General features: G+C 39.6%; 6 protein-coding genes and 1 pseudogene across 7 annotated transcripts; 4 read left to right on the top strand and 3 right to left on the bottom strand.

Moving 5' to 3' along the window:
* Nucleotides 1–45,580: 45,580 nt before the first annotated feature.
* Nucleotides 45,581–67,395, bottom strand: LOC103700041 (annotated as a pseudogene).
* LOC120103904 lies at nucleotides 61,818–65,392 on the top strand. The gene is made up of 2 exons (XM_039131817.1): nucleotides 61,818–63,153; nucleotides 63,244–65,392. Exons 1-2 carry the CDS (start codon nucleotides 62,284–62,286, stop codon nucleotides 64,312–64,314), a joined length of 1,941 nt encoding a protein of 646 aa, XP_038987745.1. The 5' UTR covers nucleotides 61,818–62,283; the 3' UTR covers nucleotides 64,315–65,392.
* Nucleotides 67,396–75,623: 8,228 nt separating the features above from the next.
* On the top strand, nucleotides 75,624–80,737 carry LOC103696962 (50S ribosomal protein L17-like). Its single transcript, XM_039131816.1, has 6 exons — nucleotides 75,624–75,767; nucleotides 75,840–75,894; nucleotides 76,036–76,086; nucleotides 78,700–78,791; nucleotides 78,881–78,958; nucleotides 80,339–80,737. The coding sequence occupies exons 1-6, from the start codon at nucleotides 75,712–75,714 to the stop codon at nucleotides 80,487–80,489; spliced, it is 483 nt and encodes a 160-aa protein (XP_038987744.1). The 5' UTR covers nucleotides 75,624–75,711; the 3' UTR covers nucleotides 80,490–80,737.
* Nucleotides 80,738–82,342: 1,605 nt separating this feature from the next.
* On the bottom strand, nucleotides 82,343–94,285 carry LOC103696963 (pentatricopeptide repeat-containing protein At2g30780-like). Its single transcript, XM_008778701.4, has 2 exons — nucleotides 94,001–94,285; nucleotides 82,343–84,250 (listed from the first exon to the last, which is right to left on the bottom strand). The coding sequence occupies exons 1-2, from the start codon at nucleotides 94,238–94,240 to the stop codon at nucleotides 83,255–83,257; spliced, it is 1,236 nt and encodes a 411-aa protein (XP_008776923.1). The 5' UTR covers nucleotides 94,241–94,285; the 3' UTR covers nucleotides 82,343–83,254.
* An 11,197-nt stretch (nucleotides 94,286–105,482) lies between these two features.
* LOC103698876 (E3 ubiquitin ligase PQT3-like) lies at nucleotides 105,483–115,904 on the top strand. Its single transcript, XM_039131814.1, has 17 exons — nucleotides 105,483–105,696; nucleotides 106,009–106,108; nucleotides 106,334–106,415; nucleotides 106,600–106,766; nucleotides 106,944–107,023; nucleotides 107,428–107,493; nucleotides 107,599–107,714; nucleotides 110,008–110,048; nucleotides 110,134–110,282; nucleotides 110,407–110,571; nucleotides 110,654–110,950; nucleotides 111,218–111,220; nucleotides 111,349–111,390; nucleotides 111,546–111,804; nucleotides 111,994–112,116; nucleotides 113,924–114,005; nucleotides 115,325–115,904. Exons 1-17 carry the CDS (start codon nucleotides 105,531–105,533, stop codon nucleotides 115,892–115,894), a joined length of 2,508 nt encoding a protein of 835 aa, XP_038987742.1. The 5' UTR covers nucleotides 105,483–105,530; the 3' UTR covers nucleotides 115,895–115,904.
* An 8,539-nt stretch (nucleotides 115,905–124,443) lies between these two features.
* LOC120112597 (nucleobase-ascorbate transporter 6-like) lies at nucleotides 124,444–125,056 on the bottom strand. Of its 2 annotated transcripts, none has more exons than XM_039132179.1 (4): nucleotides 124,961–125,056; nucleotides 124,771–124,858; nucleotides 124,624–124,693; nucleotides 124,444–124,468 (listed from the first exon to the last, which is right to left on the bottom strand). In XM_039132179.1, the coding sequence occupies exons 1-4, from the start codon at nucleotides 125,018–125,020 to the stop codon at nucleotides 124,459–124,461; spliced, it is 228 nt and encodes a 75-aa protein (XP_038988107.1). In that variant the 5' UTR covers nucleotides 125,021–125,056; the 3' UTR covers nucleotides 124,444–124,458. The 2 variants fall into 2 exon arrangements, 1 of the variants encoding a protein (XP_038988107.1); XR_005514175.1 differs by having other exon boundaries at nucleotides 124,454–124,468; nucleotides 124,624–124,684.
* Nucleotides 125,057–126,866: 1,810 nt separating this feature from the next.
* Nucleotides 126,867–128,037, top strand: LOC103722460 (late embryogenesis abundant protein D-34-like). The gene is made up of 3 exons (XM_008813027.2): nucleotides 126,867–127,245; nucleotides 127,339–127,629; nucleotides 127,724–128,037. Exons 1-3 carry the CDS (start codon nucleotides 126,895–126,897, stop codon nucleotides 127,886–127,888), a joined length of 807 nt encoding a protein of 268 aa, XP_008811249.2. The 5' UTR covers nucleotides 126,867–126,894; the 3' UTR covers nucleotides 127,889–128,037.
* The last annotated feature ends 16,142 nt before the right edge of the window (nucleotides 128,038–144,179 follow it).

Raw genomic sequence — 144,179 nt, 5'->3', positions numbered from 1 at the left:
CTTTCATACCATGCCCTAGGGGCTTGCTTAAGTCCATACAATGCTTTATGCAATTTATAAACATAATCTGGATGTAAGTGGTTTTCAAAACCTGGAGGTTGTCCTACATAAACTTCCTCCATTATATAACCATTTAAAAAGGCACTTTTTACATCCATTTGATAGAGTTTAAAATTCATGAAGCATGCGTATGCCAAAAGTAGTCTAATAGCCTCTAACCTAGCAATAGGAGCAAAAGTTTCATCAAAATCTATTCCTTCCTCCTGATTATAGCCTTTGGCAACTAGTCTAGCTTTGTTTCTTATAACTATTCCATCTTCATCTAGTTTATTTTTATATACCCACTTGGTGCCTATAATTGAAACATTAGGAGGTCTTTTCATTAGAGTCCAAACTTGATTTCTTTCAAATTGATTTAATTCCTCTTGCATAGCATTTATCCAATTTTCATCCTTTTCGGCTTCCTCTAGTGATTTAGGCTCTATTTGTGAGACGAAAGCAAGATAATTACTAGTATTTCTTAGAGACGATCTTGTCCTTACCCCTTGTGAAGGATCACCAAGGATTAGATCTCTTGGATGACCATATGCATACCTCCATTCCCTCGGAAGATCTTGATTTCTTGCTTGGGGCTGATCTTCTTCATCTTGCTGAATTATATCTTCCTTGACTTCATCCTCAAGTTGTTTGTCTTGTATGGAGAACTCCTTCATTCTGTCTTCAAGTATACCTGCATCACTATCTTCTTCTTTTCTAGAAGAATCTCCATTAGCTTCATCAAAAACAACATGAATGGATTCTTCAACAACGAGAGTTCTCTTGTTGAAGACCCTGTATGCTCTACTAGATGAGTAATAACCTAAGAAGATCCCCTCATCTGATTTAGCACTAAATTTACTTAGATTGTCCTTTCCATTATTTAAAATAAAGCAGCGACAACCGAAAACATGAAAATAGCTTATATTGGGCTTCTTATTTTTCATTAACTCATAAGGTGTTTTCTTTAAGATAGATCTTACTAAAGCACGGTTTAAAATATGACATGCAGTATTTATTGCTTCAGCCCAAAAATATTTTGGTAGATCCGATTCGCACAACATGGTACGAGCCATATCTGCTAGTGTGCGATTCTTCCTTTCTACCACCCCATTTTGTTGGGGTGTCCTAGGGGCCGAGAAATTGTGATTTATACCGTTTTCTTCACAAAATTTTTCAAAGTGCTGATTTTCAAACTCGGTACCATGATCACTCCTAATTGCTTTTAGTTTAAGATTAAGTTCATTCGAAATCCTATTATGAAACTTGATAAAAGCGGGAAAGGACTCATCTTTATGTGCAAGAAATGAAACCCATGTAAAACGTGAAAAATCATCAACAATCACAAGACCAAATTTCTTACCCCCTAGACTAGCAGTTCTAGTAGGTCCAAATAAATCCATGTGAATTAGTTCTAAGGGTTTTGATGTCGAGACTATGTTCTTAGACTTAAAGGAACTTCTTGTTTGTTTCCCTAGTTGACATGCAGTACAGATTTTGTTCTTTTCAAAGTCTATTTTTGGTAATCCTTTGACTAGATCTTTTGTAATCAATTTAGAAATTAAATCCATGCTAGTATGCCCTAACCTACGATGCCATAACCAGTTAGTCTCATTGACTTTGGCATCCATGGCTACAAGACATTGGCCATCCTTCATGGTGAGATCATCAAGATCTACCATGTAAACATTTCCACGCCTATGTCCCGTAAGTATGATTTCATTGTCAATTGGACTACTAATTATGCATAGTGAAGATTCAAAAGACACTTTAAAGCCTTTGTCACAAAATTGACTTATACTTAATAAATTATGTTTTAATCCATTAACTAACAATACATTGTCAATAAATGAGGAGGGTGATATGGAGATTTTACCAACGCCAATGATTTGACCTTTAGCATTGTCTCCAAATGTGACTACTCCTCCTTCTTTCGATTTCAAGGTGACGAAAAGGCTCTTGTCACCGGTCATATGCCTTGAGCAACCACTATCAAGATACCACATTCTCTTTTTGCTCCCGGCTGCAAGGCATACCTGCAAAACAATCATGTGAAGCTCTTAGGTACCCAAGTTTTCTTGGGTCCTTCTTGGTTAGTGTAGTTGGTCCCCTTAGGCACCCACACTTTAGTTGTGTTTTTACCTTTTACAAATGTATTCTTGTTAGATTGAATCTTTCTTTGAATGCAAGAATAGGCTTTATGTCCACTTTTCCCACAATGAAAGCATGTAGGTTTTTCAGTTTTGGTATCTTTTGCTTTCACAAAAAAGTTCTTTAGATATTTTTGTTGTTTGCTAGTTTTGTATCCTAATCCGGCTTTATTAAAAACAGCTCATATGTAGTGAGAAGCCGGTTTACCAAAAAAAAAAAACAAAAAAAAAACAGCTCTTTGATTGGATAGAATAAGATTTAATTTTTCAGAACTAAGTGTAAATTTCTCCCCAATTGGTTTGTACTTATGTACCTCATTTTTAAGAACCAAATTTTCTTTAACCAATTCTTCCTTATCATTTTTAAGGGATTCGACATTTTGCGTAAGTGAGGTATTACTATTGAGTAGGGATTTAACTTTTAGATTTAATTTCTTACTTAGTGTTTTTGCCGTTTCGTTTTCAATGCTAAGCTTTGAATTTTTATTTTCTAGGTCAATGGTGTTAACATTTTCAACGCTCTCCTTCTCAATCAATAGATTTTTAATGTCATCCTTTAGTTTTTGATTGGAGGCCTTTAATTCTTTATTCTTTGCTCCTAACATACTACAATCACTCATGAGCTCTTGGAAAGCTTCATATAATTCTTCTAAAGTAAAATTTGTGGTTGAGCTTTGACATACCTCATCGTCTTCGAATGCCATGAAGCACAAGTTGGCGGTCTCTTCCTTCTCTTCCTCGGAGGATGATGTGTCACTATCATCCCAAGTTGCTTTCAACGCCTTCTTCTTCTTCTTTCCAAAGTGCTTCTTCTGTTGAGGGCATTCGGAACGGATGTGTCCCGGTCTCTTGCAATCATAACATATGATTGGATCTCTTTCTTTTTCTTTTTCCTTTTCCCAATCATTTCTCCCTCCAAACTTCTTTCTTGCGAAGGGTTTCTTTCTTCTCATGAATTTCTTGAACTTCCTTACTATTAAGCCCAAGTCCTCTCTTCACTTTCTTCTTCACTCTCACTACTTTCTTCTTCACAAACACTCGAAGTAGCCTTGAGTGCGATTGTCTTCTTCTTTGGCAAATCTTCTTCATGTTGCTTCATTGTGAGCTCATGCGTCATCAATGAGCCCAATAGTTGTTCAAGTCCCAATGTGTTGAGGTCTTTAGCTTCTACGATCGCCGTGACCTTCGCTTTCCATGCTTTTGGCAAGGACCTGAGAATTTTACTCACAAGTTCTGGGTTAGTGTAAGATTTACCCAAATTCTTTAGACCATTTATTATATCAGTGAAACGTGTGAACATGCATGAAATGGTTTCATTGGGTTCCATCTTAAATAACTCATATTTGTGAACCAGAATGTTCACTTTAGATTCTTTGACTTGATTGGTACCCTCATGGGTAACTTTAAGCCTATCCCATATTTTCTTGGCGGAACTACATGTGGAGACTCTATTAAACTCATTCACATCTAGAGCACAAAATAATGAGTTCATGGCTCTAGCGTTGAGTTGAACCATCCTATTATCATTCTCATCCCAATCCTCCTCAGGTTTGGGAACTTGAATGCCATTAACCATGTGAGATGGTTCGTGTGGTCCCTTGATTATAACCCTCCACAAGGCATAATCTTGTGCTTGAATAAAAATCCTCATTCTAGCCTTCTAATAGGAATAATTTGTCCCGTTGAAGAGTGGAGGTCTATTGGTTGCCTGCCCCTCAGCAGGAACATTGTTGAAGGGTGTTGCCATCTAGATCTTTGGCTAAGATGGTTAGGTCTTCAAGAAATACACAGAGCACCAGCTCTGATACCACTTGTTGCCCAGAGATGGTCACCCAAGAGGGGGGTGAATTGGGTGTTTTAAAACTTTTTGACTAATTAAAACAAAACACACAAGTGTATGTGCAAAGGTAAAACTAAAGTAGCAATCACAGTCAAACGCAAACACACAAAGATTTATAGTGGTTCGGAGCTTCCACTGCTCCTACATCCACTCCCCAAACACCTTTGGAAATTTTCACTATAATCAGCGATTACAGTACGGTAGTTTTGCGAGTTCACTACCCAACTCGTTGTTTTACCCCGGGCTAACAACGAACCCTACAATCCCCCAATTTAACCTAGGCTTGGGACGCCTATCCCTTGTTCCAAGTCCCTTGACTGGAACAAGCACAATAAACAAAGGTTTTACAAAGATTTAAAAGCTCTTAATGAAGCGAATATAACAATGAGAAATAATAAAACCCGGAAGAACCCTTTTAGCCGTTGGAAGCGTGGATAATGGTGGTTCTTCCGATGTGGATCGCGTTGGCTTGAATGTGAGCTTTGAATGCCGAGTGAGAGTAAGTAGTTGAGCACGAAATCAGATGGGAAAGCTTGAATGCACTTGATTTCTCCTCTTGAAAGCTCTAACTCCCTTGAACCTCTTTTTCTTTCTTCTCTCTTGAATGATCTTGTGTTGGGTTGGTGAGAAGTTGTTGGAAGGCACTTAAAAGCTTCCTTTTATAGCCCAAAAAGCAATAGATCCGTTAGACACAAAAATATGACCGTTTGAAATTCAAATTTACCTGAAAAAGTGTGTCAGTCGCGTTCCAGGCGCTCCGGAGACGTCTCCGCTTCGACACGAGACGTCTCGGCTGTATAAAATTTCTCTTGACGGTGTTTGGAGTCGACTCGGCATTTTACGGGGACGACTCTGAAGAAGAATGACTTGAATGCTTGTTCTTCTGTTTTTCTGAGAGAGTCGGCTCGGTACTTTACGGGGACGTCTCGGGATTTTTGCGCTTTTTGCATGGGGACGACTCCGCGACGTCGGGGACGACTCCGTAGTTGTATCACCAAAAAACATGTCCTCTGGAATCCCCTGAGAGAGTCGACTCCGCACTCTCTGGGGACGTCTCGGGAAGTCCGCTTTTTACTCGTGGGGACGACTCCGCATCCTTCGGAGACGACTCGCGCGCATCCCTTGAGATCGGCCTTTCTGCCGCCTCTGAGAGAGTCGACTCCGACCCTGCGAGACGCCTCGCCAGGTGCCGGGGACGTCTCCAGGCGTGCCAATTCTTCCTGTTCGTGCCAGAGACGTCTCTGAGATAAACCGGAGACGTCTCGACTGTCCCTGATCTGTTTTCTTCATCTCAAAAATTCTTCAATAAATCCTTAAAAAATATGGGAACATGCCTAGACATTTCTTAACAATATTCTTAATTAAACACCTGAATTCCTCAAATAAATTGTTAAGATTAGTGGAATTATACTCTAGTGTTTTGTATTCATCAAAATCCATTAGGGGGTCAACACCTTTTGTAGGACAAAACCGTGGGGGACGCCCAAGCCCCCTGTACGAGCTCCGCGCCTGCAGGTGGGTGCGCACCCCGTGCGAGCTCCGCGTCCGCGGGGCCCAGAGCGGACAATACCTCGGGAGAGACGCAGCCGCTTTCCCTGCTCGGCCGGTGTGCGGGCTGTTGCCGGGGTGAAAATCCCGCAACAGATGGCGCTAGAAGGAGGGCCCCGACTGTATTGTGGGATGGGGTTCCGAACTTTAGTCCCACATCGGCTAACCAGCGGAAAGGTCTGTGCCTTATAATGAGGAGGCCTAAAATCTTTCCTCACGAGGGCCCTTTTGTGGGACAAAACCGTGAGGAACGCCCAAGCCCCCTGTACGAGCTCCGCGCCTGCAGGTGGGTGCGCACCCCATGCGAGCTCCGCGCCTGCGGGGCCCAGAGCGGACAATACCTCGGGAGGGACGCAACCGCTTTCCCTGCTCGGCCGGTGTGCGGGCTGTTGCCGGGGTGAAAATCCCGCAACAGATGGCGCTAGAAGGAGGTCCCCGACTGTGTTGTGGGATAGGGTTCCGAACTTTAGTCCCACATCGGCTAACCAGCGGAAAGGTCTGTGCCTTATAATGAGGAGGCCTAAAACCTTTCCTCACGAGGGCCCTTTTGTGGGACAAAACTGTGAGGGACGCCCAAGCCCTCTGTACGAGCTCCGCGCCTTCCGGTGGGTGCGCACCCCGTGCGAGCTCCGCGCCCGCGGGGCCCAGAGCGGACAATACCTCGGGAGGGACGCAGCCGCTTTCCCTGCTCGGCCGGTGTGCGGGCTGTTGCCGGGGTGAAAATCCCGCAACAGTCACCAAGATCCCTCATGGCAAACTCAGTGGCAAGCTGGGCAATGAAGGAGCGGAGCAGTTGCGGATTATTGCCAGTAAGCACAATATCGTCTATATATAAGAGAAGATAAATGATGTGACCTTGGAATGAGTAGACAGAAAGTGAGGAATCAGCTTGACTACTGCAAAAACCAAGTTGAAGTAGGAAGGAACTGAAGTGCTGAAACTAAGCTTGAGGAGCCTGCTTGAGGCCGTAAAGAGCACTAGTCAGTTTGCAGACATGAGTCAGAAACTTGGGGCCAGTGTAGCCAGGGGGTTGCTTCATATAGACCTCCCCTTTTAAGTAGGCCATACAAGAAGGCATTCTTCACATCTAATTGGCCAAATGGCCAGCTGGCTGTAACAGCCAAAGATAGAATGAGACGGATGGTGGAGTGGTTAACAACGGGACTAAAGGTCTCTTCAAAGTCAAGACCATGCTACTGCATATAGCCTTTGGCAACTAGTCGTGCCTTATAGCAGGCAACACCACCATCAGGTCAAAGCTTGGAGCCATTGACCCATTGGCTACCAACAATGTTCTTTCCGTGAGGGCGAGGAACCAATGTCCAAGTATGGTTGCGACGCAAGGCAAAGAGTGCTTCCTCCATCGCATCGCAAGGCAGACGCGATCCCCTCCGGCTTCTTCGGGCGCAGCGAGGGCGGGGCACCACGGGCGTTACGCGGCAGCCCCGCGGTCATTCCACGGCCACCCCACGGCCGCACGAGCGGCCGTTGATTACGCCCCACCGCTGCGATTTTCACAGCGGAGAGCCATTGAAATGGGGTTATAAAACCCCCCTTTCCTCCTCCCTTGGATCCTTCACCGAGCACCTTCTCTCCTCCCCCTCCCTTCCCTACTTCTTCTTCTTCTCCGGTGACCGCGTGCGCCACTTCAATCGAGTTCAGCCACCCCGGGAGCCAAGCTCCTTTGATTTTCTTATTCTCCTGTTTTTCAATCTAGTTTGGCCGTTGGAAACCCCACCGTCGTCGCCGCTGGATCAAGCCACCTGCAGCCGGGATCTGCCGCCTCCATCGACTGCCAGTAAGCCCCTTCTTTTTCTCTTTATTCCGTTGCCAATAGCCATATTTTCTTTGTTTTGGCCCCCAAACTGAGATCATTCTTGGTTGTTCTTTTGACGCCAGGCACCGCAGCGGCCGCCGGCCGCCACCACGGTCGGCCGGCCGTCGACCGAGCGATGGCCTCCAACCACCCAGGCTGGCCCATCTTGGGCCCGGTTAAAAAAGAAAAGAAAAAAAAAAAAACTCCGAAACCCGAAACCCGAAATCCGAAAATCCGAAACCCGACCCGAAACTCGGAAACTGGAACCCGACACCTGAAACCCGAACCCGTTTGGCCAATAAATAGAATTTTACAGTTAAGCCCTTGGCAGTATGTTATTTCACAAAAGAATCTTTTGTAATTTGTATTTGATCCCTATAAGAAAGATTTATTACATAAAGGTCCCCAACTATATTTATTTCGTCCTTTTTCTCGATTTTTATTACGGAATGGTGCTGTGTAATTAGATATTGATCCCTGAAATGAATTTTTATTTAATAAATAAATCAATTAGAGGCCAACCTTGGGGGCCCCTATTGGGCCGTGTTCGATGTGGGCCCTATCGGGCCATGTTCATTATGGACTAACTCTGGGCCCGGTTGGACCGTACCCAGTAGTATTATTTCTGAATTTTGCTTAGCTCTGAAATTAACAAGAAATTAATTAAATTTAAACAGGTGAACCTGATCCGCCTATCTGAAGTAGGGGTTAAGCGAGAAGAGGTAAGTAACTTAATGCTTCAAAGTGCATTTTTCTAATTTATTTGGTAAAATAATTATTAGTGGATTAAATTTCGAAATATGTTTTGTATTTGGTAAAATGGGTCTGGCATGTTAAATTTTATTTGAAAATTATGCTCTGAAATCTATAAATTATGATTGGGCAATTTATGAAATCTGTTTATATATATATATGCATTCTCAGCATGGCTATGATCTGTTCTGTTCTGTTCTGTTCTGGCTCCGTCAATGGGGATTATACGTTGGACCTGTCGACTTGTAATCTGTGAGGAACCGGATTCGACACCGCGCCACCGGTGATTAGAATAGTGGTTTCTGGACACCGACTGCCATCGGTGGGTAAATATAGTGGATTTGGCACTTTTGTGCAACACCGGCTGCCATCGGTGGATAAAGAAAGTGGATTTGGCACTTTATGCAACCCATGCCATTGGGGTACGTGGTCGTAGCCTATTATGTTGAGATTATGATATCAGAGTTTTGTAAAAATGGTAATAAGTTTTGAAAAGAGAAAAATGATATTATTTGTGATTTATTCGCAGTCATTATTTTGTATTTTGATCTGATATGCTTTGACCCCACTATGGGGTATTTTGTTGCTTACTGGGCTAGTGTAGCTCATTATTCTATTTTCTCCATTTTTCAGATCAAGAGGCTTGATCTCACGGGATTGAGGAGTGCGTTAGATTTTCCGACGATTCCTTCAGTTATTGGTCCTTTAGTTAGATTGATTAGAGTATTTGACTTACGTCAGCATATGTTATTTGAAATTTTGTAAGACTACTTTTGAATGAACTTAAATATTTATGTCAGTTTTAAATATCTGTGATTGCTTTGATATGATCTACTGCCTTGCACGCCTGTGCGGCCCGCCGTGCGGGCGTGCGGCGTCTGCCGCGCCTCGGGCTCGAGGCGTGACAGATTTGGTGGTATCAGAGCTGAGGACGGCTCTTGTCTGATGGTGGGAAGGGTGTGAGACCCAAAGTCCCACATCGGAAAGACTCATTCTAGAGCTTGGACTTATGAGGCGGGTGTCTCCTAATCATGCAGTCGCGTTTTGGGAGGAAAACAAAACCGGAAAGGGGTGAATGACGCTTGCGTGAAGCCCCGGAACCGGACAATATCTGGCAGAGGAGCTCCGCGGTCCCTTCTCATGTGGCCCCACGTGGGCACTGGATGCCTCACGTGCTCCGCGCAGGCGGGGGCGTGACAAAGGTAGAGGAGCCCGAAGAAGAGGCAGCAACATTAGGAGAAGACTCAGTCGGTGGCAAAGAAGAGGGAGCAACCGTAGCAGGAGTAGGATCAGAACGTGCCCGTGGAATGGGGACCTTCGGATTGCATGTGGTGCGTGGGTATGGAGTGGCACGACAACCGGCATGGTTAGGGGAAGACAAGTCTCGAGACGAAGGGGAATCAATAGGATCATGATAGGTAATTTTGTCCATGGAAGAGGAGACGGTTTGAGTAGTGTGGTTGAAAGGAAAAACAGTTTCATCAAAACTAACATGGCGAGAAATGTAAATGCCTTGGGTAGACTTGCCTAGGCAACGAAACCCTTTATGCACAGAGATATAACCAATGAAAACACAAGGAAGAGACCTTGGAGATAATTTATAAGGTGCATAATCATGCAAACAGGGAAAGCATAAACTACCAAAAGTGCAAAAATTTTTATAGGAAGCGGGCTTACCGTGGAGACTCTCGAATGGAGAGAGACCTTACAGGTTCGGTGTGGGAAGATGGTTGATGACATAGGTAGCGGTGGAGAAGGCTTCAACCAGAGATGCATAGGAGTGTGAGAGTGAAAAAGCATGGCAAGACCAGTCTCAATGATATGACGATGCTTGCATTCTGCTACTCCATTTTGAGCGGGTGTATGGGGACAAGACAAACGTTGTTGAATGCCATGAGAGTCAAGGTGATGTTTGAATCGGGAACTAAAAAAATCTTCTCTATTGTCGCTTTGCAGAAATTTAATCTTGCAGGAAAACTGGTTTTCAACCATAGTTTGGAATTGTACAAAAATACTAAAAAAAATCAAATTTTAAGCGCAAGGGATAGAACCACGTATATCGAGTATGGTCATCAATAAAAAGCACATAATAGCGAAAACCAGAAACACAAGTAACTGGGGAGGGACCCCAAATATCACAATGAATTAAATCCAAAGAAAAATCACAACGCTGAGCAATGTCTGAATAAGGTAACTTATAACTTTTAGAAAGTTGACAACTAGAACAAATGAGAGAATCAGAAGTGGACTTCTGATTAGCAAGAATAGAACCGGACTTAACTAAGTGGTCAATGACATGACTGGAGGAGTGACCGAGCCGAGCATGCCATGTACAGTGAGACACACGACCAGTGAGATGAAGTGAAGCAGACAAAAAGCCATCTTTACATCGCCCGCTTTCCAGCACCATCCCTGTCTGAAGGTCCTGGACAACAAAGCCATAAGAAATAAAGATAACAGCACAATGAAGATCTTTAGCGAGTTTACTAATGGAGATGAGGTTCTTGGTGAGTCCAGGAACAACAACAACGTCAGACAGCGGTAGAGAACGAGAGGAAGTAAGAGCATAAATAGAACCAGTATGGGAGATGGAGAGGGATGCCCCATTACCAACAAAGACACGATTCGGACCTGTGTAGGCGTGGCGATTAGGCTTCAGAGGTCATATGAGAGGAAGCGCCACTGTCTGGATACCATTCAGAATCATGAAGGGAGGTTGCAGCAAGCAATTCAGTAAGGTGGACAACTGGGAATTCTTGATCATAACGCCGGCGACAGACACGAGCTGAATGCTCACCTCCACAGATCTGATAGGAAATCTGAGAAGCCGGCTTGGAGTTCCGGTGGGTATTGGTGTTGAACGGAGGACTGGAGGATCAATTTCCACGACCAGGACGTCCGGACAGGCCACCACGAAAGTATTTTCCACCACGATTGTTGGAAGAACGAGCGTTGTGATGCTGGGCAGTGAAAGCAGCAGCCGAAGATGGATCCGAATCAAGAGATTTGATGAAGAGCGCATGACTGATGGCACGAGGAACTAGCTCATGATATCTCGGCAGCGGAGATTGAGGCATGGTGGTGACGGAAAAAGTAGAAAACTCAGAACCAAGTCCACGGAGGAACTAGTGGACCTTGTCGACATCGACGACAGATTTCCCAACACCTCGCTTCATGAGTTGGAGCTCATCCTTAAGTTGAATCTCACGGGTTTTGGACCTATGAGCAAAGGAAGTTTTCAAGGCAGTCCATACCTCTCGAGACGTTGTGAGACCCAAGACTTCTCCCATGGCCTCTTCGATGCGAGAAGAATACAGCAGGCTGAGGATGAGTTGATCGGTTTGATGCCAACTCGCATGCTTCGGATTAGGGACTTCAGTGTTGGTGGTGTCCCAAATGGTGGAGGGCGGCTGAGGACAGGATCCATCAATGTAACCGAGCAGTGCTTGGCTAGTAAGGAGAGGGATAAACTGATTTCGCCATAGAAGATAGTTGGTGGAGGATAGTTAGATGGGAAGCATATGAACAAGAGTGTCGAAAGACAGGCTGTTGGTGGTGGGAGAGGATTCGGATGTGCTGTTGGTGGTGGGAGAAGTGTGAGGACCCGTGCGGACGTGTGTTTAGTTCCACATCGGTTATTCGCTGGATAGATCTTGGGTACTTATACAGGATCAAGGAACCCAAATAATACCTTCCGGCTAGCCATTTTGGGTGAGATCCTGAGTTGTTACTTAAATGGTATCAGAGCCAGGTTGGATAAATTATAAGATAAGAAAATCTGACATGACATGAGTGTAAGTGGATAGACACTAGGGACATTGGGACGTTAGTTTATGATGATTGTAACAACCATCATATATACTTGTAATTAACTGGTAAGCTTATTATTGGCATGCTGCTATCTGATAGATATAGGTCAGGATGCCTCCACGTCGGATGAGAAAGACTACTCGCGGAGCTACTGATAAGGCAACAAACCTGCAAAGTGGCAGCACACCCCAACAAGTTAGTAATATCCCTTAGCAGGAGAGGGTTGTGAGCCCTCAAACGGGATAGGAACTGGGCCTAAGCCAGGTTATGCAGACCATAGTGGGCCTTATGCAGATGCAACAACAGGTGCAACAACAGTTGCTCCAACAACAAGCGCAGTTGCCCCAGACACAGCCACAGCAAGGACGAGGGGAACAGTGTGAACAGCGTAACAGTATAGCTGAATTTAAGAGGCTGGCTTCTCCAGCTTTCAAGGGGACTACAGAACCGTTGGAAGCAGACAATTGGCTTTAGAGATGGAGAAAGCATTTGCTGTCTTGAGATGCCAGGATGATGAAAAAATTTTATTTGCATCAAACATGATGCAAGGTGAGGCATTCAACTGGTGGCGGATGTTGGAACATAAATATGAGCAGGATAGGGAGCCACTCATTTGGAAAAGATTTTGAAGAGCATTTTATGATAAGTATTTTCCTCGGAGTGTAAGGACGCAGAAAGAGCAGGAGTTTATTCACCTAAAGCAAAGAAATATGGCTGTTGCAGAATATGAAGCTAAATTTACCGAGCTAGCCAAATTTGTTCCAAAGTTAGTCGCAGATGAGCTAGATCGAACGCATAAATTTGAGATGGGACTAAAGACTGAAATTAGAAAACAAGTGGTACCTTATGAATTGACTACCTATGCAGCTGTGCTAAATAAGGCTTTAATAATTAAAAGGAAAGTTAATGATGAACGGTTGGAAAGAGAAAGAAATCAAAAGAAGAGGAACATTTCTAATAAATTTCAGGGGCAGAGCAATGAAAACGCCGAAGGTTCAAACAAGAAATCCACGAGTGACAACCCTAAGCAGATGAATAGCAATAAATGTTTCAGATGTGGTAAGGCTCATGCTGACAAGGATTGCCATTGGAACACCGGTGCCTGTTTTAGATGCGGTAAGATAGATCATAAAATTGCAGACTGCCAACAAAGAAAAACGAGAATAGATCTACTCAGGCAATGGAAGGAAGCCAGGGGCCAAAGACTCAAGGAAGAGTATTTGCACTTATACAGCAAGATGCACAGGCTTCTGATGGATTGACGACAGGTATTAATCTAGTCCCAATATTTATTTCTATTTATTGTCTAGCCATGCCCACTGCTCTTGTTAGACAACTCATTATGCTGCTAGAAAAGATTAAATAGTTAATTATCAAAAAAAAATATCTAGACTTGACATGGGTATGTTGATATTTAAATCAGAATGTGCAGAGGAAGTATGGTGAATAGAATTATTTGACATCGGTCAGACAAAACGACTTTGATTTAAAGAGTGTTAAGACTTGATTTGAAAGAAGTATTCTCTACTCTTGAACTGCATGTACGAAAATTTCGTGGACGAAATTTCTTTTAAGGGTGGAAAGATGTGTTACTTTTGGCCTCACGTGCGTCGCACGTGAGGGGGCATGAAGAAGGGGAGATCCGAAGAAGCCGGCATCTGGTTTTTTTTTTTAGGGCTTCTCATCCTCTCGTTGAAGCCATTGGAAGAGGAGCCGCAAACCCAAGTCCCCTCCTGGTTAGGGGTTCTTCTTCCTTGGGCTGCCGGCCGAGAGAGAGAGAGAGAGAGACGAGAAGCCACAGCACGGACGACCATTTTCCTCCTCCATTTGCCGCCGGAAAGAAGCCGTCGGATCTTCGCTGGGGCTGAGGTAAGGTTCCTAGCTTTACCTCTTTATTATACCAATTGAAAAAAAAGATAGAAAGAAAGAAAGAAAGAAAGAAGAAGAGAGGGAAGAAGGAGAAGGTCGACCGTCGCGGGCTCTTTTTCTTCTCCCATCCGCATGCCTCCTCTGCGGGAAGAAGGAGAGGGCTGGCCGGCGCAGGCGCCGCCGGCCTCGACTTGGCCTCTCCTCGCGGGAGAAGAAAGAAAAAAGAAAGAAAGGGAGGGAAGGAGAAGAAGTCGGGAGAAGAGGAGGAGAAAGAAAAAGAAAGAAGAAAGAAGAAAGAAAGGGGGGATGGAAGAAAAGAAGTCGGGAGAAGATTCTGGAGAAGAAGAGAAGAAAAGAAAAGAAAAAGAAAAGGGAAGGAAAGGAAAGAAAAGAAAAGAAAAGAAAAAAGAAAAAAAAAGAAAAGAAAAGAAAGAAAAAGAAAAGAAATAAAGAAAGAAGGAAAAAAATAAATAAATAAATAAAGAGAGAGGGTGGTTTATGGGTATGAACCCGAATCCGAATCCGAATCCGAACCCGAACCTGGGGTGCTGACACTTCTGCAGGGTCGGCCCTGGAAGAATATTAAAATTTAAGTTTTATATATATTGTGATGAATTTTAAAAGAAGAATATGATTTTTGGATATTAGGTTCTGCGAGGAATTCGTAAAATTAATTGGATTTGTTGTGGATCGCATTCAATGTAAATAATGAACTGCCTTTCCAGACTCTTCATTATATAATATTATTTTTGCATCGAATAAATTATTAATGAATTTATATGTGATTTATGAATTTTACGAGATGATGATTTGAATGGAAAATAGATATGTGAATTGAAATAATATTTTTTGGATATATTTACTGTTCTTGCATCATATATGCATATTTAGATCGGATTATGATTTATCTATTATGTTACAAAAGAATTTTGATGTGCATCAGATTTGGAACTCTCAGCGTGACTATGTTCTGGACCCTGCCAATTGGAGGTTATGCATTGGCAATTCTGGCCCCACCACAGGATATAAGTATGGTATTCTGGCCCACTCCATAGGGTATAAGTGCGGTATTCTGGCCCACTCCGCAGGGTATAAGTGTGGTTCTGTTTCTAGCCTAGCCACAGGGTATAAGTGTGGTCGTAGTTAAAGGCTGTTGAGATGAATGTGATTTGTTGCGAATCAGATTTATGATTATGTATATTGATATTTGAAAGATACGAATTTCAATGAATTTGTGTTTGAAAAGAATTTGACTATGTTATTATGTTGATTCATCGTAATTTGTATTTATATTTTATGTTATTATATGAATTGACTAGTTAAGGTGTTTATTACTTATTGGGCTGTCTAGCTCATTATACAATTTCTTGTTGTTTTACGGTTTCCGAGAACTAACCTATCGGGGTTTCAAAATGGGAGAGAGACTAGAAGATCTGAAGCACAAATTATCTTAGACTAGGATTTACTTAAATTGATGTTTATCTTAAGACTATTGTTAGAAGTGTGATGCAAGTTTTGTTAGTTAAGAAAATAAGTTTATGCATGTTAGTAGTTTCTTGTTCCGCTGCATATTTAAAAACTGTGAGACTTTATGACTTGAGTAAGTCATTGAAATAAAATTGCATTTTTATTTAGTTGAATTATTTTGGATTTATATAGTTGAGATGTTTGGTTAAGATGCCTTGCATGCTCATAGGAAGAGTTCCCTACGCATGTGCAGCGGTTGGCGCGGACCCCCGGCTCGCGATCTGAGGCCAGGGTATCAGAGCGGACTCGGCCCATAACCTATGTGGACTAGGGGACACTGCAGCATTGATTTATTGGGGCTGACCACGGGCCGATCGTGGTATTTGTGATTAGATTTGAACCCTTAGCCTGACGAGGACGTCAGGACTTAAAACAGAAAGAGTATGTAAGGACCCGTGCGAGCGTATGTTTAGTCCCACATCGGTTATTCGCTGGGTAGATCTTGAGTACTTATATAGGATCAAGGAACCCAAAAAATATCTTCCGGCTAGCCATTTTAGGTGAGGCCCTGGGTTGTTACAAAAAGAGGCGGAGATGCTGTCCATGGCTGGGAGATCAGAAGCGGAGGTTAATCCTATGACCTTCTGATACCATGTTGAGGTTTTGAAACCTCAGGGAGAAGAAGAAATATTACACCAGGATGTTAATCTCCTCAACCTTGCCATTCGTGGTGAGGTTTTTCATTATTTATGGAATGTGTACAACAGCTATAGCTATAAGGTAGGGAATTCAAAAAACTGTTTAGATAAGGATGGAATGGGTTTTCTGTTTTCAGAAGAAACAATACGTGGAGAGTTTGCTTGGGTTAGTTCCGCTGTTATCTTCGTGTGGTGATAAGGGAGTCTTTACTAACACTCATTTCATCCTGTGGACTTGGTCCACCTAATAATCTATCGTTTTCTAGTGTTCCTGCAAGAGATGTCTTGTGTGTGATGGATTTCCAAGAGACATATCTATTAGGATTGTGGTTACACTTTAATAGATATATACATCCGTAATTCACCTTGAAAACACACTCTTTGATGCATGATTAGACGCTACTCCAAAAAAAAATGTTTTCAGAATAGAAGTTGTCGTCAAAAGCCACAGTACACTTATCACTAAAAGTTTTGGTGACAAGATGTTAGTTGTCACAAGGTTGTCACGTATAATTGTATCACTAAAACTTTCATGATGTCAAAAGGATGTCTTTACTAAAGCTTAAAGGTTCCATGATGGCTTTGATCATCGCAAAACAAGCTTGCTTTTATGATGAGAAATCTAGTCACCAAATGGTACAAATTTTGCCATGCATACATGGCTAGATATCGTGAATAGTGACAAGGTTTTATTATTTGTTGACAACATAAGGTAATCACAGAAGTCCTTGTTTGGTGAAATATAAATTTTGGTCGCTAAAACTTTCTTGACGCCAGAATGGATATTACCACTAAAGCTCGAAAGTTCCCATGATGGTTTTTTCTGTCATAAAACATGGTTGTTTTAGTGACAAGAAATCTATCTATTTATAGTTATTACCAATCTAAAGTTCTCATCTACGTCACATAGTATTATGAACAATGATGTGATTTTGTTATTTGGTGACAACATATATAAAATCATCATAAAAGCCCTATTTTGGTGACAACATATCTCCATTGCTAAAACTTTCGTAACAACATAATGGATGTTCACTCTAAATCTTAACGGCAATGTAATAACTTTTTGTCATCGCATAACATGCTTATTTTGTGATGAGAAATCTTGTCACTAAAAGGTATGTGTTGTGCTAAGTAAAATATGCATCTACACAACATTTGGTGACAATATAACATCATCATAAAAGTCCTTATAGGGTGACAACATTGTGGTCAAAATAGTATTTTTATAATTAATAAACCCAGACCAAAAACCTGCCAAACCAAGACTATGCCAGATTCAGTCAAGTTTCACACAGCATATCTAGCATAGTTGGTTCCTAGTGACCCAGGCCAGTTCTTTTCCTAAAAGATATTTTATAATAAATTAGCTCAAATCTAGACTTGAACCCCCATCCAATTAAACATAGGTTTTGGCTTCTCAACCACAAATCATTAACTTATAATATTTATGTAATAAAATATATTTATTCTAAAACTTTTTGTAACAAATCTATTGAGATTTCCTTTAGTAGAGCTAAAGTCAAGGCTCCAGAGCAAACGGATCTATTCTTATCATCCTAAAACCCTCTACTCTTATACCACAAAAATACTTGTCAAAATGAATATATAAGAATCATATAAAAAATATTATCATTGGATTAGTATAGCAATAGTTAATGTAGTAATGGTATCATTGTAGAATTGATACTTTAATAATGAAACATATTATATCAATAATAAATTATATTATAGTATACTATTATAATAATTAATCATTATTATGCAATGGTTATCACAATATAGTTATCACAATATGGTTATGATCACTATTATAATATTATATCACTACAGTAAAATTAGAAAAAGCCGACCCTTTTTTGCCGACGCTAGGGAAAAGCGTCGGCAAAATACTCTGCCGTGCCAAATTTTGTGACGCTTTTGAAGAGCGTGGACCTTTTGAAGAATAAACGACGCTTAACAGCGTCGTCATTGTCGGGATCAAGGACGACGCTTATAAGCGTCGTCTAAGGCTCAAAACCCAGCGCTCGACCCCGATCGATCCCTCAAACTGCCCCATCGATCCCCCTATTTCTCCTCTCCGGCTTCCGTCTTCCTTCTCTCCGGCAGTGCCCTAGCTTCCGTCTTCCTCCTCTTTGGCGCTGCCCTTGCCACCCGTCTTCCTCCTCTCCGGTGCCGACCGTCCGACTCCAACCTCCTCTCCTCCTCCCTCCTCTCCGGCGCCGACCGACCAACCCCGACCTCCACCTGAGGTATTTTTCTCCTCCTCCCTCCTCTCCCTCCTTCTCGTCTCGCTTGTTCTCCTCCTTCTCCGCTTCTTCTTGTTCGTGTGTTCGTGGGTGTTTTTTTCCTTTTTTACTGATTCTCTAGCTTTGCCTCCGCCCGAGGATCTCCTCCAACTCCCTCCTCTCCGGCGCCGTCCGAGCAGACCTCAAACCTCGATCGAGCGGCAACCCTGATAAGTATGATCGTTGATGCACATTGAACAATTATTATTTTTTATTATTTTGTTGCTATTTGGCTAAGTTAAAAAATTGAGTATCAAATCAGTTCTCCTAAGAGCCTATTTAGATAATCTATCAAGATTTGGACTGAATTTTCTACTAATTTGAGGGGGGATTCTTTTAGGTATATGCATTTTCTTACTGCATAAAGCTGATCGGCACAACACTACTGATTTCTACATGAGCCTTTTAAGGTGCTTCTTTTTAGAGTATCACATCTGAATCCCTTTATGCAGGGGGGTCACCCTAGCACCTGTTCCAGTTTGATTCTAGATTTTCTTTCCCTGTTTATCAACGGGAAGAAAAACAGGACCTCAGTTTCCCAAGTAACAGTGCAAGGGAGGGATTAAATTGTTCGACTGTTTCCAAAGCAATGCTGCATATTTTTATGAGTAGTCATGAAAAACTAAACATCCATTTAAAGCATGAAAATTCCAATGAGTATTCCACAGACACAAGAAATTTTGAGATCTAATTATGGTGGAGGTACCATATCGTAGATTTCTACTAATTTAACTGAATGGTGTTCATAGAGATATGGCTTCTATTTTTCATAAAGTTAATCGAATATCTCATGGACAACCTATTTAGAGATGTTTTTTTTTTGTGTTGCTTGTATAGCATGTTCCACTTCCACCAGCACAGTCAGATACTCAAGTAGCTTAAATATTTTTCAATGATCGTATGTCAAATAGAAAAGAAAGTCCAGTAAATCGGACCACAAAAATTCCTCAACGCTTGTTAGGGAATACAAAGTAATGAGATTATTCATTCCTATCATTTTAAAAGCAGCCTGAGATAATATTTTAAGATATTAATGTACATCAATATCAATGCTATGAGCAAATAGAACCTGCAGATGGAACAATGATTGACCTCACATTCTGCAAGCTTTAATACAAAACACTGAACATTACTGCTAGGCTCTATCTTAATATTTTATAGAGAATCAATGACATTAAGCTACTTGACCATGAATTGTAGGGGATTTAAGAACCCAGAATACAGAAAACTCTATTCTACATAGCATAGAAGCTAGTTCTAGCTAATATTAAGTAGTTCAAAACATTAACTAATGTGAATCATTCATCTTTTAAAATTTTTCAGTTCTTCAGGCTATGCCAATTCCGATTATCCCAAGACTTTATTTGTCACACAAAAATACCCTTGAGAATGTCCAGCAGAAACCAATTTCACTAAAGAAAAAGCTTTTACTGCAGTTAATATCCTTTTCTCTTCCAAATATTCTGTTCTTAGATGAAAGTTGGATGGTATTATATCTTACCAAATAATTGATGCAATTTATGGCATGATTGTGATTTAAACTAGTCTATTTACAAAAATAGCTTCATTCAGTAGGCTGCTATAAGGGACCATAACTAGTTACGTAAGTGGTGGACCATATAGTTTCAGTGGGTTCCCAGCTAGTCATTTGAGAACCTCTTGAGTGTATTTCTTTATTCTGATATTGTTAACTGAGACAATTTCTTGACCTTGTCCCCATGAATGCATTACTTGACAGTTTAGAAGCAAGAATGGGAAAACACCATGCTTCCTCCAACTTCCTCCAAACCCATCATCTAGACCCTAGATTTTGTCCATTGTTAACAAAGGCCCAATGTTCCAAAGTATGCCAAGGTTTCTGAGTACCGCTAAACAAAGCCTGTGCTGTTTTTCAGTGGAATGATACCCATACAGTTAAGTGTTCGAAGTTTCTGCATAAAACATGTGAATTCAAAGTTGAGTTTTATTTGTAATGTTATAAATTGCTGGAATCTTGGTCTTGCATTGGTAATTGTTTTGCATCAAATGTTGGATGGCTTTTACATTCTGCTTTTAAATGCAATTTGCTGTCTGGATGATAGAGCATAAATAACAGCAGCTAAACATGTTTCCTTGTAACATGTTTATGTCAAGGACGAGCAGTAACATGCATTAGTAGAGGTAATTTTTTTTCAGATTACCATATGACATGGCAGAGAATGACCAGTCGAGTTCCAAGTATCTTTGTTGAAGTTTAGATTCATGTTGACATCATTCTATCATATGTCTAAAATGTTTTTTGAATCAGAAGATGGTGGGGAACTCACTAAACTAAAATAAGAGCAAAAGATGGTGGGGAACTCACTAAACTAAAATAAGAGCAAAAGATGGTGGGGAACTTTATTTAGTATAAATTTATTATTTAACCAAATATCTTTTTTGTGTATACCAGGTAACAATATGCCCCAAGGGAGACGATTTAGAGATGTAGAGTTCCAGCATTCTCAGGTGGGATCTACTTCTGATCAGTCCCAGCAGTCATGTGAGCACCAGCAGCACGAGTCAGAATCTCAGCGCGAGCCTCCTGCTGATTGTCCGGAGGATGAGCTCCGGATCCAGGGTAATTCGATTTAAAGTTATGTTCATATTTGTCTTCAACTTTTTAAGACATTTTATTTAATTTGAATAGATGGACAAGGGATAGTGAGGACGAGACGGGGACCCACTCAAGCAAAGGATGTGTGGAAGCTTCCTCCGGGTGAGAAGATCATCATTCGATGCAACGAATTGGGGCAGCCCATCAATAGAGCTGGAAGTCTACTATCAAGCTTTTTAGGATCGGTTGCACGCAAGGGTCAGCTGTGTCCACTCAACTATACGAAGTGGAATGACATGCTTCCTTCGTATAAGGTTGAGCTTCTTAGACTTATACAGGTAATGAATTGAATTTATTCTTTTTAATTCGACACCTCCTGTATATTAATTTGCTTAGTATCATAATTTTATTTTAGATGTTTAATATTATTATAACATTCTGAATCTTGTTGTAGGGTAAGTTTGTACTCCCTCCAGAGAGCCATGATTAGGTGCTAAAGTCCCTCAATCGCAAATGGAAAGAATATAAAGCAAAATTGAAGATGGACTTCAAGCGCGAGGGTATGACAGAGGAGGAGGTTGCTCGTGTGACTCCTCCTGATGTATACCCTCAGCAGTGGAGGGAGCTTGTTCATTACTGGTTTTCTGAAAGAGGACAGGTCACGTATATTGTTTCAATATCTTCTATTATCTTTATTATTAATATAGATTGCAAATATATACATTGAATCATATTATACTGTGTGCTTTTATTTTGGCAGACATATTCTAATATTGGTAGAGCTGCACGAGCATCTCAAGCAGTTCCTCATACTTCAGGCTCGAAGAGTTATGCGAGACGTAGAAATGAATTCGTAAGTTCTTTTGAAACTATTTGAAACTCTACTAACATATAGCACGTATCATGATATATAGTTTGCCCATATACTTTCTGTATGTGTAGATAGTAGAGCATGGAAGGGAGCCTGGTGAGGTAGAGTTTTATAAGATGACCCACACTCACCGAGATGGCAGCTTTGTCCGGGACGAGTCGAGAGATATAGTTGTATGTATTCATTTTTTATTTTATCATAATTTTTTAATTAATTTTACTTCTTTTAAATTATTAATGTGACTGTTTGTTTTTTTGAGAGAGATATAGGAAAGAGCTACAAATCTTATTTCAGAGCGCGTCGGGGAGTCATCATCATCCGACGCGGCCAGTCGCGTCGAGGCTCAGGTCTATGCCGAATTGATGGGCCCAGAACGTTATGGTCGCGTGAGGGGTTACGGTATTGGAGTTACCCCCACTCAGCTGTCTGCAGTGAGCCGATATACCCAAGATGCCAGACAAGGTACTAGCACTGCAGAGGTTTGTAGTTTGAAAACAGAGATGGCACAGATAAAGCAGTCATATGAGACAAGGATAGAGGAGATGAGGCAGAGTCATATGACTGATATGGCGGAGTTGAAGCAGAGCCAAGAGTTGAAGATACAATCTTTGCAGAATCAGCTTGACCATATTTCATCTTTTTTGCAGAGATTTGCTCCTCCGGTACATAACTAAATATATTTGAATATTTTATATAATTATAATGTATTCTTGTATTAGCGTGATGACTTTCGTATTTTTAGTTTCTAAAGTATTTTTTTTCTTGTAGGTTGCTGATACTTCATCTACTCGTAGAGATGATGCCGTCGACTCTTGATACATCGTAGATTGTGTACTTAGGAATTTGAGATGGATGTTTTTAAAATGTTTTTGAAGTACAATGTAATCAAATATGATAATATTGAGATTTTGAATGAAAAGTTCTTGTCTGTGTTGTGTATTTTGTTATCTATGTGATTTAGTGTATGTGTTTTGTTAGAAATTAATGTATACAGAGAATTAAAAATTGCATTTACAAAAAAAAAATTTTATAAAAAATGCCATTGCCGACGCTATTTAGCATCGGAAATACGAACTAGCACGGAATGTGAAACGCCATTAACGACGCTTTATTGCGTCGGTAAAGCAGATTAGGCCGACGCTTTTAACCGTCGGCATAGCCCAACGGAAACTACGGTATGAAGTGTCGGTTGAGGTACGCCGACGCTTTTAAGCGTCGGAGTCTTATAAAGGAACGACGCTTAAAAGCGTCGGCATAGACCGACGACGCTTTTTTGATGCGTCGGGTTAAACCCGACCCACGCCCACCTGCCCGACGTCTGATCCACGCTTTGTGAAGCGTGGGCTGGGAATTCGCCGACGCTTATAAGCATCGGTAGAGACAAAAAAAAACCGCCGGGAGTTATTCCTTCTTTTGTAGTGTATAGACTATATTAAGAATTACTACAGTGAATATTCTTGATAATTAAATTGTATATTATAGTCATAATAATAGTTCTACTAACAAATTGTAATCATGATATTGTACTAAGTTTATAGTAATACACTTTGATTATGATAGCACTTTTCTAATTATAATAGAAATAAAATTATTTTCTAAGTATTATTTTTGAGAAAAGGATTGGGTAGAGTGCAATCAAAAATTTTCTTAATAGCTTACCTCTTAATGGGTCTCACACCCGTGATGAAGTGGAAGATTGAGTAGTGTTGCTTTTCTCTAATAGGAATTTTTAATTTAATAGCCATCAATTCCTTTGTTGAGAGACCTTGATTTGGCTCATGGGATTATCCGCTGAGGCCTTACTCTCTTCCTTTTTAACGGACTTAGCAGGAGGTAATCTGGCTCTCTTCGAACTTGATAACCCATATTTTTAGAATTCCAGCAAACAGCTTCTAGCTAGGCCTCAACCATAGGATGATTATTGGACAGAGAAATTAGGATCCGGCATACTACTACTACTTCCATCATCTTGTCTTTTGATAGCAAAGAACCATACCTCAATCCTGAGGATAATTTTGCTCCTGGCCAACACTCAACACGTGTCCTCTATTGTCCCTCGCTTGTTAGGTGAATGCTTTCATGCGACCTTAGTAGGCATCTCTCAATCTTTCTGGGTTAGATATGTGATCGATCGACTTAGATTAAATCATCTCAATGGTAGATGGACTTACAAGGGTGCCTTGACATAACGATAAGTTTGTTTCATTATGATCTGAGTATCACATGTTTGAAATATGTAAACAATATCTCAACACACTAAAGTAAGGCTACTGTTGCAACTAAAACTGGGCTGAGGTCGAGCGGAGCTTGGGCGACCTTAGGGTCGGTTGGTGTAGAGCTGAGTAGGCTAGCCAAGGTGCAGGGGGTGGATTTCCTCTGTATGCAGCCTGCAAGAACTCGACTTGCCGGAGAGTTTTCAGCGAGGGATCTCCGATGCCTAAGTCAGAACCTAAAGACAACAGTGTGGAAGGGAGAAGATTTCAGCAGAGTGTGGCTCTATAAGTAGTATATTGTGCATACCTGAGGTCCTCTAGGCCGCCCCTTGATATAGGGGAGCCCATTTTGTCCTTACCTAGCCCAACGTGGCGTGCAATGCTGGTCAAATAACGAAAAGTGGTACGGCCATGGCATGGGCGTCAGTCCGCGTGAGCAGTAGGCAACGCCAATGGAGAGCAAGCCATGGTGTTGCCGCAACTATGGGTCGCCAAAGCTGTCAGTTGTTGGAACTGTCAATCTTTATTGATATGAGTCGATAGTTCTCCTTAACTGGTCATCTTCTCGGTCGGGGTGAAAGTCGCTCACCTCGATGGGGCACCAGCTCAGCTGGGGCCTTCACCATCCTCCTCGGCCGACGTTAGCGATCAAAGAGAGAGGTTTGGCCCGAGGTCGAGGAGTCTAATATTTCTCCCAACACTTGCCCCCCACTTTCGAGGCCAAACTGCCTTCCAGTTCGGGTGATGGAAGTTAAGCTACCACTTCGATTGAGGGTAGGACTTTCATCATGGGCAATAAATGCATCGATCTGTTTCCTTAAAGCGTCGCCGTATCTAGGTTGTCCCAAGACGTCATCACTGCAATGTTTTCCTCGAGGCATCATCAAAGTGGCAATCCGGCGGATCACCCGTGCCATCCCCTGAGCCGTCACGTTGCACAATCTATTGTGGTAGCGAATTGGTGCTTTGAATAGGGCCGTCTGCACCTCCATATAAGGGCGTCCCCAGCCCTCAGCCTCCTCCCCTCGGTGCACTTGCTTCTTTACCTGAGTGCCCGAGTGTCCAAGCTTCTAGGTGGTGCTCCAATAAAGTCTTTCGTCTCTGGCTCTGGTGTCCCCTGTGCTTTCCCATTTTCGATGCGTATTCACCTGTTGGCCGCTCAACCCTTCTCCTATGTCTTGTCCTTAGCGTTGCAGTCCCCATTGTCATGAAGATTAATCTTACGCTAATTCTTGAGAGGAGAAAGAAGAAGAAGAGGTTGGTTGCGGCCGCCGATGGTGAGGCCTCCCAGAGTAAAAGGTCGAGGGGGGAATCCTCCTTGGCCCACGCTTCCGAGACCATCATTGAGGTTGATGCCAAGACCTTGATTGCTAGAGCTTCCCATGAGGCGCCCGCACCTTGGGGCAGACTGTAGAACCCGACCGCAATGCAAAGGTCGCTCAACCATCTAGATTACCCCTTTGAGAGGGGGCCGTCATGCCTCCACATCATCCATCTCCCGATGTTTGCACCTTAGCTCGATCGGATTCGGGCCTGTCTGCTCTAGGCTAGGAGGTCCCTCAGCCTCGACCCATGCCCGTGGGATCTATTTTTCATAGTGGACAGTAGAGGAGTCCGACTCAGTACTGGGGTCTTCTGGAGTGGCAAGGGAGCTGGTCTAAGCTATACAGCTCTAAACCGACAGGGAGATCATCGCTCCCTCAACCCTACCAAATTCTTTGGCGCAACCTTTGCTTCAGTCGTTCAGGTAGGTTTCATAAATCTTCATTAAGTCATTTCCCTTGGTAGCTAACTCCACCTCTTTGTTCTTCTCTTTTCCTTTTTTTTTTCAACACGCTCTCGAGATCGGCTGCTAGCATGATAGGTTTAGGATACTCTCGAGGAGTATCATAGAATACAAGGAGAGAGCGGAGGCTGCCGAGGAGCACACTTGTCTGGCCAAGGCGGGGGAGGAGGCCACCGAGGAATGGGCTCAGAAGGCCGAGGAGAGGGTGAAAACAGGCAAAGACCGAGTCAAGCCAGAAGAAGCCCATGTCTCGCCTTTGCAGACTCAGGCTGTGGTTAGAGAGAGGCGGCTATCCTCAATCGAGGGGGCTTATAAGGTTGCTAAGCAAAAGATCATGGAGCTTTCTGCAAAGCTGGCCAAAGCCAAGCAAAGAACTACCGAGGATAAGGAGCGAGCCGCCGAGGCTAAAAGGCGGGCCATTCGGGCTGACGCGAGGATCGCAGAGGCGGTGAAGGAATACCACACCTTGAAGGAGTTTCAAGAAGATGCCCTAGAAAACACGTCCGACACCTTTGGGAAGGGCTTTGAGGCATGCCGAGCTCAGGCCTAGTAGCTGTTCTCCAGGATGGACTTCTTTAGCCTTGATGAAGAAGATGGAGATGACGACGATGTCGGAGAAGGTAAAGAAATGGTAAAGAAATACATCTCAGATGAATTTTATTTTTCTACTTACTTAAAAAAATGTTTTTCTACTTTCTATTATGTAAAGCAAAAAAGGAAGCAACCGGCAAACATGTTTCTGTTGTCAGAAATTTATAAGGAAAAAACAAAAACAGTGTTTATGGTTTTAGGATTTACAAGGATGAAAGTTGATACGATATCAAGTGCAACCTAAGATACACTAGTATTTTATCTTCAAGTTTTTCTCTATTTGCTTGATCTAAGCCCTCCAATAGGTGCGGAGTGCTCTCACCCGATTCCCAATAGGCACAGATAGGTTACTTTTCTTCTCTGATCCATGGCCTTCTGCTCAAGTATCTCTTTTGGCTGAATTCCTGGCACGTTTTCGTATGTCATCCTTCTATGAATCAAAGCCCTCTTGCTCTTTTGCTCGTCTAAAGTGTTAGATGTATGCCCTAGAAGCCAATCTGGCTGACACATTATTAATTCTAGGGACATAATTTTGTACTTGACTATTTATTATTGAATAAATAAAAGGCATCTTTTCATTCATATTGTTTATGTGTCTATGAATCGTCCAAGAAATTAATAAGATGATGATACATATTCTCAAGAGTTGAGAATTTGAGCCATGTATCATTGGTGATTAATTTCTAAATGCTCCTGATCAATGGATCATCACGAGGACGGTGATCGATCCGATCAGTGCACAGATCACTTTCCCTCTGGATGGACGAGACTTGAGTCCACAGTATAGTGACACTGAAGTGATAGTGCAGGTGCTTGTTAGAGAACAAGGGTACTGAGCGTGACCAAGACAAGAAGTTACTTGGATGTCTATCCACTCGTCAGTGACTTGCTTGATGTTGCAGTAGTGTGACTGGTCCTTTGACCTGCGGTGCTTCGGCTACTCACAGTGAGGTTATTGTAGTTTGACTGCACACATACATGGTCTCTAGCCATATGGGTCCATGCAGTGTAGATTGGCTGCAGTAGGTTCACTGTAGGAGTAGGGTATGCACCTACAAGGAATCTATCGACCTTGATAGAAGAGGAGAGATCCTATGTGATTTGTTAGACTGAGTTCTAAGACCTTGGCCAGGGCAGTAATATAAAGTGGAGAAAGAGTTTTCCACTATCGAACTCGAGTCGAATAAATCTTGACATATGACAGACGATGGGGTTTGACGAGTTGTCCATGACCTCCGTCCTGTAGGGATCCACGATAGTAGGACTGTATCACATGTTAACTGCACCTAGAGGTTCATCATTCCATTCTGCTGGGTAGCCACTACATGCTGCTAGGTGTCACTGGTGGATGGTGGGACTCACAGGGATTATCTCGATGATCGATAAATCCTAATGAGTTGAGTTGGAATCGTTCCAACCCATTGAAAGGAGTTTTCAATGATATTGTGATAGAGATCACAATATATCCCACTACCAGTCAGAATAGAACCTATGGGGTCACACACACTAGAAGTATTGACCGATCCGATGGTTGAAATCGTGATTAGGAATCACAAAAAATCAATTTGATTGATAAGAAGTTGAAGAAGGAACAAAGGGAATTAATTAATTGGACTTAAAACAAGAGTCCTACTTCGGATAGGATTCCTAGAGTCCCAATTGGATTAGGACTGGGAATCTTAGTTGGAGTAGGACTGGGATTCCTATTTGGAATAGGATTCCTCAATCCTAATGAGATTAGGAGATTTGAATCAAAATTGGATTCCTACTTGGAGTAGGATTCCTAGAAATCCTAATTGGATTAGGACTTTGGATTCAAATAGAGTCCTAATTGGATTAGGACTGAAATTAAATACATCCTAATTAGATTAGGATTCCTTAAGTCTAAATTAATTAATAATCTAATGAATCAACATGACTCCTAATTGGATTAGGATTGAAGAGTTCAATTGAGTCATGGTTCATTCAAGTCCTAATTGGATTAGGACTAGCATAGATTGAACCCAATTGGCTAATCCTAATTGGATTGGGATTAAACCATGAGAGAGGCACCTAATCCTCTTTGGAAGAGGATTAGGTTAACCAAGTAAGAGGGACATCAGCCCCTCTCACTTGGCTAGGGCGACATGAAGAGCTAGGGCCGGCGCCCTCTTCTTTGGTAAGTTGTCATGGAGCTCCTAATTGTTAGGAGCTCCACTCCCTTTAAAAGGAGGACTAGGGCCGGCCCCCCTTATGCATTGAAACCTCTCTTCCTCCAAGCCGTGGCCCTCTCTTTTCCTTGGTGTTTTCAGCCGCAAGCAAGGGAAAAGATCTCCAAGTGTTGGCGGCCTCCTTCCCTTCCCTTCCTTCATCCAACGCAAGGAACAAAAGAAGGCTGCGTAGGGGATCATCTTCTTCCTCTTCTTCATCCTTCTTCTTCCTCCTTCTAAGCACAATCAAGAGTTGATTGAGAAGGAGGACATCAGCCATCAAAGCTATCTCTGCAAGGGAGCTAGCACCCCGGTGAGATAGAGAGCTTGGATCGGATCCTGCTTCGTGTGGATACCCGTAGAGGCCGGACGTTTGAACGGCTTCAAGCGAACCCTCTTCCAAAACCACGAATTCAGATTTGCGGTGATCATCTACCCGCGCAAGGTGAAGATTTGATCTTCCTAATAGTTTTAAAAGTTTTAATTCTTACCTAATTACGAAAGGTCTCAAAACAACGTTCATGCGATGAACGTCGATCCCGCACATGCCCCCTTTCCGCTGCCATCTGATTTATTTTTGAAATATCAGCGGCATGGGCGGGTTCCCAACAGTGGTATCAGAGCTTAGGCTTCGTAGATTAAGGTAAGAATTAAATATCTAAAGGCTTATTAGATCTGAAAATTGATTGATCATGCATGCTGAAAAATTCTGCATGCAGATTTTTCAGGGGTGCTGATTTTTTACATGCTGATTTTTATGTGATAAAAAGATGATTCTAATTGCATTGTTAATGGGATTACAAAGTTTAGAATCATGATTAGCATGATCAGCGACCTATGTCATGATATAATCAGTTAGTTTTCAGATCTGAAAATTATAATTGTTGCATACGGTGATGATCATAGGATTCAACCCCTTTTGGTATCAAATGTAATGACCTGCGATGTGATCTGCGATGTCATGTAATTTTTCAGATGCTTGCATGCATCTTATTTGATGTTTTGAGAGGCCTGCGTGCCTCCTAAAAGGAGATGTAATTTATTTTTATTTTTATTTTACATCTGGTTGTATTTCTGTGATGTGATGTACATCAACGATCAAGCTGAAGCAAAAGCATGAGATGAAAGGTGATCCAAGCGGTTGATGGCGATGGGATCAAGGGTTGATCAAGGAGGCTTGGAACCAATTCAAGAGTTGAAGACCACTTGATCGATTGATGTGCATGTGCTTGTAATACGACCTAATTAGAATCCATGATCATCACCTAGTTAAAGTTTAGCTTTAATTTGATGTTGCGATTATAACTGCCTGTGATGTACCGTTTGCATGTGATGTGAATGCGAGTCGGGTAGATAGGTTTACATGTGATGTAGCAAACCCAATTGAGACCTAAATCAAAACCTCCTCAATCAAGTCGAGAGTGAACCGACATGAGCAAGTCATATTAGATTAATTGATCTAATTGGTGTCTAGGAAAGCATGAAAGGTGGTTACTTAATTAGGACCTTACTCTCTGAGTAAGGAGAGCCTCCCACCTGCTTACCTGGCCAATTGTTCGATTACCTCTTATGAAGGGCTCAAGTTGCAAACACTAAGACCTGATTAACCAATATTAAGTCAATAGGTCTTCCACTGTAGTAGAGCTGCTAAGGCCTTTCTGATGTTGATTTGTCTCGGCTGGACACAGTGGTCAAGTTGCATCGGGGGGCTGGACCTCTCTATAGACATGAGATGTTGTAGGGTAAAGGTGGGGTTGGGCACCAATAACTGTTAGGTGAGGACCCAATGACGACTTTATTCCTACGGTTATACGGTGGGTCTGACTTAACTAAGAAATGGGACCAATAACTGTTAGGTGAGGTCTTCATGGCTTAGAGACCAAGTTGCACTGCAACATGCTTGAGAAGCATTGTATAAGAGTTGTACACTCATCCATCTATGTGTCACCAATAACTGTTAGGTGAGGTGGCATGTAAATCGGTGGGACCGCAGTACCCACTAGAAACCCTAGTCGTGTGGGATTTCCGTCTTCCTACCAGGGGAGTGTGAGGAATTCGAGAAAATAGTGGGAGTCACATTTGTTCTAAAAGACCTTAGAACAGATTAGGATCAAGTACAAAAGTCTAACTAGAATCTTTACTCTCTGCAGATACAATGTCAGCTTCAAACCCTTTGACCCGTATTCTTGAGACCAACCGACTGACCGGAACCAATTACAAAGACTGGCTTAGAAATCTCAAAATTGTTTTGGACTGTGAGAAAATAGGCTACATACTCGATTCAGATATCCCTACACTACCAACACGTCCTACTGATGTTCAGCGTGAAATGCATAAAAAGTGGTTGGATGATGACATTAGAATAAAATGCTATATGATGGCATCCATGTCTAATGAACTCCAATGCCAGCATGAAAATATGAAGACTGCTAGGGAAATACTGGCACACCTGCAAGAGTTGTATGGTGAGCAGAGTCGCACAGCTCGTTTTGAAGTGTCCAAGAGGCTTTTCAAAACGAAGATGCGCGAGGGGCAGTCTGTCCATGATCACGGTCTAACCATGATCAAGGACCTAGAGGAGCTTGAGAAGCTCGGTATGGACATGCACAAGGAATTACAAGTGGATTTGATCCTACAGTCACTTCCTGATTCATTTGGTCAGTTTATAGTAAACTACCACATGAATAAGATTGAATGCACTAAGACTGAACTCATAAACATGTTGGTAACTGCTGAGGGAGCCTTTAAAGGTTCAAGGGGCAATGTCCTTGCTGCTGAGTTGACTTCTGGTTCCAAGAGAAAGTCTACTTGGAAGAAAAAGAAGCCTGCTAAGAAGCAGAAGAAAGACAAGAAGCCAAAGAAGGAAGTTCAAAAGAAAAAGGCTAACGACAAAGGAAAATGTTTCCACTGCAATGTCGAAGGCCACTGGAAGAGAAACTGTCCTTCATACCTCGAGAGCCTAAAGAACAAGAAAGGTGACACACCTTCGGAAGGTATAGACTTGCTCATAATTGAAACTAATCTAACGGTTTCTTCTACTTCTAGTTGGGTTATAGATTCTGGTTCTAGTGCTCATTTGTGCACTACCATGCAGGGTCTAAAGGAAAGTAAAAGGCTGGCGGAAGGTGCGGTAACCCTTCGGGTTGGCAACGGGGCAAAAGTTGCTGCTGTGGCTGTAGGCACCTACCATCTGCGACTACCGTCTGGATTTAGTTTATTACTTAGAGACTGCTATTATGTACCTGCTGCTAGCAAAAATTTGATTTCTGTCTCTTGTCTAGCACAGGAAGGTCATGTTTTTACATTTGACAAAGACTGCTGTTCTATTTATTTGAGAAATAAAATAGTCGCACGTGGTTTTATGATTGACAGTCTCTATCATTTACATATGGATGTATCTGTGAATGTTACCGAGCAAGAAGTGAGTGCCAAAGGATCCAAAAGATCCAGAGATGAGATAAACCAAAGATATTTGTGGCACCTCAGGCTTGGCCATATTGGAGAGGACAGAATGAACAAAATGGATAAAGATGGGCTTTTAGGCTCATTGACTTCCGAGTCATATCCAGTTTGCGAGTCCTGCCTTCAAGAAAAAATGGCTAGACTGCCCTTTGTAGGACATGGGGAGAGGACCACTGAAATACTTACCCTAGTACATACAGATGTATGTGGCCCATTCGATGTGCTAGCCAGGGGACGTTATTCTTACTTCATTACCTTTACCGATGATTATTCACGGTATGGGTATGTGTATCTTATGAGACACAAGTCTGAGTCTTTTGAAAAGTTCAAAGAGTTCAAGAATGAAGTAGAAAAACAAACTGGAAAACCTCTTAAGGCTCTTCGATCAGATCGAGGAGGAGAATACCTTAGTGGAGAATTCCGGGACTATCTCAAGGAAAACGGCATAGTCTCACAATGGACACCTCCGGGTACACCTCAGCTCAACGGGGTGTCAGAGAGGAGGAATCGGACCCTATTAGATATGGTCAGGTCCATGATGAGCTTCACTGATTTACCTATGTTCCTTTGGGGAGATGCCTTACTCACAGCGATTTATTTATTGAATAGAGTTCCCTCTAAATCCGTTCCTACCACACCGTATGAGATATGGCATGGTAAGAAACCAAGTCTGGGTCATCTCAAGATTTGGGGATGTCCGGCCCATGTCAAGAGACTACAGGCGGACAAGTTAGAGGCTAGGACCATAAGTGCTCGTTTTATAGGATATCCTAAAGAGTCATTAGGATACAATTTTACGTCTCAGAGGATCACAATGTGTTTGTGAGCCGTCATGCCATCTTCTTGAAAATCAGTTTATCCTTGATAGAGGCAGTGGGAGGAAAATTGAGCTTGAAGAGAAAGTCTCTGAAAAGCAACGAGTCATGGATCCTATTGAACCCATTCATATAGAGCCAGTACACGATGTCCCTCGACCACCTCGTAGATCTAGTAGGGTCTCCCATCCTCCCGATAGATACTTAGGTATACTAGAAGAGGATACCGAGGAAATGTTCCTAGTGGGAGATAGGGATCACATACAGGATCCCAAAACCTACAACGAGGCGATATCTGATATCGATTCCGAGAAATGGCTGGAAGCTATGAAGTCAGAGTTAGACTCCATGCATTCCAACCAAGTCTGGACCTTAGTAGACCCACCAGAAGGTATTGTACCTATTGGATGCAAATGGATCTATAAAAGGAAGATAGGTTCGGATGGAGAGGTAGATACCTATAAGGCAAGGCTTGTGGCGAAAGGGTATAGTCAGCGCGAAGGCATTGACTATCAGGAGACCTTTTCACCTGTAGCCATGCTAAAATCCATCCGAACATTGCTTGCCATTGCAGCATTTCATGATTATGAAATCTGGCAGATGGATGTGAAAACTGCTTTCCTGAATGGATATTTTGATGAAGATATCTATATGGAACAGCCTTTGGGTTTCACTTCCAGTGATGGAGATCACAAGGTCTGCAAGCTGCAAAGGTCCATCTATGGACTAAAGCAAGCATCTCGGAGTTGGAACACTCGTTTCGATGACGCAATCAAAACGTTTGATTTCATCAAAAACGAAGAGGAACCGTGTGTTTACAAAAAGGTTAGTGGGAGTGCTGTCGTTTTTCTCGTACTGTACGTAGATGACATTCTCCTGATTGGGAATGATATTCCCATGCTAACCTCGGTCAAGGTCTGGTTGTCAAAAGAATTCTCCATGAAAGACCTTGGGGAAGCATCCTATATTTTGGGAATAAAGGTCTATAGAGATAGATCTAAAAGAATGCTTGGCCTTTCACAGAAGATGTACATAGAGGAGGTGCTGAAGAGATTCAACACATGAGCAAGATTCCCTATGCATCGGCAATGGGAAGCCTCATGTATGCCATGCTGTGTACATAACCTGATATAGCTCTTGCTGTGAGTGTCACAAGCAGATATCAGTCGGATCCAGGCAAGAAGCACTGGATAGCTGTGAAAGAACAGTCTTAAGTACTTGAGAAGAACTAAGGACATGTTCTTGGTCTTTGGGAGAAGATCAGAGTTGAAGGTAGAAGGATGTACACATATTGATGATAGAAAGTCTACATCAGAATATGTGCAATTGTGGTTCAGTAAATTGGAAGAGTTCCAAACAACCGATCATTATAGATTCTACCTTAGAAGCTGAATGTTAAGCCGTATCTCAGGGTGCAGTGGAAACCTTCTGATTAAAAGTTAATTGCAGAGTTAGGTGTAATGTCATTAGATGCCATAACACTTTACTGCGATAACATTGGCACCATAGCACTAGCTATGGAGCCATGGTCTCATCAGAAGTCTAAGCATATAGAGCGGCGCTTTCACCTCATACGCGACTATGTGGAGAAGAAATATGTAGAGGTGCAGAGAGTAGACTCCGCGGATAACGTAGCAGACCCGTTCACTAAGCAGCTAAGTCAGCAAAAGACTGAAGCCCACCTTGAGAAGATGGGGCTTAGATATATGACTGATTGGCTTTAGTGCAAGTGGAAGATTGTTAGATGTATGCCCTAGAAGCCAATCTGGCTGACACATTATTAATTCTAGGGACATAATTTTGTACTTGACTATTTATTATTGAATAAATAAAAGGCATCTTTTCATTCATATTGTTTATGTGTCTATGAATCGTCCAAGAAATTAATAAGATGATGATACATATTCTCAAGAGTTGAGAATTTGAGCCATGTATCATTGGTGATTAATTTCTAAATGCTCCTGATCAATGGATCATCACGAGGACGGTGATCGATCCGATCAGTGCACAGATCACTTTCCCTCTGGATGGACGAGACTTGAGTCCACAGTATAGTGACACTGAAGTGATAGTGCAGGTGCTTGTTAGAGAACAAGGGTACTGAGCGTGACCAAGACAAGAAGTCACTTGGATGTCTATCCACTCGTCAGTGACTTGCTTGATGTTGCAGTAGTGTGACTGGTCCTTTGACCTGCGGTGCTTCGGCTACTCACAGTGAGGTTATTGTAGTTTGACTGCACACATACATGGTCTCTAGCCATATGGGTCCATGCAGTGTAGATTGGCTGCAGTAGGTTCACTGTAGGAGTAGGGTATGCACCTACAAGGAATCTATCGACCTTGATAGAAGAGGAGAGATCCTATGTGATTTGTTAGACTGAGTTCTAAGACCTTGGCCAGGGCAGTAATATAAAGTGGAGAAAGAGTTTTCCACTATCGAACTCGAGTCGAATAAATCTTGACATATGACAGACGATGGGGTTTGACGAGTTGTCCATGACCTCCGTCCTGTAGGGATCCACGATAGTAGGACTGTATCACATGTTAACTGCACCTAGAGGTTCATCATTCCATTCTGCTGGGTAGCCACTACATGCTGCTAGGTGTCACTGGTGGATGGTGGGACTCACAGGGATTATCTCGATGATCGATAAACCCTAATGAGTTGAGTTGGAATCGTTCCAACCCATTGAAAGGAGTTTTCAATGATATTGTGATAGAGATCACAATATATCCCACTACCAGTCAGAATAGAACCTATGGGGTCACACACACTAGAAGTATTGACCGATCCGATGGTTGAAATCGTGATTAGGAATCACAAGAAATCAATTTGATTGATAAGAAGTTGAAGAAGGAACAAAGGGAATTAATTAATTGGACTTAAAACAAGAGTCCTACTTCGGATAGGATTCCTAGAGTCCCAATTGGATTAGGACTGGGAATCTTAGTTGGAGTAGGACTGGGATTCCTATTTGGAATAGGATTCCTCAATCCTAATGAGATTAGGAGATTTGAATCAAAATTGGATTCCTACTTGGAGTAGGATTCCTAGAAATCCTAATTGGATTAGGACTTTGGATTCAAATAGAGTCCTAATTGGATTAGGACTGAAATTAAATACATCCTAATTAGATTAGGATTCCTTAAGTCTAAATTAATTAATAATCTAATGAATCAACATGACTCCTAATTGGATTAGGATTGAAGAGTTCAATTGAGTCATGGTTCATTCAAGTCCTAATTGGATTAGGACTAGCATAGATTGAACCCAATTGGCTAATCCTAATTGGATTGGGATTAAACCATGAGAGAGGCACCTAATCCTCTTTGGAAGAGGATTAGGTTAACCAAGTAAGAGGGACATCAGCCCCTCTCACTTGGCTAGGGCGACATGAAGAGCTAGGGCCGGCGCCCTCTTCTTTGGTAAGTTGTCATGGAGCTCCTAATTGTTAGGAGCTCCACTCCCTTTAAAAGGAGGACTAGGGCCGGCCCCCCTTATGCATTGAAACCTCTCTTCCTCCAAGCCGTGGCCCTCTCTTTTCCTTGGTGTTTTCAACCGCAAGCAAGGGAAAAGATCTCCAAGTGTTGGCGGCCTCCTTCCCTTCCCTTCCTTCATCCAACGCAAGGAACAAAAGAAGGCTGCGTAGGGGATCATCTTCTTCCTCTTCTTCATCCTTCTTCTTCCTCCTTCTAAGCACAATCAAGAGTTGATTGAGAAGGAGGACATCAGCCATCAAAGCTATCTCTGCAAGGGAGCTAGCACCCCGGTGAGATAGAGAGCTTGGATCGGATCCTGCTTCGTGTGGATACCCGTAGAGGCCGGACGTTTGAACGGCTTCAAGCGAACCCTCTTCCAAAACCACGAATTCAGATTTGCGGTGATCATCTACCCGCGCAAGGTGAAGATTTGATCTTCCTAATAGTTTTAAAAGTTTTAATTCTTACCTAATTACGAAAGGTCTCAAAACAACGTTCATGCGATGAACGTCGATCCCGCACATGCCCCCTTTCCGCTGCCATCTGATTTATTTTTGAAATATCAGCGGCATGGGCGGGTTCCCAACAGTGGTATCAGAGCCTAGGCTTCGTAGATTAAGGTAAGAATTAAATATCTAAAGGCTTATTAGATCTGAAAATTGATTGATCATGCATGCTGAAAAATTCTGCATGCAGATTTTTCAGGGGTGCTGATTTTTTACATGCTGATTTTTATGTGATAAAAAGATGATTCTAATTGCATTGTTAATGGGATTACAAAGTTTAGAATCATGATTAGCATGATCAGCGACCTATGTCATGATATAATCAGTTAGTTTTCAGATCTGAAAATTATAATTGTTGCATACGGTGATGATCATAGGATTCAACCCCTTTTGGTATCAAATGTAATGACCTGCGATGTGATCTGCGATGTCATGTAATTTTTCAGATGCTTGCATGCATCTTATTTGATGTTTTGAGAGGCCTGCGTGCCTCCTAAAAGGAGATGTAATTTATTTTTATTTTTATTTTACATCTGGTTGTATTTCTGTGATGTGATGTACATCAACGATCAAGCTGAAGCAAAAGCATGAGATGAAAGGTGATCCAAGCGGTTGATGGCGATGGGATCAAGGGTTGATCAAGGAGGCTTGGAACCAATTCAAGAGTTGAAGACCACTTGATCGATTGATGTGCATGTGCTTGTAATACGACCTAATTAGAATCCATGATCATCACCTAGTTAAAGTTTAGCTTTAATTTGATGCTGCGATTATAACTGCCTGTGATGTACCGTTTGCATGTGATGTGAATGCGAGTCGGGTAGATAGGTTTACATGTGATGTAGCAAACCCAATTGAGACCTAAATCAAAACCTCCTCAATCAAGTCGAGAGTGAACCGACATGAGCAAGTCATATTAGATTAATTGATCTAATTGGTGTCTAGGAAAGCATGAAAGGTGGTTACTTAATTAGGACCTTACTCTCTGAGTAAGGGGAGCCTCCCACCTGCTTACCTGGCCAATTGTTCGATTACCTCTTATGAAGGGCTCAAGTTGCAAACACTAAGACCTGATTAACCAATATTAAGTCAATAGGTCTTCCACTGTAGTAGAGCTGCTAAGGCCTTTCTGATGTTGATTTGTCTCGGCTGGACACAGTGGTCAAGTTGCATCGGGGGGCTGGACCTCTCTATAGACATGAGATGTTGTAGGGTAAAGGTGGGGTTGGGCACCAATAACTGTTAGGTGAGGACCCAATGACGACTTTATTCCTACGGTTATACGGTGGGTCTGACTTAACTAAGAAATGGGACCAATAACTGTTAGGTGAGGTCTTCATGGCTTAGAGACCAAGTTGCACTGCAACATGCTTGAGAAGCATTGTATAAGAGTTGTACACTCATCCATCTATGTGTCACCAATAACTGTTAGGTGAGGTGGCATGTAAATCGGTGGGACCGCAGTACCCACTAGAAACCCTAGTCGTGTGGGATTTCCGTCTTCCTACCAGGGGAGTGTGAGGAATTCGAGAAAATAGTGGGAGTCACATTTGTTCTAAAAGACCTTAGAACAGATTAGGATCAAGTACAAAAGTCTAACTAGAATCTTTACTCTCTGCAGATACAATGTCAGCTTCAAACCCTTTGACCCGTATTCTTGAGACCAACCGACTGACCGGAACCAATTACAAAGACTGGCTTAGAAATCTCAAAATTGTTTTGGACTGTGAGAAAATAGGCTACATACTCGATTCAGATATCCCTACACTACCAACACGTCCTACTGATGTTCAGCGTGAAATGCATAAAAAGTGGTTGGATGATGACATTAGAATAAAATGCTATATGATGGCATCCATGTCTAATGAACTCCAATGCCAGCATGAAAATATGAAGACTGCTAGGGAAATACTGGCACACCTGCAAGAGTTGTATGGTGAGCAGAGTCGCACAGCTCGTTTTGAAGTGTCCAAGAGGCTTTTCAAAACGAAGATGCGCGAGGGGCAGTCTGTCCATGATCACAGTCTAACCATGATCAAGGACCTAGAGGAGCTTGAGAAGCTCGGTATGGACATGCACAAGGAATTACAAGTGGATTTGATCCTACAGTCACTTTCTGATTCATTTGGTCAGTTTATAGTAAACTACCACATGAATAAGATTAAATGCACTAAGACTGAACTCATAAACATGTTGGTAACTGCTGAGGGAGCCTTTAAAGGTTCAAGGGGCAATGTCCTTGCTGCTGAGTTGACTTCTGGTTCCAAGAGAAAGTCTACTTGGAAGAAAAAGAAGCCTGCTAAGAAGCAGAAGAAAGACAAGAAGCCAAAGAAGGAAGTTCAAAAGAAAAAGGCTAACGACAAAGGAAAATGTTTCCATTGCAATGTCGAAGGCCACTGGAAGAGAAACTGTCCTTCATACCTCGAGAGCCTAAAGAACAAGAAAGGTGACACACCTTCGGAAGGTATAGACTTGCTCATAATTGAAACTAATCTAACGGTTTCTTCTATTTCTAGTTGGGTTATAGATTCTGGTTCTAGTGCTCATTTGTGCACTACCATGCAGGGTCTAAAGGAAAGTAGAAGGCTGGCGGAAGGTGCGGTAACCCTTCGGGTTGGCAACGGGGCAAAAGTTGCTGCTGTGGCTGTAGGCACCTACCATCTGCGACTACCGTCTGGATTTAGTTTATTACTTAGAGACTGCTATTATGTACCTGCTGCTAGCAAAAATTTGATTTCTGTCTCTTGTCTAGCACAGGAAGGTCATGTTTTTACATTTGACAAAGACTACTGTTCTATTTATTTGAGAAATAAAATAGTCGCACGTGGTTTTATGATTGACAGTCTCTATCATTTACATATGGATGTATCTGTGAATGTTACCGAGCAAGAAGTGAGTGCCAAAGGATCCAAAAGATCCAGAGATGAGATAAACCAAAGATATTTGTGGCACCTCAGGCTTGGCCATATTGGAGAGGACAGAATGAACAAAATGGATAAAGATGGGCTTTTAGGCTCATTGACTTCCGAGTCATATCCAGTTTGCGAGTCCTGCCTTCAAGGAAAAATGGCTAGACTGCCCTTTGTAGGACATGGGGAGAGGACCACTGAAATACTTACCCTAGTACATACAGATGTATGTGGCCCATTCGATGTGCTAGCCAGGGGACGTTATTCTTACTTCATTACCTTTACCGATGATTATTCACGGTATGGGTATGTGTATCTTATGAGACACAAGTCTGAGTCTTTTGAAAAGTTCAAAGAGTTCAAGAATGAAGTAGAAAAACAAACTGGAAAACCTCTTAAGGCTCTTCGATCAGATCGAGGAGGAGAATACCTTAGTGGAGAATTCCGGGACTATCTCAAGGAAAACGGCATAGTCTCACAATGGACACCTCCGGGTACACCTCAGCTCAACGGGGTGTCAGAGAGGAGGAATCGGACCCTATTAGATATGGTCAGGTCCATGATGAGCTTCACTGATTTACCTATGTTCCTTTGGGGAGATGCCTTACTCACAGCGATTTATTTATTGAATAGAGTTCCCTCTAAATCCGTTCCTACCACACCGTATGAGATATGGCATGGTAAGAAACCAAGTCTGGGTCATCTCAAGATTTGGGGATGTCCGGCCCATGTCAAGAGACTACAGGCGGACAAGTTAGAGGCTAGGACCATAAGTGCTCGTTTTATAGGATATCCTAAAGAGTCATTAGGATACAATTTTTACGTCTCAGAGGATCACAATGTGTTTGTGAGCCGTCATGCCATCTTCTTGAAAAATCAGTTTATCCTTGATAGAGGCAGTGGGAGGAAAATTGAGCTTGAAGAGAAAGTCTCTGAAAAGCAACGAGTCATGGATCCTATTGAACCCATTCATATAGAGCCAGTACACGATGTCCCTCGACCACCTCGTAGATCTAGTAGGGTCTCCCATCCTCCCGATAGATACTTAGGTATACTAGAAGAGGATACCGAGGAAATGTTCCTAGTGGGAGATAGGGATCACATACAGGATCCCAAAACCTACAACGAGGCGATATCTGATATCGATTCCGAGAAATGGCTGGAAGCTATGAAGTCAGAGTTAGACTCCATGCATTCCAACCAAGTCTGGACCTTAGTAGACCCACCAGAAGGTATTGTACCTATTGGATGCAAATGGATCTACAAAAGGAAGATAGGTTCGGATGGAGAGGTAGATACCTATAAGGCAAGGCTTGTGGCGAAAGGGTATAGTCAGCGCGAAGGCATTGACTATCAGGAGACCTTTTCACCTGTAGCCATGCTAAAATCCATCCGAACATTGCTTGCCATTGCAGCATTTCATGATTATGAAATCTGGCAGATGGATGTGAAAACTGCTTTCCTGAATGGATATTTTGATGAAGATATCTATATGGAACAGCCTTTGGGTTTCACTTCCAGTGATGGAGATCACAAGGTCTGCAAGCTGCAAAGGTCCATCTATGGACTAAAGCAAGCATCTCGGAGTTGGAACACTCGTTTCGATGACGCAATCAAAACGTTTGATTTCATCAAAAACGAAGAGGAACCGTGTGTTTACAAAAAGGTTAGTGGGAGTGCTGTCGTTTTTCTCGTACTGTACGTAGATGACATTCTCCTGATTGGGAATGATATTCCTATGCTAACCTCGGTCAAGGTCTGGTTGTCAAAAGAATTCTCCATGAAAGACCTTGGGGAAGCATCCTATATTTTGGGAATAAAGGTCTATAGAGATAGATCTAAAAGAATGCTTGGCCTTTCACAGAAGATGTACATAGAGGAGGTGCTGAAGAGATTCAACACATGAGCAAGATTCCCTATGCATCGGCAATGGGAAGCCTCATGTATGCCATGCTGTGTACATAACCTGATATAGCTCTTGCTGTGAGTGTCACAAGCAGATATCAGTCGGATCCAGGCAAGAAGCACTGGATAGCTGTGAAAGAACAGTCTTAAGTACTTGAGAAGAACTAAGGACATGTTCTTGGTCTTTGTGAGAAGATCAGAGTTGAAGGTAGAAGGATGTACACATATTGATGATAGAAAGTCTACATCAGAATATGTGCAATTGTGGTTCAGTAAATTGGAAGAGTTCCAAACAACCGATCATTATAGATTCTACCTTAGAAGCTGAATGTTAAGCCGTATCTCAGGGTGCAGTGGAAACCTTCTGATTAAAAGTTAATTGCAGAGTTAGGTGTAATGTCATTAGATGCCATAACACTTTACTGCGATAACATTGGCACCATAGCACTAGCTATGGAGCCATGGTCTCATCAGAAGTCTAAGCATATAGAGCGGCGCTTTCACCTCATACGCGACTATGTGGAGAAGAAATATGTAGAGGTGCAGAGAGTAGACTCCGCGGATAACGTAGCAGACCCGTTCACTAAGCAGCTAAGTCAGCAAAAGACTGAAGCCCACCTTGAGAAGATGGGGCTTAGATATATGACTGATTGGCTTTAGTGCAAGTGGAAGATTGTTAGATGTATGCCCTAGAAGCCAATCTGGCTGACACATTATTAATTCTAGGGACATAATTTTGTACTTGACTATTTATTATTGAATAAATAAAAGGCATCTTTTCATTCATATTGTTTATGTGTCTATGAATCGTCCAAGAAATTAATAAGATGATACATATTCTCAAGAGTTGAGAATTTGAGCCATGTATCATTGGTGATTAATTTCTAAATGCTCCTGATCAATGGATCATCACGAGAACGGTGATCGATCCGATCAGTGCACAGATCACTTTTCCTCTGGATGGACGAGACTTGAGTCCACAGTATAGTGACACTGAAGTGATAGTGCAGGTGCTTGTTAGAGAACAAGGGTACTGAGCGTGACCAAGACAAGAAGTCACTTGGATGTCTATCCACTCGTCAGTGACTTGCTTGATGTTGCAGTAGTGTGACTGGTCCTTTGACCTGCGGTGCTTCGGCTACTCACAGTGAGGTTATTGTAGTTTGACTGCACACATACATGGTCTCTAGCCATATGGGTCCATGCAGTGTAGATTGGCTGCAGTAGGTTCACTGTAGGAGTAGGGTATGCACCTACAAGGAATCTATCGACCTTGATAGAAGAGGAGAGATCCTATGTGATTTGTTAGACTGAGTTCTAAGACCTTGGCCAGGGCAATAATATAAAGTGGAGAAAGAGTTTTCCACTATCGAACTCGAGTCGAATAAATCTTGACATATGACAGACGATGGGGTTTGACGAGTTGTCCATGACCTCCGTCCTGTAGGGATCCACGATAGTAGGACTGTATCACATGTTAACTGCACCTAGAGGTTCATCATTCCATTCTGCTGGGTAGCCACTACATGCTGCTAGGTGTCACTGGTGGATGGTGGGACTCACAGGGATTATCTCGATGATCGATAAACCCTAATGAGTTGAGTTGGAATCGTTCCAACCCATTGAAAGGAGTTTTCAATGATATTGTGATAGAGATCACAATATATCCCACTACCAGTCAGAATAGAACCTATGGGGTCACACACACTAGAAGTATTGACCGATCCGATGGTTGAAATCGTGATTAGGAATCACAAGAAATCAATTTGATTGATAAGAAGTTGAAGAAGGAACAAAGGGAATTAATTAATTGGACTTAAAACAAGAGTCCTACTTCGGATAGGATTCCTAGAGTCCCAATTGGATTAGGACTGGGAATCTTAGTTGGAGTAGGACTGGGATTCCTATTTGGAATAGGATTCCTCAATCCTAATGAGATTAAGAGATTTGAATCAAAATTGGATTCCTACTTGGAGTAGGATTCCTAGAAATCCTAATTGGATTAGGACTTTGGATTCAAATAGAGTCCTAATTGGATTAGGACTGAAATTAAATACATCCTAATTAGATTAGGATTCCTTAAGTCTAAATTAATTAATAATCTAATGAATCAACATGACTCCTAATTGGATTAGGATTGAAGAGTTCAATTGAGTCATGGTTCATTCAAGTCCTAATTGGATTAGGACTAGCATAGATTGAACCCAATTGGCTAATCCTAATTGGATTGGGATTAAACCATGAGAGAGGCACCTAATCCTCTTTGGAAGAGGATTAGGTTAACCAAGTAAGAGGGACATCAGCCCCTCTCACTTGGCTAGGGCGACATGAAGAGCTAGGGCCGGCGCCCTCTTCTTTGGTAAGTTGTCATGGAGCTCCTAATTGTTAGGAGCTCCACTCCCTTTAAAAGGAGGACTAGGGCCGGCCCCCCTTATGCATTGAAACCTCTCTTCCTCCAAGCCGTGGCCCTCTCTTTTCCTTGGTGTTTTCAGCCGCAAGCAAGGGAAAAGATCTCCAAGTGTTGGCGGCCTCCTTCCCTTCCCTTCCTTCATCCAACGCAAGGAACAAAAGAAGGCTGCGTAGGGGATCATCTTCTTCCTCTTCTTCATCCTTCTTCTTCCTCCTTCTAAGCACAATCAAGAGTTGATTGAGAAGGAGGACATCAGCCATCAAAGCTATCTCTGCAAGGGAGCTAGCACCCCGGTGAGATAGAGAGCTTGGATCGGATCCTGCTTCGTGTGGATACCCGTAGAGGCCGGACGTTTGAACGGCTTCAAGCGAACCCTCTTCCAAAACCACGAATTCAGATTTGCGGTGATCATCTACCCGCGCAAGGTGAAGATTTGATCTTCCTAATAGTTTTAAAAGTTTTAATTCTTACCTAATTACGAAAGGTCTCGAAACAACATTCATGCGATGAACGTCGATCCCGCACATGCCCCCTTTCCGCTGCCATCTGATTTATTTTTGAAATATCAGCGGCATGGGCGGGTTCCCAACATAAAGTTGACTTCATAGGAGACTTAAAAGCTAGAAACAGCGTCCTTAGCAAGTGGCCCATATGGTTCAGTTCAAAGTCTAACTCACAAAGCCAATGTTCGTACGCTTTCACTGAAAGCCGACCGGAGTGAAATGGCAAACTCTCCGCATTTCCCATTCTCCTGTGAGAGTAGTATAGTATAGACCCATTTCTTGACTGCTAGAAATGGATTCAAAATCATGAGGATATGAATTGTACAGTAAGAACGCCATCCTAGACGTATCGCACAATGACATCAAATAAGTGGCTCATTATCTAGAAGATCCAAAATGACAACCAGCCAAGGTAGGAGAGCATGGGTGGAAATGAGAGACATGAGTAATTTTGCATAGTAATTTTAAGAGATTAGTCCTATTATACTTGGTGAATGTTCCAAAAACTGTTAATTGCAAATTAACTTGGTGCATTGTTGGTGAATTTCTGGGATAAGTAGGTTTTTCTTTGCAAATACATAAGATCAAGATCGTTGTATGAAAATTATCTACAACGGGAGGAGCTTTATGCTAAAAGACTATTTACATTTACCTAACAAAAAGTTAAGGAACATTGCTTGGTGCAATGGTAAAAGGCTTGGGTTAACAAGCGCGGTAGCACAAGTTCGAGTATAGGCTAGCCACTTTGTGCGAAAAGATGCCAAAAGGTTAGGTTTGTCCCTTGTTTGCTCCTCTCAGGACCCTAGATTGTTGACTTCTATTTACCTCACAAAAATTAATGGTTCTTTGGTAATAAATATGATAAAAAAACAATCTTCTAGAATTCATGAACCATCATATTAACATACAATAAGTAAATTATATTCTTCTGCTAGGATAATGAGTGACGCCTCTTTAATGCATGGCTTGTTATTAAAATTTCTATAGCAATATAGAAGTTGAATAAACAACATCAATACAAGGATGATTATGAATGGGTGATATGGTAGTTTGATAAAAGGAGAAAAACAATCAGCTTAGAAGTTTCATAGACAAAGGAAGATTCAATATCTTTTGTTTCATGGAAGAAAACCAATTTTTAAAACATCCATATCTAAAAGGCTCAAAGCCTTTCACCGATAATGCATCTTTGTTTCAGACTTCCGATGCTACAGTATGTTAAAGAAACATCAAATAAGAATTTAAATATAAAAATGCTGAATAAACTAGAAAATATCATTTGGTGACAATGAATCCACTGCAGAACCTACAAAAGATGGAAAGTTCGGTAACTAGAATGCATGCAAAACCTGCATGGTATAACAAGAACATATTGACAAAAAAATGCTTTGAAAGAAAAAGGGCTTATATTAGACCAAGGTTTTAAAAAACAGCTGCAATGTGCACGTGGTCAAAATAATGCATGGTGCATATGCAGTATGTTGGTGCATTTGCACTTTGTATTTAGAACCAGATAAAGTTCATATATAAGACAAAAATAAGTAAACAAGAAAGAAATACAAGAAATCAGGAAGCAAAAGAAAATCCATTTTAGTATAATCTTAAATATTAACATAAAAAGTAACAATATATCCTATGAATTATGCTCAACTTCAGGTTCACTAATGCAGCAAAAGAAAAAAAATATAATTATCAAATGATGAACAATCAAAAATCAAGCAAAAAGAATGCATGATTTAAATGATAAGGAAGCCAGGTTTTCTTGATCTTCTTTTTTTTTTGGATGTGACCTATCAAACAAGAAGCAATTGTCATTACAATTCAAACGAATTTGAGCTTCATATGCAAGTTATTCTGGTCTACATAGGCTCCTAATGGCTCAATATGCGGCCAAATGCCACTGTAGTCTAGTCATCAGGCCTTATCTGCATATGCAAATGCATATGTACCTGCACTGGACTGCATTTTAAACAATAATTAGAGCATGAAGTGATCAGTGGGCATGATGAGTGTTTACTTACAGGTGCACATTGTTAGCTTGAGGTAGCCCATAGTAATATGTCTATAATCTTCAGTTGAGAGAGAATTTGCACAAAAGAGTGTCAATATCTCAATCTTCTCTCTTCCCTTCAAAATGCCTATCCTTGATGATGCATGCATTTGAGCTAGAAAAATGTTTCTTCACAACCTTTTTCCATATTGTTTTCCTTTACATTACTTTTATGGACATGGATCCAAAAACCCTGTGCCTAGTTTTGGAGTCATCTAAAATAATTTTGTTTGCTCAGGAGTGGCTGTTAATGAGTTCTCTACAATAAGTGCAGTCTAAACAAGAACCCTCAAACAACTATTTGTTGGTTTTTCAATATTTTGAGGACATAATAACCACAAATCTCCTCATCCACCAACATATTTTGAATGTTGTTCAATGTTAATCAAATGCTGATAGACTATCAAGCGTGCAAGGTGCTACCTTAACAATTTGGTGGATGTTTAAGAAGGTGGCATGGCACTAATTTTTCGGAAATACAGGATAGATTTTAAAAAAGTCATCCCATGAACTTTTACTAGTGTTGTGTGGAAGGCTTATCAAGCACAAGACCCAGCCGACTGCAAATACTTCGAAGAAGATAAAAACATGATTCATTGTTACCTTGCTCTCATAAGAAAAGATGTCCATTAGATAACAATGTAACAATACTAGCATCCCATCCTAGCATTGATGTTAAAGAAAATGGCTTCATGAAAATGATACAGACGTGAGGAATGACAAAGGCACATTTGTTATGCCGGCTTAGAAAATTAAAGACTATGAGCAAAGCAGACGATAAAGCACTCAAGAAACACTTAACCAAGCATCCAAGCTTTCCTAAAATGAGATTAAAATAGATGACAGGTGAAGCACCAAAATATTTGGGCAACTGAGACTGAAGTACCTGTGAAAACATTTATTAGTCAGAATAAGGTTTTACGGTACTAGGGATCAACATCCAAACATAAGCTCAATTCACACCTCTATGGCATTTTTTTATAATACCATATTATCTATATCCAACTGCTACTAACTGTAATAAATGTGATGAGTGCCACAATAATAATCTCCTAAGAAAGAGATGTAGGAAAAACTGACCTGTAGCAGACAATGAGATGCCATCCTCCATCTTCCAGATTTCACCAAGAGGGACATCTTGTTTAAGCTGGATCAAATATCACACATAATGATGTTGTTGAGAAATCATAAAATGAGACGAGGGAAGAAATTCCCATGCATTACAGATGCAGCACCTTGCAGTGAAACTAAATCATAAAAAATTAAAAATAGTACCTTATCCAAGATAAATCCAATCTGGTTTCGAAAGCTCTTTGCTCTCATTTGATCAGAGCCCCGCAAGATGCAGAAGCCCAAATTTAGAATTTTTTCAATATCACCCCTGGAGTCAAGAGATTCACATGTTCTTATAAGCTTGGCCACATGTGATATAAGGTTGGTTTTATTGTCACAATGCCTGCAATAATATTCGACATCCAAACCAATAGCTCCTCCAACAGTCCCGCCCATGTAAGAACGAAGGGCACATTCAATATGTGCAACATGCCCACAGATAAGATTTTCATCCACAGTTGCCTCACATCTAATAAAGTTATAACCTCCAAATGCCCAATCAAAAGTTTTGCGGCACAGAATACAACAGCAGTCATGACAGAAACCATCTTCACTACAGCAGATATCACAATCCTTGGCCGGCAATCTGCAGCTTCCTACTTTCTCTTGGAGGCTTTACAACCCCCCATCCCTAGTGCTGATTCAGATCCAGAAAATTCATTAACATCTAAACTATTGGGAGATGCATACATATATACGTTTTTCTCAATACCTGCAAAATGTGAACAAATAAATGCAAGTATCACAATAAGTGGATGAATATAATTATCTAGAACTGTAATTTTTGAAAAAATATAAATAATAATTTAAATTTGAATCTATTACATCTAAAATGAAGTGAATTAACATAGAAGAACGGAATACAGAATGGGGTTATGAACCCAGAAAGGCAGAAGCAGTCAACTTGGAATCTACAATAGAGTTTGCAATTCTTGCTTCCATTTGTCCAGGGTGGCAATATAATAATTTAAAGTATTCTTTTTCTGAGGAAAAAGAATAACAATTAAAGTAGTTGGTGCACAGACGTGTGCCTGGGAATCTAGTGATAACAAGCATTAGCTTGCCCAAAATGAAAGGCAAGAAAGAAAAAATGAAAAAAAAAAAATTTGACCAAAACAACATATTAAACTTGACCAAGATACTCTTCTTTTCCTGTAGATCTGCTGAATTTTGAATGCTTCAACAGTTGTACTTGTACAATCAATTAATGAACAATTAATCAACTTGTGGTCGAGAGTTCTCCCAGACTGATGATCAATGGTTAAAAAAAGATCCAACTGCAATACGAAGATTGATTTTTAATGCTAAATCAAGACAATAATGAGACAAGGTTTTTATGGTTGTCAAAACTTACTATAGAGGATGATATTATGGTATCTGAACAGAGAACTGTTAAGGAAACTAGTTAATAGCATGCAAATAGGTAATGGCTGATGTTGCACCATCTTCTACATCATTGTGACACCATCACAGCCCCCAGAAAATAATAGTTTAAAAGGTTTGCCAAACCCGGCTGAACCGGACGGTTCGGCCCGTACCGAGCCGACCCGGTGGGAGACCGGGTTGGTTCACCTCTTTTTTTTGGAGCTGGCTCTGAACTTGCCGAAACCAATTCCAAAATTGCCGAAACTGGTTCTGAACCGATAGGAACCGGCCGGAACAGGCCGGAACCAGTCGCAAACTACCCGGACTCGGTCCGAACCGGCCAGTTCCATGCGGAACTAGTGAGGAACAGTTTGCACCGAGTCGAACCGGTTTCGAACCAGGCTCCCTCCTCTTTCTTTTGTTTTAAAGACTGATTAAGAAGGCCCGAGAAGTTTCTCAAGCCTTCTCAACCTATCCGAATACTCCCCCTTTTCCCATAGCGAAATAAATGCTGACTCAGCATGATCGAAGGAGGATCCAATCTAAAATAAGATACTCTTCCTCTCTCCTATCTCATTTTCTCTCTTTTTTTCTGGATGCCAAAAAATACCTTAAATTTGCAACATAAGAGAAGATCATACCAAAATTTTTGATTTTGGCTTGATTTTATGATATGTTGTAGATCTATGAATAATCTATACGATGACATAAAAATTTTTAATTTTCAGATTATATAAAATTTTAAAAAATTAAAACTATATTATAAAATTAAAAAAAAAATCAAAAAAAATTGTAAAATCAGAAGTGTATTTAGGGGCATGCAAACTACTCTCCAGCTAAATTTGACGTCCATTTATTCAAATTTTGATATGATTATACGTATAGTGGCCTAGGCCTAACTTTGGTAAAAATTGGAAAATAAATAGCCTTTGATGCATGGGCCTAAAAAAATATATGTAGCATCCATTGTAGGGTTCTACATGGATCTGAGCTCAAATTATTTTTTTTAATATTTATATTTAAATATTATTTTTAAATTTAAAAATAATTAAAAATATATAATTAATACCAAAAATTATGAAAAATTAGCAGTACGTAATACATATTTTAGAAGTATTTTTCGAAGTAGAAAACATATTTTCTGAATTTATTGTATTTAAACATATTTTTAATTTAAAATTTATTAAAAATATATAAATAAATAAATAATAGAAAATTAATATTATGTATTAGATAAATCAGATGTATTTTCCAAAGTAAAAAATATTATCTTAATCGTCACAAAATTTTGTTATTTTTAAATAATTGATAAACTGATGTATTTGATAAATCTGCAAGAATGAAACCATCAAGAAAAAAGAAGTTACAGCGTGATATTGATTGGGATCATTGGCAAATGCTCTCGGGTTGGCACCATTGAAAGTGCAACTGGTGCAACATAGAGTTCAAGAAAGGAGGGGTAATCAGGTTGAAGCAGCACTTAGCTGGCGGTTACCTCGACGTATTTATGTACCAGAAATGCCCACAGGAGGTTCGACAACTAATGAAGAAACACTTCGCTGATTTCAAAGTAGCGAAGAAAAAAATTTTCAAGAAGAAGACGGAGGTGGCTGCCGAGCGGCAGAGCCACCTACCTATCACTCTAGCAAGTCGGAGGAGGCGTCCGCTCCAGACGACGAAGAGGCATAGATTTAGACGGTCATTCAGGCAAGCCTGGATGATCAGTGGCTGCAGGATGAGGTGGCCAAGCATAGGGCTCCATTTGGGCACTCATACTACAAGTCGAGCTCCAATTCTATGAGCAACAGGGCAGATCCAGAGTTCAAAAGAATCTTCTTAGTTAGGGAGGCCGTCAGCAGAGGCGGTAGCCGTATTGCATCTATGCTGAAAACTTTTGATAGCAGAAAAAAAGTCCTCCAGGGAGATTCCACCAAAAGTCATCATCCATGATTTAAATCTATATGCCTTCCCCAGCAAGGATTCGAAGCAACAAAAGATTGATACAATGCTAAAGAAGGATAAGAAGAAGGATATGTAGCGAGCTATTGGATCTTGGTTCTACTTCAGTCACATCCCAGCAAATGTGGCAAACAATATGTAGGTCTGTCATTTTCTCCATACAGGTAGCCAATCCCGGTGTAGATCCTCTAAAATCGAAAAACATCTACAGTGAGTTTTTTGGACAATAAGAAACTAGAGAAGTGGCATGCCTCATACAAGAGCAAATGGTCCACATATGGACTGATGATGATGTGTGATGGTGGGACTGTCCAACCAGGCAGAGCATTATCAAATTTTTGACATAGTGTAATACGAAGACTTTCTTCCATAAGTTGGTTGATGCTTTCGATCAAGTGCACGACGCCACGAACATCCTCAGATTAATGGAGGAAGTGATTGATTAGGTAGGAGAGGAGAATATCGTGCAAGTCAATACTGATAATAGGCCACAATATAGGCCATCGAGGAGAACTTGATGGAGCGGTGACCGCATGTTTTCTGGACTCCATGTGCTGCACATTATAACGACCTCATGTTAATGGATATTGCGGAAATTCATAGGGTGCAGCAGATAATGGAGACATCCTAAATCATCACCAGATATTTTTATAACCATACATGGGTCCTTTCACTGATAAGAAAGTATGCAAGGGGAGAGATATTGAGACCAAAAGTCATGCGGTTTGCTACCAACTACGTTGCACTTTATAGCATTCTTGAGAAAAAGCAGCTCTATGTTAGATGTTTGTCAGTCTCGAATGACAAAAAAGTAGATATGCGAGGATCGACACTAAAGAGAGCATTGTCGAGGACTTGGTAACGAGGCAGATATTCTAGCAGCAGGCCACTACGATAGTGAAGGCTATCAGACCATTATATGAAGTGCTTCGAGCCATGGACAGCGAGAGATACCCCTAAATGGGCTTCTTGTATCATATGATAGAGAGGGCAAAGATTCAGATCAAGAAGGCAAATCCGACATATGCCGAGGAGCATGGTCGGCGGAACTGTTCCGAACCGTCCAATTAGGGGCATTTCGAGCCGTACTTGTGGCGGAACGAGATAGTTCTGGTAACGAAACCGAGACCGACGATGGAGGGGGAGAAGAGAAAAGAGGAAAAGAGAGAGCGCGAGAGAGAGGAAAAGGGAGAGAAAGGAAGAGAAGCCGACCGAGGCTGGCCAACCGAAGCCGAGGAGCCGCCGCACGGAGGAGGGGCTCCGCCTCCAATCCCCTTTTATTAAAAAAATTAAGTAAAGTCGGCAATGTATTTATCGACTTTTATTTAAAATTCGCAAAAATAAAAGGAGCCCCCTCCGAGTCTCTATTTCGAACGAAACAAAGGACCAGAGGTGGAGCCCCTCCTCCGCGACTTTCCAACCTCCGCCTCCTCCGCGCGGCGGCTCTCCGACCTCCGTCTTCTCCACACGGCGGCTCTCTGGCCCTCTATTGGCTCTCTGTCGGCCTCCCCCTTCTTTCTCTCTTTTCCTCTCTCCCATTCTTTCTCTCCCCCGCCTCTTCAACTATGTCGATACAAGGGCGGCATAGCATGACATGGGACCATACTGATCCGTACCGCCGGACAATCAGTCCGGAGCCCGGTACCAACATAGCAGACGTTGCCCAGGAGTGCATCGACATCATTGAGCGGCGATGGGACTACCAGATAGGTAGGAACTTGCATTTAACAGATAAGCAAGAACATTGAAAATAAGACTACTTCTGTACTTATACAATTTTACTACGACAATTACGAACTCTATTTGCAACATACTACCTGAACTCGAGATTTCAAAACACCGTACCTAAAATCAATATTAATGACAAACTTCTGGCCGCTCTGTATAATGTGATTTACAAGATGGAGCCTGATCTAGAAGTCATAGCCCCATATCTAGAAAAGATAAGTTAACTTAAGTGATATGTGTGAGTAACTGGTATCTTCAATTATTAACATATTGCAACACGGTTCTTTTTTCACAGACCAAAGTATTTAAAGAGGGCACTGAGAGCTTTGGAGTCTCATCAATTGTCATAAATAAGAAAAGTATGAATCCATGTATATTACACATCAACGATAATTATTACCTATCGTTAGATGGTTACTAATATGATACTATATTATATATAATTTTTTTAATATTTTTGCAGCTAAATGGTGAATTTATTTGATTTGTCCATGAGAAATCTTAAGCGGCTAGCTATCCAAATCTTCTTCTAGAGGGTCTTCTTGAGTGGCTGTGAGCACAGCTAGTCCACCTTTGCCCTCATCCACAGCAAGTAAAGAAATCATCTAACACAAAAGCGTCTCAAATCTCAATGACCTTGTATATGTTCGCTAAAATCTGAAGCTGAGGTTGAAGTGCATTTAGGAGGAACTGGAGCTAAAGTACATAGATCTGATCCATAATATTTTGGTTGATGATAAGGCACCTACATCCCCATGAAGAGTGTGGAGAAAGAACCAGTTCACTCATATTCAGAGATCAGGAGCCGCAGTGATGGTAGTTCTGGTGGTCATGGATCTATCGGCCAAGGAGGAAGTGGACATGAGACTGCCATTTATGAGACACAGTCGTAGGATGTTCTTCGATTCACCGATGAGTCCCAGTTTATACATGCTACACAAGATAGGGACCAAGGTGCACGATCTGGTAGAGCCTGTGAGGATACGATTGCATATAGGAGACAAACTTCTCAAGGTCAATCAGAAGAATATGATACAGTTGCAGATAACCTCGCACGTGGAGTAGGATTCATAGACGTATCAGATTTTGAGTCGTATACTAGATCCTATTACCTGCAGCCATGGTCTGCCGTACCGGTCCGGCCTGGGCCGGTATGTACCGGTCCGGCCTGAAATCCGGTACCGGTAGCTTATCGTTGGAGAACTGGTACGGACCAGTACAGACCGATACGTGGGTCATGACGGTTTTGGCAAGGTCTTGAATGGATGGTACCTATAACCAGACCCAACTGTTGCAGTACTTTAGAGGAAAGAGAAAATTCTTCTCTTTTGAAAGGCTGCTACTTCAGCTAGAGATCGGTATGGGACCGGTACGTACCGGTCCAGGCCGCCACCGGTACGCCGACCGGTACCGGTACAGCGGACCTTGCCCGCAGCCATATGTAGCCTATGACTCATACAGATATAGATATGATGCGTTTGAGGCATTATCTTTCGATGGCTACTATCCTACACAGCTCAGAGCATCTAATGGGTCAGATTTTGCTGCCGGCATATTCGGATGGCCTCTCCACAGTTGTATTAGCAAACAGATGACACCTCTCAGAGCTAAAGCTTCAGTAAGAGATCTGAGAGTGCTTATAACCCAGAGCACGTTCTTTATGGGAGGAACATACAAGACTACAACGTTGCTTAGTTAGAGAAATAGGCTGATATGCCTCCTGACTATGCTAATAATCCGAATATCTGCGAGAGGCATCGCCACTCGACGAGATTTTAAATATCGGCATGTATGTTGTACTTTAAATATATGTAATTGATTGTATTATTTTATATTTTTTACCTTACTAGTTGATTTTAGGATATTTCATATGGATTTTTGTAGCATGCAACATCTCACTAATTATTTTATGTTTTGTATCACTTTAAAACAACAAGATGCATCATTTATGTTATACTGGGATCATAAAAATATTAAAAAACATCAAATTATACCTAAAATTGTTGAAAAAGTTGAAAAAAAGTTATTACCACTTAATCAAACTTGAAAAACTTAAAAAAACTTGGGCATGCCGATTGTACTGTATGTCTATACCGACTCGCTTGCCGACTGGTACGGATCTCGGTACTGGTTCGGCGGACCTTGGTTTAAACCAATACATGGGTTGCAAGGCATTATCTAATACACAATTCTATGATTTGCATGTTGCAAGCCAGCTGGCCAAGTATTTCCAATTTGAATGACTGCTAATTATGGCAGGATATCAATTCCGATGGGCAAGAAAACTAGAGTAAAGTAGTAAACACTAGTAATACTTAAGACATTCAGATAAAATGAGTAATACCACTTGAGTTTCAAGAAAAGAATGATCACAGAGGAAGCATGAATCAACCTCTTTGAAAACCATATCAACAACTTGACATACAAAGACTGCAAAATGGTTTCATATAACTTATTGCATAATAAAGAGATTCAGAGGTAAAGCTCAGCCAATGTTAAAATAGGCTACTCTTATGGTTCACAATACAAAGCCATGATGTAAAAATATTGTTTTCCTACAAACGGATAGCTATCCTACAAGAAAAAAAAAGCTAGAAGCATGTCTGAGTTACCCAAGGTCGGCGGAACCAGTACCGGGCACCGTACTGGTTCTCCAGCAGCACGAGTCGGTACGGGCCGTGCCAAGCTTGTACGACGGAGGAGACGGCACACGAACCGTGGGAGAGAGGAAAAGAGAGAGAGAAGGGGCAGAGAGGGAGGGAAAGGGAGGGAGGCCGGCGGAGGCCGCGGCCGGTTCCCCTGTTTCGAACAAAACAAGGGTCCGACCGCGAACTTGCCGACTTTACTTAAAAATCGCAAATTTTTTAAGCTGCAGCCGAACCCCTATTTCGTTCGAAACAAGAAAACCGGCTGCGGCCTCATTCCCGCGTTCTTCACCAGCCTCCCACCCTCTCCCTGTCCCGCCCCCTCTCAATTATCTATTTGTTCATGCATGCACATGGGTGCTTGCAGACCGATGCGATCACATACAAGGGCTTCACAACATCAAAAGATTATTGTCTAATTACATGCCTAATTAAGAACCCCCAAGAATGCAAAGTGTTAAAGTTTCCAGTGACCAATTGTCACGTACAGGTGCATGTATCAAGATGCATAACATTGACTTTCACTTGAACATCATTCTTCTTCTTTCTTCTTGTTTTTTCTTTTGGCTTGATGGAGAAGGAATGCTTCAATTATCATCTGTTTGCTGCCATCCTCATTCGCAAGTGGGATGACAAGGGAAAACATAGGTGATTTATTAAACAATCTCAAGGACAGGTAATAATGTCAGAAGAAGTGCTTGAAAAGCACACATTTACTAAAATGTTCTACGAATGGTACAATACAGATTCAGTTAACCAAGTGTCAATGTGAGCACTAAATCAAGTTGAATGCAAATTTAACAAAACAGACTACAAACCTAAAACCAAGTCCCCTAACAAAATTAATGCAACAGAATGGATTTAGAGTGGTGTAAAAGATAACAATAGAAGAAGACAGGTATTATACGAAGTTGAACCTTTTCTTGGGGTGTGACCATCACAAGGAACCTTCCAAATAAAAGAGGAAAAGAAGGAATCAACATCCTTGTCAGGAAATTCCTTCCGAATATATTCTTCAAGTGATGATCTGCTTGGAAATCCCAACTTGTTACCAGTAGCTTTTGGAAAATGAGCAGGGGGGTAAAGATATCTATCAATCCAGTGGCCAGAAGCAGTCTTTCTATTCCCTACTTTCCACCGCCATTTGTCTCCTGGATGGGGCCAATCTTCAGGAGCATAAGGCAAACCTTCACCAGATGAACCACCTGCAACAGGTGTGGCAACTAGGCACTTTTCATTTGAAGATGGAGTCCGACAATTACTCCCTTCTGATAGATCAACCTCCATGGATTTGTTTCCTCTGGTGATTAACTGATACTAGTGACCCATAAAGCATTCAGTTAGTTCCCCAGCTTAGATAACTGATACAATTTCTGCATTCTAATATCATACATTTTCAGCAACTAGTCATTTGCATACTTTTGATTTGTCAAAGATGTTCAACAAATAATTGGCAGCCATTAAGCAAATTGTTTGAAAGAAATGGGACTTGAGGAGCACAAAATTATTAGCAATTCTAAAATCTTTGGAAGAAAAGAGAGCTTTAATATTTCAAAACAGCAGTAAAGAAGGGAAGAATTATTTTGCATTAAATTGCTTTAATGTTCCTAACTTTTATGATTCATCTTATCCTACAAAAAACACAATTCCAGCTTGTTTGCAGGATTCTCTATATTTATAACCACATACATATTCCTAAAATGGCATCAGTGATATTATAGAATAACCCCCAGAATTGAAACTGGGCTGGGACTCTCCACAAATACTATCACTGATCTTGATATAGATATTAAAAAACCAAGCAAACTGCTTCTAAACCATAAATCAGATCAAAACATTTAACTGTGTTATTAAATTGTCTATCAGGGGAATGATTAATGTGTAACTAGAAAATATCAACCCCTTGATTTTTTTCGCTAATAGGTGTTTATGTTTTCAATTATGTTAATAGTATGGATTTCCAGTTTAGATTTTTCATCACTGATTTTGAATATTAGGAGTCTCAATTCTACAGACATATAACCAATAATGGGCCTTTAAATTGAGGATCCACACCATTGATCATGATCTAAAGTATTTAAAAGGCCTAAAACATGATAATACACACACACACACACACACACACACACACACACACACATATATATATATATATATGAGAGCATATGTATGTATGTGTGCACTTATATATTTTTAGATATTCTTAATATGCACCAAGTGGACCCAAAATGGATGATAAAGAGTAAGTGTGCTAAAATATATTGGAGGATGTAAATTGGAAAGAAAAACATTATTTTTTACTAAGCATCTTAAATTACGTATAAGCCTCTTTTTCAAAAAAAAAAAAGTGTAAACCAAAATTCAATTATCGAAAAGCTTTGTGACCATAAATCTGATCCCACTATTAAAATTGATAGTTTCAGGACCACTTATGCATAAGTGGGAAGTATTCAAAAACATTGATCTTAAAAATTGAAACTTTGAACTTTTGGTCACTAGGCATTTTAGGTGTCCTAGGTCGTTTTATTTTGAAGATGCAAATCATGTGTTGATCATCAATTCAAGATCTTGACATCCTACATGTACAAATCAGTTGAACAACATCCTCCAAAACAGAGTTGTGAAGTTAGAGGTTGGAGGGTTAATATTTTATGCCAATGTATAAGAATAACAAATTCAACCTTAAACCAAAATTCTGAGTGATTTAACTTAATTATCACCTCCAACAATTCTCAAACCAAACAATTTTGGACTAGGCACCCCAGTTAAAACCTTCTGATGGATGCTCAAATGACACAACCTTCATATTTTCTTAAAACAAATAAATTAAAGGAAAAGAGGATAAACAAAAAGAAGATAGAAAGGAAAAAGAAAAAGAAAGAGCAAAACCACTCCTCTCCTCCCCCATGCTTCCTACCCATCTTCTTCATTGCGCCACTACCATGGATGAACTTAAGATCGATTCTTCAGTGACAATGCCATGGAATTGGTCTCTGGAAGACTAGCTCAACATCAACCACTCCCGGCACTTGCCACCACATGCCAGCTATGGCCTTATCTGAAATTTTGCAAGTATTTCAAGTTTTTTACAAGGATCATTTATTATCATTTTGATACAAAGTATATATAACAACTCAGTGTAGTTATTTCAAAAGTTCGAGATTGATTCAAGCCAACCATCGATGATGAAAGTGAAAAAAGAAAAATGGTTTTTTGCATAGATACCCTTCTAAATATTGGATTTTGTATGGATACCCTTCCAAAATTGATATGTGTATGTATATCCTCATAAAACACTGTTATTGTATAAATGCCCTAATCTAACGGTTGTTCTAACACCATTAAAAAAAATTATATTTATATTAATAAAAAATAAAATAAAATGTTGAAACGACGTTATTATCCCCGTCTTCTCCCCTCTGCTATTGGGATCGCGATCGCGATCCCTCGGGCAATCGTGATCGCGATCCCACGGCCGATCCCACGGTTGATCTGCCTCACGATCCCGCGATGCCACGATCCCACGATCCCGATGGCGATCACGATCTGAAGCCGCGAGCGGGATCGCGTTCGCGATCTTCTTCTCCACAGCGATCGCGATCTTCTTCTTCTCCACGTTATTATCTATTTCCCTTTTTTTTGTTTCCAGTTGGTTCTAAATAGGGAAAGCAGTTGCAATCGCCATCTTCTTCTCCACAGCGATCTTTTTTGAAGTTCTTCTTTGTTTTGGATCTGTAAGGATTATCTATTTCTATTTTTTTGTTTCCAGTTGGTTCTAAATAGGGAAAGCAGTCAGGATCGCCATCTTCTTCTCCACAACGATCTTTTTTGAAGTCCTTCTTTGTTCTAAATAGGGATAGCAGTCGGGATCGCCATCTTCTTCTAAATAGGGAAAGCAGTCGTGATCTATTTCCCTTTATTTTGTTTCCAGTTGGTTCTAAATACGGAAAGCAGTCTTCAAAATCCCAAGGGTGTTTTCTCCCTCTCACCCTTTGATTCTTGAGATTTCTACTTTGCCGATTAGTAGATTCTCTTCTTTTTGCTCTGATTCAGCAAAAGGGTGCAGTACAACAATATCAAAAGTTTGGCTCTAGGTACATCAATCTGCCCTTATTTACTTATTCTTATTTTGCCCTGCCTCTTTTTAATGATCCAACTAGGGTTAAACTGTTGCGAATTGTGTTCTAAATCCAATCAATTGCTGATTGTAAATGTATTTGAATCAAATATAAATAACATGGTATTTATTCATCACCAGAATATCTTCACAAACTCCGATGTGATGAAGTCCTTAGGACTGCTTTGTGTAATGAAATATGATTTTGTCACACAGGTCCTTAAATATTCATGACCGTATGATATACTATTAATAGGACGATAGTATTATCGGGCGTAGGTCATTGTGTATCATATTTGTTGGTTGTCTTCCAAACCAAAGAGTATAGAGATACTAGTATGGTATACAGGTGAATGGTAGTGTACGTTCACTGAACATGACCAATTGACGGACTCTCTCTTGTCAAGAGTTGTTTCGAGTGGATATGGGTATATGTATCCTTTAGACCTGAGATTGCAACCGGTGGCTTGCAAGCAACTCACCGTACTTTGGTGCCGGACTACCTGGATTTCTAATCCAGTGACGGAAGATTTCTGGGTCCAGTCAAGTACTTGTGGTAGTCAGTTGCAGATCAAGATGGGATTGACTTCCCTTAGAAATAAGGGTGAATGCCTTGTGTTTTCAATTAAGTAGTACCCTGGCCAGGGAAAGTCAAATTACTATCACTTGACTTATTGAATTGAAACATATTTCCGGATGGATCGTTTCAGGGTAGACAGACTCTGAACCCACCCTGGGCATTTTCTGGTCAAGAGGATAAATTATGCAGTAACCATAGTCCATAGGTTCTAGAATGTTGCTTTGCATCTATTCGGCCTATCCGGTCGTCGGGTCCCATTGCTAGATGGTTACTTCGATTAGTGCAGAAAGTGTTCTTGTACTACCGGCTTAGGTTCGAACCTGTGAGGTCATACGCTTAGAAGTTTCTGGATTGATCAAATGGCTGATTGACGATTGAGAATCGTCTAGAGGTAAAATAGTCAATGTGATTGACTGATTGCCCTAAGCAATTGTTGCTTGAAGAAGTTAATTGGTGATTGGATCACTGATTAGACTCAATTTGATTGAGTAATAGAGATTGGGCTTGACCAAATTCAAATATGATTTGAAATTGGTAAAACCGTAATTGACACCAAAATTGGTTTGGTGAAAATGTCTAATTTGCCCCCAACCAAATCAGATTTAGCTTGAGTCAAATTGGATTAAAATCAATTATGATCCTAGTATGATTAGGACTCCCTTCCCTTTGTGGGACCCACATACTGTATGTGGGACCCACGTCCTGCATTTATGGGATCCACATACTGTATGTGGGATCCACATCCCGGCCACCTCACCCCTTTGCATGCGTGACACGTGGGGGAGAAGGACACCTCTTTTGCTTGCATGTGTGACATGTAGCGGGCCTGGACACCTCACACTCCTCTGATGTCATCCATGACCTCACCTGCCTCATGAGGTCATCCATGACATCGCCCTCCAGGCCACCTCACCTCTTTGCATGCGTGACACGTGGCGGAGCAGGACACCTCTTTTCCTTGCATATGTGACATGTGTCCTGGCAGGACATCTCATAGGGACACCTCACCCTCTTCTTAGCCTATAAATAGGCCACCCCTCTTCCTTCTTCTTAAGATGAAGAGCACCAGAGAAAGAGAGTAAGAGGAGAGAGAAGCTCTGAAGGTGAAAGCCCAAGAAGGTGTTCTTGAGCTATGAAGGTCCATCTTCTTCCTTCTTCTCCCTTTCAGCCAACCTTCTGCCTCCCTGCGAGCTAGCACTCCCCGGAAAGCTGATCATTCCGGAGCTTCGCGTGGACGAGTCATCGAGGCTGGACGCTTGTGCGGCTGCAAAGCATCCTTGAAGGAACCTCCTTCTAAAGGTAAGAGATATGATCTCTTTTACGGTTGAGATATGATCTCAATCTTCAAATCACAAGAAGTTGTGATTTATGCATATTTATTTGAATCACACAATCCTCGGGATCTGAGGGCTTTGTGATATTTGGTGTCAAAGCAAAGGATTAGTGGAGACTATCCGATTTCCGAAAACTCTCACGCGTGATCGTGTGACGAAGCGTGGCTCTCCACCCGGGGGCTCATATGATGAGTGTTTTGATAGGCACGCACGGGTGTCACCCTATGTGTTGGGACTGAGCCCGCGCCACATGTGATGTGCAGTTGAAGATTGTCTTCGACTGGTACCAAAGTCAAAATATCTAAAATATCAAGTATGTTTTGGGTTAAAATGTTTAACCCGTTCTTTCCGCATAAAAATTTTCTAAAATTCATGCTTAGCCCTCTGCACGCACACCATCATAAACTGATGGATATTTTATGACGAATCTGGCCCAGGTTGATATGATACTTGGTGGGATACATAGAAGCTCAGTTATGTAATTGTAATACTGGTTTGTTAGTAACAAGTTCTTTGTGGCAATGAGTTCAACATAAATGTGAAATCAAAACAGTATCATGATTTATTTGTTGAAGCTCAACCTTGATATTGTAATGCTGATTGCAAGTGTTAGAAGAACAATAATAATTATTGTAGCTGATTTTATTTCATTCCTATTTCTCACTGTGAACCTATATTGAAGTTCTATTTTTTTAGTTTCTAAACACATACCTATATACTTTATTTGATGGTAAGAAAGGTGAAGTATCACCCATTTTTTAATACCGAAATATAGTATGGCTATGATGTTTATATACTATTCCTTTTTTTCTTTTATTTTGTTAGCATAGGTTTGGTTGATAAGCACTCTCTCTTACAATTTATATCGTGCATATTTATTTATTCAATGTAAAAGTTTTTAAATGGAGCAACAACTATTCAAATTGAAGGTGAAATTTGGAGGATATTTTAAGAAGATTAAAAGTTCTACAGGAATGAAGTACTACTTTGAGAGACAAAAGAGTTGGTTAGTTGATGTTGACTGTTATTGCTACAAGGACCTCTATGATGATATAGTGCATACCTTTAATTTGAAGCTTGAAGAGACCATAAAGATTTGGCCTGTGATTAGAGATTTAACGCCTAAGTCTTATATGATATTAGACACAGATCAGAAATTGATGAGTTTGTTTGAGGAGTATAAGGATTTGAAAGAGTGCTTCTTATTTGTCACAAAAGAGGCCAATATTATACAACTTTCTCAATCAACACTAGACAGCCAAGATCAAATTGAAACATGTAGAAGTACTGCAACTGCAATAGAAGAGATTCGAGTGGATGAAGTAAGAGAGAACCAAAGGCACAACGATAGTGAGCATCTAGCTACAATAGGCATTGATATCTTAGCTACTGCTATTGAAAATAATGACTATATTGGGGTAAATGATGAAACTTTATTTCAAGAGGAGCAGGAAACAGATACTGAAATTTATAGTTCTGAGAGTAGCTATCACAGTATTTATAATAGTGATTCTGACGATGATGATGAAAATATCATAGACCACGGGGGAGAGACATATGAGATGGATATTGAGAATCCTACCATGGCCGTAGGGGCAAAATATACAAGTCGAGAACAGTTCAAGGTTGCACTGAGTCAGTATGCTATATTGAATGAATTTGCCGTAAGAATTCTCAAAAGTGAGCCCGGTAGAATGACAGTGAGTTGCAAAGATGAAGCTTGTAATTGGAGGCTTCATGCTTCATTATTATGCGATGGTCATACATTTCAGGTATTATGGTTGAAATATGTTAGCTTTTCATTACAGTGCTTATGAAAAAATATTGCATGTATTAATATATTGTTTTGTTTGTATGTGCAGGTTAAAAAATTAAAGGAACCTCATACGTGCTCATCTATAAACAAATGTGGCAACAAGATGGCTACACAATTTTGGATATGTGATAAGATCATTGGTTGGCTACGAAAAGAGGGTAACCTGTCGCCTATTGAGCTAAGAAGGAAATTGTTGCAATTCCATCATCTTGAGCTTCCATACCACAGAGTTTGGCGAGGAAAGGAGCTTGCCATGTCTATGATTCATGGTAATTGGGCAGATTCTTTTGAGAGAATGGAGGATTTCAAGGAGGAGCTTTTGAGAAGAAACCCGGATAGTGTAGTAAAGCTAAAGTTAGATATGGTTGGTGATAAGCATTACTTCCATCACTTCTTTATTTGTCTACGTGCTTGCAGTACGGGCTTTTTAGCTGGTTGTAGGCCTTTTATAGGCCTAGATGGTCGCCACTTAAAGGGGAAGTACAGGGGTGTGATGATGGCTGCTACATCACTTGATGGAAATAATGGTTTGTTTTCAGTTGCTTTTGGTGTTGCAGAATCTGAAAATAGTGATAGTTGGACTTGGTTTTTAGAGGCACTTAAAGAATCAATTCAAACTCCAGAAGGTCTAGTACTTGTATCAGATCGACAAAAGGGATTGGAAAAAGCAGTACAACATATATACCCCCAAGCAGAACATAGAAAATTCATGAGACACTTGTACAAAAACTTTCAAACAAAATTTTCAGGATACTGGCTTAAAATTAAGTTATGGGGAGCTGCAAGGGCATACACAAAAGTCCAACATGACGATATCATCAATCAAATTAAGGAGGCTAGCTTGGAGGCATTCAAGTATCTTAGTGCTGAAAATATTGGTTTATGGAGTAGATCTCAATTTGGCATCACAGCTAAGTGCTCCTATATAACAAACAACCTTTCGGAGTTATTCAATGCTTGGATTTCTGAGGCCAGACATAGGCCAGTTCTTGATTTATTAGATGTTGTAAGACAAAAAATTATGGTGAAAATGGAAGGAAGAAGGAGAATGGTTGCCCGCTGGAAAGAAAATTTAGTTCCTGTGGTAATGAAGTATGTAAGAGACATCAGCCTTTAGCTAGGTGATTATAATGTTTATAGAACCAATGATTACAGAGCAGAAGTAATTGAGACTAATGGAAGGCATGAAGTAATTCTAAATGAACAAAGGTGTTCTTGTCGTTTGTGGAAGGTGTCAGGCATTCCTTGTGTGCATACTGCAGCTTTTATTTGTAGTATGAGATGTGCAAATTTAGAAAATTATGTCTCGGAGTCCTTCACCATTGCCAAGTATAAGATTGCCTATGCATTAGAAATTGGACCATTACTTGACAAGGCCCAATGGATAAAAGTTGATATTGGATACAAGGTATTGCCTCCTAAGCTCAGTCTACGACCTCCAGAAAGGCCTAAAAAGAAGAGAATTAGGGGTACAGATGAGAATACATCGAAGAAGATGCACAAATGTAAGCATTGCGGTGAGCTTGGGCATCATGCAAAGACTTGCAAAAATCTAATAATGGAGGAATCTCAAGCTTTAATATCCTCTTCTTCTGCACCGAAGAAGCTTGAGAGGTAACATATAGCACTACTCTAACTTAATGATGTTTGTCCTTTATCACTTGCTTATCATTGAAATATTGCAAGCCTAAGAAAAATGGTTCAAGAGGAAGAGTGTCAATTACAGGAGGCACACATGCAATGTATATAGCACCAAGAGGAAAAAAAACAAAGGACGACCCCGCAAGCAAGCTAAGCGAATGGAAACTTTAGTTGGAGAAGATAATGCCTACCCACAATCTTGATTGGTATATAATTGGATATATTTATCCCAACTTTTGCACCTTATTTGCTTTCAAGTTATTTGGATCACTTTAGCGTTATTACTAAACATAATTTATTAGTTGATATAGAGTTAATTCTCACACTTATTCTTTTTCATTTTTTTGCAAATTGCAGATTTGATCGCATGTTTTGCTGGAGTAGTGGAGATTATGTTGGAGATTAACATCTCCACAACCTATCTTATTAAATATTTTTTTCAGCCAACATCTCATGAACAAAAGAATGTAATTTATCAAGATTCCCATGTTACACATAATCCTTTCATTCTTTATCTCTGGTTTCTCACAAATAGTGCAACATTCTTTTGTTAATGATGTTTGTCTCGTTTTGTGGTGATCTACACTATATTCTAGTTCACGAGGTCGGGTGTCATATGCCAGCAATGCCATTTCCATCAAAGCATTGAAACAGAGAACCATTTGTAGGTTTCATTCTATGACCAAATCAAGGTGTCAATTCAGAATGGAAGCCCAAAACAAGATGAACTGTACCAAATCCGAATCATCATAGGCATCCTACTGAAAAAGCAAAAATCAACAAAGAGCATCGGACAAAAGAGTAACAGATTTCCTAGTGCTAGTTACCTGATTTCTCCCAACCACATGGCGATGGGATTAGGTTTGCTATATATATTTATATGTCAAGTACCCAACTTCCATTCATGCAACTTCTACATTAATTAATTTGCTGGCTTTCTCCAATCCCACATTGAAGAGGTCTGAAGTCTCGACCATTTTACATCTTTTGACAAGTGACGATGCACCGAGAGAGGTTAACCGGCCTCTTCACTGTGGTACTATAGAGATGCACATGCAATAAGTGAAACCTAGAAGTTATTCAATCAAATTCTAAAAGCTATGATATTGACTAATAAATACAGAATTCTGAAGGTTATCACATTAATTAATGTATCTAAATTCTTTCCATCTACTAGGATTCTTTATGTGCATATATACCCTTCTAAATATCCAAAATTGTATGAATATCCTTGTAAAGTTGTTATTTGCTTGTATACCCTTATAAATGTTTCTATTTGCACGTCTATCCATTAAAGGTATTTTAGTCATTTTAATTTGAAATCGTTAAGTTTTTAACGGCGTTAGATGGCATGGGTACATATGCAAAAATAAGAATAAAAAAAGGGTAGAATAACAAAATAAGTGTTTTATGAGGGTATACATGCAAATATCAATTTTGGGAGGGTATTCATGCAAAATTCGATATTTAGAAGGGTATTCATGCAAAAAACCCAAAAAAAAAATCTCCATCCATCAACATCAAACTTTACGAGCAATTAGTAGGATACCAACTATAAAAGGAAGGGGTGGCCTAGTGCACGAGGCTCCTACCATTGCAGGATCGGGGGAGGTTCAGAGATGCACTCAATCTTACAGCCTAGCTTACACCACATGTAGATAGGTTGTTTCCATATTTCAAACCAGTGATATCCAGATCACAACGGAGCAACCTTACCATTGCACCAAGACTATCCTCTTGAATACCAACTAAAGATAAAAAATATTAAACCACTAATTTATAAAATCAGTGATAGATATTGGACTTCAAAGAACTATGCTAGGACAGCGGACAAGGTTTTTATAGCATGTTGGCTGATATCTTAGCAGCAATTTGCATGGAGGATGGGCTTGCTTAGGCTGTTGTCTGACACCTTAGCAACCCATCCCTTGGTGGGGGCTAGGTGGGATTTGATCCTGAGAGAAAAACAAGTTACCGGAGTGGGGGGAAATTTTGATGATTGAAACGTCAACTAATGGAAGTATTTCTTACCCAAACAAAAAACCAGTGTAGAATCTACACATGGTACGTCAAAAAGTATGATACATTGAAAAAATAGGTACCTAAGCTTTCATCTTGCACCGAATTAAACAAAAAAGAAAAAGAAAAAATGCAAGAAAACAAGTTTCAACCAGAAGAAATTCCCATTTAAATCAAATAATACATGACATCAAACAGCTTCCAACTGACACCATGATTCCCTTGCATACAGTAATCTGAATCGAGATATTAGAGAAGAAAGAATCCGAATCAAACCTTGAGAGAACTAGGGTTTTTAGAAAAATCACGCATTGTTTTATGCAGAAAAAAACATTCATTTTTTGTGGAATTCTACCAATCTTTCATCTCATTATCAAAGTACAGAAAGGAGAAAAAAAAAGTGGGAGAGAAGGATTACCGGAGCGAATTAGGGTCGGCCGTCAGACAGAAGCGAAGGGGGGATTCGATTTCGATCGCCCCCTTTCGTATCTGAAACCAAAAAGGGAGAGCGAGATGAACGAGGGGGGAAGAACTGTTGCTTTTGGCCGTGGCCTTTTCGAACACCAAACCTCTAGTTCCCAAAATGCCCTCGGTGCCCGAAAAGATTTGCTGTCACCGTTACAGGTAGCAGATGCAGCTGTCTGGCTCGTGTCCAGATTCGGTGGACAGCTCGGCCCGCCGAATCAATGCAGGATCCGCCCAAATGCCACGTAGAAACTTTGACATGTCACAGGGAGGCCAGCGTTTCATGTTTTACACGCACCGGCCGGTTAGACAAGTCTGGCTGGCTCCATATTTATTCTAGGGGTAGCAAATGTTTCAAAAACTTGAGTCGTATCCATTTATTTAATAGCTCAAAAATCTAGATCCGTACTTGACAATCTTATTAAACAGATAATTTAATCTGATCTACCATAAATTTAATTAAATTAAATAAATTAAACAGCTAAACATTTTCATCCCTATTTATTAAACAAATAAAAAATAAAGTAAAAAAAATAAACTGCTATGGGCCACATTGGGCCCGATTCTATCCCAGCTAAAACAGATGGAGGCCAACAATTCCAAGATCCAATGGCTGGGAGTGGGAGATGAGATCCAACGGCTCTTTCCCTCTTTCCCTCCCCCATCTCTCCCTCTCTTCCCTCGGCTGCCGAGCTGCTGAAGGTCTCCCTCCGGCCGTCGCCTCTCCAGCCGTCCCCTCAGATCTGAGCTTTTCGTGGGATTTGATGATGCCAGGAAAAGTGGAAGATCCGGGGACACCAGGCCTTTGATGATGCCGAGGAGGTCGGTGAAGAGGGATCTGACAACAACGACGGCGCTGCCGGCGTCGGGGTCAAAAGAGGGGGCCAAGAGTCGGAGGATTTCATCGAGATCCGGAGGGTCGTCGGAGGAGCGGAGGAGGGAGTGGTGGCCGCGAAGGGAGACGCGCGGGTCAACGGCCCAGGGCTTGCCGTGGTTGGGGTCGTGGGACCTTCCGACTTCCGAGGCGGGGCTTCCGGGAGGTGGGCGGCGGCCGGCGGCGGTGGACGAAGGGGGAGGCGGATGAAGTAGGAAAAGCGGCGTTTTGGAGGAGACAGGTGAGGTCTTACCAAAAAAAAATAAAGGAGAAAGGTGAGGGCCCGAGTGAGGGGAGAACGTGGAGGGGAGGGGAGGATGGGGAGGGGAGAACGGAGAGGGCCTTGGTGAGGAGAGACAGGTGAGGGGAGAACGGGGAGGGGAGGGGGTCGGGTGGGCAGCGTGGACTGTTTAAACAGGTCGGGTGGGCTGTTTAAATGGTTTAAACAGGTTACCTATTTATTAAACAGGTTAAATGGGTCAGGTCGGGTTACCTGTTTAATAAACAGGTCGGATACATGTTGTAATTTCTGACATGTTTAATAAACATGTCAAATTCAGGTTTATAATTTTTTGATCGGCTCTACATCCTGATCCGACCCGTTTATGCTCAACCCGACCCAATTACCACCCCTAGTCATGGTGTCAAAGGCCCATTGAGTGAATGTTGCAAGCTGGTAGAGGTGGAGCGGGAAACCACGTGGATGCTCGTGTCCAGATTTTGCCTAGTTCCAAGAATCTGTATATGATTCGTATTCAGACTGGTTAAATACTAGACACTTAGATACTATTCAAAGTTTTCAAATGTACCTTTTATTAATCATTAGAGAGTTGGACTCCAACAATGACTTTGATCCATTAAATTAGTTTTAAAGTGAGCTTTTTTAATAAATAGATTGGTTGAGAATCTAAGTATTAAAATAACTTCGTTAGGTATTACAATAATTTATTAAAAAAATTATAATGTTAAACTTGTATATGTGTTTTTTTTTCCATGAGCATCTCATATGCATATTGGAAGACCCCGTCAACTAATACCTTTAAAATTTTCTTTTATAAATGCTTATTGGAAGACTTCTAGCCCATACGTGCAATTAGACAAAATCACAAAATGAAGAAATTGGCTTCTAGATCTTAAACCTAGAGAGCCAGAAATATCTACCGAGAGCCATCTTGCTACCGGCTCCATAACCACCATCATGACCAAGTTCTAGAAGCTCAATCGTTCTATGGTCCACCGCATCTCTATGCTCAAATTACTCCACCCACCCTCTACTTTCAAAACCTATTTCTCTGAAAAGGAAAGTCCTCGTTTCGTTCGGCTTGGAAAGCCTCACTTCACTTCTTTTTTGAAGATAGATAATACTAGTATGTAACCTGTTCGATTCATAGGAATGGTTGTCTTAATCCTATGGTTCAAATCATCCAATCGTCTATGCCAGAATTCGATTCATAGGTATGGATGTCTTGATCCTATGGTACAAATCATCGAATCGACTATGCTAGAAAAGGTATGCTCATCAAAGGTGAGTGTACTTATTCTTAATCTTTTATCTAATTTGAACAAAAAATTAGCTAGGCTCGCTAAACGACACTTCATGTATACTTTCGGATTGCTCTCCTATAGCCCTACCTCCATTTGATTTGCTAGGTACTTGTGAAAGAGTTAAAATGCTCGGATCCATCTATTTATTAATACTATGTCTACATAGCAATGAAGGACTCCATATAAGCCAAAACTCTATTATATATATAATACATGCACACACACATATACTAGATGATAGATAATAGACTTGCTAGCTTAATAGCCCAGGGATGATGTTAACAGATTATATCAAAATTGACGTAATCAATAGATGCTCCATCATTAATACGGTCATCTACATGGTAAATGGAGAGCTCAGCAAAGTTGAGCCTTCATTTTAGATATATATAGCTAGAAATAATGTTAATAAATTATATTAACAATGATGTCATTAATATATGCCTCATTATTAAATAGCATCCTGTGAATGGAAAGCTTAGTACAAGTAGAGCCTTCATATTATATAGATACATACATATAAGTGTATATATGCATGTATGTATGCATGTATGTATATAAAATAGATTGGCCCAGGTGGTGGAAGCCATGGTGGAGATAGGAGACATGGTCATAAAGGCCCATTGGGTGGAGGCTGTGAGCCGATAGAGGTGAAGCAAGCAACTACATGGACACTTATATCTAGCTTATGTCTAGCTCCTAGAATCTATGGTAGATAAGTATTCGAATTGGACAAATGCTATTCAAAGTTTTCAATTGTAGCTTTTATTAATTGTTAGAGAGCTGGGACTCGTTTCGTTCGTGGAAAAAAAAAGGGAGAAAGTATGGTCAATGGGAAAACAGGGAATACTTCATGCTTGGTTAGAGTTTTCAAAGAAGAGAGATGGAAAAGTAACTTTCTTATGAAAATAAGATTCCTATATTTTATGAAAAAAAACTCATGTGAGACAGAAAAATCCAATTTCCACTGGGAGAGAATTGGGTTTTTTTTCAAAAGTGTCCTTTTTTTTGGCTGAAACAGGCGTATCATACAATGCGGGTACGAATACATCCAGTAGAATCGGTAAACAAAAAATCCCGGAACATCTCATCCTCTCCAACCCATAGGGTGCCTCCTGAGTAGCACGCTACAAATGCCGCCACCCAGTCCGCTGCCCCATTAGCCTCACGATATACATACATAGCTTGAAATGTAACAGCCTCCCTCACCATCAACTAAATATCACGGAGCAAGGAATGAACTCCTCTATCACCGTATGGGCCCCTTCGGATCCAGCTAATCACCGTGGCCGAATCTCCCTCCAAGAGGATGGAAGTCGCCTGCATCACATGTCGCGCATAACGCAAACCATCCAAGCCGCCCGTAACTCTGCGCCTAGAACCGAGGTGTTGAAGAGCTGACACCCCCTTGCTGCCACCATACTCGAAGTCAGGCCCCTGATGATAAAACAGGCCCCTCCCCTCCTACCACCATCCAGGACAAAGCCGTCAAAATTGACCTTGAGGAAACTCAGGGTGGGGGCTCTCAGGTGAAGAAAATCGTGTGAGGAGCTGCCGAAGCAATGTGGGAGGCCCAGATGTCCCCAGCTGTCCAAGGTCAATGATCCAAACCTGCATGGATAGTCTCTGCTGCCTGTGCCCGAGTGCGCTCCATCACGAATCGTGGGGATGGACTGCGCTCGCCAAATACCCTAGTGTTCCTGGCCATCCATATCTGATAAACTATGCAGGATGCCACAATAACCACCCGACGCAACTGGGGGGCAAGCAGACTAATGCCAGACTACCTCAAGAAATTAGTTCCTCTGGCTCCAAATATCCTCCGGGATCCTTCGGGATCCCAGATAGTCTCCATATCTCCCTCGCCTATACACACTGGAATAGTGCATAGTCAACCGACTCGTCTACCTCACAATCCAGGCATAGTGGGGGGATGGCCACTCCACACCTGCTCAACACGGAGCTCGTCAACAAAAGTGTCCTTAAGCTTTTAGATAGAATGGGAAAAGGTCCTTTTTTTTATTAAGAGCATAGGCATTTTACATAACTTTTTTAAAAAAAATCATTTGGGCTAAAAGGTTGGGCCCAAGCTAAATTGGCCCAACTAATCCAAAAATCTTGGCCCCATACTCAAAACGCTTGGCCCGACTCGAAAGAGTCCCGGCAGAAGATCTTGGAGACTGCAACTGAGATAGGAGATGTGCTGTCAAAGGCCCATTGGGTGAATGCTGCGAGTTGGTAGAGGTAGAGGGAGCAACCACATGGATGCTCATGTCTAGCTTTTGTCTAGCTCCAAGAATCTGTATTAGATTCATATTCGGATTGGTTAAATACCAGACACTTAGATACCATTCAAAGTTTTCAACTACACCTTTTGATTAATTGTTAGAGAGTTGGACTCCAACAATGAGTTTGATCCATTATATTAGTTTTAAAGTGAGCTTTTTTAATAAAGACATTCATTGAGAATCTAAGTATTAAAATAATTTGTTAGGTATTAAAATAAATTATTATTATTTTTTATCATGTTAAACTTGTATAAGTGTTTTTTTTTTCTGAGCATCTCATATGCATATTGGAAGGCCTCACAACTGATACCTTTTAATATTTTCTTTTATAAATGCATATTTGAAGACCTCCCGTACGTGCAATTAGACAAAACTACAAAATGGAGAACTAGTTTCTAGATCTTGAACCTAAAGAGTCAGAAACATCTATGGTCCATCGCGTCTCTATGCTCAGTTTACTCCACCCGCCCTCTTCTTTCAAATATGGTTTTTTTGTGTCAACTTAATTGCTCTTATTATGGATAATACTAGTATGTACCCCGTTTGATTCATAGGTATGGTTGTCTTAATCCTATGGTTCAAATCATCTGATCAACTATGCTAGAATTCGATTCATATGTATGGTTGTCTCAATCCTATGGCCCAAATCATCCAATCGACTATGCTAGAAAAGGTACACTCATCCAAGGTGAGTGTACTTAATCCTTTAGCTAATTAGGACAAAAAATTAGCTAGGCTCACTAACCGACATTTCGTGTATACTCTCAGATTCCTCTCTTGTAGCCCTACCTCCATTTGATTTGCTAGGTACTTTGCTAAAGAGTTAAAATGCTCGAATCCATCTGTTCATTAATACTGTATCTACATAGCAATGAAGGATGCCATATAAGCCAAGTTGAGATGTTAACGGATAATAGATTATAGCATTTGCTAGGTTAATAGCCCAGGGATGATGTTAACGGATTATATTAAAATTGGCATAATCAATAGATGCTCATCATTAATACAATCATCTACATGGTGAACGGAGAGCTCAACAAAGTTGAGCCTTCATTTTAGATATATATAGTTAGAAACAATGTTAACAAATTATATTAATATCGATGTCATTAATATATGCCTCATTATTAAATAGGCATCCGTGAGGTGAATGGAAAGCTTAATACAAGTTGAGACTTCATATTATAAGTGTGTGTATATATATATATATATGTATGTATGTATGTATGTATGTATGCATGTATGTATATAAAATAGATTGGACTAGGTGGTGGAGGCCATGGTGGAGATAGGAGACATGGCCATAAAGGCCCATTGGGTGGAGGCTATGAATTGGTAGAGGTGGAGCGGGCAACTACATGGACGCTTATATCTAGTTTATGTCTAGATAGTAGATATATATTTGAATTGGATAAATACTATTCAAAGTTTTCAATTGTAGCTTTTATTAATTGTTAGAGAGTTGGGACTCGTTTCGTTGTGGGAAAAGAAGGGAAGAAAGTATGGTCAATAGAAAAATAGAAAAATACTTCATGCTTCGTTAGAGTTTTCAAAGAAAAGAGATGAAAAAGTAACTTTCTCATGAAAATAAGATTTTCATATTTTATGAAAATAAAAAACTCATGTAGCATATAGAAAAATCTAATTTCCAGCGATGGAGAATTATTTTTTTTTCAAAAGTACCCTTAAGTTTTTAGATAGAATAGAATAATATTTTTTTAATTAAGAGCATAATAAGTACTTTACATCACTTTTTCAAAAAACTAGATGCTCACCCAAATATAAGTCACTCTAAAATATGTTATTTTTTCATGATCAACCAAACATACAAAAACTACTTTTCCAAGCATCATATATCCAGACATCAGCTTTTTAGAAAAATATTCCAATAAAAAAAATTCTTTCCGTGAACTAAATGAGTCTTTGGATTGGATGAGTTTTACCCATTATATTAGTTTTAAAAGTGAGCTTTTTCTGTTAAAAAAGAAGAGATTGGTTAAGAATTTAGGTATTGAAATAACTTACTAGTATTTTCGTTTATAACAGTAGACTTGTTTATGTGTTTTAGTTAAAACCAATTTTTTGTGCATCTCACGTGCATATTGGAAGACCTTCGCAACTAATATCTTTTAATATTTTCTTTTATTTTTTTTGTGCACATATTCTTCTAAATATTTAAATTTACATGAATATCCTTCCCAAATTGATATTTACATGTATACCTTTATAAAATACTTATTTTTCTTGTAAACCCCTTTTTTCTTTTGTCTTACATATATGCCTACACCATCTAATGTTGTTAAGAAATTAGCGGTTTAAAATTAAAAAATAAATAAAATATCCTTAATAGATACGTATACAAAAAATATTTATAGGGGTATATATGTAAATAGCAACTTTGCAAGGGTATTCATATAATTTCACATATTTAGAAGGATTTGCATGCAGAAAATTATTTTTTTTGACTATTTCAACTTGCTTTAATACTTGGATTAGTTTAGTGCCTGCTCCTCAATATTTTCTGTAAAAATATTGCTTGAAACAAAGATAGATTCGACAAATAGATAACAAAAAAAGTTATTAAAGTTCTTTCACTAATCATAAAATTATTTTACTTTATTCTACTTTATTTTTTAACAATCACTATATCTTATTTCATCCAAAACTAGCTTGTAATTTTTATTATCATAGATGCATATATGAAGCATGTATCAGAATATAGAAAAGAATTAAAATCTCTTGAAGGCACATAATAAATCGCAATAATCAAGCTTCCTTACTACTGTTGTGCTCATAGGCCCATCTTGTCACAACAATTTTAAATCAACCACCACCTTGTATGCAAGAAATTTTTTAGCTCTAAAAAATATTAGAGAGGGAATAGTTTTGATCCTGAACGGAGGAATAAAAGAAAGGGATTGAGAGATATCGAAAAATTTCCCACAGGGGGTAGAAATATTAATTCCTAACGAGACCCGTTAACCTGTTACTTGCTTTAGAAATAAAAAAAGATAATTTAATAATTTTAATTAATTTTTAAATAAATGTGATTTTTGCTAATCATGCCAGCTAAATTGCTATGTCAAAAATATTCATACAAAAATAGTATTTTATAAGGGCATGCATATAAATATTAATTGGTCAGAGTATTCGTATAAATTCTAATATTTAGAACGATATTTATGCAAAATTTAATTTTTTTTGCATTTATATCCTCATAAATATATAAAATTATATAAATATTTTTGCAAAAGTATTATTTATATATATATACACACCTTTATAAATGTTTCTTTTCGCATATTTATCCTTAAGGATGTTTCAATTATTTTAATTTTAAATTATTAACTTTTTAATAGCGTTGGATGGCATGAGTACGTATACACCAAAAAAAAAAGGTATATATATATATATATATATATATATATATATATATATATATATATATATATATATATATATATATATATATATATATATGCAACAAGTATTTTATAAGGATACATTTATAATTATTAATTTTGAGATAATATTTACCTCATGGGAGACCATGTGGCACGTGAGATGCACGTGCAATTGGACGAAACCACAAAATTTGAACTGGTTTCTAGATCTTAAACCTAGGGAGCCGGAAACGACTACCGAGAGCAATCTCGCCGCCGGCTCCGTCACCGCCACCACCATGACCAAGTTCCGGAAGCTCGGCCGCCCCGCGGCCCACCGAGTCTCTATGCTCAGGTAACTCCATTTCTCCTCCTCCTCCTTTTAAGTTTGGTCTTTCTTTCTTGACAAGCTCTAGCTTTCCTTCAGGACGATGGTCTCTCAGTTGGTGAAGCATGAACGCATCGAAACCACCGTCGCAAAGGTACTTCTTCCCCTCCTCTTACTGGTTGTAGAGATATGGCTGTTTCGGTTGGGGTGGGGTGTGTGGCATTTCGTCGGGCAGTTGGTGATCATTCGACCAGTGAAAACTAAGCTGAAGTCGTATTTGTTGGGATGATTGCAGGCAAAAGAAGTTCGTCGTGTTGCAGACAACATGGTGCAGCTGGGCAAAGAGGTTATCAAAATACTTTCTTTTATGCTTTAATAATTATTTTCACCCATCAAATTCTGCCAAGTTTGCATTGCTAACATTATCAGACACCAAAAATACTTCGGAGGTTAGTGGTAGACAAGCCAAATGGCTACAACATTGTAACACTAATAATAGATTCTAGCACTAAAATTCTGACATGCTCGCAATCAAGGTTCGCCGTACCGGTACCGAACCCCGTACTGGTGCCGCACTAACATAGACGTACCAAGTGTCGGTACGGTATGGTACGTGGTACGTCAGACGTACCGACACTGGCGTACCGATACCGGTATCCATCGGTACGAGTACGGTATGTTCGGTACCGACCGGTACCGCATACCATGCTCGCAATAATGTATCAGAAAGCATAGCAATGAGGACTGGAATTTACTTACGTTACTGTTTGATAGTGCAATTGATTTGGACAAAATTGATTTGTTTTATACTTTATCTTCATTTGTTCTTGAGTGGCTGACCTATGTTTGAGTAATTGTTCAGGCAAGCTTATTACCCATATATGGGATGCATGAAAACTTGTGATAGCATATTGAGGGATTCCTTGGGGTCGGGGACATGTAATAAGCACGGGAATGATGGAAATATTGGATAAAATGTCATATGCTGGAAGAGTAGATTTCCTTCATTTTGGAGGGAATATACTATTCTGAAACTTGTCTATCCAGTCATCGTGCTTATCAGATATTAGTTTCGTGGGCTTAAATGTAAGTGCCAACTAAACTAAGAGCATTTGGAATGACTCTAATATGAAGAAACTGTATAAATTTTTCTTCTTATGAAGGAAGGAAATGGTTTTTAAGAAAAAGGGTGATTAGGGATTAAGAGACTGAATGAGTTGAACTAGGATTTTTGTGAGAAAAAGCTGGAGTCTTGAATATGATAAAAGTAACTAAACAGTGATTAGGAAAGGTTGTGCGATGGTAAGATTGCTATGGATAAGTCAAAAATCTGGGAGAATATCAATAGATGCTGAATACTTGAGCCATGTATTATGATGTTTTGGAAGAATATGTGCGTCAAGCTGAGGAAGTTACATTATATCCATTATATGCAGGAGAATGATGGAGTACTTCTCAAACAGAATATATTGAAGTGGAAGAGCGCTACCTACTCTTTATGATTTAGAGAGCTCAAAAAGAGGCAGAATGTTTTAGGGTTTAAAAGTGGTAGCAAGTTGGAGTCCTTCCATTAAATCCTTCTTATAAGTATTCTCAGTGATATGGATGCATTATGTCTAGCAAAAAGATAGTCTGGAATTATCTAGAGTACGAGCTTTCAGAAGCAAAACTATTCTAGATTGAACATAACTAGTGATAAACTCTTGAGTAGGGTCTTGAGAGGTGACAAGAAGGGCATTCTTTGTGGCATGGTGAGTTGGTGACAAATTGACAAGGTGCCGTGTCTCATAGCATTTGGTACAAATGCCAACAGAAGTTTGCAATTTTTGTCAGCTAATTGGAACAAAGAAACCGGATTGAATGCTTGAAACAATCCAAGTCATAATAAAGATGTTGGAAGACCAAACTTATACTTTCACATGCAGTGAGTCGGGAGATCTGGACAGATCAAAACAGAAGAATAGTTGAGTGGCCTATAGTGAAGGTGGGCATTTGAAGATTTGCAACTAACTAGACTGCTTTAATATTATTTAAGCTAATTTTCTTTCTGTTATTGATCCAGCTTTATATCTATTTATTTATTTGTCTATCTATATACTATATATTGTTTATTCATTCTCTCAATTTGTAGTTTCTTGGGGATTTCCTCATTACCTTGTCAGCTTGATTATCTTTGCTGCTTCAAAACAAAGTTCTGCTTGATTCTGTATTTCATGTTGGCTTTTTCTTGATCTCATCTTAATCAGGTTATATATGTCCTGTATAATTATGTAGAAGTCTGCAGATTCTATTAGGTTCCTTTATGTTTGTTTATTCTGCAATCACCTTTAGACTTTGATATGACAACGTTTTTTTTAATATGTACTTTCTTTATTTTTTTCTGTTCTGTTTTTCATTACCTCATCACCGAGTTGAGGCATCAGTTTTGGGGGTCTCCGTTCTCTCTTATCTTGTTAGTGGCAAAGGATGAGAGCCATTATTCTCTTTTCTTATTCCTAGATTTGCCATTAACAATAGTTTTCTTCTTAGGAAAAAAGGATCAATTCATTTATGCTGGGTCAAATGATACCAGAGCTAGATCCAAATGTGAAGAAAACAGACCTGACATATGTGTACATTATGGTGTGGATCAAGATGCCTCTGACTTGGTTTTATTTCACAAGTTTTGTTCTTCTTCTGCTCTGTTTTATGTTTTTGAGCAAGGAAAGTTGCTTCATATATATCGTGACAAGCACTTTGTCTGAAATCCTCATGACACCCATAACAGCTGTCTAACATGTTGAACAGTTGCTTCCTGATAGATCTGTCATTTACTTAATCTGCATGCTTTTATAACTAATAACATTTCAGTATTATTTGATTAGTATGGTGCATGATTAATAAAGCTGATATTTATTTTGTATAACATTTCTCAGTAATAGCCACGGTTATGTTAAGTCTTGAGTTTGATTGTTTTCAGGGTACACTTGCTGCTGCACGTCGTGCTTCTGCTTTTGTTCGTGGGGATGATGTCCTTCATAAGTTGTTTACAGAGCTGGCTTATCGCTATAAGTAACTATTTAATTTATTAACATTCGGTATGATCCATTCTTCCAAGTATATTGCTCTTTTTTATGGAAGAAATTTCTTTTGAAAACCAGAGACCGAGCAGGTGGCTATACAAGATTACTTCGGACTCGCATACGAGTTGGGGATGCTGCACCTATGGCATATATTGAGTAATTTACCTTTTCTTTTTATGTTTCTCCTAAAATTTGTAATCTATTTTTCATGAGAATGATGCATGGATGTTTATATATGTTAATTCTCTTCAGCACATGCTATATGGGAGGGTGGATGATTTATGCCTTCCATTTTCAAATCTCATGGAATGCATGGATACTCTGTCATTCTCATGTAGAGTTGTGTTTGTCACAATACAGGAAAGCAATTCAGGTGTTTATGATTACTGTAGTCTATTACTTTTCCTTCTTCCTTTAGTCTTCTCGTTCTTCTTATAAATTTGTTATGGATTTTCTTTATTCCTCTTCTTTTTATGATTTCTATTTTCTTTTACATTATTTTAAATCTCTTGTGGATATCCTTTCTTGCAGATGACTATCCACTGCCATAACTTATCTCATCAGTTACAGCTGTCCCAAAATTTATATGACCTTTACCTTTGGAAAAGTGCTGGGGAAGTAAGTTTTAATGAGAAAAATATTTTAGTACACAAGCTAAAAGAAGCATCCTTAGCAAGCATACGAAAAAGCTAAAAAGCTCTAGAAGAAAGAAAAATTGCGTGATTAATAAAATAGTCCCATCTGCTGAATTTAATCAATCTAGCCATCGAACATTTCTCACAAAATTAGATGCTACCTGAACTTGTTGGTAGTCAAGTTATACCACAACAGGTTAGCAAAAGACCTAAGACTGAATTTTGCCAAAATCTCATTTTGCTGCGTTAGAAAACCTGTTTTAACTTGATATCAGGCTTTATCGTGCATGTTGTAGAACTCACTGATAAGTGATACCAAAGCAACTTATCCACCATCTCCAAGCATGCCCAGGCCATTAGCATGATGATGAGATGTGAAAACTGTTTCGCTCTGGGAGTGCTCATTAGCTAACTTTCTCATACCATGTGCTCGCTATCTTTTACACAGTTCTTATGAGCTTGTATGGTTGCACCTACCATTGCCCTGGTGTAATTCCACACCATATTCACCTGTACTTTTTAGCATATTTCTATCTGGTACAAGAGCATGTGTTAACACTGTTCATGCACTTACGGTGCCAACATTAGGTCCAGTGCTTGTCTAATTCTCACTATATAGGATTGAACAACTCAGGTCATGATTCCTTTGAGACACAAAAACATGAAATGACATCAAAATAGTTTATGTGATTCCAACTTATGATTCGAGACAAGAAAAAATAATGTATGACTCTTTTTTCTTTGAAGAAGGTATATGATTTCACTCAACGGTAGGAATGACATATCAATAAATAATACTTCCTGTTCTCAGCTGAATGTGTTTTGTATTGTCCAGCAGTATGTACATGTTCAGTATCAGCTATGAAGTATTAATTTTTTACATATCTGGATTTATATGCAGATTTGTTGACAGGGAAAATGAACTCCGAGAGGCTAAACCCCCAACTCCACAACCACCTCAGAGAGTCCCTCTTGATCCATGGACAAAATCCCGTGCTTGCCAACAATGGGCTTCTCCTAAAGAGAATCAGAACTCTGGATCAGAAAGTTAATTAGTATTTCTTGATGAGTTTGTGGTAGCATATACTTTTTTTTTGTTTCAAAGAACTTTTGTAACTTTTTCAATTAGCAATTAGATGAAAAAGAGTCCCGATGCTTTTAGTGAATCATGACATTAATATGGTAATAAATCATAATTTGTAAATTATTGCAATTGGTAAACCAGGGGATGTTCCGCCAGTTGTGACTATTATTGACAGTTAAGTCTGGATTTTTTGGTAATGAAATCATCCTTGATAAATCCCTGCTTGAAGTGTTCAAGGAGAGCAAGCCCATTTGAAAAGAAACAATGATGTTTATTATGCATGCAAACATTTTTGGGATGCTCATATTTGGCATAATAAGTTCTAAAAGATTAAAAACAAGGTGCAGATGTGCATTCAACCTGAAACATGTTGTCGTTTAAAACCTTTTTGATTTTGCTGTTTATCATTTTTTTTAATTACTCTTCTAGATGAAATGATCAGATATAATCATCCTAGGTAGAAGATGAAAATAGGAACTTGTCTGTAGAAAATAATTATAGAAAGCTTTCATTGTTTCAGAGAAATACAGTTGGGATGCTACTGCCAGTGGCAAGTTGATAGCAGCACATACTTGGGAGCCTTACATATTTGGGGAGTCTTTGAATGGCTTATTTGGTGTAGAAGTATACACTCCCGACCCTTGCCTCATTTATAAATTTCAATAAACTTTTCTGAAAATATTCTATCACCTGGTTTGAACTTAGAACTCTCACTTGAAGAGATAGGTGCCGACAAGCTATTGACCATAAATTTTTTGATCTTAAGATGATCTGTATATTTGTTTTTTGTTCTATTTTTATGTGCAACAAAAATAGTTTGTCAGCAATGAATCAATAGTGTAAGTAATTTAAAAATAATAAATCACATCTAATAGCTTGGCCCATTGATTTTGGACTCTAATTACTCAATCATGAGTTGACCAAATGTAATTGGATCATAGAAAGAGAGATCACATAAAGCAACCATAGGCCTCAATAAGATCTGTTTCTTTTTATTTTTTTGTTTTTTGGTTGGTTGAATGCCTCTCTTTTTCTCTGTGTCTCAAGCAAGGAAACTTCTTTTTCCCTCTTCATTCATTCCTACATTTAAATGACAATCATGTTGCCTTATATGCACTGATATTTAATGTGAAATAGTATTTAGGGGAGTGTTTCTTCAGAATAAGCTTCTTTCATCTTATGATGCTCTTATTATATGAAAATTGGACCATCTCTAACTAGATAGGCGAATTGTTACACAGTTAGGAACTGCGCTTATGAACTGATTCAAACTTTGAAAATCTAAGAGCCAACAATTGGAAATTTTCAAAACCTAGAGCCAACAATCAAATAGATTGTGAGATCAAATTTTACAATACACTGTTGTTTATAAATAACAATGATATAAACATATTAAATATCATCTTCTTCTTTTAGTAGGATTAAATAATCAAATTTGAGGATTAACTAAAGTACCATGATAGTATTCATCCAAATATATCCACACCTTCAAGAGTTTATCTGAATAAGAACTGCTTTGTTTTTTCCAACTGTTCAACCATCCCTGTATATGATCTTGGGGACTAGACAAACACACAAAAGAGGAAAAAGGAAAGTCACTTCGCAAAGAATGCATGACCGACCTGCTCCTGCTCAGACTCATCCAAAAATTTGGAGGCAACATAAGAATAATTCTGATTTGAGTAAATGCAAGCCAAAATAAACAAGTAGAATACAGCTATATCAGGATTACGACCTCAAACAAGTAGGTGAAAGTTTTACTATTCGCACAGTGCCATACAACTTCCACCAAACACAACATCCAATTAAATTAGCAAAAAGGAAAAGTATCATTTGTTCTGAGAAAAAAACACAAGTTTCTCATCCTCTAGAATTGGGCAACATATCTCAGTTGACTCTGCAAAAGATGATCAAACCTCAGATAACACCATTCTATGCAATCCCTACAACAATATACATTTATTTCTGATCCCCTGCGCATATATCTCAATTCCACTTTAAGTTGAGCATTAATGCTGCATTAGTAGGTTAAAAAGAAAATCAATGCTATCAAATCGGTACAAGAGCTAAACTGCTGATTGAGGAGGGCAATAGATACGATTTTCAACGGACTTTGAATATAAACTGCTAATAGGAGTCTCCACATGGTTCACCCCATCATTTTTTGAATGCCTTTTTGGTAACAATCTTTTTCAAGCCGTTCAACAAGTAAACTTGCTTGGTATCACAACCACATCACTCAACCGATGATAAGAAGTCTATTTAATAGCGTACCAAATTTTTGTCTATCAAGCTCTTCTGCAAGTAATTTCACATTTACTTGTTCAAACAAATAGCCTGTTTGATGCTTGCTTTTGCATAGCTGTGCACTCTATAGCTTCTTTTTGTTGATTTGTTTCGCTAATAGATGTACACTGCAAAATCAAATGGCAATAACTGTTCCATATTAAATGGCAATAACTGTTCCATATAGGCACACTTAAGCTATAAAAACCTGCCTCTATTATTATTTATGAACCAATCAGCAGCCAAGATATCAATACATCAAGAAACCACTCTGAAAATAAACGGTTCTTTAGACCAGTCATCGATTTAGTCCCGAAATACATGCAGTCTCTTGTAAGCCTTTTAACTGCAGTCGGCGAACACAATTAGCGCTGCTCCCTTTAGCACCCTTAATTTCACCAGATGTTGAAGAAGAGCAAGCAATCAACTGAAACCAACTGTTAGAAACTATGCATACCCAACATTTTTCATATCCTTTACAATCAAACCCAATCTCTCATGCAAGTCAAATTTGCGGTACCCAGAAACTAAGAGATCATAAGTAGATTTTGCAAGCTTGTATGAGCAACGTATCCGGTCCAAGAACAAATCCAGCCTAGTGAAAGCCTGCTGTCGGAAGTAAGAAGAGATGACTGCATCAACATCTTCTGGGCAGGTGAACGTCATTCCTGCCTTCAACATCCTCCCAACTGAATATTCCATGTCATCCAAGCTATCTGATAGGGCATACAATCTTATCATGCCACAATGGATTCGTGACAAGACACCCACATCTAGAGTTGGTTTGATGAGCCCAAGCAACTGTTCCATCTCTTTGACCAGGCCCAACTCCTTGTACATTCTTGCAAGCTTCTCAGCCATGGGTTCACTCAATTCCCACCCTCCATCTACAACAAACTTCAGAAACTCTTTGATACCATGCATATCCTTCTGTTTACAGAGCCCTTCAAGTTTGGACTCCAATATGGTTAAATTAGGCAAAATTTCATTTGACATCATTTCTTTATAAAACCGGTCAGCATCATCATACTTCTCCAATCTGATAAACCCTGTTATAACGGACTCATAGGTTTGAATATTTGGGGAAAACCCAGCTTTCTTTCCAGCCAGGTACCAGCCCACCATATTGTGACCATCTCCATATTTCGAATACATGGATACAAACGCATTGTAAGTGGCCAAGTCAGGCTTGCAGTTCTCATTCCTCTCCATTATCTCGAACAAGCTCAAAGCTGTAACTACATTGCCAGTTGACAAGCAAGAAGTAACCAGAGCGTTAAAAGTGCAAGTATTTGTTCTAATCCCTTGGGCCTCCATTGATGTGAAGACCTTCATTGCAAATGGAATGTTGCCCAGTTTCCCACAGAAATAGATTAGTTTTGAATAAGGGATCCAGTCCCGTATACCCTCCCCGCATAGTTTATCTAATTTCCATTCCAAGACCTGCTAAATACATGCATGAGCAGAAGATGTAGAATAAGATATTAAATACCTCTAATGAATTACTTCACATCCCAAAAATAACACAAGATTAATGTTTCAATTACATCAAGAAATGAAAAAATCGATTAGCTAAAGTTTACACGAAGTGTGGATGACTGGAAAATAAAGAAATATTTTTTATTCTAATTTGCTATGATCAAGGTCGGAAGAACTGGTACCAGGCACCGTACCAATTTTTCAGTGGCACGAGTCGGTACGGACCGTGCCGGGCCTATATCGATAAAGGGCATGGTACCATGGAAGAAAGGAAGAGAGAGAGAGAGAGAGAGAGAGAGAGAGAGAGAGAGAGAAGGGGGAGAGAGGGAAGAAGACTGGCGGAGGACCGGCGGACGCTAGTGGAGGGTCGTCGGAGGCTGCAGGGGGCCAGCAGAGGCTGCGCCAGGTGAGGCCGCGGCCGATTCTTCTGTTTCGAATGAAAGATGAATCCGGTCGCGGCTTAAAAAACTTTGCGATTTTTAAGTGAAATCGGTAAGCAAAATTTTTTAAGCCGCGGTCGGACCCCTATTTCATTCGAAACAGGAAAACTGTTCGCAGCCTCGCCTGCCGCGGCCTCCGCCGGCATCCCGACCTCTCCTTATCCCTCCCCCGCTCACTCTCTCTTTCCTTCTCCTTCTCTGGCTCCAGCAACGGGTCTCATTTTCGTTGCCGGAACCGCCCAGTTCGGGACGATTCCGCCGATCTTGGTTATAATACTAAAATGAGAAAAATTGCAGTTCCAAAATTTATTAAATTAGAAAGTCCTTCTTAAACTCCATGGTTTTTTGATAAAAAAAGACCACATCGCAATGCCATGCCTTTTCCACTTTGAATTCTGATATTTTTTAAAAAATAGAGTATTTGAAAATTAATTAAACAAAGCCCTAGCCTATAAAAATTTAGCAATGAATGGCCTCCTGCCACTTCCGTACCTCACTATGCTTGAATGCTGGAGTGAAAAAAAGGCATAGTAGTATGCCACAAAAGCATTATTTCTGTTCTTTCATGGATCTCATGCAATCAGCATATCGAATAACGCATTTCATGAAGCACATGGTGTTGGCACTTGAGATACTGAGTCCACCCATCCATTGTGAAATTGGTAAAGGTCGCCAACTCTAGATGAAGTCAAAACTTTCAAATGTCAACTACATATGCTACCTGAAATCAGATTGAATTCCACTTTTAGAGCTGCACTTTAGGTGCCAACTCCATATCATTTCCCAAAAACCAAAGTCATCTCAATTGCATGTAAATGCCAATGTTATAGGATTTATAGCACAAACAGCTAAATTATCTGACACTTTTTAAATTTTAGTGCTGATTCAACATGGAAATTTAAATTAAACCAATGATACTTAAAAAAGAGTGGTCTGATGCACAAGACTCCCACCACTGCGAAGTCTGGGGAAAGTCATACGTATGCAGCCTTAACCAACCCCCCCCCCCCCCTCCCCCAACCACCTCGAGTGCGGAGAGGCTATTTCCAATGTTTCAAATCCTGACACCTAGGTCACAATGGAGCAACCTTACCGTTGCGTTAAGGCTCATGCTCAAATTCAACCTATAATACTTGAAAGGAATATACTATTGTAAAAAAAGACATGGTTGATAAAAATTGAACAGAAACTTTAGCTAACACTGATTTACATGCATTTTAATATTGACTTAGACATTTGTAAATTCAACTACTCGCATAAATTAGACTAAAAGTTGTAACTTTGCTTGCTCATATATTGAATACTCCGTATATCAACTATTAACACTTCCGCATAGAAATCGCTACTATAATATTGAAATAGGTCTACCGTTACAAGTATATATTGACCATGTTCCATCATATTGAACTGAAAACTAAACGTCTGAAAATTATATGCCCATAGATTGGAAAATATATGTACTGACTCGATGTTTCCAAGCCAAATCGTTACTATATTGATAAGGTTAAACATGGACGTGTATTGATATTGATAAGTCTGAGCCAAATCGTTACTATATCGATAAGGTTAAACATGCATGTATATTGATATTGACGTTTCCAAGCCAAATCGTTACTATATCGATAAGGTTAAACAATGAAGTGTAACAAAATCAATAAAATATATCAAACTAAACACTAAGACTTGTAAGGTTATACAGCTTCATTGAATTCTCTATTTACCAAGCCATCGAAGCATTTTAATCCAAATTGCACTTATAATATGTATCATGGATACCATTCTTCTATGCATAGCGAGTTTGGTCATGTAATTTCTTGTGTTTCACTTTAAATTCTTCTTGTTCTCTTCATATTCTTTAGTTTACCTTCATGAAACACTGTAGAACCCTTAGTTCAATAACCCCTATACAGTACAGTGTTCTATAATGCACCCGTTTCATCTTCAGCTGAATGTTTATTTTCCACTTAAACCCCAATCTAAGCAATTTCAGTGTGAAAAAATATAAGTTGAATCAATTTGCCAGACAATGCAGTCCAGTCCAAGCATCTCTTTCATTTAGTCTTGCTCAATGCACAATGTTCGCACAAATTGAACCAAGTTAGCTGCTCCAATGCAAGGAAAATAACCAATACATACCTAAAGGCTAAAAAAATTAAGTATGTATTCTTCAAGCTGAACCCAATTTTTACAAAATATTTTGATGATTGGTAGTCAACCCATATAAGAACAATTTTTATGACCCAATAAACAAGATCATCAAAATATTATGGTAATTCTAAAGACTGAACAGCCCAGAGGTTACAGTAGTTAGACTACAGAAAAGATTGCCTAAAAGCAAAGCAATACATAATCTTTATCTAAGGTTAAATCGCTTCAAAATATCTCTGATTATTCAATTATTGTAACTTTTTTGCCATAAGGACTGGAGAGAAAAAAAAAACAAGAAGAAGAGGGAAGGCGTGGGAGAATTGAAAAGTGATCCCAAAAAAAGGGTCTTGGCCTTGATTAAACTAAATAACGGAAACTACCAACTAAAAAAACTCACAGATTGCTTCTTTAATATTCAGTGATGTGCCTAAGTCCAGTCTAGTGTACAACCCAAAGTATTATCATATTCAGTAGCATTTACATGGCTTAAAAATCAGTAAAATTTGATAGAGTAAAAGGTGGAGGAGTAGGAATATGTATAGACTAGGATTCAGTTATAGGTTGACCATAATACTTCACCAAGGGTCCTAATTGCTAATCCAAACATATTATCAGAGTTACGAACACAATTTGCAAAAAGCCCTAATTATCTGTGGTAGATAAAAACTCGATTAGGATAAAGTAATATAGCCACCAATCGATCTTTCACCCACTCAAATTCTAATTTACTCAATTCATCACAAAGAATTCTGCAAGCAAGGATTAAAGGCGATGACAGCAATATCAAATACAACAACATTCTGCAAGCTTAATGCATGACAATGTAAAACTGACAGTTCTCTTGTTTCAGGGTGTTCTGAGGGCCAACCTAATTGGTTGGAAAGAAGGCATTTTTTTACATGGGCAAAATTACTGATTTTATTTTTCAGATCCCAACCTTTGCAATAGAATAAGGATAAGGTATCTTCCATCAACATAATCTTTCCAACTCATCAAGAATCATTATTCATGACTTCTTGATTTTATTAATTGTTCAATTTATTTATATATTCCCACGTTTTTGTTGGAAAAAATGTCATTTTGGCATGTATAATCTTCCTTGTTAATTGAAAGGTAAGCGAGCAATATCTGGCTTGCAATGGAGCATAGTTTGCAAGTCTGGTGTTATTTTAGTGTGTTAGTTCCAAGTCTAGTGTTATTTTAGTGTGTTAGTATCAAGAGAGGGAGAAAGCTTTCTTTTGCTTACAATGAAGTTTCTGTAGCCTACCTTTTGTGCTCGGAACAACCTGTTATGGGTTGTTTTCCTCCCATGATTCTAGTGGAGTGATAATTTATTTTTCATTTTTGTGCCTTTATCACTAGTTATATATTTAAGAAATTAGGCATTTATGGCAAATGGTAGGTATTAGTGCATAAACCCATGCACCTTTCAAGATGGGGGGGGAAGAACAAAAGGATGTGGATTTGTAGTGACAAAGGTGGAAATAACAGCTTTAGATGTGTTTGGCATCATAGTCACTTTTCTTTTTTTAAAAAAATTAGAAACATGAATTCTGTTTCCATTTTTTTCAGAATTTTGACAACAGAAATATGTTTGCTAGTTTTTTTTTTTTTTTTACAACAGAAAAAAGAAAACATGTCTGGTAAGAAATAAGTAACAATTCAAAGCAATTGTATTTTCTTTGCTATTCTCTAAGATATATGTATCTCTACCATCAGTATAGACATCATGGTTACATTGTTATATTAATATATGTCCACGCAAAAGTGAAAATATCAGCACAAAGACATCTAATTTGTCCTAGTTTCTCTTTGAGATATACTATTTGCTATGTTATCTTGAACTTGATTCAACTGGCGTATTCAACGTTGGGACATTTTTAGTTGGACTCTCTTTGGCAATATGCTGCCTCCTTGAGGCTGCACATCATCATCATCTACTATAATGTCCTCCCTCTTATATCCTAAAATAAACAATCTCTCACAAAATGTATTTTGATAAAATTATGTATAGCACAACATATAGTTACAATGTAACATTGTGTGCAGAGTTTATAAGGAGGCATTTGTTAAAGAATTGGAATCGAGTCTTTAGTGCTCCAAAGCAACGCTCAATAACATTGACTAATGATGAGTGTCTGCAGTTAAATGGCTCCTCTAGTTTGATAGGATTCTGTCCTGCTCCCCAATAGTCACTCAGGTGATATCTTTCTCCATGACATGGTGAAAAAAAATCTGGCATATTGGGGTACCCCGAATCAACAAGATAGTATTTCCCTATTTCAAGAACATTGCCTAATATGGCTGTTATGGATGTTACAAATAAATGTTTAGCAAATTAGTAAGCATATCTGTTATGGTTGAAAAAAATCATGTAATGTGTTAGAATGATGTGAAGTAATATTTGGTGATACTTATTTTTTTATGTGCTCTAATCATCTTTGATTGACATAACAGTATTCGTAATTTGATGGAATCATTTAGATCATTCTGTATGTTGACAGGTTGGAGAGATGGCATCTCAAAATCTCATAGCTACAACTGAACTCATCCGATAAGTTTTGATTATAATATAAATGATGGCTCATAAGAGATGCTATTGATTTTAGCCATTGCTGAATATTTTGACAAGTATTTATGCAAGCAACCTTGTAGAACCTCTTGCTTAACAGGGCATGAATATATAGTTGAGGTGCTCCAAGGTCATCCAAATAGATGTCATAATTAATTCAGAATGGAGCCACATTTATTTACAGATTTTTGCAACTTATTAAAGGAGAAACAACTTCTGAAAAATTGAAAGTTTTTATCTATAGAGGAGCAAGTTGCAATATTTTTGGTGACGATATCTCACAATGAGCGAAATAGAGTTATGGAAGAAAGATTTCAACACTCAGGAAAAACCATATCCCGACACTTCAATAAAGTTCTCAAACCAATTTTTCACATTGGCAAAGAGTTAATTGTTCCCCCATCTTTTGATATAACTCCTCCTGAGATTCGAGTCAATCCTAAATATTATCCATATCTTAAGGTAATTTATTTTAACCAACAACTTTATAAATTTTGCTATATAATATGAATAACATTTTGTGCTTTTATCTTATGCAGAGCTATATTGGAGCTATAGATGGGAGACATATTGCTGCATGTGTCCCAGTGGATGAGCAAATTCTATATCGTGGGAAGAGGATACATCCAACACAAAATATTATACCTGCATGTGCATTCAACGTTAAACACGTGCTTTACATATGTATTGATGGAATGGAAGGAACTGCAAATGATGCTAGAATCTTTCTGGAGTGCCTCACAAACCCAGAATGCAAATTTTCTTTACCCCCTGAAGATAATTTGATATTATCTTATATTACTTTTCTTTAGTTATGTAAATAATGTAAGAAGAAGTACCATCTCGCTGAGTTGGGGTCCCTAATATGACAGGTCTTTTATCGTTATATCGTGGAGAATGATACCACTTGAGCGACTATAAGGAAGCAGAATGGAATCCTACTAAAATAGAGGAGCTATTTAACTACAGAACTAATCACTGCACAGTGTTATCAAGCATTGATTTGAAGTACTAAAAGCTCGATTCCCAAGTCTTAAACAAATACCTCCTTATAAACTATGCACACAATCGTAACTGCATGATGTACTATACATAATTTTAGCAATATGCATTCCGTGAAAGATCATTTATTTGAGTAATATGAGAGGGAGGCCATTATAGTAGATGATGATGTACAACCTCAAGAAGGCAGCACATCGTAGGAGAGAGTCCAAGTAAATGTTTCACAAAGTCAAACATACCAAGTGAATCAAATTCAAAATAACATAGCCAATAATATATGGCAAAGAGAGAATAGGGCTAATTAGATGCTATTTGATGTTTCACTGAACTGATATTTTCACTTTTGTATGGCTATAGTTGATTACAATATTGTTATGTTTTCAAAATTTTTAGGTCAACGAGTTATGAATTTGGGCTTGTTAACTATGATGTCTATAGCAGTTGTGGTTGTTATAGTCGATAAATACATCTTAGAGAATATAGGGAAAATACAACTACTTTGAATTGTTACTTTTGGCTTACCAAACATGCTTTCTTTTTTTGGTTGTGAAAAAATAGGGACTACTAAACATGTTTTTGTTGCCAGAAATAAAAAAAAAATGGGAATAAAATTCTTGTTTCAATTTTTTTAAAAAGAAAAGTGATAGTGATGCCAAATGCATTTTAGATTTGCAAAAATCTATATAAATTCCCACAACTAAGAAGTCAGAAGCGCTGCTACCAGCTAGTAAGAGATTGTGCAGAAAGTAGCTAGTGGGATAGTCCGATATTGCCATGTACGTATCAAAACCAAAGAAATAATAAAATAAGATTATGAAGCTAATGTTATGCAACCAAGAACTTAGGTGACATTTTGGTTCACAAAAGCCTCATAACATGAAAATCAGAATCAAAGAAATATCAATAGTGGGCTTTGAAAATGCCTTAAACATGAGTTAGCCTTTAAGAATAGGGCAAAATGAAGAAATCAAAGTCTTACATGAAATTGGTTTAGCTGCACCTTTAACTACTAGACTTTGATTCCAAAACCTAACTAATTACATCAGAATTGGATGTAGCTTCGGTGCACAAGAACATGAATGTGGTTCAGCAAAAAAAAAAATTACATAAGAAAACCAAAAAACTATAAAGCTAAGCAAAGCATATGAAGATCTAGAATATGTTGCTTGGGGAGAAAAAAGGAAAAGAAAGTGCACCTTAGCTAGATAAGTAGCCTGCTATAAGTGGCATAGTCACTTAATTGGCACTCAAATAGTCTATACAAGCTTAGGTGTGCCTACATAGGATGGGCAAGCAGGATGGCAGGTTATCTTCCAAGAAGGCAGGCTAGGGCGTACATGGATATATACAAGCAGGTCATAAACTCTAGCAAAGGCTGGCTGGGGTGCATGTGATCACCACAAGCAGATTATAAGCTTAAGCAATAAGAGAAAGAGGAGAGAGGAAGTAGAAGCACTGGAATAGGTGAATAACAGGCAGAGTGGGAAACATGCCCTTAGTGTTTACAGCTGACAGAAGATTAAAGTACTTCTTTTCCCTTTTGACTCCCATCCTTTTCTTCTTCTAACCCCTACTACAGCTACTACTCTTCCTCCTCTGCCTACTGCTGCTCTTCCTTATCCTATTCTACTTAACCTCCTCTAGCTCCTATCAACTGTTACTACGTTTCCTCCCCTTGTTACTATTCCCTTTTTCTCTCTTCTTTTATCTTCTTTCTCATGCCACCTGTCCTGCTACTATTCCTCTTCCTCCTTCAATACTATTGTTACTTTGTTAGTGCCAAGTTGTTGCTTATAAGCTAATTATTAATTAAGTACCATAGGCAACTGCTTTTTTATTAGCACCGCTTGATAGCTTATTTTCCTTTTCTTTGAATATTCTAATTTCTTTCCAACTTTCTACTCAAGTTATCTATTTCTAAAAATTTACAAAAGGCTCTGGATGATGATTGTCTATTTATTGATATTTTGATATTCCAAATAAAATCCATTAGGTGCTAGCTTGTGTACCATGTGATCACTTGACCTCTATATTGCAGTCCCCATCAAAAAATATAGAGGGGAAAAATTCAAAGTGATCGATGACATTAAATTACCCTAGTGATTTGTAGTCAGTCTTTCCATAATCCAAGTTACAATTGAAGAAGAGAAGAAGAATACTTGCACAGAAGGGCATGAGAGCTAAGGTCAATTAAGTAGAGGAAGAGGATTCAGGAAAGAGGCCCCTTGAGTTGTGGCTAGGAGCAAAGGACCCATATCGAGAGAGAGAGAGAGAGAGGGGGGGCAAGAGAGAGAGATGGGGGATGGGCTAGGATCCAAAGCCTAAGGGAGAGGAAGTGAGAAGTAGGAAATTACTATAGGTTGACCAAAATATGGAGGGACAAGGTGCATGTCAACGGTTGGGAGAGAGAAGTTACAGCTAGGGAAGGGGTGAACCAATGAGAGCAGAGAGAGAATGATTAATGGCTGGTTCAGGGTTTGAATAAGCCAATAAGAAATTAAGGATAATGATGAAGGGAACAGTGGCAATCAAGGACACTGAAAATAGGATCAAGAGGTGGAATGCAGTCTAGGGGATGAGAGGACCAAGGAGGATGGTTGACAAGAGAGGGTAAGTCAAAGTTGGTAGAGATGCTAAGTCAAGAGGACATATCAATTTTGGGAGATGTCACTCCAGATGAAGAGAGCCTAAAATCACTTATGGAAATAAATGACATTCAAATCCCAAACCAATCATAGATCAACACAGAATCAATGCTTAAATTGTCAATTTCACCAAGTTAAATAAAGTTGGCAAAACCCAGGTTGTCCATAGGTAAAGGTGATAGTGCGTGAAGTCAATGAGTGATTGCCAATTTCACATGAATCTACCGACATCAATATCTTACACGCCAAGTTTGTGAACTTGAACACGAGACCGAACAAACATTACACTTTGTAGCAGCACCATGCTAGTGAGGCATGGTATAAACATGGCATAATCCATTACCTATTTCAGGAGGAGGGCTATTTCATCAAAATTCTTGAAAAAATAAGAGAGTTAGATATAAGCCTTAGAATTATTATAATTTCCTTCTAATCATGGAAATGCAATAACATTATTTCAGGAAGAAAATTTTCACACAAGTAGTAGCGAGTAAAACAGTATCACCTCCAGATATTCAACTAAACATTTAAGTTCTACAACAACAATCATCCAGTTTATACATGTTTAGCATCCCATTCTTGTGCCCTAATACTCCAAAGTTGTTTAATAAGATTCAGTGTTTCACGCCAGTCAGAGTGCTGGGAATATCAAATTATGAACGTGACTCAAGCTAGGAATCGCCATTTTGCATTTCAAAACAAAGATTTCATTTAAAAATCTACTAACTGAATCTAAATAATTACAAAAGACTAATCCGGTATCCTGTAAAGATAAAAAAATTCCACAAGATTTCAATCATTATTACACGAAATCTCTTTCCAGTCAACTGTAAAGATCGGAGAGAACGGAGAATAAAATCATTCAAAAGGAATAAAATCAAATAGAATGGGGTGGTTTTAGCTTTACCAATTGGGCTTTCCTCGGAGCGGAGGAGAGGAGGGCGGCGATTAGGGGTTGCCAGAAGGAGGCGTCGCGCTGGGCCGTCAAGCTCTCCTCCTCCGCGTCCAGCGCGATCTTGATGCCCGGCTCCGACTCCCGTAGCAGCTTGGCAAGGAGAGAGTTCGCCGCAACTGTGAGGGAAGACGTTGGGGTTTGACGGCAAAAACGTCGTCTGGCGACGGCTAAAACCCCAGAAATTGACGCCATGTTTGAGCTGATGCCGGCTCTCCTCCTCGGATGGAAACCCGCTAAAAACTGTTTTTGCCGGATTAAGGACTCGCGGAAAGAATTTTTTAAAACTAGAATGCTTTTTCTTGGGAAATATGATTTTTAGAATATGTTGCTCGAAAAAAATATTTTTATCATATTTAATTGATAAAACAATAGTATAATTTAAAGTGATTTATATTTAATTGAGCGTATTTTTTAAGAAAAATTCTATAAAATATATATTATATTCTTAAAAATATTTATCCATGAATTTTAAATGCTTAAGTGTATTTTTGGAAAAAAAATTTAATTTCTAATAGAAAGTAGATTTTTCATATTTTTCATGAATTTTTTTCTTAAAATATAAAAATTCTATTCCCATGAAAATACTACTTTTCTGTCTCTCTTTTTTTTGGTAAAAGAATAGGAGGGAGGAGGGACCAGCCCACCCGCGTAGTAGCTCCCTACTGAGCCCCCTTCCATCACGAAATGTTCGATACAGGTCGCAGGTTTTCGCATGCCTTCCCCGACCCGTGGGCTCACCGCCTCACGTGTGGGTATGTCACCCCAGCGTCACCTCAATATAGGTGAAAGGAAAGCATATTCGCCAACAAGCCATCCGGATATGGGGTATCCGGTCCCTTATTTTAATCGACGCCCGTGCGTTTCGGATCCGGACAACTTGGGTGGAATTATCGCCCCTTTACCACCAGGCTACCACCTTGGTGGCTCTATCTCTCTTTTAAAAACTTCAAGCAAATAAGAGATATTTTTTTATTTTTTTGTTGACAATATTTTCTCTCTTTTTTTTTTATGCGAACCAAACGAGTACTAAAAGTCTTTTGGCTGGTTAGAGTTCGAGGGGCGGTAATCTTTTCTCAGAGTAAATATTTTTTTGTTTTATTCGAGCCTTATAAGCCTAGATATAAGAATGTACATTTTGGATTCAACCATGGTTTAAATCATGACTTTTAACAAGTTAGAGTAGCCATTAATATGGTCTCCCGGAGGGTGTGTTATGTTTTCATCTATAAATCCTTAAACTACACAAAAATAATTCATTTTTTATTTTTAAATTTAAAAAATAGCCTTAATCAAATTGCATTGCTAAGGATTTAAAATAGAGATTAAAATATTTATATCATAACTTCAATTAAATTTCTCTCTCAAAAGATTTAAAACATGCTCGATTTATAACATTGCCAGATTTTTGGAGAATAGGAAAAGGAGTAGAGGCAATACATAGGAAAAAATCTATTACCTCCAAAACAAATAAGGGAAAATATTTAGCAAGAAAGAAATAATTCAAGTGTGAGGCCCAAGCCGGAGGAGATGCCAGAATCCTCGGCTGCGCCTTCTCGAGCATAACGGGGGCGAGATCCGCGGCGGCCATTTGAATAGCCGATAAATCCGAGCAACCGCCGCTGAAATTGCGGCGGTGAATGAGCATAGCCGTTTGTAAAATCCCCCCATTGACCGCATCTGAGATCCACCAAGCACTCCTCCTTCTCCACCCCACTCTGTCTCTAACCCCTTTCTTCTCCTCCGCTGCTAGGGTTTGGAGCTCGCACCAGTGCCGCCGGAGAGAGTAGCCACAGCTTCTCTTTATAGCAAGGTATACCCTAACCCTGTGTCCTTTTTACCTTATAATAATGAAATAAAACAAAAGAAGAAGAGGGGAAGAAGGCGTACCTGTGGTCGTCTGCGCCGCCGGCTCCCGGCCATAAGTGCCGTTTGGTTTCGGCCGCAGCCACCGCCAGTCATCGGTAGGGACTGCAGCCGGATCAGAGCCTTTCCCTTCTCCCCTCTGGTGGGACAAAGGGGGCAACTCACGCCTGTCTCCCTGGGTGAGAAGCAAGAAAGAAAGAAAAAAAAAAAAAAAAGAGGAAGGGGAACGCCGGCCACGGGCCGCAGGCACGACCTGCGACTGCGGGCGCCGGAGGCCGGGGACCGCCGACCGCAGGCACGACCTGCGACTGCGGGCGCCGGAGGCCGGGGACCGCCAGCCGCAGGCCGTGGGTTCGGCCACGGCTGCTGCCGCGGACCGAGGGCACGGCCACGGCCGCAGCTGCGGGCGCCGTAGGCACCGTGGGCGACGGCCACCGGCGGCGCATCGGCCGAAGGGGCGTCGCCGGCTGCCGTTCGACCCTCTCGAGCCCGACCTCCCTTACGGGAGAAAAAGGGGGGGCGAGAGAAGAAGAAGAAGAAGAAGAAGAAGAAGAAGAAGAGGGGAAGCTTCGGGAAGAGGGAAAGCGTCGGGAGAAAAAAAAAGAAAAGGAAAAATAAAATAAATGATAATAATAATAAATATGTAATTAAATAAATAGAGAATTAAGGTAATAGATGTATTTAAATGAAATGAAATAATAATAAATAAATAAATTAAAAATAAAAAAATGATGAATGAGTAGTAAATAATCTGTCCTCTATGATGATGATAGGTACAGTGAAATTGTCATCTGGTTCTAGAGATTCGTGAGCGAATCAAGGTAAGTAACCCTGGCACTGATCTTATTAATTTAAAAATCACTGTTTAATTGTAAGAATAAAATAATGAAAAATATATTTGTTATGATGTATTTTCTTAAAAATAGGATCAAGCATATGATTGCATGTGATTAATGAGTTTGATTAAATTGCATCCTTCATAAATATTTCAATATAAATTATGGTTATGATAAATTGCATGAAAATAAGATTTGTGGCATGATTATGAATTTTATACATTACGATGAATTATGGTTATGATAAATTGCATGAAAATGAGATTTGTGGCATGATCATGAATTTTATACATTACGATGCCATTTGTCATTTTCCAACCTATGTATGAAAGTATGACTTATGAAAAAGAATAATGATTTATAAACTCTCAGATAGCTATGCCCACCTCTAGAAATAGAGGTCAGTCGACCCCTCTGGAGCTAGCATCCAACGAATATGGCCCTCTGCCAACGGGTTAAAGTTGGTAACGAATAAGAATAAGTTATAAAACTTGTCGACTACGAATACGAACCCTGTCACGGGATTATAGTGACCATAGCAGTACATCCGTCTAAGAGTAAGATTTATAAAGAATGGATGAATGGCAACATTTTTATAAGACTTGCATTATCATGTTTATGAACTTGCATGGTTGAAGCATATTTTGCTTTTTAAACCTGTTTGAATAGTTTATCTATGAAATGCTTTATTTTCTGTTAAGTTCTTCAAATGATGCATTGGCATGAGAAAAATTATGCTTGATCTAATGGGATAGTACATGGTTACTTACTGAGTAGCAAGCTCATACCTCCCTGTTGTTTTCTTTATTTATTTCAGATAATTAAGACGATTTGGAGCGGAAAAGAGTGAATGAAAATTGGAGTGGAAGCATAGTTATAGGGACTCTTAGAAGTATCTATGTTAATAAGTTTGGGTTGTAATATTGCAAACTCAAGTATTTGATTAGATGCACTGTATTTGCTTCTTTATGGTTAGTCAATAAACTTGATCGGATTTGGTTTTATTCCATAAAATAATATTGTTATCATGGGCTGCGTGTTATTGTGGGCAGGGGCGGCCCAATACATTTGGAGGCCTAAGGCGAATCCAATGAATGAGGCCTTTTTTTTTAATAATAAATTTTTTTAATAAATATAAAATATTAAAAAAATGATATGAAAATGGATAGCTATCAAGTACACTATTTCAACAAAGGTACATGAATCTAACAAAGATAGGCCAGAAATTTTTTTAATTTAATATTATTTTTGAATGGAAATGCAGAAAAGTAATTATCCTAAAAGAAGGGCCATAAAACTGATTAAATAACTGAGATAATGCTTGGCAATTTTGTTTATCATGTCAAGCAAGAGCGGAATAGGAAAAGGTCATCCCATGGCACTTCATGGTCATGGTAAAGAAAAGAATTTCTCCAGGAGCTTCTCTATAAGAGAAAGTGGGGCATTATGGGAAATTGACTCCATCTAATTAATAAAAGTCCCATCCCTCCATCTCCCCTTCAAGTGAGTACCCAAGCAGCAACCGCAACATCACAGCACAGCAGCCATTCAACCCCCTCCCTCCTTCTCTCTCTACCACCCAAGAGGGGAGAAGAAACCGAGAGGAGAAAATTAAAAGAATCTCCACCCTCCAAGAAGTCCATTTCCAATCCCCCTTTCTTCCTGATGGCCCAGCTGGATCAGGAGTAATGTGAGGGAAGGAAAACCAAGACCAAAACCAAACAAGAGAAGGGATGAAAGGTAAGAGTGGCTTCAGGCGTGTATCAAGCCAACCAAATCCCTCCCCTCTCTCTCTCTCTCTCCATCCAAAACAAAACTACCGTCCCCAACTTCCTAAATTTCCCCTCTGCAGGCCAAGAAACTCTCCACCTCCCTTCCATCAAGGGGGAAGACTCGTAGCCAGCTCATCCCGTTTTATATGGGGCCTTTGCTTCCTTTTGGTCACGGTCCCTCCCTCCCTCCCTCTCTCTCTCTCTCTCTCTCTCTCTCTCTCTCTCTCTTCACCTTCCGGGGGCCTTCCGTTGGCCCGGGGCCTTAGGCGACCGCCTCAGTCGCCTAAGGCTCGGGCCGGCCCTGATTGTGGGCAGCAACCTACAATAGCACGGCCATGTCATGAGCCGGATCTGGGATGCAAAACAAAAAAAAAAAAAAAAAATGTCCGGATTCGGGGCGTGACATCAAGAACTTGTAAAGTTATGTCTTAGTATCCATGAAAGTGAGATATAATTTATTAAACATAATTGCAAGTTAATTATTTTCATTTTTTTATAATTTGGGATTTAATTAAATTGTTTCAAATCTAAAATCTTTAGCAGCGACGTGAATATGCTCGTGCATCATAACTAGTATATACAAACAATTATTTAAATAAGAGATATTGTTTGACCATTAACTATTATAACAATCTATTATTGGAACAGTGGCTATGATTACTATTTTCATCATTAATATTATTTTCTAATAAAAATAATATTATTTTCAAAATTCAAAATATTTATAAGTTTTTTTAAAAATAATACCAGTCGAAAAATATTCTTTAATGTTCAAACAATATTCTGGAAAATAATGTCATTATATTCTATGATATTCTATTATAATAGCTATCACAACAATTATACTTGATGTTAAATAATATTAAGTCACGGGAGAGACAATGGCAATTATAACTATTGTAATGATAAATAAAGTTTTCAGCATGATTCATTGGAATAAAATAGTGTTGCTATTGAATTTTTTGATTTAATAGTAAATGGATAATTACTAACTTGGGTTTGCCTTGGTGGTAACACCTTTTTTTGCTTAGCAATCAAAGGTTCCGAAAGAGACAAAAAAATCTATTTTGGCCGAAATTTAAAAACTTGACATGAAAGAGTATGCCAAAACTTATCAGTGAACCTGAAATTTGTATGCTTTTCCATCAACTCTCCTTATGCATACATGCATTCATATCTCTCTCAATTAATTTTTGCAATTAAATGCAGTTTTAGGCTCACAAAATTGATTAAGTGGGCCTGTTAATATCATGAAACAAATTATATACTGCATTGGTTTCTTATCTCTGCTTTATACTGGTTTGTTGGACTTATGGATCTCTTTTCTTGTGTCTAAGCAATGGTATATATGAAAAGTAAATGCGTGGAAAATAATTTGAATTCCCTTGCCCTCTGCTAAGACATTTAGTGAGGGCATTCATCAACTAGCTGAAAGTGTTTATTGGCAGTTTTAATTCATATCTTCATGCAAACTTCCTGCATTTTCAGATCTTGTTTTTTAAGTGCTTGCTATTTCTTCACACTCATTTAGTAATTATGAAAAGGCATAAATAATACCAGAAAATAAGAAGCTTAAAGAATTGCTAGAGTTGTGATAACAATGCAGTATAAGGTAACAACAATAAACTCCAGCCCCCTTCCATTCATCTTGTGCATCTCATCTGAGATATCTGTGATGATATCTGTTGTGTCGGCATTTTGGGCACTTAGCAACAACAGTGGCCCTTATTTTCTCAGCCAATATCAACTGATATAACCCAAGATATTGGCAGACACAAACTAATATCAGATTTCATAATTTCCTTTTACTGCTTTTCTATCGGTTTTGTTTTAATCGCTAGATTTTAAATTAAAGTGCATTGCTTCGATATGTTTATAATATTATATTACAAAGTATGCTATTTCGGTATGAAGTATTGTACCAGTGCTACACTATTACTGTGTCAACATGGTATGGCACACAGCCAGTTCGGTATACCAAGTATCGGTACGTCTTATATACCGATACCGAATTGGTATGATATGTGCTTGATTTGGTATGGGACAGTACGGAAAATCTTATTATATTATTTGGTATGGAGATTTGATCCCTGCCCTCTGCTTTGATAGGACAAAATTATAACAGGCTAGCATCTTTAGCTTATAAATAAGTCTATAGTTTTTAGTCCTTTAACTAACTCTTTGAGCTCTTTGGTGTTCCTTTGTGCTGGTTGCCCAGAAAATTCTTGTTCCAGATGAAGTAGCAGTTGTTGCTGCCTGCATTGGAGCTATGACAAATACCATCAATTTCCAGCTGAAGCACTCCAACCCAATGACAAGGGCGGTATTTGGCATGGTATCTGCTTTCCTACTTGCCAGTGCTGATCATATTTCAATGCCTTTTTTTGACTAAAGATACTGGTTCGTTCCTAGAAACAGATCACCAGTAAAGTCTTTGAGGGTCATTTGCCCTAGACATCATATATATATATGTGGCATGGCTTTGGGTTTATTATGAGGCAGCGTTTCCAGTTGAAAGAATGTCTAATAAGTTCTCTTCACCTGTAATGTAATTGACTAGATGTTAACTTAAACTTGTATGATCTGCCAGTATTACAATCTGTTTGGTTATTGTAACAACCCAAGACCTCACCCAAAATAGCTAGCCGGAAGGTATTATTTGGGTTTCTTGATTCTGTATAAGTACCCAAAATCTACCTAGCGAATAACCGATATGGGACTAAACACACGCCCGCACGGGTCCTCACATACTCCCCCGTTTAAGCCATGACATTCTCGTCAGGCTAAGGGTTTAAATCTATTCAAATCTAATCATAAATACCACGATCGGCCTGTGGTCAGCTCCAATGGATCCGTGTTGCAATGTCCTATAGTCTACATAAGTTATGGGCCGGGTCTGCTCTAATACCATTTGTAGCAACCCAAGACCTCATCCAAAATGGCTAGCCGGCAGGTATTATTTGGGTTCCTTGATCCTGTATAAGTACTCAAGATCTACCCAGCGAATAACCAATGTGGGACTAAACACATGCCCGCACGGGTCCTCACAGTTAGTGATTGTACTTCTGTTTATCTTATGATTGTTGTAAGATAATGACTGGTATTGGGGACAAAATAGTTAACCTGTGGTTCCATGACTCTGCAATGTTGCCAATTTGCTTTGCTGCTTTTGGTTATTTCTACTATATACCATAGCATGCAATCACAAATTATGACATTTTTGCTCCCATCATTATTTTTATTTAATTTGGCTTAGCATTGAGAGCTCACTGTCATTACATTGCAGGGTGACAACCAATTAATTTGTTTTGTTCCTTTGGAGCTTCTATCTTTATTTTCTGGCAGGGGTGATGCTGCTGATTACTTCAGGATTGTGAACGGGGGAACTGGAAAAATAGCTCCTGATAACTACTGGATTGTGGAACTAGAAAAGCTACCGCCATTTTAGAACATCTGCTGCAACCTATGTATTGATTCCTTGAAGTAATTCAGCTCTTTATACTTTATTTAGTAGTTGATCTTGACATTATATTATAAGGAACTTGCAACCTTTCAGGGTAGATTAACAAATAGAAATAGAAACTTTCATGTAATTTTATTGTATTGTATGATCTTACTTCATTATCTGAATTTATAGTGGATTGAGAATTATTGAATGTGGAGTGATGTTTTGAAGCTACCTTACCTATTCAGGACTTCTCCATTAAACTTCAATCAATTATTTGTTATGTTAGTCACCAACTTGGCAAGTTCTGAATAAATGCCAACATATCCTTGTCTGACAAATCCAGAACAAATGGTTTGAATAGACATAATGGTCTGTTGTAGATGACCTATGCTCTTTCAAGGCCTCACACACGCTAGGAAGGGAACCAGATCAGCCAGATGGTGAATTGATTGGCTAACCATGTGATCTAGATTGGTGCTTTCGTCGCACTTAGTGTCTTGATTTAGATGCATTTGGTTGTACCTATTTATGTTTCAGTTGATTTGGTTTAATTTGGTTTAATTTCTTGGTTTAGAAGGAAAAGAGGATGACGATGAAGACGACGACGACTTCCCATGGAATCTAGACCCATGGATTAGACCATGCAGGTCTAATCAATGCCCCTTCATTTCATTTTTAAGGTTAAGCGAGCGACAAGCATGTATAATGAATACAAGTCTTGGTAAAAGCTTTTTACCACCTCAATCTGCCCTGCACATAATCTGCAAAAGATACATTGGAGTCATCGAAAATTCAACATCTACTTGATAAATCTCCAATCTCCATTCTGCCCAAGAACAATGATTTATACAACAAACAAGCTTCACAAGTCACAACCCTGAAGAAACATGGTTAGCACAGAAGTAATAAAATCTTAGGATAAAAGGGCGATGTGCCTAGATGGCTGGCCTCTCGTAGTTACCAATCTTGGCGCTGCTAACTTTCATCCTTATAATTATTCATAATAGTTGTTTGTTATTTTAGAATGCTCTTTACCAAGTCACTCACACGTGCATTCGGCCTTCATATCCTAAATTTTTTATTTCAATCTACAAGTTGTACTCTTCTTCCAAAAGGATTGAAGGCTTAATCCTAACAATCTAATATCGATGATAGAGATTTCATATGGAGGATCCATATTATTGCTTATGAACTACATCATAAAAATTATCTTGGAACCAAATATCATGTGATGCTTGCATGATTTATAATTTGAAGCATTCAAATATATTGAATTTTAGTACATACATATTTTATAATATACAGACCATGATCAATGATATCATTTTTTTTAATTTACATGCCTATGATATAGTTTGCTACATTAATACTATTATAAATGTTGATGATTGTGCTATTTGATGAAAGGTTAGGAGGTTTCAAAGAAACATGATTTTTGGTTTCTTAATGTATATCATGATCAATGTTATGTATTCTTAATTTAGAATGTCATCATCGACTTTGATTTGGTAAGATAAAAGATCTTGATCCTTTCAAAAGGAGAGTAGACAAACACTCAATCTACAATCTCACCATTCTTCTTCTTCTTCCATCTCTATCATCGTGGTCTATAGTTCCATTGATTCTTTATAAATGTTCATTCTTCCAAGCATTCATTAGTTATAAAAGTTCTGACATGTCTTGCTTCAAGCTAAAATAGGCTTGTTTTATGTACAAGTCATGATTAGACTAAATTTTTTAGACTCAATAAAATAATGAACTCATACTTTTGATTACAATATCTAGCCAATTGAAATAAACCTACCAGTAAAGAGGGATTCTAAACTTTGAATTTTATTTATGAGTGGAATGACTTGATAAAGATAATCTCTGTGGACATAATAAGTGGTTGGCAAGTTCACTACATGTGTGGCTCTATCTAAATATGCATTATGTTTTGCCTTATAATCCAAGTTGATCAACCCAAGCCCAAGCATACATTTGAGGCTCGATAAACTATTTTTCGAGTTTAAAAAGGTGGAGGAGATTTCTTCTTCTTCTTCTTCTTTTTTGAGGGGGGGGTGAGGCAACATGCTTTTCTGGTAAATTTTATAATACATAGCAAAGCATGTCAAGAAACATGTATAATTCATTTGTTTTTGTTGTTGTTGTTTGCGAGGGCATGTCATCCACATTTAGTCATGTACAACATGCATAATTCATATGACTCGGTATGCATGGGATCTTCGAAAGCATCAAAAGAGCAATTATTTTATGTATGGGAAATGCCTAATTCACCCGCCAAGTCATTATGATAACCCGATGTCGTGCTTTACTAAGCCAACACTTTTGACTTGCATGAAACTAGTACTCTTGCAATACCAAAGCATGCAATGTTGTCATGCCAATATACATGACCTTGATGTTCACAACTTTTTGCCAAACTTGGTGCTGCAGATAACCGTCATTGGCTTTATAACCAAATGCAATTCAATACCACAACTACAAATACTTACAATCCAATAGAACATAATGGATTGCCAAACCAAATGACAACATGAGTCCTCTATTCCTTCTTCTAATCTAAAGTTTAAACTCTAATCATATTAGAGTCCCATCTAAACTCCTGCAAGACCCAGCCCAAATGGAAAAGGACAAAGAGGCATGCATCTCCACTCCAGTGGCCTTCATTCTCTACCGTTTTGCTCTGGGCCCCACCTCTTTGGTAAAGTAAGGATTTTTTTTTTTTCGTGAAAAATTAAGATAAGCCTGCCGCCGGGATGCTCCTTAAAGGAAACTGGATTCCCTCTTTTCGTTCCCCACCTCTTCATCTCCGAGCGCTGGAGAAATAGAGGGGGAGGATCGGGGATTCCCTAACCCTAACCCCTTTTTTCTCCCCATCCTCTCTTCGATCCGATTCCACCCCTTAAATCTGTCCATCGCTTCGAGTTCTCTACGGATCCTTCCCTGGTTGATCCATCCAGGTCCCTCTGCCGTTCGATTTGGGGTTCTCTCGATTGTAGAAGCTGTCGTTTCTTCGTTCTCTTTTCGATTTTTCCGATTGGAGTGGTAGTTCAGGGGATCCTCGGATACGCCGCGGCTTCGGGCGATTCTGCTCTGGCGATGGCAGTCTAGTGAGCTCGGGATCCAATCTCTCCTCCTCCGGCTGAATCCCTTTGATCGAAGGGGTTTTTCTTGTCGCAGAAGCCTCTCTCCTCTTGTAGCGGCCGAGGGCGATTGGCGATCTTGGGGATTTATCTGCGGATCGTGGCTCTTTGCTGTTTGGATCGCTGTTCTATTCGTTCGGAACATAAAGGGGTAGGCGGAGAACTCATCTCGAGCTCTTCCTCTTTTCCCTTCCGGAAAGATCGTTTCTTGATGGGATAATAGAGCGTTATCTACATCAAGGATTGCTTGTACTCATGTCTATGATTTCTATTGTTCTAGCTCAATATCAGGCCTGCTTTTTTAATTTTCGGCATTTTAAATTCAGTTTGCTGCTTTTTTTTCCGGGCAATTTGTTCATTGTGGTCAAGCTGGTCTGCAATTAGATCAGAGGAAGGCCGGAAAGGGAAAAAAAAATAATGGCTGTGTATTATAAGTTTAAAAGTGCAAAAGATTACGACTCTATTCTAATTGAGGGTCAATTCATATCTGTTGCCAATTTGAAAGAACGAATTTTTGAATTCAAGCATTTGGGAAGGGGTACCGATTTTGACCTCATGGTCTCCAATGCGCAGACTAATGAAGGTTGGTTCTTCTTCTAGACTAGGTTCTCTTGATTGGTTTATTCATGCAGTTTACTTGTAGGAGGATGGTTCAGTTCATTCAGAATTAATTGTCATTAGACTAAAAACTAATAAAAAAAGGATTGATTGGAGTATTTTTAGATAATTGTGCTTGAAAAATTAAGAGATAAGGGGTAATGGAGTTGGGGTGAGATTGTGGCTACTGTTCGATTGATAGTGTATCTGTTGAGTTACCTTGCTCGGAGCAATGTAGGTTGCTCTAATCTCACTCTGGATTTTTATAGACTCTGTGTTCTTCCATTTTCGGTTTCAGAATATGCAGACGAAGCTGCTATGATACCCAAAAATACATCAGTATTGATTCGTCGCATCCCAGGACGGCCACGGAAGCCCATTGTTACAGAACGAGACGAGTACTATCTCACACTCTGAATCTTGAGCATTTGATGAGCTCTTCTATTTGCATTTACATTATGCTTTTGCTAATGATTTTTAGATTTGGTTATGTGGGAGGGATGTAGTGTTACTGAAATATTTTGAAACTTTATTAGGATCAAATTTTGTAAGACAACTTTGAGACAATGTGGATGACTTTCCTGACTGGATTTTGATATTGAAAGTTTGCATTCCATCTGCAGGACAAAAGTTGTAGAGGATAAGTTAGAAGATCTTCCACCAGCAAGTAACACTTTGGTTGGCGACCCATCTACCGTGAAATATGTAAGACTAATAATATTTGAATATGATTCTCTAGGTGCTTAATTTTTTTTTTCTTCATTCTGAATTGGTGCCAGCCACCATTATCTTAATTCTTGAGTGGATAATGGGTGTATCTTTCCTGACCGTTCTCATCTTTGATTGATGGCAAGGATATTGATAATACACATTCAATCACATTTTGCAGCCTGAAGAATCTGAATGGGATGAGTTTGGTAATGATTTGTATGCTATTCCAGAAGTCCTTCCTGCTCAGTCAGGCAGTCCAGTGGTAGATGTTTCTCCTGCAAATAAGGTTGATGAGGATAGCAAGATTAAGGCTTTAATTGACACACCTGCCCTTGACTGGAATCGGTGAGACATTTAATTGGACCATTGATATTTCTTATATTTCAGTGGTTTTATTTTTTGGAAATTAAAAAGTTTAGAGAAGTTCGAGAGAATGGAGCAGCAATAGCAGTCACATTTTGTTTACCAATGAGGAATCATTTATAACATAATGTTTTTCACTGGGTCAATGTAACTTTGCAGTCAAACACAAGAAGGTTATGGTGCTGGAAGAGGCTTTGGTAGGGGAATGGGTGGGAGGATGATGGCTGGTCGTGGTTTTGGTAATCCCTTGAACACTTGTAGAACTCTTCATGCTTGTCTCTTTTCCCGTCTTTGTATAGCTTTTTATTCTTGTGTCATTTTCCTTCTTTGACTGTCTTACACTCAGAGCCTCACAATAACGTTAACTTTTTAAATTGAACTAGGATTTGGTTAATTGCATCTTTATATATGTATATTCCTCTAAAAGTAGCATATACTCTCTTGGTTCCTGTATATGTTTGTGATGATAGGGATTCCACAAATGCATTTTAGGATTAAAACATTTGCTATCCATTCTTTTGTAGACTTTTTGTTGCAAAAGCAGTCGAATTCTTAGTTTTATGATATATGTTGCATGTATCACTTTATTTTATCTTCCCATTTTCCTGGATACTAACATTTTCATTTTTCTCATTAAATTAAGGCCGAGGTGGGCTGGAGCGAAGGACACCTCCAGCAGGCTATGTTTGTCAAAGATGCAAAGTGCCAGGTACGTTTATAATATGTTGACTAATGAGGTCATTGTAATTAATTGTTTTCAGCATTTGCGAGCGCCAGTTAATGTATGTTAAGAGTTTTTTTTAATTTTGTTCAGGTCATTTTATCCAGCACTGCCCCACAAATGGTGATCCAAATTATGATGTTAAAAGGGTGAGACCCCCAACTGGCATTCCTAAATCAATGTTAATGGCAACTCCTGATGGTTCCTATGTGAGACACGGGGCTGAAATCGGCAGCCCTCGCCGACTTCAGCCCCGATTCAATTAGGGGAGGAGCCGGAACAGAGGATCACGTTGGCGATCCTCTCCGGCTCCTTCGGGGGAACAAACAGGGCAACGACGCCGCGGGTATTCTGCGGCGCCCCCCCAGCCAATCCGCGCCCAATTCACGGCCACGAATCTCGCCCGACCGCCGCGATTTTCGCGGCGGAGGGCCGTTACGGAGGGGACGATAAAAACCCCACCCTTTCTTGCCCTAGAGCACCACCGAGCCCTCTCTTCTCCCTCTCCTCCCTCGGTTCCCTCTTCCCAAGCCGCCGGCGGGCCGCCTTGGCCAACCACCACCACCACCCGAGCCTCCCCTGTTTTGAGACCTTCTTCCTCTTCGGAAAGCACCGCCGCCACCGCCGCTTGACCACCGAATCGAGCACCGGCGGCCGAGATCTTCCTCCTACTGCCTCTGCCACCGCCGGTAAGCCCTCTCTTGCCTTGATTCCATGCCAAATAGCATATTTTTCCCCTTTGCATCGGCCCACACCGAGACCCTTCTCGGTTCTTTCTCGACGCCGGTCACCGCAGCAATCTGCCGCCGGCCACGACCGCCCTACCGACAGTTGCGCCCCCACGAGCCGCCGGCCGGACCACCATCCGGCCACCTAGACCGACCACCCTGCCGCCCCCCTTCCTTCCCCGTTTTCCCATCACCTCTGTCCATGGGGAGATCGGGAAGGAGGAAGGCCCACTGTGGGCCGTGAACACTGTGATGGGCCGTTGGTCCCTGTCCACTGCAGGCCCAACTTGGGCCCAGTCCACTGCAGGCCCAACTTGGGCCCAGTCCAGTTCGGTTGGGCCCAGTTGGGCAGTACTCTTGTGGGCCCAACTTGGGTCCAGTTCAGATCCGAACCCGAACCTGAAACCCGAACCCGAAAACCGAACCCGTTTAGCCAATAAATGAAATTTTGCAGATAAGCTCTTGACAGTATATTATTATTTCACAAAAAGGATCTTCTGTATTTTGTATTTGATCCCTATAGAAAAGACTTATTACGTAAAGGTCCCCAACAATATTTATTTAGTCCCCTCACTCAAGTTTTATTATAGAACAGTACCCTGTAATTAAGTATTAGTCCATGCAATAAATTTTATTGCATACAGGTACAATTAGAAGCCAACATTGGGGGCCCTAGTTAGCTGAGTCTATGTGGGCCCATTGGGCCGTATCCGATATGGGCCCTATAGGGCCATGCCCATTATGGGCCAATTCTAGGCCCTGTTGGGCTATGTCCAATAGAATTATTTCTGGATTTTGCTTAGTTCTAAAATTAACAAGGAATTAATTAAATTTAAACAGGTGAACCTGATCCGTCTACCTGAAGTAGGAATCAAGCGAGAAGAGGTAAGTAACTTAATGCTTCAAAGTGCATTTCTCCAAATTATTTGGTAAAGTAATTTATTACTGGATTAAATTTTGAAATATGTTTTGTGTTTAGTAAAATGGGTCTGGCATATTAAATTTTATTTGAAAATTATATTATATGCTCTGAATTTCGTGAAACATACCTGTACAGTTTATGAAATCTATTTTTATATTTATGCATTCTCAGCATGGCTATGATCTGTTCTGTTCTGGCCCCGCCAATGGGGATTATACGTTGGACCTGTCGACTTGTAATCTGTGAGGAACCGGTTTCGACACCGTGCCATCGGTGATTAGAATAGTGGTTTCTGGACACCGTTGCCATCGGTGACTAACAATAGTGGTTTCTGGCACTCTGTGCAACCCATTCTACCGGGTTACGTGGCCGTAGCCTATCATGTTGAGATTCTGGTATCAGAGTTTTCGGAAAAATGATAATAAGTTTTGAAAACAGCAAAACAATGATATTTGTGATTGATTCCAGACATTATCCTGTATTTTGATCTGTTATGCTCTGACCCTACTTTGAGGTATTTTGTTGCTTGCTGGGCTAGTGTAGCTCATTATTTTATTTTCTCTGTTTTTCAGATCCAGAGGCTTGATCGCACGGGATTGGGGAGTGCGTTAGATTTTTCGATGATTTCTTCGATTATGAGCATTTTAGTTAAATTAGTTTGGATATTTGAACTATGTTGGCATATGCTATTTTGAAATTTTGTAAGACCGCTTTTATACAATTTAAATAATTATGTCATCTTTGAATAGCTGCATCTGCTTTGATATGATCTGCTGCCTTGCGCGCCCGTGCGGCCCGCCGTGCGGGCGTGCGGCGTCTGCCGCGCCTCGGGCTTGGGGCGTGACATCCTATGCGTTGCCTGGTGGTGCTGTTGCTGTTCTTAAGCCAAATGAGTAAGTTGATGACTTCATGCAGTGTTCCTTGTTATTACAGTATTGTGATAGAAATGACAGCTGATGAGCAACTTTTCCTATATAGAGCTGCATTTGAGAAGGAAATTGAGGGGCTACCTACCGCTCGTCCTGTTAGTGATCTTCCACCAGAATTGGGCTGCCCACTTTGTAAAGAAGTAATGAAAGATGCTGTTTTGACTAGCAAGTGCTGTTTTAAGAGTTTTTGTGACAAATGTAAGTGTCTTGATGCTTTGAACTCAATTTTCTTGTGTTATATTATTTGGCACACGTAAAACTAAGAGAGCAAAGTTTTAATTTTTCCTTTTGATCAATTGCCAATTTTATTTTCTTCCACCAGGCATAAGAGATTATATTATTAGCAAGTCAGTGTGTGTCTGTGGTGCTACAGGCATACTAGCAGATGACCTTCTGCCAAATAGAACACTTAGGGAAACAATTAGTCGCATAATGGAGTCAACAACCAATAGTACAGAAAATGCAGGAAATCTTGTTCATGGTCAAGGTATGAATACTTTTCGTGGTTTGTGATATATAGTTATTTGTATGCGGTTGATGGAAATGTCCTGTATCTTCTGGTCTTTCAGATATGGAGTCAGCTCGCCTAGTACAACCCAAGAACCTGTCTCCTACTCTTTCTGCTGCTTCCAAAGATGAACATAAACAAGTTCCTCCACTGGAACGTTCTCCAAATGTGAAGGAAGGGGAGGCTGCAAGCAATGTAAAGGCTGCAATATTTGAGACAAATACTGTGGAAAAGAAGGTCACTGCAAATGTGAATAAATCTGAAGCAATGCCGGAATCAGCGAGTGCAAAAGAACCATCACCTGAGAGTGCTCCAGTTCCTGAAGAAGGCCAGGAAAAGTTGATTACTAGAGAGCAAGGTGGGTGATCTGCACTTGCAATGCAATATGATTTTTTTTTAAAATTTGTTTATTGTCTACTAGTTGTCTGTCTAAGTTAGAGAATAAATATCAAAGATATGCACTGCAAATGGTAAGTGTTTGGAACTGTTGCAAAGGTTCCGTAGAACAAGTAAACTATCCTATGATCTCAGATCATCTTTTAGATTAATGTAGAATCTGTTTATCAAAAAGGGTGCATCCTAAAGTGAGAGGTTTTGCAGTTGGTGCTTGACAAAGGAATTCCAGTTAGTTATATTTGTCTGGGCCGGTAACTATGCAAGCCAGTGATTATGATCAATCACTGGTTTTATGAAAACCTTTCCTTTTGGTCTATTCTGTTCCCTTAAGAAAGCTATTTCATTCCTTTTTTTTACCAGGAAAGAAGAAGAAGAAGAAGAAGACACGGATGGCTGGTAACGGTTAGTGCATTACCTTTGTTTTGTTCTACTTTACTCAGTGGTACCAATCTTTTATCTTGTACATGCACTGCAAATCATCAAATGTTTTGTGTAGTACGCAAATCAAAAATCAGTCTGACTACTTTACCTTTGCTTCTTCCCTTTCCTGTCTGCAGCTTCTGACATGCAGTGGAGGGCTTATCAAGATTTTGGAGCTGAAAACTTTGCTGGGATGCCTTTGGCTGCTTCGGGCTACAACCCTTACTGGGCTGGTAGTGGAATGCCATTTGGAGTTGATGGATACATGGCATCTTTCACTGGTCCCATGCAATACATGGGTTATACGCCTGGCCCCTTTGATGTTCCTTTTGGGGGAGGTATTCTTCCACGAGATCCATTTACTGCACAAAGTTATATGATGCCAGTAGTTCCAAGGTATGCTTGGTAGTTACAAGTCCTTGTAGAGTTATAAGACATCCTCAGAGCTAGAAGATAAAGAGAGATTTTGAAATTTGAAACTATAACCAACTTTTTTTTTTGTCATAGTTCCCTTGATTTTATATGCGTAGTTCACTTACAGCATATGTGAAAGCTGCATAAATTGAAAAAAATATACATTTGCAGGGATCTGTCCAATTTAGGCATCGTGGGTATGAACCAGGGGCATGGATATTTGACCAGGGAAGAATTTGAGGCTAAGAAAGCTGATCTAAGATGGAAGCGTGAAATGGACCGACTCAATGAAAGGTAATTCAAATGGTTACTCTTTAGTTCTGTTTTTTTTTTCATTTTTCTGAATTTGTTGATGTTTTTGCAATGCCAAACTGAAGTGTTGCTTAAATGTGTATATACACACAGACATGCACACGCATACGCGCACATGAACAAGATAACTGTGTTAGGCAGCTGAGGAGATTTCAGCTTCTAGGTCCTAGAATGGTGTTTGGTAATTTTCTGAAAATTATGCTGTGAAATTTATGTGTTCAAGGCTTGCTGTTTGTGGTTTAAATGGAATTGAAAGATAAGAATTTTAATGGTGTTATGCGAAAGCTAATATACACAATGTTACAGCTATAACATTACATGCACATGATACTCCTTGATCTTTTTTTTTTCTTTTTCAATTTTAAGTTTCTCGTAGTGGTTTATTTGCTATATTACATGAGAAACTAGTAGTATAATTACTTATCAGATAAGATAAAATAGTTGACCAAAATATGCACATATATTCATAGGCATAGTGTAGATGGATGTAATCATGGGTAAATATTTACAACATGTAGAGAAGAAAGGCAGTTAAAAATAAAATGACATTATGTGGTAGATGCAATAGTTTAGTCCGGGCTTTTTCCTAATATATCAGCAGCTAGTTGCTATCCTATTTAACTCCTACGTTTTGTTTCTTAGTGCATGCGCCAGGGTTTGACGCAATTCTTCAATCTGCTCTTATTATCCATCTTTTTCTTAATTTATCTGAAGTATGGTGCAAAATTCTGTAGTTCATTATATTTGAAATCTCGCATATACTGGTAACACGACATGTTACATATTATGTCCTTTTTCATATTTTTCTTGATGTCGTTGTTTTCTAAATCTTAACCTAGGAATCTGTGAGTGTAAACTATCTTTGAATGCATTGAACTTTTATATCAACAAACAACCCATACTTCATGTCTGGGTTCTCTGTTTTAATCCTTGGCATCGATTTCTTTATATTTCAGGCCTCCTCTTCTTGTTTGGACCATCTTTTTTCCATTTTATGTCATCTTCACCTTTTTCCTTTGCTTTATTTTCCAGTGGTGCTATAAATAAGTGTTTTCCCTTCTGGCTCTTTCCTTACTCTATACGGCCTTGTTTTACCATAAATTTACCATAGATAAGTGTATCTTTGTTACCGCTTGCTACGCTCATCTATGCATTCTTGTAGTGAAAACTTGTTGGATGAACAAATTTTCTGCCCCTTGGCTCTTTTCGCACTGTCAGCTTCAACACGTTCCACTAGAGTGGCACTGCATGAGATATATTTTATTTTGACTAATATATTATGTATCTCTATTACTCCAAGGAGCCTTTATTCTTCCATCTTTTTATTCAGCAATCCAATCTTCAGTATGTATTGACATGCACTGTTCCCAGGGTGAATACCTATTGCTCACTTGTAATCATTCTCCAATAAACGACATCAATAATATACATCATGCTTGGTATGCCTCTCAAACCACCTGTAGTTTCTTGTATTATATTGGTGGGATTATTATTTCAAGCAATGCCTTAAAGATCCTTATCATATATCTCTATATGTATCCATCTATCTTTATGTGTATGCATGTATATATACCGATATCTTCTGCAGCTTTATAACATGGATATAGAGAGTTTGATGCTGCTGTTTTTGCTTCCATCGTTGTAATACCAAGTAGCTTTCTTTTTATATCGAGTCATTCATGTCATTTTCATGGATTTTGATCCTCTGGAGGTTTCAGGGAATGCCCTTGTGCTGCTTGTGGATTTTGTTGTTCCCTTTTTTGATTGCTGAAGTTGCTGTTTGTTTCAGGGAGAGGGAGCGCTCCAAGGATAGGGAGCCCAGAAGGGAACCAAATGGAACCAATGGCGTTTCTTCATTGAAGTCGAAGCCCGTATGTCTTCTTTTGTTGATTCATTTGCTTATTCATTTTTGTACTCTGGGCGTCATCGTATCAGCATTAGAGCCCGAGTTGCGGCAGCTCCGGATGATGATAGGGGGAATAGGGTTATCAAGAAAAGGGGATTTCCCAAGGAGATCTAAGACCCCAATCAATATAAGCATTAGCAGAAGATGCAATTCTTCAGCATTAGTACTTTCAGGAGGGATTCGTTTTTCGCCAGAATAGGGCTTTTCCTTGCATATGCTGGAAGTTGTTATTGGTCTTGGTCTGGTGTAAGATGTGGATTCATCTTTGGGCGAGTGACGGTTTGTGATTCATCCCTCGAAAGCCCTAGATTTATCGAGTCGTTCTTGGTGCACTCGTGCGGGACATGTATGCTCACTGGATCATGGTCATCACCAAGCTGACCATGGTCTTGGCACCTTTTGGCTGCCCATTTTTATTATTTGGAAACAGGTCTTCAGGCAGCTATAGCAAGCTATTCTCCTAAAGTTGGGCTGGTTTTCGTGGATGCAGCGAGAATGTACGGCTCCTTTCCACTATTTCATTCTCCTCCATTGCTACTGCCCCTTCTTATGGAAAGAGGCTTGGAAATCTTGTTTCTCGAATTGGGGGATGGCATTCGAGAAAGGGCAAGCCTCTGATGGCTTCAATTAGACCTGCTGAGCCACGAGAACGTAGGGAACTTGTTAGAGGACACATTTGAGGGGTTTTTCCCCCTTCTTTCTAGGTAATAATAAATCACGGACATACGTCGAGAAATCGTGAGTTCTTCCATACTTAGCTTTTCCGGAGAGCACCCTGGAAGCCAAATGGCTCTTGGCTTTGTGCTAGTTAGGGTTCGCCTGTAACTTACTTGGCGCCGTCCATTGCCATCATGAAGCACAGTTAGGTTGAAGCCATCTTTTATGTAGTCCTTCGTTTGGATCATTTTCGTCCTGGTGGATTCGTATAAGTGGATTAGGCTATGTCCCCTATCTCCACTGAGAGCCATACATGATGGATTCAATAAATTGTCACGGTGTTACATTGGCAGGCATTGTCTGCCTTCAAATTACTTCAGTCATTGGTAACTTTGAAGAGGGAGAAAGAGTTTTGAGTCAATTGATCAGTTTTATCAATGTATGATGTATTATAGTAGATGATGGAAAGAGGTGTTAATTTGTAACTTTTTAAAAAGATTTACGTTTAGCCATGTTGTGGCCACTGGCCGAGGGCAATTGAGGCGTGTAATTTAAGATTTAGCATTGTTATGTGTTATTTTTGTCACGGTAGGTGCATGATGAGCAACATATCGTGTTTTGTTTCAGAGGCTGACATCCCAAGAGGCAAGCGTCGACCGGTCCGACCGAGCAGACCGACACGGCCCGCCCCGCGACTCGGGCCGGCACTCCCCGAGCCGGGCCGGGAAGAGAAGGGCCTCGGACCACGACGAGCCGCCGCCGGCCGAGACTGCCAAGCTGGATCGGAAGCAGAAGGGCAGCGTTTTCTCCCGCATCAGCTTCCCGCACTCCTCATCCGCCGCCGGAGGCGGCGGAGGCGAGGGGGCCGGCAAGAAGAGGAAGTCGTCAGAGCTGCCGCTGAAGAACGGGCTCAGGGACCAGCACGAGTCGGCCCACCGCCGGTCCAGTTCGGACGGGAATAGGGACGAGTGGAAGGGATCGAAAGGTGGTGGTTCGTCGTCGGTCGGAGGGGCGGCGGCGGCGGGTACGACCATGAGTCGAGCGAGGAGTATTATCATTTCAAGAGGAGGCCGTCGTCGTCGTCGAGGAGGGAGGCGGAGGAGGAGGGGCGGCCGGCGAGGGGGTCCAGGGAGAGGGAGACGCATGAGCGTGGGAGCAAGCGCCGATGATTGTGCGTTTGCCTCTGTGTGCGTGTGAGAGAGAGGTCCCGATTAATATTTCTAATTACTTATGTTGCTGTTGTTCCGAGAATGTTGACATGAACCGCCTCCGTGGACCTGTAAGGAAATAGGCAAGGATCAGAGAGCTTGCTGAATTGGCTCTAGTTGGGCCCTCCAATGCTTCAGTTAGAAAGAATTTTTTGGTGGAAAGTAAAAAAGAAAAAGGATGATAAAAGTTTATTATTAAAAGTTTATTATTTTTAATGGGCTCGCCGCCGTGGAACTCTGTTCGAAGCTTTATAAAAAGAAAATGGAGGCCCTTACAAATCTGTCATATTAGGAGAGTTTCTAAGTGCCCTTTTTGTCACTTCAAAAGAGATCTCTGCAGAATTTGCTTGTCGAATCGTTGAAAATCGATCTTGGGTAGTGGTTTACTGCTTTTCTTCCATATTTTCTTGTGAGAAGATCAATCCTCTTACTAATCTTCCTTTTTTCCTCTGCTGTGTAGAATGGATTCTCCATAGGAGAAGCATCTTCAGAACTATGAGGGGATGCTTCAGTTGGCCTTGCAAAAGGCCGGGAGAAAACGGCCGAGGTAGAGGCCAAAAATGGGTCCCTCAAGAGCTGGCTGGTAATTGAGAAGGATTGGACCCAAACGACTTTGCTCCGAGCAGCGGCGGTGGAGGAACGTTGCTTAATTTTAGGTCGCCCAGGTCGAGAAGAGGGCTTCCTGGGCCGTGGAGAAGTTCAAGGCATCGGGAACTCTCATGCGTAGTTTGCCCTCATCATGGTTGATTCCTTCGTGGAGGGCTTCGACGAATGTCGAAGCCAGATGTCGTGGCTCTTCCCTAGGCCAACTTTAGCGGTCTCGAACTAGCCGCATACGACAGCAACAAGGCCGGGGGCCAGACAACAATGGAGAGGTCGGGGAGCCGTTAAGCCTCAAGCAATATGCTTCTGTAGACCCCCCTCTTGTGCTTTTTGGTGCCACCATGGAAGTGCGGGATAAGGTGAAGGATGGTCTCCTGCATTGGGTGTCCTTGCCAGAGTTCATCATCTTGAAGAACTATAGATTAGCTAATCCCAGTCTTTTCATGTTGTAGTGGTCTAGTTTGGTCTTTGACCTACTATGTAACCATATACTATTAATTGGAATGAAATTATTTTCAAGCATACCTTTTCTATCACTTATTGTTTAGATGTTCACTCGAGGTCATTTTAAGGATGCTAAGATGAGACAAAGATGCATGGATATAAGTTTTCGAGGTCAGCCAGAAGATCAAAAAGATGAGATAAGGCCATAATAATTTCAAGTGATCAAGATCGGCTGAGAGCTTTGAGACGAGGCCATAATATCAGAATGCCTTTAGAGGTTAACTGAGGTGAAGACCACAAGATCATGATGAGACGAGATCACATCAAGATTAGCCGAGTTAAAATATTTGTAGAAAGCAGCTGAGATAGCCATGAATGCTTTAGATATATGATAACAACGCCTCTTGGAGATAGGCTGAAGTAAGATTAAAATTCCATAGTAGCCATAATGACCAAAGAAATAAACTGAAACGCCTTCTGAATATATCAGACGGTAAGAGCAGAATTCTATGAAGTACTTGAGGTCAACAGAAATACCATAGGTGCATACTGGAGATCACCTTGTCGGAGTAGAATATAATCCTTTACGATCCTTGATAAAAAGAGAATACTTGATTGAGGATGAATATAAGGGCCAACAGGTCTGGTCGAATCTCGGGGGCAAATAGGCTTTCAGTATATATGAGGATGAACATAAGGGTCAGTAGCCCTGCTCGAACATCAGGGGCCAATAGTCTTGAGAATACACAAGGACGGGTATAAAAGCCAACAAGCCCACTTGAAAATATACGACGACAAGTATAAAGGCTAACAACCTGCTCGAGAATACACAAGAGCAAATATAAAGGTAATCGGGCTTGCTTGAACCTCAGGGGCCAAGAAGCCTTGAGATTATATGAAGATGCGTACAAGGTCCAATGGGCCTTAATTGGCAAACAATTCGAGTGATCAAATCGAGTGTGCCTCTTAGGCCGAGCTAGGACTTTTTAGATGGAGTGATCTTTTGAAGGCAGGGTTTTATGAAATGGTATGACTTGCAACACTTTTGACCCGTTGGAGAGAAATTGAAACATAATTCCATTAATGGTCAATATTAAAAAATACAAAGATTAGGAACCATAATTCTTACTGACTTTACACCTTGCTATTATGGGGCACATGTTTCTTGAGCTCAACGATTCAATAGATTCAACATGGATACTCCTAGATCGAAAAAGTTTGGCCGATGCTTCTTTCAAGCTGAAAGGTTCGGACTAATGATAGTAAGACCTTTGGAGATAGTGGCAATCACCTAGGCAAATGGCTGATCATTACTATTCCACCTTTCAAGGGTCCATCTATCTCAACTTAGGTTTTGATAATTGCTCACATAGCATCAAAGGTACCCCCGTCGGATGGGGGCTACAATCTTATCCTTCAGTTGAAGGCATTTCTTGGTGTCGTGCCTATAATTTATGTAGAATTCGTAGTACTTGCTCATATCCTCTTCCTAGCAAAGGTTCCTAGCTTTCTAGGCTAGTGCCGGTAGCCTTGGTTCTGGACTTTCATCAGGATTTGGGTTCTCGAAGCATTGAGGGAGGTATATCCTTCAAACTTCTAGGGCGGACTCTGAGGTTGCACGACAATCTACTCTTGCAGGTTGTGCTTTCTCCTTAGTTTGTCTTTTTCCTTATAGTCCTTGCATTTGTTACCATATTTTCTCGCTGCTTCTCTTTGAGCGGCAATGGTCTCTTCAACATTAATGTACTTGTCTGCTTGAGTCAAGAGCTCGGCCATGTCCTTTGGAGGCTTTTTCTCTAAGGAGAAGCTAAAAAGTGAGCTCCTCATCCTGTCCATCACTGTAGCTATCCCGATAGAATGATCTAGTCAGCACACCTCCAATGTCTTTGTGTGAACTAACTAATGTAGTTCTGAACGGATTTGTCTTCCCTCTACTAGATGGTGAATAGACTGGCAGTAGTTTTCCTCTACCTCTTGCTACTGATGAAGTGATTAGTGAACTGACAATTGAGCTAGTCGAAAGAGCAAATAGATCTCAGTCGGAGGCTATAGTACTAGAACTGAGCCACCTTTTTGAGTGCGGCCGGAATGCCCAGCATATCTTGCCTTCCAAAGCTCCTTACAGTAGCATGAGAAATTTGAAGCTCTTAAGATGTCCATCAAGTCCGTGGTACCATCATAGAGCTCAAATAGAGGTGTTTTAAACTTCTTCGGTAGGGGCTCCTCCAGAATCTTCTTGGTGTAGGGAGGTTCGTTCATTGTCTCAAAATTGTCCCTTGCTCCAATCATTTGCTCTTGTAGGGCCTTGATCTGGTTACTTATCTCCTTTATCTTACGATCATGGTCAGTCATCCACTTGGAGACTCTTCCTAGTTGATGTGGAGAGGAATTGCTAGAGATGGAATAGGTTACATAGGGGGATGGCGTCCCCCCCTAGTGGGAAGTGAGGAAGGCAATGAATAATAATGTCGGTACTAGTACTGGAGAGTAGTGGAGCATTCACCTTTATGGAGGGTTTTTCAGACCTTTTTATAACTAAAATTATATATCTTCCGCGAATCATATCCCAATAAATTTGGGGTCATCTCATAACCAATTTCTAATATGGCGTAACAACTGAGGGGGGTGCTGCAACCGCATAACACGTGATAGAATTGCTGAAGCCACATGCATACCCAGGTCAAGGGACCAGGTTGCCTCTACCATGAAGTAGTTCTACTCTGCTTGGGTTGGTCGCTAAGGTCTCCAAGCAGAGCTGAGAGATTTTGGCTCGCAAGTTGGCTACTTACAGTCTACTCATATTAGCTTTTAGGTTGGTTTGGAGGGAAGGGTAGCCAAAATGCCTTAAAGAATTTTTAGGCGCCTGGCTCACCACATGGATGATGAGTTGGATGAATCTGGTTGTGCCACATCACCTCAATCATTTATTGTCATAATACTTCAACTCATAATGTTAATATTGTATTTACACTGCAGTTTTAAAACTTGTTGATCTATATCAACACTTGGTCTAGTGAAATTTGCAATAGTCTCTAGTGGATTGTATATGAGGCAGATTTTTTATACTGGTTCACCTTCACAAATGTTTTTATAATTTACTCTATATAATCAGATCTCCATCTATAATGGAAATCTTTGTGCCACACCTAAAATTCTTTGAATCTAGAATTTCTACATGTTTCTTTTTTAGTAGCCTGCTTATCCGAAATAAACATGCAAAAGCAGTATCATAGACATTCTTGAACTATTGCTACTAAAATTCTATATTGATAATTAAAAAAAATATTCTTGTAATATCTATACAAATAGTATCATGAGATCAGAATATTTTTACCAGCTAAAATGCAACAACCCAAGACCTCACCCAAAATGACCAACCGAAAGATATTATTTGGATTTCTTGATCCTGTATAAGTATCCAAGATCTATCCAGCAAATAACCAATGTGGGACTAAACACATGCCCGCACGGATCCTCAAGATTTACCCAGCGAATAACCGATGTGGGACTAAACATATGCCCGCACGGATCCTCACACACTCTCCCTATTTAAGTCTTGGCGTTCTTGTGCGGTTAAGGGTCAAATCCATTCAAATCTAATCACAAGCACTACGATCGGCCTGTGGTCAGCTCCAATGGATATGTGTTGCAGTGTCCCTAGTCCACATAAGTTATGAACCGGGTCTTCTCTAATATCATTTGTAACAACCCAATACCTCACCCAAATGGCCAGTCAGAAAGTATCATTTGGATTCCTTGATCTGGTATAAGTACACAAAATCTATCCAGTAAATAAGCAATGTAGGACTAAACACATGCCAACATGGATCCTCACATAAAATAATAAACTTTTGTTCGATATTAGTAATTTGAGCAAATAATATTTTTATTCTTCTATAATTGATCATTATTTCTAGCTAAAGTATGTTGCTGTAACTATAATTAGTTGATCATTAAATACTCCAATCCAGGCAAATCTGGAAAACAATGTTTGTTATATGTAAACATTTAATTAGGGTTTAGTAAAGGTTCCTTATAATTAATGGAATCAAAACGTCACTATTATTTTGCAGAGCCTAATTAGTATTTAAAATTTCATACATGGCATTGGATCATATAATTCTATGGATTTTATGAGTATTTATTTTCTTTTCCTAAAAAAAATTCTTGAATGGTTCGAGAATGAGTCTAAACAAATCATACATCTGCAACATGGGGTATGTTATGTTTGGGCTTTTTATATTGCCAAGTTTCCTCTAATACCCATCTTAAAGAAGAAACCTCAAAATTATAGACTCCAACTAATAGAGTCGTTGGTTTCATGATTAAAAAATTAAAAAGAAGAAAGAAAATTGCGGTACATACTACATGACCAAGTAATATACGCCAAACAAATTAATCATTTAGCAAGTAAATACATATATCTAGATAAATCGATATACAGACATGATATTTATTGGTGCACAATACACAATTAGATAATACATACTTAGCAAATTTGTCATCTAGCAACCTAATATACATCTCCAAGCAACTTGATACACAATTTTCAGAACATCGTATTTACCACTATATACTATATAGCCGATGGTACACACTTATTGATTTTCTGATACATACTGCAGGCTCATTATATATACACCTAGCAGCGATCCAATTCGTACCTCCTGGTAAATCAATATATAATTTATAGAATGTATTTTTTACCAGTACAGACTACATGGCTAGATGATACATATAAAGCAAATCAATCATCTCTCAAACTAATGTATACCTCTTGGTAAATCGATACATAGTTTTCAAAATATAGTGTACATCAGTACTAAAATTAAAAGTGGGTTCGATTATATTCGATCGTATCTATTTCCATGTCCAATTCGGATCCGATTTGGATACTGCTTTATTGGTCCAATCGGATCTGGATACGGATTCGGATAGTCAGTTAAAAAATCTTCCGAATACAGATACAGATGCGAATACACCTATTTTTTAAGGATTCAGATCTGCATTCAATATATGTATATTAAGGATAAGTAAAACGAAGAAGTTTAAGTTAAGTTAAATCAAAAAACCAATTAAGTAATTAACCAAATCTTAATTAAAAGAAACCCACATTCGGATGACCGTCACTTAAGATAGTAACCTGAATATGGAATACCCGATTTGAATAAGATCTTTCGAATCACCTAGCATGCCTGAAAGGTACAAACCGCTCGCTTATTTGTTTCATCCCTCTTTTCTCTTCATCTTCTTCAAGAAACTAAAATTTTGAAGGTCTATCCATTTCATAGTTTTTACCTAGCGACTACAACTGGCGACAGCCATGAGATACCTTAGAGGCGCCATAGATCTCCTCTACTTCAGTGACGAGCAACTTTGAACGGTATATCGTTTATGAAATGGTTAGTTTTTATTTTTGATAAATGCTTGTTAAAATTATATTTTTTAATTAATTTTTTTCTTTATGATCATATCTTTATTGCTAGTTTTTATCTTTGAATTTTGCTCAAATTTGATTAATATTAAAAAAAGCTTCCTATCTATATCCGTATTCGGATAAGAAAATATAGATATTTAATATCCGATTCGTATCCATATCCGTTTAGAACAAATATGGATATTAATTTTGATATATGTTTAATATCCATATTTGTATCCATATTCATTGAAAAATATGGATACAAAAATGGATATGTCAATATCTGATCCATTTTTAGCCCTAATAAGTACCAATGCATAATTTTCTAGCTTTGTCAAACATAAGAAATTATATATATATATATATCATTCCTTAAATTTCATGAACTTTTAGGTGCAAAAATTCTAGAAAAATAGAGAAGGATTTGGAGGAGAAAAGAACTCGGGTAGATAAGAAAGACCTCGCGGATGGGATAGACAGCTTGATGAGAAAGAGAATAAATGGAGAGGCTGGATGAGGAAGAAAAAGGAAATAGACGATCTCCCTTCGTGGATGATCTCTTTTGGAGTTAAGGGATTGACGAAATCTGTTATTCTTATTTGATTTTTGGGTTTCCTCTTCAAGATGGGCATTAGAAAAAATATGTCAATATATAAGTCCCTGCCTATATGATATTCTGTAGCACTTGCCCCATATAATTTTTTTTTGGAGAGAGGTGTGCACACTACAAAAGAAAGGATATCTCCCGGCGGTTTTTTTGGTCTCTACCGACGCTTTTAAGCGTCGGCGAATTTCCAGCCCACGCACCCCAAAGCGTGGGTCAGACGTCGGGCAGGTGGGCGTGGGTCCGGTTTTTGCCGACGCTAAGAGAAAGCGTCGGCAGAAACAAGGCTTTTCCGACGCTAATAGAAGCGTCGGCAAAGACGACATTCACCGACGCTTTAAAGTGTCAGGAAAGCCCAAAGCGTTTTGGGTTTTCGCCGACGCTTTAAAGCGTCGGCAAATGTATTTTGGCCGACGCTTTAAAGCATTGGCGTAGGCGTGCCACAACTTTTTTTTACTAACGCTTTAAAGCGTCGGGATTGCTATTTTTGAAAAAAAAATTAAAAATACGAATGTAAATTAAAGCCATATCAACCTGTGCTCGGATTACGAGGATGTATGCATTCCTAGCGGCACCGTTTAACACTGAATCTGCATCGTCATGCCTTAGGAGGTTAAGAGCCTCCTCCTTTTGCAATGCAAAGACCTTAAGAGCATAACACAATGGGCATGTAAGATGAAGTTGAACAAGAAAAAATGTATAGACTTAAATTATCTCTACCCAACCACAGTTAATACTCTTCTTATGAAGATATTAAACAAAATGACACAGGAAATCTTTTAGACAGCGTTCAACTGACGTTCCTCACTGTAAGTTCTACTCAAATCTTGATTGCAGTTAGATCTTCAAATGGAACCTGATTGCATCTCAACAGGGCAACGATATGCGGTGTGGCAAAAACATATAACATAGTAATATTAAGTAAAAACTAACATTTTGAAATAATGAATCAATTTGGACAAGGAAATAGATAAGGAAGCTTGGGCATATATACTTTCAGGCAAAGATAATACATGAAACAAGATAAGGTATAATTTCTGCCACCATGTAAACTGAAAGGTTATTGTAATGTAAGACCTGTGGTGCAGAATCGGCACCAGCAGAGACAGCAGCCTGTGATTCCTTTAACACAGTGAGCCAATCCTTTTGCTTACGTGCTTCATTACACTTGGCCAAATGGGTCTGGAGAGCATGCACTTGTGAGAAGTCATTAGAGCTGGTTTCCTTTCGTGATAGCTTGTAATGGTGAATTGCCTTCTCAGCTTCTCCCAATCTGTGAAATATGTGCAGAAATATCAAGTTTTGTTTAAATAAGGCTATGGAAGAAGTAAATTATAAGGAAAGATGCCACCCTTCCTTTGAGTTTAGTACTCCACATGGAAGAAGATCACTTAGAATATAAGCCAATCATAATTAAATCAATATGTAAATGAGAACCTAGTGAGTACCTTCAGCTTACGCAGAGACCCAGAGATTCCCTCTGTCAAAAGAACCTGAAGATGATCAAAGCACATATTAGAGGTTCTAAGCAATTTAAAACAATCAATTCAAAATTCACAAGAATCCCCCTTTTTTTTAGCAAAACAGAGAGAAGGACCACAATACATAAGAATTCCAGATGTTTGGAGCACTTAAGAAGCTTCATTACCTTAGGCATTTCAAAGCCAAGTAGCTCAATTTCCCACTGAACATAAGCTCCTTCAGGAACACTAGAAGGCCTGTTCAAGAAATCTCATTAGTATTTTCAAGTGTTTTGTTCAGAAACCAAGATAGCCAATTGGTTTAGAAAATTAACCTTGTAAACGAGTTCCAAACAAGGTCTGTAACAGAGTGTTTAAGCCGGCCACAAACAGTAATGTCTGGATCACCTGAGCTTTCTCATCCTAAAGCAATAAAAGTGGTTTCACGTACAATTTTTTTGAAAACAAAAGCTAAACGAACCATCAACCTCATGGATCATGCATATTTGTGTAATTAAGTCATACATTTCCTCCACCCATCTGAGGAACAAGAGCAGTAGGAATGATGACAGTGGTGCCAAGCATAACCAGGTAGTGCTGGAAACCGAGAAGGATAGCCTCCGCTGCATTAGAAGAGCCACAAAATTATTGATGTTGCATCGAAATTTCGCCATTAAGCCAAACAGGTGACGTTAACAGCCAAAAACCCACACCAGATGGAAAACAAAGTAATGAAACCCTCAAAAGCAGAAAAAGGAAGAACATTAAATAAATCCTACAGAATTAGCAACAAAAGACCAAATCTAGTAGGAGCACCTACCCAGATAAGAGAGTAATAATACTTCAACTAGATACAAGCGGCACATAAACGAACATTTATTTTCATATTAGTAATCAAGAAGCATATTAAAGATACAAAGAGAGTCAAGCAGGTCTCGAACGAGTAAACTAAATTCAAACAAATAAAAGTTAAAAAAAGAGAGGAAACAATCAGTTCTTATACAGCAAACACAATATAAAATAGCAAAAATTCGGGGAAAAAGAGAGAGAGAGAGAGAGAGAGAGAGAGAGATGGTGGTTTTGGGCTCACGCCATGGAGGAGGACTGGTTTCCTCGTCAACCCGCGCCAGGTAGCCGGCGAGATCAAGGGCCTTCTTGGCCCAGGCGGCGGAGAGCTCCGGAAGGCGGAGGATGGCTGGGGTGCGGGCGGCGGCGAGGGCGAGGAGGCAGGGGAGGGCCTCCGCGATGCCGCCAGAGCCGTGCTCCATGTCGACGACCACGTAGTCGTAGCCGGCGAGGCCGGCGATCTCGGCGAGGGTCGGGGAGGAGCGCAGGAGGAAGAGGCCGTAGAGGGTCTCGCTGGCGATGAGGCGGGACTTGAGGATCTGCGGTTCGAGGGAGAGGGGGGCGAAGTCGGGATCCAAGGAGGCGGCGAAGAGGCGGGCGAAGATATCATCGCCGGAGCCGTTCTGCTTCTTGAATCTGGAGGGGGTTAGCGAGGGGGGGCGATGATGATGAGAGAGAGAGAGAGAAGACGAGGAATGGACGAGGAATGGGGATGATGATCCCCTCTTAAAAAAACTCTGGAATGGGTTGAGGGTGGAGGGCGGTGGCCGGGAAAACGGAAGGAGAGAGAGGGCTCGTTTCTGACGACGCTTTTTAGCGTCGTCTTATCCGGTGACTACACCGACGCTTATTAGCGTCGTCCTTTGCCGACGCTTTTTACAAGCGTCCTCAAATTTTGACGCTAGACCAAATATTGCCAACGCTTGTGAAAAGCGTCGGTAAAACCGACTTTTTCTGTAGTGGCAGCAACCATGACCCCTAAATATTACCAAAATTATATGATAATATATCAACTACCACCAATATGTTTTGCATAAATTATGGTACTTGGTACTCATACTTCGATTTTCCACCGCCCATAACCAGTTACCGCAAAAAAAATAATCAAGCTAGTTCATTTTACAAGGAAAGGTAACCAAAATTTAAAAAGACTATCTAGCAAAAATTTTAGGAAGCACCATAGCAAATCCCTCGCAACATTTATTTGACTCCGATTTTAAAAATTTTGGACCAATTGAGTGAGATCTGATCGGTTCCAGATTAGCCTCTATCCTGGATCAGTCCAACCCATGTCAACCCTCGGCGGGCCAAAATGGAAGCCAAATGCAACGTGCTCCCGAAAGGCGTTGCATGCTAATGTTAGACGGTCGCGTCTTTTCCCAAAGCTATCCATTTTCCTTTTCCCTGCGTCAAGTCGGCAAGCACCGACCGGAGCCGAACAACGTGTCCCAATGACAAGGGTCCCATCCCCTTCCAACCTCCAAGTGTCACCATAAAAATTCCACATGTCACCTTCTCCTTGCTCCACTCGGCTATATAAATACGCATGCCGAAGATACGGCCATCTTCGTCTCTATCACATAAGCCATCAACTTGGTTCGAAGCCTTCGAGGATGAGCCAGGAACGGCCGAGGAGGGCTCAACTGAACCAGGCCGAGGCCTACGCCCATGTTCAAGGTGAGCCCATCAAGTACGGGGACGTGTTTAACGTCCAGGGGGAGCTGGCTCGCGAGCCAATTGCACCCCGGGACGCTGCCATGATGCAAGCCGCCGAGAACCTGGTCATGGGCCAGACGCAGAAAGGTGGCCCTGCTGCCGTCATGCAGTCGGCTGCCAAACGCAACGAGCGGGCCGGGCTCGTCGGCCACCGCGATGTCAGCGGCCTTCCGGCCGACCAGGGCGTCTCTGTCACCGAGACCGACCTCCCCGGCCGCCGCGTCGTCGCCGAGTCTGTGGGCGGACAGGTAAGAATAACTCCGGAGATAATATCACAATATATATAGAAGGCTGGTATTTTTCGTGTTTGCTTCTTTGAGCTGCTTCTGGCTTTCGAACAGATGGTGGGAAGGTATGAGACGCCGGCGCCGGTGAGTATGGCGACGCCGGAGGGGGCTTTGCGAGGCGATGCAATTACTATCGGAGAAGCTCTCGGGGCGACGGCGATGACTGCAGGGGGGAAGCCGGTGGACGAGAGCGATGCGGCGGCGTTGCAGGCAGCGGAAGTGAGGGCGACAGGGCGGAATGAAGTTCTGCCGGGGGGTGTCGCCGCGGAGGCGCAGTCGGCAGCGGACGCCAACGCCCGCGTGATGCGCGACGAGGACAAAGTCAAGCTCACAGACGTTGTCACTGTAAGTATTCTTCTACCGCCATCAGGTGGGTTCCAATCTATATATAGGCTCTCTGTCGTATCATAAGACTGTGATATGATGATGATGATGATAGGATGCGACGACGAAGCTTCCGGCGGACAAGGCGGTGACACGGGAAGACGCGGATCGGGTGGTCGGAGCAGAGATGCGGAACAGTCCGGACATGGCGACGCATCCGCAGGGAGTGGCGGCGAACGTGGCAGCGGCGGCTCGGCTCAATCAGAACCGGCAGTCTTAGGCTTAAAACGGGCGTCAGTTTTCGTAGTGAAAAATAGATGATAACAGTGGAAAAAGGAGTGGCTTGTTATAAGTCTTATGTATCTGTGTGCAACTGTTTCATGTATGTGAGAACTTTAATCAAGTGCTAGTTTTTTTGGTCAAGTTTAGCTCGAATGCAGTTTGTGATGGAAGTGTGTTGTCTGTCTGTTGTTTGGGACGACATTTCTTTCAAACATGATTTTCATAAGACCTTTTTTAGGAAAATAATGATGAAATATAGAAAGAGAGACTTTTTTAGAAAGAAAAGAGTGAAGAGGCGAAATATTTTTTTATTTATTTTGGCTCTTGCTTCGTCTTAAAACACTTACATAGTATTTAACATAACATATATAAATATAAATATATAAACTAGTATATAAAAAAAATTAAATACATGAACTATTTAAATGCACATAGAAATTTAAATATATGAATTATTTAAATATGCATAAAAAATTCAAATATATAAATTATTTAAATATACATAAAAATTCAAATATATGAACTACTTAAATATACATAAAAAAATTTAAATATATAAATTATTTAAATGTATATAGAAAATTTAAATATATGAATTACCACTTTCAAGGTGACCTTTCATATATTCATTGAATTAAGTTTATTTTTTTCAACACTCTTTTTTAAACTTAATTTCTAGCATCATTCTCAACTTGCTAAAATTCGAAGCTTCGTAAAAATATCCATAACTTGATCATATGTCTTCACATACTTTATTTGTACTTCGTTTTTTGCAATACAATCTCTAAGAAAATGATACCTCATATCTATATGCTTGTTTATATCATAGAAACCAGATTCTTCACCAGTACAATGGCCGATTTGTTGTCAAATATATCTTCGTAGCCTTTTTTTGTGGCATTTGTAACTCTTTCAACAATTTTCATGACAAACATAAGATATAGCGGCAACATATTTAATTTTATAAGTAGAAAGTGTCATAATTGATTGTTTCTTCAAACTCCATGTCGTATTCTTTAAATAGAAAACAATGCCGATAGTGCTCTTCCATCATCCATATCTTCGGCTCAATCACTATTATTATAGCCCACAAGCTTAAATTCATTAGAAAATAAATAAAGTAAGTCAAAACTAATTGTACTTTCGATATAACAAAAAATTTGTTTCGCCGCTTTGAAATGTGTCATACTTGATGACTCCATAAACCGACTAACAAGCCCAATTCTAAAAAGTATATCCCTTGTGCAAGTTAGGTATTTCAAACTTTCAACTAGATTCTTGAAGGTTGTAAAGTCTACCTTTTCTCCTTCTTCATGCTTAGACAATTTGACTCCATATTTTACTGGAGTGCTCACAGATTAACAATCTTCCATCTTGAATCTCTTAAGGATCTCCTTGGCAAAACCTCTTGGAAAATAAAAATTCGATCCTCCATTTGTTTGATCTCAATGCCAAGATAATAAGACATGAGATCAATATCCATCATTTCAAACTTTCTAGTCATAGCTTGCTTAAACTTTCCAAACACACTTGTATTATTGCCCGTAAAAATTAAATCATCAACATATGAACAAACAAGCAAAATATCTTTATTTTTACGTACCTTAGCATAGAGAGTATACTCATGTGGGCACTTAGTAAACTTATTCTCTTGAAAATACTTGTCAATCCGACTATGCCAAGCCCTTGGCGCTTGCTTCAAACCATACAAGACTTTCTTCAACTTCAACACTTCGTCTTCATGGCCTTTGATCACATAGCCCAAAGGTTGTTCAATATAAACCTCTTCTTTAAGAATGCTATTTAAGAAAGCCATTTGGCATCCATTTGATAAATCTTCCAATTCCTTTGAAATGCAAGTGAGATTATCATTCGGATGGTCTCCAACCATGCAGTGGGAGGAAACACTTCATTATAATCAATCCCGGAACGTTGGCTATATCCCTTAACTACCAACCTTATCTTGTATCTCTCTACTTTATCATTAGCATTCTTCTTTTCTTTACAAACCCACTGTGAGGATCCGTGCGGGCGTATGTTTAGCCCCATATCGGTTATTCGCTGGATAGATCTTGGGTATTTATACAGGATCGAGGAACCCAAATAGAAACTTCTGGCTAGCCATTTGGGTGAGGTCCTGGGTTGTTACAAATGGTATCAGAGAGGATCCGGCCCATAATCTATGTGGACTAGGGGTCACTGCAGCACGGATCCCTTGGGGCTAACCATGAGCCGATCATAGTGTTTGTGATTAGATTTGAATGGATTTAACCCTTAGCCTGACGAGGACGTCAGGGCTTGAACAGAGGAAGTATGTGAGGACCCATGCGGGCGTGTGTTTAGTCCCACATCGGTTATTTGCTGGGTAGATCTTGGGTATTTATACAGGATCAAAGAACCCAAATAGTAACTTCCGGCTATCCATTTTGGGTGAGGTCCTGGGTTGTTGCAAATGGTATCAGAGCCGACCCGGCCCATAATCTATTGGACTAGGGAACACTGCAAACGGATCCATTGGGGCTGACCACGGGCCAATCGTGGTGTTTGTGATTAGATTTGAACCCTTAGCCTGACGAGGACGTCAGGGCTTGAATGGGGGAGTATGTAAGGATCCGTGTGGGCGTGTGTTTAGTCCCACATCGGTTATTTGCTGGATAAATCTTGGGTACTTATACAGGATCAAGGAACCCAAATAAAAACTTCCAACTAGCCATTTTGGGTGAGGTCCTGGGTTGTTACACCCACTTCACACTAATGGACTTTTGACCTTCCAACATGGTTGCCAACGCTCAAGAGTCATTCTTCTCAATCAACTTGAACTCCTCATCTATGGCAACTCTTCCTTTTCATCTTTTACCGCTTATTCAAAAACTATGGGCTCACAATTGGCAAAGTAACAAAAAAGAGTTAGATCATCACTTAAATTTTTCGTTACCTCATAAAGATCTTAAAGGCTCCTCATTCGTCGTTGCCTTTCACTAGAGCTTCCACTAGAAGATGAAGAAGTTGTACTAGGAGTTGTTGGTGATCGAGGAGGTATTGTGGGCTCTTAAACTTTACTTCTATGCTCTTTCTCATCAAATAATGGAAAGAAATCATACCTCTCCTTATCTTCATTACTCTAATCCCATGAATCTTCTTCATTGAACTCCACATCTCTACTAATAGTCGTCTTGCCAATACTTGGATTGTAGATCGAGCTTGTAGCCTTTGGAACGTTGATCATATCCAATGAAGATGTGCTTCTTGCTTCTATCATTGAGCTTGGACCTCTCTTGATCGGGTACATAAATATAACCAATGCTTCCAAAAACTCTTAAATAAGAAACAATTGGATTTCTTCCACTCCATGCTTCTTGGGGAGTTTTGTCCCATAGGCTTCTTGTTGGACACCAGTTGGATAAGTACACCACATAATCAACCGCTTCCGTCCAAAATTCTTTCGGCATCTTCTTGGTCCTCAACAAGCTTCGAGCCATATTGAGAATGCTCCTAATATTCCTTTCAATAACACCATTTTATTGTGGAGATCTTGGAACGGTCAAGAACTGCCGAATGCCATTTGCTTTACAAAACTTATTATTAAACTCGTTAGAAGTAAACTCTCCTCCTCTATCCATTCTCAATGCTTTAATACAATAGCCACTTTGCTTTTCAACAAGTACTTTAAATTTTCTAAAAGCACCAAATATTTCATATTTTTTTTCAAGGAAAAATCCCAAGTTTTTCTACTAAAATCATCAGTAAAGAGAAGAAAATACCGATTATTACCAAATGAAGAAGGCTTGATTGATCCACAAACATCGGCATGAACAAATTGAAGCGGCTCATTTGCTCTTAAAGTAGTTTTTCTTGGAAAGCTCTTTCGAAATTGTTTCCCAACAAGACATCCTTCACTTAGTTAATCTGATTGGTCAATAGATGCCAAGCCCTTCAACATCCCTTTTTGACCCAACAAATTCAAGCCTCCAAAATTCACATGCCTAAGCCTCAAATGCCAAAACTAAGAAGAATCTTCCACACAAATTTAGCAACATCAGTTGGAATATCAAGCAAAAATATTCCATTCTTTGTTATTGGCACCTTAGCAATCACATTCTCCTTATCATCTTGAAGTAAGAGATTATGATTTTTCATATGAACCTCATATTTCTTCTCCAAAAGTTGTCTCAAACTCAAAATGTCACTTTTCATATTTGGAACATAATAAATATTACTCATAAGTTGATGGCCACCATTTTTCATCAAATTAAAATTATACATTTGCCTTGAATTAGAACTTTAGAGTTATCTCCAAAAGTGACAAATTCGGTCACCAATTTATCAATCTCCACAAACTTGCTTTTATCTCCATATATGTGATTGCTTGCAGCATTTTCAAAATACCACAAATCTTTCTTGCTTCTTTCTTCTCCTTTGTAGACTAGCAACAAAGTGGTATCCGCTTTCTCAATCTCTACATAATTAGCCTTCTCCTCAATATTGCTAGAATAACTCCAACACTCTCGAGCATATATAATGCCCATTTATTTAACAATTATAACACCGAACTTTGGACTTATCATTTTGCTTTGTGTAGTTTTCTCTACCACGTCTTCTTCAGGATTGCCTCCTTATTTCATTGTTGGAATTTTGATTGCCTTGTCCGCCTATTCCTCTTCCTCTTCCTCCTCTCCCTCGAACTTGTCCACATCCACGTCCTCTTCCTCATTGACTTTTCTCACGTTCACCTACCTTCCCTTCACCGAGAGCTTGGTGGCTAGAACTTGCTCGATCAGCTCCTTGTTCTTATTGACTTTCTCTTTATGGGCTTGTAACGAACCCATAAGTTGATCAACCGTCATAGTCCCCAAATCTTTGGACTTCTCGATAGTTATGATGATATAATCGAACTTCGAATGCAACCAGTGAAGAATCTTCTCAATGACCCGAACATCTTTGAATCTTTCTCCAAACCTCTTCATTTGATTCACTATGGCCAACACTCTCGAAAAAAATCTGCAATGGATTCGAATTCTTAGATTCATATACCTTCGAAATCTTCTCGTAGCATTTGAAGGTACACTTTCTTCACTTTATCAACTTTTTGGTAGGAGTTTTGTAAGATCTCCCATGCTTGCTTAGCGGTGGTCGCATTAGCCACTCTTTCGAACAAGGCTTCATCCAAATATTGATGGATGAGAGTGAGAGCTTGTTGGTCCTTCTTCTACATTCTCTGCAGAGCCTTCCTTTAAGCAGGACTCATCGTAGCTTCCTCATGAGGCTCCTTATAGCCTCCATCCACGATCTCCCACATATTTTGCGATCCAAGCAAATTTTTCATCTGAATGCACCAATTCTCATAATTCTCTTTTGCAAGGCGAGGAAATTAAAATGGAAAGATAGAATTGACCATCTCCAAGATCAAAAAACTGGAGCCTTGATGCCAGTTTGATGGAATATAGAAAGAGAGTTTTTTTTAGAGAGAAAAGGATGAAAAGGCGAAATACTTCAAAAAAATTTTATTCACTTTGGCTCTTGCATCTTGCCAAAACCACAAGACTTACATAATATTTATAGGACTCCCAGATACATGTATAAACCCAAATACATGAACTACTTAAATGCATATAGAAAACTCAAATACATGAACTACTTAAATGTACATAGAAAATCCAAATATATGAACTACTTAAATGCATATTGAAAACCCAAATACATGAATCACCACTCTCAAAGTGACATTTCACACATTCATGAACCTCCCAAAAGATATTTATTGAATTAAGTTTTATTTTTTCAACAAATAATGATTCTTGAACCTAAATGTTGGGTTTTCTGCATGGCTTGGCCGTTTTGTGGTAAACTTGGAAGGGTATTTCATAGCCGGTCCCTCCACAGGAGTTTTTAGAGTATTTCATAGCATGTTGAAAGTTTCAAGTATTTCTTTTTGAGTTTCTGGTCTCTATGCATCGATATTTTCTAGTATGTATACAGTTATAAATGTTGGAAAAGTTTTGCCTAGAAATTGCTATATTTTATTTATAAAAGTATTATAATGCAATAATCTACTAGAATAAAATCAGAAGATCGAAAAGAGCTTGAGTGGATAGAGACGTGTGATATACACTACCCTAAAAACGTGATTCGTCCCCTTGGTACGGGTTTGCGGCAATCTCATCTCCAAAGTACAACAACTCGGCTCAGCTCGATCCTTCTCTAACGAGCATGATCTCTTGGGAGGTTTGACTTGACCAACTCCTTCAGATACCCAAAAAAGATAAAAAGATAGAAAACAGAAAGTTGAAGAGTAAAAAAACTCTTTGTCTGTGGAATAAACTCTCGGAAGATAGATTACCAGTGAAAGAGAGAAAGAGATTGGATTGGTTTAGGATTAATCCCAGAAGAGTCTATTTATAGACTCTATTCGGAAGACTAAAGAGACGTACTAGTTCTGAAGATACGTAATGTTTCGAAAACACCGTATCTTTTTAGAAACCAACACTCTCTTTCGAAGAGTCACAACTCTTCTGAAAGAGACGTCCCACAAAAATATTTTTTAAAGTATTTAAAACAACTAAAGTTTAGGGGATAAAAAAAATTTAAATCTTTTTTAATTAAAACTCCAACAATCTTCTACAAAAGATTTAAATTTTTTGAAAATCATAAAGTAGAATATATGGGCAACTTATACTGTGCAATATGTGACGTATTCCATGGACTTGAACTCTACATAGTGTTGATAGTATCTATCTGAAGAAAACATAGTAGTATCTATCTGAAGAAACCATAGTAGATTAGACCTTGAACTAGATCCTTTGACTCGGACTTCTACTTATTACACACATAGTATGGATTGATTGGGTCGTTATGCGGTCAGCGCCATTTAAAGGCCTTGCTCTTAGTACCTTGATTTTTCATGAGAATTTTATTAGGGTTAGCCCAAATCCCTTGATTTTTCATAATAACTCAACTTTTTCGGTATATATTTTCGTCATTGATAAGAGCACTCATCATAGGGATGGAAGGAGATATACGCCAAAAAATTGTGTTTTAACATGGTCACTCAATCAGTTTTATTTCTACTATATTGAACCTCCTTCATAGGATTTCCAATCACAGAGGTTAGGTATCCACTGTCGATGATCAAATAGTGGGCTTAAGCCCTATCCGTCTCGATGAATCTAGGACTCCATTCCTAGACAAATTCTTGGTTAGTTCATCTGCCAAGTTTTTCTCATACTTAAGAAATTTCAGAAAATTGATATTACTCTTTATGAGTTGTCTTACAAATTTATGACGAATCCGGATATGATGGTTCATCTTTTTGTTAGTACCCTTTTGATTCATAAGATTTTGAGTTAGATTCTAGATTTTGAAATCAATGCAATAAATAGCAATAATATTAATAATATTAAATAACCACACTAAGAAATATAACAAGTAATATAACTTTATAATTTATGCACATTTTCAAAGCAACAGTATATATTTTGAGAACAAATATATGCACCGTTTTTAAAGCAACAATAATTTCTGCATGATTTTTAAAAATGTAGGAGTTTTCTGTACAAATTTTAAAGATGCAGAAACTAAAGATGGCAGAAAATAGAATGCACAAAATTTAATTTTGTAGAAAATCTGTACGGATTTTAAAGCTACAATAATTTTCTACAAGGATTTTGACTCTGCAAAAAAAATTTGCATGAACTTTAAAGTTGTAGAAAAATTCTGCAAATATTTTAAATCTATAGAAAATTTCTATATTGTTTTTAAAGTTTCAAAATATTTATTTGCATAATTTTCAGAGCAATATGACCTTCTAAAAGAAATGAATTTTTATGAAGATAACAACCTTCTAAATAAAATTAAGGCTTTTAAATTTCTATACAATTAAACAAAATCTAATTCTATACTATCAAATTAAATTTTGATAAAAATATATATATGGTAATTTCTAGTATAATCGAAATCACGTAATTAGACTGTTAGAAAAGTTTTGCGTAGAAACTGCTATATCTTTATTTATAGAAGTTATAAAGGAATAATCTACTAGAATAATATTGGAAGATTAAAAAGTGCTTACCTGGATCAAGGCGTGTAATATACATTGCTCTAAGAACGTGATTCACCGCATTCATGCAGGTTTGCGGCGATCTCATCCTCAAGGCACAATCACCCGGCTCAGCCCGATTTTTTTCTAACGAGCATAATCGCTAGAAAGGCTTGAACTAACTCACTCCTTGAGATGCCTAGAAAAGATAGAAAGATAGAAAGCAGAAAGTTGAATAGTAAACGAATTGTCTGTCTATGAAATAAACTCTCGAAAGATAGGGTACGAGTGAGAGAGATTAGATTAGATTAGTCTATTTATAGACTTTATCCGAAAGGCCAAAGAGACGCAATAGTTCCGAATTTATGTAATGTTTTGAAAACACCGTATCTTTTCAGAAACCAACGTTCTCTTTCGAAGAGTCACAACTCTTCTGAAAGAGGCATCTCACAAAAAGATATTTTAAGCATTTAAAACAACAAAGCTTAGGGAATAAAAAAAATTAAATCTTTGTTTTAATTAGAACTCCAACGATAAATAATTGCGTATTCACTTGCAGGAACAGTTATGCTGTGTAAAAAAATTGTTGCAAGTGTGTGTGCAGTATAAATGTAATAAGTGCAAGTATGTGCAGATTTCGTATGAGTGCATGCAGAAGTAAAGTTTAAATGGTCAAAATCTCGCTTGTTAAAGTCCTTCCAAAGAAAGAATAGGGTGGTAAGAGATATGAGTTACTATGAAAGCTTTGTTAGTGACGCGAAACAATTTCCATGTATTAAGCTGGAAAGTAAAACAGATTGACCTCTACCAGATTAGGACTTGGAAAAGTCACTAGCAACTGGTCTTTCTACACTGTAGGGAAGTGGAAAATCCAATCTTGACCTTTGAGATCATCAAATATGTGTGGAGAAGTTCATCTTGGCAATCTCAAAGCAATGCGAGAATATCTCAAAATGAATCATACGGTGCTACAGGGTGAAGGGTCAGACTCGGGCAAGGACCTAATCTGATTAACATTTTTGAAGGGGCAATCTAGTGCTTCTGGTTTTCTCTGTTCAGCTGCAAGAAAGAACATGACTGTGAAATTGTAGGAGTACTCCAAAGTTGTATATATTTAGTTCCCAAAAAGTATAATTATGGTGTCAAGCTTTTCATGGATTAAAGAAGTTGCATAAGGTTTCAAACCTTGCACCTTGGATCTTTCGAATTTTTTGCATTTTGAACATTTTTTTGGTTAGTAGGAGGTAAAGTTATCAAGTTTGTTGCCAGCAGGAAGCCATGGAAACATTTCAATCTTACAAGAGCAGGGGAGTCTACTCCTGAAAGTGGTTCATGATATGCCTTGCCTTGGCCTATGACATGCATGGGACTTTAAAAGGCCTGATCATAACAAGCATAATGATATGTCGTGCCTTGGCCTATGACATGCATGGGGATATTACTTGTAGCTCATGGTAATGGTTCTGATTTATGGTAGTTTTATGTTGTCCTCGAAGCAACCAAAAAGAAAAAAAGAAAAGGATACATTTATTTTAAATAAAATGTTCAAATGGTAAAAGATTGGTCAATGATACATTTTGACATCTAGATAAGATTTTTGGCGTGCAATTGTGCGAAGATGTATAACGTGGGACAATTTTTATTTCCTTTGTTTTCTTTAGTACATAAAAACTGAAAAAATGAAGGCAAATGGCCTGTCCTTCCTCTCATTGGCCTCAGTTAGATGGCACATTAAGGGAGCTTTTGGAGGGCTAAAAAGTACTTTCTGGCCCTCCAAAAGTACTTTTAGCTAAAAAATGGTGTTTGGTAAATTTTTCAAAAAGCTATTTCAGCTTTTGCGGGAAGCTGAAAACAGCTTTTGGAGGAAAGCTCCAATTTGGAGCTTTGCGAAAACGCTGTTTTCAGCTTTTTCGCAAAGCTGTATTTTTGACCAAAATACCCCCATTTAAAAAAAAAAATCCTCCCAAAAACCTCTCTCTCACCGTCTCTTCCTCTCCCACCCAACCTCACTCCCTCTCCCCCGCCGCCGTACCCTCTTCCACTGCCCCGCCGTCGCACCCCCTCCCTCTCCCCCGCCCCCATGGTGGGGAGGTGCCGAAGAAGAGGAAGACGAGTGGTCTTCCCCTTCCCGCGGCCGCCGCCGGCGATGATGCCCCTGTCACGGAAAGGCCCGGCGCCCTCCTCCTTCCCACGATGGGGAGGGGCCGAAGAACAGGAAGAAGAAGGGGGCGCCCTCTCCCTTCCTGCGGCCGCCGGCGGTCACAACCCGTCCCCCTCCCGCGTCCGCCACGGCCCGGTGCTGTCGGCCTCGCGGGAGGAGAGCATTTCCCAGGTGGCCAGCCGCGGCCGCCGAGACTGCCGCGGGCACTGCCGGCCACGGCCCGGCCCCGTCCCACGGCCGCCGGCGGCCCCGGCCTGGCCCCCTCCCGCGGCCGCAGCAGCCTGGCCCTCTTCCAGCGCCGCCGGCTGCGCGGGAGGAGAAGAAAGGAGAACGGGGGAGAGGAAGGAAGGAGAAGAAGAGAAGAAAAAAAGAAAAGAAAAGGAAAAAGAAAAAAAAGAAGAAAGGGAAAGGAAAAAAGAGAAGAAAAGATAATTTTAAAAATAAAAAATGAATAAATAAATAAATAAATATTTATATAAATGAATGAATGAATGAATAAATAAGATAATAAATAAATATATTTCAATATTATTAATTATTTACACTAATAATTATAATATTTTATACCTTTATTATTGTATTATACTATAAATATTATATTATATTACATTACATTATAATACATTATTATGTTATTTTAAATAATTTAATATTATGTTATATTATGAGAAATTAATTTATACTAATAATTATAATATTTTATACCTTTATTATTGTATTATACTATAAATATAATATATATTACATTATATCATAATACATTAATATGTTATGTTAAATAATTTAATATTATGTTATATTACCAAATATTAATTTACTCTAATAATTATATTACTATTATGCTATATTATAATAATATTATTTTATATTACAAAAATATTATATTATATTGTATATTTATGTATTAATATATGTTATGTTTTATTACGTTTTGTTGTATAATACTATGCAATGTCCTTTATGGTAATTTTGTCATACAAAAGTACTTTCTCAATTTGTTTACCAAACACAAAACAAAGTACCACAGCACTTTACGAATGTAGTTACCAAACAGCAAACAGCTTTTTATAACAGCTCTACTTCAGACAGCTCTACTTCCAACAGCTCTACTTCCAACAGCTCTACTGCCAACAGCTCCCCCAAACAGGGCCTAAGCCTATGCCAGTGCTCTGTCCTCCAAGCTTCCTCCTTGGCCCACTCGAACCTATATGTCTATTATATGAAGCATAGATGGAGATATAAACTATCAAATCAGTTCCTTTTGTCCAAACTGCCATCTCATCTCTACACATCTTGGCAAGGTCCAAGTTTTTTATTTCCCCTCTTTTTTCCTCATTGTAGCAGCCAATTTTTTATAGCACCACATGCAATGGATAATGTTTTCATCTCCATTGTCCCCCTCCATTTGTTTAAAACATTGTGCCATGAGATCCCATGACCTCACAATGATTAGAAGATTATTTCTCACTTCATGGCCAAGTCCCGTGAACCTCATTATGCAAGCCGTACTTCCAGTGTCATGTTACCTCAAGTCCACCAGCTCTCCTCAGCAGCTGTTTTGTGATTCAGATAGGTCTGGTTGCCTCACTTCCTGATGTCCACTCACTAGTTGTTGCATCTCTTTTGGTGATTGCCTCACTTGGAAGTCCAAGGAATAATCCACCATTTCTCAACTGAAGTAGAATATCAATCCATAGCTTCGACAACCTGTGAAATTCCATGGCCCTCCTTTTCCTGCTAATCTTCATTCTAAGGCTCTATTGGGGGAGCTTTTGGAGGGCTAAAAAGTACTTTCTGGCGCTCCAAAAGTACTTTTAGCTAAAAAATGGTGTTTGGTAAATTTTTCAAAAAGCTATTTCATCTTTTGCGGGAAGCTGAAAACAGCTTTTGGAGCTTTGCGAAAACGCTGTTTTCAGCTTTTTCGCAAAGCTGTATTTTTGACCAAAATACCCCCATTTAAAAAAAAAAAAATTCCTCCCAAAAACCTCTCTCTCACCGTCTCTTCCTCTCCCACCCAACCCTACTCCCTCTCCCCCACCGCAGTACCCTCTTCCACTGCCCCGCCGTCGCACCCCCTCCCTCTCCCCCGCCCCCATGGTGGGGAGGTGCCGAAGAAGAGGAAGACGAGTGGTCTTCCCCTTCCCGCGGCCGCCGCCGGCGATGATGCCCCTGTCACGGAAAGGCCCGGCGCCCTCCTCCTTCCCACGATGGGGAGGGGCCGAAGAACAGGAAGAAGAAGGGGGCGCCCTCTCCCTTCCTGCGGCCACAACCCGCCCCCCTCCCGCGTCCGCCACGGCCCGGTGCTGTCGGCCTCGCGGGAGGAGAGCATTTCCCAGGTGGCCAGCCGCGGCCGCCGAGACTGCCGCGGGCACTGCCGGCCACGGCCCGGCCCCGTCCCACGGCCGCCGGTGGCCCCGGCCCTCTTCCAGCGCCGCCGGCTGCGCGGGAGGAGAAGAAAGGAGAACGGGGGAGAGGAAGGAAGGAGAAGAAGAGAAGAAAAAAAGAAAAGAAAAGGAAAAAGAAAAAAAAGAAGAAAGGGAAAGGAAAAAAGAGAAGAAAAGATAATTTTAAAAATAAAAAATGAGTAAATAAATAAATAAATAAATATTTATATAAATGAATGAATGAATGAATAAATAAGATAATAAATAAATATATTTCAATATTATTAATTATTTACACTAATAATTATAATATTTTATACCTTTATTATTGTATTATACTATAAATATTATATTATATTACATTACAATATAATACATTATTATGTTATTTTAAAAAATTTAATATTATGTTATATTATGAGAAATTAATTTATACTAATAATTATAATATTTTATACCTTTATTATTGTATTATACTATAAATATAATATATATTACATTATATCATAATACATTAATATGTTATGTTAAATAATTTAATATTATGTTATATTACCAAATATTAATTTACTCTAATAATTATATTACTATTATGCTATATTATAATAATATTATTTTATATTACAAAAATATTATATTATATTGTATATTTATGTATTAATATATGTTATGTTTTATTACGTTTTGTTGTATAATACTATGCAATGTCCTTTATGGTAATTTTGTCATACAAAAGTACTTTCTCAGTTTGTTTACCAAACACAAAACAAAGTACCACAGCACTTTACGAATGTAGTTACCAAACAGCAAACAGCTTTTTATAACAGCTCTACTTCAGACAGCTCTACTTCCAACAGCTCTACTTCCAACAGCTCTACTGCCAACAGCTCCCCAAACAGGGCCTAAGAGTCTAGCTGCATTACATATTGCTGCCAACCTAGTTTTTCATGAGGCATATCAAGTACATCGAAATTAATTATCATCTCATTCGAGAGAAGATTCAAGCTAGCCTCATTCAAACCCATTACATCCACATTAGTCAGCAAGTGACCGATCTCTTCACCAAGCCTTTCGATCATGATCAATTTCATCATAAGCTTCTTAGCAACTTATCGGTAGTTTATGACATTCATGCTCCAAATTGAGGAGGAGTTTTATGCATATCATTCCAGCATATCACTTGTTACTGATCAACAAAATCACACAATTTCATCATTACATTTTCATACTCTTTTCTTTTATCTAAGTTGACCGAGAAAATCACAATTTCTGCATTACATTTTCATACTCTTTCCTTTTATCCAAGTCGGCCGAGAAAATCACTCAAGTTTAGCATTAGAGCATACTCTTTCCTTTTATCCAAGTTAACCTAATATACAGTTGTATATTTCTTTCCTTTTCTTTATCAAAATTGACCCAATAGCACCCATGTGGGTGAACAAAGAAAAAGAAACAGAAAAGGTTGGTTCTCCAATCTTTAGCGTCACTTGATTCATAACTACTATAAGAAAACAAGTGGGACATAAAATTACATCTAAATTTAATTTTTTTTATATTACTTGCAAATTTGCTTTTGTTTAAGAATTTGACACTAATGTCTAGAGGATCGATATTATGCTAACAATTAATCATATAATGATCTTCTTCTTTCTATGGGGCCTCCTCAATTGAGAGTTGTGATCTGCACTTTGATGATGATTATGATGATGATGATCTATGACCTAAGCTTGAGCTCAATGGTCAACCTCCTCATCACTTGGTCTTGAATAGCGGTATCTTAAGAATTTGACACCTCATGAAAATTTCCCAAGTAAAAATCCTAGGTATGTGGTTTCGGGTTTCTTTTTTTCTCACAATTGCAAAACCCTAAGGTCACTCCCATTCAAATTCACTCTTGGAGAGAAGAGAGGAGTTTGGCCTTTGTTCTTTAGTGCTAAGAGGGTAAGTTCTCATCCTATATTAATTATTGTTCTATGCATCATCATGATCGATCATGGTAATAAAGTTTAACCAACATGTTTTTCTATACAAATCCTGTCCATTAATTACAATACTCCCATTGTATTTCTAAAACAGTATGCGAGGCTTAAATTTCCACATGGGCCAGCCAGGCTTATGAGTCTTACTAAAAGACCATCTTTTCCACCATGACTCGAGTCCTACAAACAAAGTTTTATAGAACATCCTTATAAGATCCAGCATTTTTACAGGCCTCGATACCTCCTCTTCTTTTGCAAAATAAATAAAACTTCCATCCCTCTTTCAAAAACTCAAAACAATAGCAATAAATAAATAAATAAACAAATGGATGATGATCGATGATCTTCCTGTAGCTCATGAATTACCATCAAACAGTTACCAGACTAAGATCTCTAAAAAAGATATCCTGCAAACCAATCCCCTACAGCCTGCAAAGAACTCAATCTAGTAGGATTTATCATCTAGTAGCACAGCACAGCACAGCATGCTACTATAGGATAATAGGAACACAATCTTAACCTTTGCACTGACATCCTCTGGACAATAAACAGACAACCGAGGGGGACCATCCTCCTTAATAAGCTAACATTTCGACGAGCTTTTATCTAATTAGCCGTTCGTAAGAAGTCCAACCTCTATGGACTCTTGTGGGAGAAACTTTATGGAGCCCCCCACCTGGTAGCCACAAACCTATGGTAACCGAGTCATTGTTGCACCAACTTAGAAATTTATTAAGTGTGGGTGTTGCCTCTCTCCAACGACACAGCCAAAGTACGTCGTCTCCTTTCGTTTGAAACAGGGACGAGAGGTGAGTTTTGGGCGTTTGGACTTCGGGAAAGCTTCTACAATGGACGAGCACTCTCCTGTGGACAAATAGGAGGCACGTGAAGCCAAACCAGGCGAATCTCTCGTTGTACGAAATCATGCAAATGGGGAACGTGGATTTGGGATAGCTCCAACCGGGCATCACGGATCTTGCCCACTAGATTCCCTGCGTTAGATTAATACACACAGCCACTGTCACCCCAGTTATCCGAATCTATAGACATTGGTAATTTTCATGTAACTTCCTGAGTATGTTGATATCCTAGGGGCAGGAAAAGCTTGTTTAGTGTCATTAATGGCATAACTGATAGATTATACTCCCTCTCGCATGTTGTTTGGCAATGCAGCAGGTGCATGCATCAGTATGTTAAATCTGACAATAGTTCCATGCACTTGTTAGAATATAGCGAGTAGCAGCATTGTCGATTTAGCTATAACTTTGGGTAGGCTAGCTGTTATTTTGATATCTAGTAAGGGGAGATAAGGGCTGTTTAAGACAAAAATGGTGAAAGAATATTTACTCTCACATGCTTCACTAAGATATTGGTTCCTATGATTTGTTAGGATATCTTTGAATTGGATTTTGGGTGAGCATTATGGTTGGGCCACTCTGCGTGCATCGATATTGTCAAACCATGGCAAACAGTGGATTGAAGTTCATCTGATTGCACTGTTATGAGATGAGTCAGTGGTCAGTGGTCATCAAACTTTCAACAGCATTCAGAGCTCACCTGTAGAGAATCTGAGATGACCTAATGCTATTATATAGAAACTAATATCATGGCTTATGCCTTCATGTAGTACAATTCATGTGGAGGTATGCAAGGTGAAGCTGCTATTGCAAGATTTTGGAGAGACATGATTACCTATGACGCACATGAAGTCTACAAGTTGTCTTTTCTTAATA

This window comes from Phoenix dactylifera, chromosome 11, assembly GCF_009389715.1.
Source record: "Phoenix dactylifera cultivar Barhee BC4 chromosome 11, palm_55x_up_171113_PBpolish2nd_filt_p, whole genome shotgun sequence".
Classification (NCBI taxonomy): Eukaryota; Viridiplantae; Streptophyta; class Magnoliopsida; order Arecales; family Arecaceae; genus Phoenix; species Phoenix dactylifera.
The sequence above is the reverse complement of the archived record's forward strand: the minus strand, read 5'-3'. Positions and strand labels throughout refer to the sequence as shown.

Excerpts from the sequence above, each read along its gene's own strand:
- LOC120103904 (XM_039131817.1), top strand. The coding sequence starts at position 62,284 with ATGGAGCAACAACTATTCAAATTGAAGGTGAAATTTGGAGGATATTTT. Across the intron at positions 63,154-63,243 it reads GCGATGGTCATACATTTCAG|GTTAAAAAATTAAAGGAACC; the intron begins GTATTATGGTTG and ends TTGTATGTGCAG.
- LOC103696962 (XM_039131816.1), top strand. The coding sequence starts at position 75,712 with ATGACCAAGTTCCGGAAGCTCGGCCGCCCCGCGGCCCACCGAGTCTCT. Across the intron at positions 75,768-75,839 it reads CACCGAGTCTCTATGCTCAG|GACGATGGTCTCTCAGTTGG; the intron begins GTAACTCCATTT and ends GCTTTCCTTCAG. Across the intron at positions 78,792-78,880 it reads GAGCTGGCTTATCGCTATAA|AGACCGAGCAGGTGGCTATA; the intron begins GTAACTATTTAA and ends TTTGAAAACCAG.
- LOC103696963 (XM_008778701.4), bottom strand. The coding sequence starts at position 94,240 with ATGGCGTCAATTTCTGGGGTTTTAGCCGTCGCCAGACGACGTTTTTGC. Across the intron at positions 84,251-94,000 it reads CTCCGAGGAAAGCCCAATTG|GTCTTGGAATGGAAATTAGA; the intron begins GTAAAGCTAAAA and ends TGTATTTAGCAG.
- LOC103698876 (XM_039131814.1), top strand. The coding sequence starts at position 105,531 with ATGGCTGTGTATTATAAGTTTAAAAGTGCAAAAGATTACGACTCTATT. Across the intron at positions 106,767-106,943 it reads CCTGCCCTTGACTGGAATCG|TCAAACACAAGAAGGTTATG; the intron begins GTGAGACATTTA and ends GTAACTTTGCAG. Across the intron at positions 107,494-107,598 it reads TCAAAGATGCAAAGTGCCAG|GTCATTTTATCCAGCACTGC; the intron begins GTACGTTTATAA and ends AATTTTGTTCAG.
- LOC120112597 (XM_039132179.1), bottom strand. The coding sequence starts at position 125,020 with ATGCTTGGCACCACTGTCATCATTCCTACTGCTCTTGTTCCTCAGATG. Across the intron at positions 124,859-124,960 it reads CTCAGATGGGTGGAGGAAAT|GATGAGAAAGCTCAGGTGAT; the intron begins GTATGACTTAAT and ends TTATTGCTTTAG. Across the intron at positions 124,694-124,770 it reads GTTTGGAACTCGTTTACAAG|GCCTTCTAGTGTTCCTGAAG; the intron begins GTTAATTTTCTA and ends TTTCTTGAACAG.
- LOC103722460 (XM_008813027.2), top strand. The coding sequence starts at position 126,895 with ATGAGCCAGGAACGGCCGAGGAGGGCTCAACTGAACCAGGCCGAGGCC. Across the intron at positions 127,246-127,338 it reads CCGAGTCTGTGGGCGGACAG|ATGGTGGGAAGGTATGAGAC; the intron begins GTAAGAATAACT and ends GCTTTCGAACAG. Across the intron at positions 127,630-127,723 it reads AGCTCACAGACGTTGTCACT|GATGCGACGACGAAGCTTCC; the intron begins GTAAGTATTCTT and ends TGATGATGATAG.